We start from the raw sequence: 144,179 nt of genomic DNA, 5'->3' as shown, positions 1-144,179 counted from the left end.
AAAGATGAAAAATTAAGGTCTAGAGAGGTATAGCAGTTTGCTCAAGGTGATCCCACTGAAACATGCTAGGGTGGATATTTCAGCCCAGGCCTTCCTGACTTAGTCCCACTTAGCCACACCCAAGGGCCTCTGTGACATGAGGTAACAGTAGGGAGATCAACGGCTATACCAAACAATCCCCAAGTCTCTGTGACTTGACACCATAAAAGTGTGCCCACAATTCCCTAAGCAGACTCACCTGGGTGTCTCCTGGTGACTGTCCTCCAAGCGGTGACTGAGGGGCCCACATGTCTCTGCTATCATCTCGGGCTTCAGGGTCCTCAGCTAGATGCTACCCAGCAGATGAGGAAAGAACAGAGGATGGGGTAGGAGGTTTAACTGTCTGGGCCTGGGAGTAGAGTTCATCGTCTCCACCACCTTCCACTGGCCAGATTCAGACACTAGCTACAAAGGAAGCCGGGAAATGTAGTCTGGTTTTGTGTCCAGGAGGGAAAGAGGAACAGTTTAGTGAACAACCCAGCCTCTCCCATACAAAGTCCAGTCTGTTTCCCGTTTCAACAGCTATGACGTCCTGGCCACTGTCTCTTAAGCAGATCGTATTGATTTTTCACAGTTTTCCTTCCCTCCCCATCCTTGTCAAGGTGCATTCTGGACAGAGTGTACTTCTTCGTCCCAAAGATTTGCCCCATGACCTGCTGTAACCAGTGGAATGAGGGCAGACATGAGATGTCTCACCTCCACCCGAGGGCTTCCAACGTTGTGTGGTTGTGTTGGCCTTTCGTCCCCCTGCCTTGCACCTTGAGAGGGGTAGGCCCGGGTGGCGACTGCTCCTTCAGCCTGAGCCCTGGAATGAGTATGTGAGCAGAGCCCAGTGGAGAGCAGAGATGCCTCAGCCGACTTGCAGACCTGTGAGCAGGAGATGCGCGCTTGCTCCCGTTGGAGTTTTTGTTTCACAGCGCGTGGCAGCGCTCCCTGGCCTGCATAGACTGGCTCTCCCGTGCCCTGTGGTGCCATCGGATGATGCCACACGTGATGCTCTTGGCATTCGTGGAAAGTCACGATCTCCTAGAGCCCAGGCCAACTCCCCTTGGTGTTCCTGCTCCTTGGGTGCTCAGGAGATACAGAGGCTGCTATTCCCTCAGTTTGACTCTTGTTCACAGATTCACCCAGTATTCCTCCGCTCACTGGAGAGTGGGGCTTGTGGAGCGGGAGGCGCATGACCTCCCCTTTCCTCTTGCGGCCACGCTCCTGCCCCACACGTGGTAGATGGTCAGACAGTGTTGGCTGCACTGCACGACGTGAGCGTTCCTCCCTGTAAGGGAGGCCCGCAGGGCACAGCGAGTGCTGGCAGGAACCCCTGGCAGGGCCCAGACTGTGCTCAGCGCTTCGAGGATGGATCTGTCACCATCTGAGAGGATGAGGGGCTGGGCGGCCTCCCAGGGCTCTTGGCCAGGGGCCTGGGCTCGGCGAAAATGTGATCCCTCTCAGTGTCCTCAGGATCTCGGCATCCAGAGCCTGTGTCGGGGGGAACGGGGCAGCGTCACACATGTCGGGCCACACCCGTCTTGGGGAAGCCCCCGGGCTGCCGTATCAGCAGCTCCTGGCGGCCCCAGCAGTCCTGCTGTGGTTCTCAGAGTGGAGACTGCCCTGCTCTGCAGGGCATCAGGATGTTTGGGGATGCTTCAGTGTGGGCATTTGTGGACCTGGTACAGAGACAGCTCTGGGCTCAGTGGTGCTCCTCCCACAGTGGACGGTAACCCTGAATCTTGCACAGGCCTGTACTGTGGAAGTCACCCAGACCCTGCAGGCCTTGCTAAGCTGAAGGGTGAAGGGTATCTGGGTCATGTGGATCAAAGCTGGGCCAAAACACAAGGTCACAGAGCAGCAATACATGTTAACCTGTGCTCCGAATCCTGCTAAAGTGAGCTCTGTGACAATGGAAGGGCTCTCCTCTTCTCTCTGTGCAAAGAAAGGGATGGGCGACGCACACTTACCTGCAGTGGGAGATTCAGGGCTTATTAGTTGTCTGTCATTTATCTGCCACTGCACACAAAGCGCTCCAAAGTCCATGGCTTAAAGCAACTGTAAGCATTTATTATCCTCAGAGTTTCTGTGGGTCGGGAATTCAGCTTGGTCAGGCAACCCTGGCTCAGGCTCTGTCATGAAGTTGCTGTCACCTGGAGACGTCCGAGGAACGCTTGCTGTTGGGAGTTGGTAGGGGCCTCAGTATCCCCCCATGGTTCCAGTTCCACTTCTGCTTGACTGTTCTCCTGAGCTGGTAGCTGCAGAGCAAGAGATCTGAGAGATCTAGGCAGAAGTCATCCTTTTTATGACTAGGCTTTGGAAATCATATGGAAGTACTTGTACAAACACTATTTGTGAGAAGTGAGTCATTAAGTACAGACCACATTTGGAGTTAGACTTCATTCTTTGAAGGGAGGAAGTCAAAGCATTAGTAGATATATTTTAGAACCACCATAATGATGGAAAAGGGAAAATAGCCTTTAGTGCCCTAAGCATATCCATTCTCAACCTATTAAACCTTCTCCTTTTCTGCCTCCAATCCACAATGCAGAGGCCCTGAGACCCAGCGGGAGCCCCAGGTGGCAAAGGACAGCCCATCTATATGGCCCAACTAAGGCAGGAGAGTGACAGAAACCCCCACGTGGGCTGGATGATGCAGAAAGGCCATGCGTGTGGAAAGGCTACGCCTGGGCTGGGTGAGGGTGTGTGTGCTGGCGAGCTGGAAGGGGGTTGGCAGGAAAAGCCCCTTTCTGGTTGAGCCCACCTGTGAGGAGCCTTGAGCAGTGGGGCCGCTACATGGTCAGCCAGGCCTTCAGGAAACTGAAGGTGCTGTGGGCCAGGGCCTTCAATCTGCAGACTAGGGAAAGGGCCGGGGACGGAAGGGACACACCCCAGGACACAGGATGTGTTACAGGGGTGCGGTTCCCCGTGCTTTCAGCCACCTCGCTGCCTTTCCACTGAGGTGCCTGCCAGGAGCCACTCCTGGTGAAGACGAAGGAAGAGGAACAGCTGTTCTCAATGCAGCAAGGCGGGCTCCAGACTGAGCCAGGGAAGGGAAGTCACAGAAGGCCTGGACCAGTCAGGGTGGCTTCCTTCTTCCAGTGAGAGGATGCACAATGAACATTCATGAAGGAGGAGAGGCAGAGAGGGTGCAGTGGAAATCAATAGTCAATATCAATTGAATAAGACAAACTCATAAACAGATTTTTTTAACAAGAAAGAACCAGCCCCCCCAAGCAGTAAATACAAAAGAAATACTAGCTCTAAGAAGAAACCATGCCTATCTATTGGCCTAAAACACACAGGAACGTCCTGTTCAAGTGGTGGTGAGATGTGCTGGCGTCCGAGTCCAGCGTTGGTCGAGGAGCCAGCGCTCCTGTGAACGCTCCTCTTCTCTGTGGCCGGGGGCTGGGTCTTATGCCCAGCCCTCGCATGTCTCCCAGCCCAAGTGCTGCCAGACTTGGGCGCTCTGGGAAGGCAGCACATGACCCAGGCAGAAAGGACTGCAGAATTACCTAAATGTTGGTTCCTGCCTCATCCACACGTTTTCAGAAAATCTGCTAAGGGCGGCAGGAGTGGCTGGGATTCATCTTCCGTATCACTGAGGGCAGCTGACAGAGGCTGCCCAAGCTAGTTTAAAAGGACGAGATTGCTGACGGGAACCCCGCAGGGTAGCCCGGGGCCCTGCCGACCCTCACGAGGGGGTCTCAGGGGAGCAGCCACTGCTTCCATTGTTCCTCTCTTGCCTCTGCTTCTCTTTGACATTTCCCTTCCAGCTGTCTGGCCTTCTCTGCTGCACCTCTCTAAGGCGGCACGTGGCTGTGTTGACCCAGGTCATGCACAAGAAAGAGGCGGGCCGGGGAGTCCAGTCCCCACTCCAAACGCCCATGGGGGGATCCGGCCAGCACGGATGACGAGCTGGCCTCACGGGGCCTCGTGAGCTCGAGTGGACCAGTCCCTGTGGCTGGTGGGTGTACCTGCGCTACCTGGCTTTCCCAGGTCCCCCCCCCCGCACTGTCCCCAGACAATGGGGTGATGGGGGTGAACCGAGGCAGTTTCCTGCTCTGGGTTCTTCACGCCTTGAGCACTGAGTGGGCCCACTGAGGTTGCTGGAGGAGCTTCCACCTGCTAGAGGGGATGGGAGACCCTCCCGAGACCCAGGGGCAGTGACGGCTGTGAACTCTGCGGGATGCCCGCTGAGAACAGGGCTTTATGCCTCTGTCTTTCCCTGGGTTTGCTCCTCCCTCAATTTAAGTCTATTTACAGGACCTATCTGCTGTGAAATGGGCTCAGGGAAGAGATGGGGTTGGCCTGTGAGATGACACAGAGCTGTCCAGGCCAGCAGACCCTGGGAGAGAGGACCCAGGCTGAGTTGAGTCCACAGTCCCGCCCCTCCCCATCTGCTGGTTAGGCAGGTCCCTCTCCCCCTCACAGGGCTTTTGTAAAATCACATAATACACTGTGCATGAAAGCTCTAATTTAGAGGAAAGGATCACACAGCTGTAATTATTTTCCAGCCAAAACCTTAAAAGAAAATTCCCAAAGATAGGCCTAGTAGTCACATAAATGCCTCTGCTGATCTTAGAGGAGGTTGGATCTGGGGGCTACCTCCGCTCCCCATCACTGAAGCGTGTGTGAGTTGATGTGGGGGGGAGGGGCTGCTGCGGGAGGGGCATCAAGACACCTTCTGCTCACAGGGCAGGGCCAGAGGCAGCAGACCACCTCGAACGCCAGACTCCGAAAGCTGGATTTTATGTCCAGTTGGCAGGGGTTATATTGAAAACAGTATTTTAGGAGAGTGAATAACCCACAGAGAGAGAGTTTCAGCACATTTTCTCAAGACTCTGATTTTCAAGACACTGTGTGGAGGTTCTCAGGGTATGCAAATTGGGGCCCTGGGGAGTCCTCCAGGCAATTACTGGTCCCCAGGGCCCTTTTCCTCTCCTGTGGGGTCACGACTCAGGAAGGCATCATGAGAAAGCTTCTCTCGGCACAGTGGCAGTGGTCTGTGACCCCTTAAAGTAGCCATACCCCATCTGTGCATGCTCCCCCCTCCAAGTAACCCCAGCACACCCCATCCCCATCACCACTCTGCCTCACTTCCTTGGTTCAGGACTCTGGGCTTTGAGGTATGTTTTAGGTAGCTCAGTCAGTAAAGAATCTGCCTGCAGAACAGGAGATCCGGGTTCAATCCCTGGGTTGGGAAGATCCCCTGGAGAAGGAAATGGCAACCCACTCCAGTATCCTTGCCTGGGAAATCTCATGGACACAGGAGCCTGGTGGGCTGCAGTCCATGGGGTCACAAAGAGGTGGTCATGACTGAGCGACTCACACTTACTTACTTACTTAGGCCCTTCCAGTTTCTGTGTTCATCTAGACCCCTTCCCCAGTGCTGGGACCCCTGGAATAGATGACTAAGAAGCATCAGTCCCCTTTTGTTTTATAACAACTTCTTCCCAGATGCCAGCTGCGTGGCTCTTTGCCTGTACTAGATTGGTCTACTCCAGAACCCTCCCTCCATGGAGAGGGGATTCAAACCCCCATAACTCCAGTCCAGCAGTAAGAGTGCCATTTATTCAGCTCTTATTATGTGTTGGCACTGAATTTACTGCCTCATATGCATCATTTCATTGAATCCTCAGAATAACCTTATTCAGTAACATTATTATCTCCGTGGGACACAGAAACGTGATTTTGCTTTCCAGATTCTCAAAGCTCCTAAACGGCAGAGCCTAGATTCAAATGCAGATCTGTCGGCCGCAGTATGCCGAGCTCTTAACCACTCTGCTAGATTAAGAGATTTGGGGTGGAACCTTGGGGATGTACTTGAAGGGAAGCTTTAATTTTATTGCAGAAGCTTTGCTCTATACTTAATCCCCCAGCTTCTCACAGGGGATGACACTGTGCACAGTGTCTGTTTACTACGAAGTATTTGCTACTAGGCTGGGAGGCCCTTGAGAGAAGGGGACGTCTTATTCACATTTTGGTCCTCAGAACTTAGTGTTAAGAACACCAAGAATGGGCACAAATCCAAGTCAAACCAACTTTTTCTGGAGCCAGCAGTAGAAAGGATAGGGTGTCTTGACAGCCATAGGTGCTTGTCTGGAGGCAGAGGACCTGGGCTGGATGGCCATCCATGGAGCACGGCCTTCCTGAGGATGGAGTCAGCTCAGAGCGGGAAAGCACAGGTTCCCAAAGACATCGCCGGGCACTTGGGCCTGGCCGCCTGAAGCTGAGATGAGCCTTTTTTATTTTCATAAGCCAATATGTTCCCATTTTGAGCCAGGTGACTTGAGTTTCTGACATTTGCCACCAAAATATCTTAATTCAGAGAACTTTAGTAAGGATTTTTTTCCCATTTATTTTTATTAGTTGGAGGCTAATTACTTTACAATATTGTAGTGGTTTTTGCCATACATTGACATGAATCAGCCATGGATTTACATGTGTTCCCCATTCCGATCCCCCCTCCCGTCTCCCTCTCCATCCCATCCCTCTGGGTCTTCCCAGTGCACCAGCCCTGAGCATTTGTCTCATGCATCCAACCTGGGCTGGTGATCTGTTTCACCCTTGATAGTATACTTGTTTCAATGCTGTTCTCTCTAAACATCCCACCCTTGCCTTCTCCCACAGAGTCTAAAAGTCTGTTCTGTACATCTGTGTCTCTTTTTCAGTTTTGCATATAGGGTTATCATTACCATCTTTTAAAATTCCATATATATACATTAGTATACTGTATTGGTCTTTATCTTTCTGGCTTACTTCACTCTGTATAATGGGCTCCAGTTTCATCCATCTCATTAGAACTGATTCAAATGTATTCTTTTTAATGGCTGAATAATATTCCATGGTGTATATGTACCACAGCTTCCTTATCCACTCGTCTGCTGATGGGCATCTAGGTTGCTTCCATGTCCTGGCTATTATAAACAGTGCTGCGATGAACATTGGGGTACAAGTGTCTCTTTAAGATCTGGTTTTCTTGGTGTGTATGCCCAGGAGTGGGATTGCTGGGTCATATGGCAGTTCTAATTCCAGTTTTTTAAGAAATCTCCACACTGTTCTCCATAGTGGCTGTACTAGTTTGCATTCCCACCAACAGTGTAAGAGGGTTCCCTTTTCTCCACACCCTCTCCAGCATTTATTGCTTGTAGACTTTTGGATAGCAGCCATCCTGACTGTCAAGTGCAGGGACTGGCAGGGAGACAGCATTCCTGGTGGGAGGAACGCAGATACAAAGGCCAGAGGCTGGAATAGTGCTTGGTGCGTTGGGTGGCTTTGGCGGGAGTGGGGGACGTGAGGAAGGAGGATCTGGAACGGACTGTCTGCGGGGCTCAAGGTCACATCTCAGCTCTGTTTGGTGCTTGCCAAGTGGCCTTGGCCACATGGTTCCCTCTCCCTTAGCCTCCATTTTCTCACCTGTAGCCTCGTGACATACGGGGAGGTCCCAGCTCGCCCCCATCACGCCTCGATTGTTTATTGAATATTGATGCTCAGAGAACTTTAGTAAGGACTTTTTAATTAGATGGACACTCAGCCAAACCCTGAATTCTGGAATCCCTTCCATTCAGTTTCTGGGCCTGCTCTGAACTCCCCTTGTTCCCCTCTCTGGCTACAGAGCCAAGGCCGTTTCTCCTGCAGAACTAGCCCAGCCTGGCCACAGAAGACAGCGTGAGGCTGGACTTGGAAGCAATCAGCGAAGTGCTAAAGGGCTCGTTTGTCTCCACTCTGTCATCCACGCAGCAGCCCTGGGACCACTGTTGCCATGAAAGATGGGTCTGGAATTGTCATTAAATTACACGCGTGTCCACTGCGCCTGGTTATTAAGCCTTTGGCAAATCAATTCCTTATGGCCTTTTAATCAAGAGCATATAAACAGGGAAAGGAGCTCATGGAAACTCTTCAAAGAAAACTCCACGCAGTGTTCATCTAGGAGGCGGAGGATGAATAGTTGAAAGACTTCGGAGGCTAGGAGCCCCAGATAGCAGGGACCATGGCTCCCTGCTCATGGGGTCAGAGAAGGAGCTACGTGAGGCCGGTGGGGAGGGGGCAGAAAACAAGTGTGTGGAGCGAGAGGAGTGAGAGAACTGAAGGTCTTCATTTCACAGCTGACCCAGCTCAGGGCAGACGCCACAGCGATGAGCACGCGTGCGGAGCCGGCGCCTACACGCGCGGAGCCTCACTCCTGCGCCTCCTTGCCAGAGAGGAGCGCCTCGGTGCAGATCATTAGAAGTCCACCAGGTTGAGTCTGCTCATGGTTCTCATTGGTCATGCTGGTCAGTGTTTGCCCTGACCTGCAGTGAAATGAAGAAAGCAGACTCAAGAGATTTTTCAGAGTTACTCAGTTCAAAGGATTTCCTTTAATTCTGAGATCGCACATTTTCCAGTCTTTTGACTTTACATTGCCTTTCTGTGGTGAAATGATGGTGCTTATAGAGGGTTGTTGGCAAAGTAAAAAGCTTTCAGCGGTATGTCTCCCCACACTCTGAGGTCCTGACGCTAGCACAGCACTGCTGGTGGGCCCTGGCGATCTCCTGCCCAGCCGTCCTCCAGCCCCCAAAGGCAGGGGTTTGTGGGGAAAGAAGCTTTCCTGGGACCTCTCAACTGACTGGGCCTTTTTGTCCTTGTGCAGGCTCACCGCACTCAAGGGGATTCCAAAGTAGTGAATCAGGCAGACACTGTCTCACAAATGAGGGAAGGAAACCTGAGGACGTAAATTGCAAGCCCAGAGCCCCCTGCTGCCTGAGGCCTGAGGCAGGGTGGGAGCCCAGGGATGGCACTGTGGTCGGGAGCAAGACCCCGGCACTGAGCCACCTGCCTTGAGGCTCTGCCTCCCCCTCAACTCGTGACCCTGGCTGAGGGTCTTCGTCCCTGGGCTGGTTGCGTCCTCTGTCACATAGGGCACTGGTGACAGAGCTGGTGTCGTGTGCAGAACCCTGGGAGTCTTGGGCAGCACAGCTCTGCACGGAGTCAACTCTGGCTGCCTTCCTAGGTACCCCCGTGCTGGCAGTGACCGGGGAAGAGTGAGGGTCACTGGCTGCCCAGCGCTGGGCACTGGGTGGCTGCACCCCCAGGCTGAGTGCATGGTGGGTGTGGGCCATGTAACTGCCCTGGCCAGTGGTGCAGGCCATGTGCATGGGGGGTGTGGGCCGTGTAACTGCCCTGGCCAGCGGGTGCAGGCCATGTGCATGGTGGGTGTGGTTCCTGTAACTGCCCTGGCCAGCAGGTGCAGGCCGTGTGCATGGTGGGTGTGGGCCCTGTAACTGCCCTGGCCAGCTGGTGTGGAGGCAGGGCATGTGTCACCTCTAGGGGAGCGTCACAAGCCCTGCAAGTCTGCACATCCTGCTCTGCCACTGTAACCGTGGGGCGGCGGGGGGCCTCCCTCAGCCTGAGCCCCGAGTGTGACGAGGACCAGAGTCCTCCTGGCTGGCCCAGGTGGGACCCACAATAAAAGAGGAATAACCCTGAAGATGCGGGAGATGTTTCTGCTTCCACTTGTTCCTGGTCACCCTGCCGGGGCAGGTAAAGTCAGGGGTGAAGAGACTCCCTGGGCACCTGGGCTGAGGTGAGGCGCGTACACAGGGAAAATCAGGGCTGCTGAGATGGGCTCCTCACTCTCCTCAGTCCTGAGAAGCTCCCTTGCTTGAGAGGCTGTCGAGTCTCACAGGCGCTGCTGGGCCCGTGTGGAAGAGCTGAGGGTCTGGCGCAAGCGTAGCCTTCTCAGTGGGGTTTGCGTGTAGACGGTGCCTCCCTGGAGTACCCCCGCAGCCCCTCTGTGGTGGTTTGGGTGACACAGACTTGAGTAGGATCCAGAGGGTGACTTCCTGCTGATCCGGGTGTCAGGGGCCTACTGCCTCCCTAGAGTTTCGAGCCAGTGGAAGGCAAGAAAGCATACAAGTGGCTGTTAGTGCAAAGTGCTGCTATTAAGACAATTAAACTAGACAACGGCAGTGAGACAGGGAATGAGGACGGCTGAGGAAGGCCTTTCTGAGGAGGTGGGACTTGCAGGGTGAGAAGCTGCCACTGGGAAATGCATGCCAGGGAGAGAGAGGGTTGAGGTAAACACTGGTCTGCAGATGGTTTTGCATCAACAATCAATACACTGTAACAGATGTGAGGTGAGAACCCACTATGTGCCAGGCCTTGTACTGGGTGCTAGGGAGACAGTGTTCGTTGCTGTGAAAAGAGGACAAAGACTTCACGCCACGTGTCATGATCCTGGCTGACCTGTCAAATGCCGTGTGTGCCTAGTCTGGTCCCTCCGTGGGGCAGCCCTGTACAGTGGCATCACCTCCATCACCCGGGAGATGCTTCAGCAGCAGCACACCCCCAGGGAGTGGTGACTCTGAACAGGCCGCAGGGCTCTGGAGCTTCCAGCCTTCCCGCTTGGCCTTCCTGCCTTGCCCACCGGTGCAGGCCCAGGGCTGTGAGCGCTGGAAAGAGCGATGCGTTCTGAGCAGTGGTTCTAGCACCTGAGCAGAGTGGAGGCGGGGGAAGCGGGCTGGGGGAGCCCCGGAAGGCGTTTCTGCAGCAAGCGGAGCAGCTGTGTCCCCGATCCCCGCGCCTGTGTGCGGAGTGTAGGTGCTCCTGAGAGTCAGGACTTTCCTCCCTGGGGAGCTGCAGCTGGGCGGGGAGGGCAAGTGAAAGCACAAAAGGGGCTGAGTTCTGAAGCCCCAGAGGCTACCTGACTCTGCCTGGCTGATCCTCTCAGTGTCTGGAACCCAGTGTCCACACAGCCTGCTGCAACCCTCCTTCTGATAGCTGTCCCCACAGACACTGGGTGAGTCAGGATGACACATGGGTCACTCAGGTGAGAATCTCCTTAATTCTCTACCATAAACATCACTAGCCATGTTGAGAAATATGCGGAAATGTGCAAATAAACACACGGGGGTTTCTCCTGTCTAGAGAGCATCCCCCAGCCCTGCTGACCTGGGCCGAGGGTCTGGGTGGGTGGTCCGAGGCTGCCTCTTCCGATCTGTGGGTGCTCAGCGTGGGGGGTGGGTGTGGAGATGGAGGCCTGGGAGACGCTGCCCTCCTCAGGCACCGCCTTCAGAGGGGCAGAGCCTGCGGTGGCCAGGAAGCAAGCCGTGCTGAGAAGGAGCGGGCAGCTGAGAGGACAGGGGCGGGCAGAGGACGACGGGCCCCCGGACCACGGACAACAGAGTCCAGCAGACTTGGGAGCTGTGGCAAGTCCAGGCCCAAATCCAGGCCAGAGTGGAAAGGCCAACGGTTAGACCGTCCCACCTGGGAACTGGCCCCTGTGCTGTGGGTGGGCGCAGGAGCCCCACCAGCCTTTAGGTGGAGTCTCCTTTATTTTTTCCCTCCGAACACCATGGCCTTCTGGGACCCTGAATTCCCCCGTGGGGAAATGGCATAATTATTTGGGTCTCTTTCTTGCTTTCCACTGTGGACAAAGCTTAATAAATGAGCCCTCAGAGGCTGAGCTTCTGGGAAGTTGGTGAGGGTCAGGGCGCGGTGAGAAGCTGATGGAAATGGGATGGGGGCCCTGCAAAAACCATGATGACAGCATACATTCTAGCCTGGACACTCTATGGGTAATGTGACCTGTATCGCCACACTGGAACCTCAGATGGCCCTGCTGACACCCCAGTTTGCAGTCGGGGAACAAACAGGGCAGAAGTTGTCTTTGGGAGGATCTAATCCACCTGCCTAGAAAGACACAAGCCCTCTCCTCTCTCCATCTCATTTTCCCTCTCCACAATGGGCCTTTCACAAACTCTCACCAAGGAGTTTGGGTCTGGGTGAACAGCTTTTTGTGTAATTGTCTGGTGCCACTCTAGAGAAAATAATTGGGACTGTTTGTAGGACACCTTGGCCCGATCAACGTCACTATGGCACTTTTAAGGCTGGAATGTGTTGGTATTCATTTCTGCAGTGTTTGGTCTGTGGTTGGAGCTGAGCGAACAATGTGAAATGGGATAGAGCTGCATCCAAACACACCAAGGGAACCAAAAACAGCTCAGCTTGCAAACGTGGTGGAGGAGCCGGCCTCCAAGCTTCCTAGACTCTTTGAGATTGATTGTATTTCCAAGAACGTCTGTTTTGGCGTTTTATCCATTTTGCATTTAATTTTTGTACAATGGCAGTGGTTGGCAAATAAAGGATATCTGTGGTGCTGCAAGTCTGTGGAAATTGCACTCAGGGGGCAAGCTGATGTGCAGTCAGACTTTCTGAAAAGAGACGTCAGCCTGTTCCCCACTGAATCCTGTCAGGGGGGCCTGACGCAGCCTGGCGGGGTGGTGAGCTCAGGCCAGCCAGTGTCCACGCTCACGGAGCAGTCGTCCTCACCTGGCGTTTCCCAGGAGGATTTCAGTGGGATGTGAAGGAACTTAAATATTCTTGACAGTTCAGTATTTTTTTTTTAATTTATTAGGAGAAATATATATAATTCAGGAATTAGGCCTCTAATTTTATGCAAATTACTTAAGATGAAGCTAAAGCATTTGAGTTTTTTATTTGTTTGTTTTTAAAGCCCATTTCAAGGAAAAGTCTAAAGCAAGAGCCTGGATCCTATGACCCTCTGAGCAAACCCAGCCCCTGCCTGTCTTTCCATGAGCTTGCTTGGGACACCTATGTGCTCATTAGTCTACACACTGTCCATATCTGCTTTGGCGCTACAATGGCAGCATTGAGTAGTTGTGACAGTAGCCGTACGGCCTGCAAAGACTAAAACAATTGCTGTCTGACCCTTCCAGGAGAAATAATTTTCAACAATCACTGAGGCTTTTGGGTCCCAGAGTAGGGGAGAGCCAGGCCGTATGATCAGGGATCAGCGAGAGCCAAGCCTGCAGCTCAGCTCTGCCCAGCGGCCTCTGGAGACTCAGCCTCTTGCCTCTGATCCCAGGGCCCTGGCGGGGCCGCCCGCTGCCCCACCCTGTGGAGGCTGTCCACCTGCTTAGGGCTCAGAGGCTCCCTTAGGCCCCCTATTAGAGGAGCCGGGAATAGGGCCAGTTGCTCAACCTGAGGAGGGGTGGATTTATCAGGTGGTCCAAGACATTCAAGGCAGAGTTAGGTCCTTGCAAAGGGAAGAGTAGCGAAGCGAGAGACTGCGGGCTCAGGGCAAGTGGACACCGTGCCCACGGCTGGAGCGCAGGCTCACGTCCAAGGAGAGGCGCCCTCAGGACGCACTCCGAGCTGTTCACGTTCCCGCCTGTGCTGTACGGGGGGCACTGAAAGTCTGTGAACAATTCGGTGATTGCACAGAACAACAGCAAAACAGCTTTGCAGATGTTCAGAGAGACCGCTTCTCGGAGAGTTTCACATCTCCAGGAAAAGAGTCTAGGTGGGCCAAGTGTGAGACTGCGGGGAGAGGAGGCTCTGTAATTAAGTCGAGCTGGAGACCCTGTAGCCCCATACACGAATGGTAATTAGACTCGGGGCAAGGGGCTGTTTGAAAGAATGACATAATAAAGCTCCCAACCTGGTCGGTATAATTTCCCCTGGCACCTAGCTTGCATGAATAACACACTCAGTCAAACAGAAGAGTAATCAGATTTGAAATATTCCTTTAATAATACGTTTGCCAGATCAAATATTAAAAATAGAAGATGGAGAAAAGGAGCAGCAGTCTCCCTAGTGGCATCAGTTCCATAAATACTGCTTCATTAAGCTGTCTGCGTTGGTTCAAAGGGATGGCTTTCAAAATGTGGCCGAGGTTCCAGACTGCTTGTTGCAAGGAGGTGGAAGACTCTGGGCTGCCAGCGTCGCCCTGCCTCCACGCACTGTGCCTGCTGCCCCAGCAAGGGGACATCAGCTAACAGTCGGAACTGGCCCGACAGCTGCCCGCAGGACGTGTGTTTATTTATTTGGAGTCAAGCACCCTCCATGAGGCACCAGTGGCTTCCATCCCAGGCGAGCAGCAGGAAATTAATAATGATGGCATTTGACTTTCCCAAAACCTTTCCTCGGCAAAGTTTACATCCATCCTATTGGCATCTCTCTGAGGTTAAAGGTAGGGTGGGGAAGGTTAAGGCTCTCTTGCCAACTCAGGTCCACAGTCTGTGAGGAGGTGGCTCAGTGTGGGCCCAGCGCCTACAGGCAGAGTGGTGTACAAAGGACTGATGAATTCTTAACTCTGTGGTGAGGGTTGGCAGAGCATTTGGAGGGTTGTATCTGCTCAGTTTGGGACCACAGATATTTACTGTTGGGTCCAAGTTTCTATGCTAAAGAACAGGAAGAATTACTGCTTAAAGCTCATTTATCAGATGTAATGTTTGAATGTTACACTTGCATTGCCTTGACCAAAGCTTTATATGACTATTAGCAACTGCAACTGTGCTAAATTCCCACAAGTATATTTGGACTTAATGTCAGGGAGCCAGGATCAGTGAACTCTTAAAGATGCAGAGGCAGAGTCTAGCTCTAGTTGATGAGTGATGAGCGTCCACTGTCACACGTACTAAGAACCCAGTTCCTAAGTTTAGGAAATCTTTCCTCTCAACTTCATGTCTGTCCTCTGCCAAAACCTTGACTTTGAAAAATGGAGCTCAAAAGAATTAAAAGGTTCAGTTCAGTTCAGCTGCTCAGTCGTGTCCGACTCTCTGCGACCCAATGAATCGCAGCACACCAGGCCTCCCTGTCCATCACCAACTCCTGGAGTCCACCCAAACCCATGTCCATCAAGTCGGTGATGCCATCCAGCCATCTCATCCTCTGTCGTCCCCTTCTCTTCCTGCCCCCAATCCTTCCCAGCATCAGGGTCTTTTCCAAGGAGTCAACTCTTCGCATGAGGTGGCCAAAGTATTGGAGTTTCAGCTTCAGCATCAGTCCTTCCAATGAAGACCCAGGACTGATCTCCTTTAGGATGGACTGGTTGGATCTCCTTGCAGTCCAAGGGACTCTCAAGAGTCTTCTCCAACACCACAGTTCAAAAGCATCAATTCTTCGGCGCTCAGCTTTCTTCACAGTCCAACTCTCACATCCATACATGACCACTGGAAAAACCATAGCCTTGACCAGATGGACCTTTGTTGACAAAGTAATGTCTCTGCTTTTAGTTTTGTCAAATCATTATTTTATTTGCTCTCCAAGGGTCAAAGAGATAGTTTGACTCAGTGTTAAGTATTTTTTAAAAAAATTATTGATTTTTATAAGTATCTATTAAGTGCCTACTATGTGTTAGCTACCATGTTAAGTGTTTTAGTGACTTAGTGAATTCTAAAGGGAATCAGACCTTAACCAAATTCACCCTGGTGGATGGGTGGGGAATCATCGCCATCAATACCTCCCATACTTTGCTTCTTCTTTTTGTCTGCAATGCTTCTCATCTGCTCATGTTTACATGAGACTCTGAAATATTTTTCATATTCATTCTCTGCCTTCCCAGCCAACTTCCCTTCCCGTTCCAGGATCCTAGGATTTTGAGAGGCCAGACAGGAATAGATACAAGCCAATCAATGCTGTTAGATGATAAGACGCACTCCCACATCTATACACACTTCCCTGCCAGGATCACAGGGATTGACACTGCACCATTATGTTGCCATCCGTTTGCCTGTGGAGGCTCTTGAGGGATGCCGCGCTCCTCCCGTGGATGGACACGGTGGGCTTCTCACCAGGGCTGTTCTTCCCGCATTGCCCTTCCTCGTCTAGAAGGGCTTCCCTGAGTGTCCCAGCCTATCCATCCTCCCGCAGCGGGAGCAGACGCTGTCCTCACCCTTACTCTGTCCCCATTGACATGCAGCATCTACATGCATGCATGACACGGTTCGTCTGCAAGCGCCGAGACTCTGCCGGGGGGCCTCTCTCTGGCTGCGGTGTCCTGATGCGGCCTGTGTGCAGGCCGGGCTGGAGGTGTTTGGGCCTCAGCTCCTTCAGGAGCCAACTTCAGCTGGTGTCCAGTTTCTTTGCCCCTGAGGGCTGTTCAGCACAGTCTCCCGGAGGCCCCCCAGGACACTGCCCGCAGCAGCCACCTGCCCATCCCTGCACCCTTCCCTGACCTCCTTCTCTTCCCGTCACTCCAGCTCCACCCAGGTTCCTGGGACTGCCGCCTAAGGAAGGTCTTGCTCAGGAATCTGTTTCAGGCTCCAGCTCCAGGATCCCAGCCTAAGCCTCTTGTCCCACAAACTCACGGCACACAGATTCTGCCAAGGATCCTCATTCAGCTGCGGCACTCTGTGCTGGGAATGCACAGCGTAGTGACTGCCCGTGTGCAGGGGCCAGGGCGTTCGTCGGGGCTCGTTTCTGATGAGTCCAGTCCTGCCGGCCTCTCCCTCTTCCCTCTCCTGGCACGCAGCGTGTGTCCCCGGGCAGGGGCTCTCTGTTCTGCTCTGGGCCGGAGTTAGTTACGTGTGACTCACATCGGCCCCTGTACCTGTCCCCTGGGCCTGTGACCTGTCTGCCGTTTAGGCCCAGAGATCATCCAGTTAAGAAGGCTGATGGGTCCTGTCCGATAACAATCCTAAATCCAGGGGACCAAGCGTTCAGTGCAGGGAGGGGCAGGGCCTAGGATGAGCCTGAGGGTAAGCCCACCTGGGTTTCCATTGCAAAAAAGGAAAAACTGCCTGTTAAGTCTAGAGCATCTCTAGGCTGCTTGCTTAATGGAATGAAGCCACATTTCATACCTCTGGAGGGCAGAGGTTGTCTTTCTCATCACAGCCCAGTGGCCCCAGAGGCAGCCCAGCCCCTGCACAGAGCCAGTCTGCTGTGGGTGCTCGTTTGTGACTTGGACAGAGGGAAGGTGTTGGCAGGGAGGGAGCTGGATTATGGGGAGAAAGCCTGGGACTGACTCAGCACCACTGCTACCGAACCTATTTCTGGGCCAAACTGACTCGGGCAGATCCTGCACCTGAACCTGTGGGAGCCCATGGGCTGTCCCCGGGACACGCGGATGACTATCCAGCCTCCCTCATCACCTTACCAGAAAGGAGGAGTCCTATCTGTCCCAAGGACCGACAAGCTAGTGTGGTATAAAAAATCACCACATGCCAGATGTAATGTCTGTATTGGTAACTTGGATTTTTTTTGAGAATGGATTAAAAAAAGAGGTTCCTCCCAATTTCACCCTCCCCGCGAACAGATCAAACAGCTCACCAGATCCTCTCCCTCCCTTTTCTCTCCCCACTCTCACCAGTGCTCCCAGCCCCTGCCAGACTTTCCAAGGACGAGTTTATGGTCAGAACAAATGATTTTTCCCAAGACTGAGGTTTCCTAAATGTCAATCACTATGTTCCACCTTCAGGATTTGTCTTGTTGCTGTGTACATCATGAGAAACCCTGGGCTGGATGAAGCACAAGCTGGAATCAAGACTGCCGGGAGAAATATCAGTAACCTCAGATATGCAGATGACACCACCCTTATGGCAGAAAGTGAAGAGGATCTAAAAAGCCTCTCGATGAAAGTGAAGGAGGAGAGTGAAACAGTTGGCTTAAAGCTCAACATTCAGGAAACTAAGATCATGGCATCTGTTCCCATCACTTCATGGGAAATAGATGGGGAGACAGTGGAAACAGTGTCAGACTTTATTTTTTTGGCTCCAAAATCACTGCAGGTGGTGATTGCAGCCATGAAATTAAAAGACGCTTGCTCCTTGGAAGGAAAGTTATGACCAACCTGGATAGCATATTAAAAAGCAGAGACATTTCCTTGCCAACAAAGGTCCGTCTACTCAAGGCTATGGTTTTTCCAGTGGTCATGTATGGATGTGAGAGTTGGACTGTGAAGAAAGCTGAGTGCCGAAAAATTGATGCTTTTGAACTGTGGTATTGGAGAAGACTCTTGAGAGGCCCTTGGACTGCAAGGAGATCCAACCAGTCCATCCTAAAGGAGATCAGTCCTGGGTGTTCATTGGAAGGACTGATGTTGAAGCTGAAACTCCAATACTTTGGCCACCTGATGCGAAGAGTTGACTCATTGGAAAAGACCCTGATGCTGGGAAGGATTGGGGGCAGGAGGAGAAGGGGACGACAGAGGATGAGATGGCTGGATGGCATCACCAACTCGATGGACATGGGTTTGGGTGGACTCCGGGAGTTGGTGATGGACAGGGAGGCCTGGTGTGCTGCGAATCATGGGGTCGCAGAGAGTCGGACACGACTGAGCGACTGAACTGAACTGTGTACTACTGGCACAATTACCTATTTCATATTTTTCTTTAAGTAGACAGACTATTCTCACTCTCTTCCACCAAGCTGTCTATCCCCACCTCTCCCCAAGTGCTCGAGAGCTGCTAATACACGTTAGAATCTAACCAAGACTTTCTTCTTGATGTCGATACAGGACTGAGCAACCTTCTCCTTCTCCCTCTGATGGTCCATGAATTTAAAGTTCTTTCATTGCCTAAAATCATCTGCATTCAAACCTTAATTTATCTCAGGCATCCGTAGGGATTTTCACCCCACCCCCCAGCACCCCTGCCCTTTTAGGAAACTTGGCTGTCACCAGAGTGGTCAGGACCAGGAATGGGAGTTCAGATGAACTCAGCTTGATTTGGAAGATGGGCTTGGGGATCACAACTGAAGCTACGATGCTTCTCCTCTTCTGATCTTCTTGCAATCTCATCTGAATTGGGAGGAGGCCCTGACTTTGTAGAAATCTGACCGTTTGAGCTCAGGAGGGTGGAGTGTGGAACAATGCTCAGTTTCCTCCAGGAATCTGAGTGGAGGGTGACGATGGGGGTTGGAGCCCTGCAGCCACCCAGAGCAGAAGGACCAGCAGAGGAGGGTGGGGAGGGGCTGCCACATCCAAGAAGGCCTCCTGACCCTCGCCAGAGTTGCTGGGCAGGTGACAAGCTTTAGGCCAGTATCCCGGGACCCTGGGACCCTGCTCTGGCTGCCGGCAGAGGAGGGGGTTCAGCACTCCAGGGTGCTTTGCAGGTGGTCTGGATAGAGCGCGCTGCATTACTATGGCCAGCTCTCTCATCTCCGGGATCTCTCAGGGTCTCCACTCACTCCAGGGTTGCTCAGTCGGTTTGCCCAACCCAGTGTCGGCTGTAGAGTCTGCAGGCTGGGGGACATGGACTCCCAGAGGCCACTGCTGCCCTTGGGTCTGTTGGAGGGGAAAATCGCTCCCTAGGCTCTCTCTGTATGGAGGGGGTGGGCCCAGGGCAAGGCCCCACGGCTTGTGCCCCAGGGCAGGGGGCATCCACCAAAAGGCACTGATGGCCCCAACAGAGTGCTCCCCCCCTCGCCCAAAGCCCCTGGAGTCAGAGAGGGAACTGCCCACCCGCCAGCTCTCTAAGGAATGGGCTCCTTCCCCTTTTCCGGACCCCCACAAGGCCATCATGTTTGCAATCCACTGGTCATGTCCCCCAGTCATTGCTGGGATGTGATCTACATGGAAGGACTATGTAGTGTCTAATTCTATAGTATGCGTGGAGAATTCGTCACACAAAACTGTCCCCTGGATTACTAAAAGCACCCTGCATAATAAATCATCATTTTGTATTAAATGAAGAGGCAGCCCCTTTCTCAGGATGGCTGTTCCCTCGTAATCATGATAAATGGAAAATCCCAGACAGGTGATTTTTAATAGGCACACAAATGCACTCAGATTAATTAGATTACATTAAAAAAAAACTTTCCTCTTTTGGGCCATAAATCTAAATGGGGGCCTCTAAAAGATAATAGCCCTCTACACACTAAAATGCATTATGAGCTAATAAAAGGTTATCGGCGCACATATGCAGTTCGGCGTTAGGCTGGAGGCAGCAGAACGGCATACGAATGCGGCTGGAGCTGTTTTAAAGTGTGCGTTTGCCAACACGGCTAACGGCAGTCCGATGAAAGCGTGCACGTGGGTGATGGAGGGGAAACAGTGCGCATGTCTACTTCTGAGAAGCCCTCTTAAACGGCCGCATCTCCCTCTCCAGCCCGGGCGGAAGTAGGGAGGCTGCATTAGACGCAGCCCAGGCATGCCGCAGCCGCCCCGGCTCCGAAAGAGAACTGAAGGGCGCCGATTGACAGCCGCCGAGGAGCTGCGGTGTGCAGACCGGCGTCTCCAGACAAACCTTCACAAGCCGGGGGCCCCGTGGCCCCACCGGGAAGGTGCCTCCTTCCTTTTCTACATCTGACCTGAGTGTCCTGCGCTTACTGTGGTGAGAAAAGAAAGGTTTCACCTTGAGGAAAACATCCATTGGCCTTTGTCAAAAGTTCAACATTTAGAAATAGCTAAGAGGCAGACATTAGTGGAGGAAAGAGAAGAGTAATTAAGAGATCAACTTGTCTTGATTACAATCCCGAACAGTCAACAGAATACGAACCCTGCGCCGGTCTGACAGCGCCCAGCTGACCTGCAGTCGTCCGCTGAAACAGGCATTGCTACCCACGTGGAAACTAAGTTGGGAGGGGCGTTTGCCAGAGGGAGGAAGGACACTCAGCTAAATTTGAATTTTAGGCAAATGACAGATATCTAAATAGCAGTGTAAATGTGTGTACTTACATTACATATAGGACAGTGTATACATATGTCTTTGGAGAAGGAAATGGCAAACCACTCCAGTGTTCTTGCCTGGAGAATCCCAGGGACAGGGGAGCCTGGTGGGCTGCCGTCTATGGGGTCGCACAGAGTCGGACACGACTGAAGCGACTTAGCAGCAGCATACATATGTCTTATAAGTAAAACTTATCTGTTTATCTGAAATTTCTGTTTTACCTGGTAATTCCAGCCCATTGTCAAAGCCCATTGTCACAGCTATTAATTAGCAATGTCAGGGCTTAAATCCACTTTGATATGGTTGTTTTGGTGATTTTTGTCCTAAATTTCCTGGCTGATTTGTCACCAAACTACACCCCAGGGTGACTCTTTCCCTCTTCACTGAGGCTGTGATATCAAAAGCGCCAACTTGACAATCTTGTGGGCTGAGCACGTGGTGGGGATATAGACAAGGTCTTAGACCTCAGCATGGTGACCAGCTGCCAAACCAAACGTGGTACTGCCATCTGGGGGTGGGTGTTGGTGGAGGCCAAGTGACCCTCATTTATCCAGCTAACACAGTGTGTCCTGCAGCTGAAAACGAGGCTTTGATGTGGGCTCCAGGTACGCAGGGCATCGGTGGGCCCTGCGGTCCTCAGTGTTGGGGTAACTGGAGCCTGGGGCCCCTGCTTCTGGCCGCCCTACTCTGAGTCACCTACTCACTAGCCTGTGTGTTCTGTCCAAGTGCATAAACCTTTTCTTTCTGTTATCTTCCTTTCAGACGTCTCCAAACACCAGGAAATAAACTATGTGCATCAGTTCAGAACATAAACAATATTTGTTTCTCCTTGTCCAAGCTGTCCAACCTCTTTCAGTTTTTTTTGTTAACTTGGAAGAAATTTATTTTATGTGTTCTATAAATAAACATTTTTTAAAATTTATTTTTTAATTGAAAGATAATTTCTTTACAGAATTTTGCTGTTTTCTGTCAAACCTCAAGATGAGTCAGTCATTGGTATACATATGCCTCCTCCCTCTTGATCCTCCCTCCCTCTTTCAGTTTTGATAGCATCTGTGAAGGATAACTTTCATAGCAGAGGGATCTCTAGAGTTTCTTTCACATTTTCTACAGTCTGTGGCCCCTTGCAGCTTAGGGAATTATACCCCATTGTTCACATTCTCAACCAGTTAAGCAGGAGTCCTTCTCTAAAAGCTGGACTCCTGTAAGTGGTTGTGTATATTTAAGGGCTGTAATTAAAGTGCTGTCAGTCAGAATTCCCATTAAAGTCCTAGCTTTGAAGTTTGTGACTTGGACTATTTAGCTCATAACATCTTTTGAAATCTGACATTTAGAAGCATGGCTCAGAAAGATTTGTATTTTTTTTTTTTTATAAATTCTTCATTTTAAAGCTGGAAATAGAAGGGGATTCCAAAGTTAGTCCCCACACAGGCTGGAAAGGGTGATTTAGGCAGAAAAAAAGCTGCAGCGTATTCCATGATCAGACATTTCTCACACACTTACTGGGTCCCAAGCCCTGAGGACAGAGACTCTAGTGAAGACGGAACAGATCTTGGCAGAAGGAGCTCACTGACAGGCAGAAGAGAATGGCCCACAGTGGGAGGAACAGATACAGCTCATGGAGTGGGCGGAATGGTGGAGGGATGGGGTGCTCAGAGGCCCAAGAGGGGAAGGGTGTGAAGGGTGTGCGTGAGAGGTACGGGAGGCAGTGGGGCCAGGTCTTGAGGGAGCTTGTGTGCTGGGCTGAGGGACTTGCGCTCCATCCTGAAGCCAAAGAGAAGGGCAGTTTCTGCCCTGGGTACGACTGAGGCTACGCACATGCTCAGAGCCTTCTTGTAGAAAAATTGCCTCAGTGTCTCCACCTGGAACTGCCTGGCAGGCCCCATGCATGCTCTGTCAGCAGAGGGCAGCGGGATTGAAGTGGAGGCAAGGACAGCAGCCAGGAAGCTGTTACCACAGTCCCGGGCAGAGGTGACAAACGGCAACTCGGAGCTGAGCCCAGCCTCCGCCTTCCTCCCCCATCCCCTAGGTCCATGTCCAATGTCTCCTGCATACTAGCATTCAATTTGTGAAATTTCAAAGGTGTGAACACGCGTTTGCACGCCCAGTCATGTGCTGGTTCACGTGGCCAGTGTGTGTTGTCGCGTGTGTGCATCCTTTGCACGCGGAGCTTTCGTGTACGTCACTGTGCGTAGAGTACAGTGGTACAGCGTCTTTATTTCAGGCCGAGGATGTCCAGAAGCAAGCTTAAAAGCAGCGGTGCTGTAGAGGGCACTGCTAAAAAGTACCAAGCAATAACGATAGAAACTACAGTGAAAATAATCGAGAGAGTGGAGCGAGACGAAAAGACGGCAGGCGTCGTCGTTGTAAGAACAGCACTGAGCCCCTTGCTGGGCAACACGAGGAGCTGGCTAATGAAGAGCTGATGGGATTGGAGGCCCAGAGAAAGGATGAAGAGAGACACGAGGAAGGGGAAGAAGTAACTACAGAACCGAAGAGACTCACAGCTCAGGGAACGGCAAGGGGATTTTCTTTATTTGGGGAGGCACAGGCCCTGAACGGTACATGAAGGTTGCAGCAGCTGTTCGGAAGGCAATCCAGTGCTACTGTGTCATCTATGACGAGAAAAAAACGAGCTCCTACCCAGACATCACTGGATCATTTTTTTCAAGAGGGTAGATAAAATTGAATCCATCAAGGAGCCAGAACCTGTGCTGTTGGTGTCAGACGTGAGTGAAATTTCAGCTTGCCCTCCATCTGTTGGTGATGACTCTTCAGCTCTGCTCTCTCCAGCCCCTCTGCCTCCTCTGGGTAGCGTGACTCTTCTAGTCTGTTCACTGGCCGTTAAAGGTCCTGCACTTTAAGATTAAAAGTGCTTATTATTTGTTTGTTTTTATGTATTGTGTGAAAAGTATTATAATCCTATTATGCTACAATACTATATAATCTATTTTGTTAGTTGGCTACCTAGGCTAACTTTGTTGGACTTACGAACAAATTGGACTTAAGAATGTAAGCTCGGAACAGAACTTGTTAGTATTTTGGGGACTTAGTATATTTATTCAGTATCTAATTAGTGTTCATTATGTGCCAAGCACTGTGAAAGCGGCTAGGGAAATAATAGTGAACAAAATAGGTAAAAATCTCTACTTTTGTCAGACAAATTCTAGAGGGGGAAACCACAGTATATAAGATACATAAGCACAATATTTATATGTCAGATGAGGATGAGACTTTTTATTATATTTTTGAGAGACAATTCACATACCATAAAACTTACCATTTAAAAATGTTCCACTCATTGTTTTTCAGCTTTACTGAGGATTAATTGACAAAATTGCATAGTATATACATTTATATCTATATTTTACAGTGTTGTCAAATATATATGGTATACAATTCAATATTGTGCAAGAATACTGGAGTGGGTTGCCATTTCCTACTCCAGGGGATCTTTCCAATCCAGGGATCAAAACTGCTTCCCCTACATCTCCTGCATTGGCAGGGGGTTCTTTACCTCTGCGCCACCTGGGAAGCCCATACAATGTGATGGTTTCATATAAATGCATGTTGTGAAATGATCACCACAATCAAGCTAATTAGTGTTCATTACCTTGTACGGTATGCCCTCTGTTCACCTCCTCACACCCTCCCCTGGCAACTACCAGTTTCGTCTCTGCACTTCTGTCGTTGTTCTTGTTGTTCAGTTGCTCAGTCGTGTCTGACTCCTTGTGACCCCACGGACTGCAGCACACCAGGCTTTCCTGTCCTTCACCATCTCCCGGAGCTTGCTCAAACTCATGTCCACTGAGTCAGTGAGACCATCCAACCATCTTGTCCTCTGTTATCCCCTTCTCCTGCCTTCAGTCTTTTTTCAGCATCAGGGCCTTTTCTGATGAGTTGGCTTTTTGCGTCATGTGGCCAAAGTATTCAACCTTCAATTTTAGCATAAATTCTTCCAATGAATATTCTAGACTGATTTTCTTTAGGATTGACTGGTTTGATCTCATAGCCCAAGGGACTCTCAAGAGTCTTCTCCAGCACCACAGTTCAAAAGCATCAATTCTTTGGTGCTCAGCCTTCTTTATGATCCAACTCTCACATCCATACATGACTACTGGAAAAACCATAGCTTTGACTATATGGACCTTTGTGGGCAAAGTAATGTCTTTGCTTTTTAATACGCTGTCTAGGTTTCTCATAGCTTTTCTTCCAAGGAGCAAGAGTCTTTTAATTTTATGGTTACAGTCACCATCTGCAGTGATTTTGGAGCCTAAGAAAATAGTATCTTACTGTTTCCATTGCTTCCCCAACTACTGACCATGAAGTGATGGGACCAGATGCCATGATTTTCGTGTTTTGGATGTTGAGTTTTAAGTCAGCTTTTTCACTCTCCTCTTTCACCTTCATCAAGAGGCTCTTCAGTTCCTCTTCACTTTCTGCCATAAGAGTGGTGTCATCTTCGTATCTGGGGTTATTGATATTTCTCCCAGCAGTCTTGATTCCAGCTTGTGCTTCATCTAGCTTGGCATTTCTCATGATGTACTCTGCATAGAAGTTAAATAAGCAGTGTGACAATATACAGCCTTGACATACTCCTTTCTCAATTTTGAACCAGTCCATTGTTCTATGTCCAGTTCTAACTGTTGCTTCTTCACCTGCATACAGGTTTCTCAGGAGGCAGGTAAGGTGGTCTGGTATTCCCATTTCTTTAAGAATTTTCCACATTTTGTTGTGATCCACACAGTCAAAGGCTTTAGTGCAGTCAATGAAGCAGAAGTAGATGTTTTTCTGGAATTCTCTTGCTATTTCTATGATCCAATGGATGTTGGCAATTTGATCTCTGGTTCCTCTGCCTTTTCTGAATCCAGTTTGAACATCTGTGAGTTCTCATTTCACATACTGTTGAAGCCTTGCTTGGAGAATTTTGAGCATTATTTTACTAGCATGTGAAATGAGTGCAATTATGTGGTAGTTTGAACATTCTTTGGCATTACCTTTCTTTGGGATTGGAATGAAAACTGACCTTTTCCAGTCCCGTGGCCACCGCTGAGTTTTCCAAATTTGCTGGCATATTGAGTGCAGCACTTTAACAGCATCATCTTTTAAGATTTGAAAAAGTTCAGCTGGAATTTCATCACCTCCATTAGCTTTGTTCATAGTGATGCTTCCTAGGCTCACTTGACTTTGCATTCCAGGATGTCTGGTTCTAGCTGAGTGATCATACTATTGTGGTTATCTGGGTGTGGTTAAGATCTTTTTTGTATAGTTCTGTGTATTCTTACCACCTTTTCTTAATATCTTCTGCTTCTGTTAGGTCCATACTATTTCTGTCCTTTATTGTGAGTATTTTTGCATAAAATGTTCCCTTGATATTTCTCATTTTCTTGAAGTTAAATATACCTTTTTTTGGGTGATTAATCCTGCAGATATGTCTATTCTTAGATGGCTGCAATTGCCAATTTGCTGCTTATCATAACAGTTATTAGGAGCAGAAAATATTATCAAATGACTTACAGAGAAAATATTCTGAGAATTTAAGCTTTTCTCCATGGTGTTAGGACCCAGTGTTAGCAGAGTCCAAGTGCCAGATGGGACCTAGGGCTGATCAGGGGTCTGCTTGTGGGGCACAGCCACATGATTGGCAATAAATGCTTAGAAGAATTGATAGTTTAAAATTTCATTTATTTTTTTAAATACACAGCTTCATCAAGAGTAGAATAAAAAGATCAGATAAGATTAGTGGTTTCCAAATACTAACCCATGGCCTGGTTCCTTGACTGTTGCAAAGTGAGAAAAACAAAGACAGGGAGTACTTGTGTATATAAGCTAAATTTATCTGCTATGAAGGACTTTCCTATGTTCAAAGATTATATTTTGATGGTGAGTGATAATAGATGGCAATGTAAGAAAATGCGTTTGATCAGCAAAATAGAAGAAGTGAGCCACTAGCCCCTAGACTACTCCAGTCCTCTCTCCTGACTCTTGTCTTCAGTGTGGCTCCTGGGCCTTAGAGCCACTTTCCCAAGCTTGTGCAGGGGGCTTGTATTCATGCTTCGGGACTCAAAGTGAGACTTCCTTGAAGAATCCTTCCCCGGTAGATTTCACCCACACTAGCCCTGACAAAGGGGCTGGTCTTACGTTATCATAACTCTGAGTACATATTTCTATTGTGGCACATGGAAGCTTGTACTTTTCTGTGGCATTCCTGCTTCCCTTATGAGACAGGGCAGCTTTGAAGGGGATGAGGTGGCAATCTGTTTCCTTCCTACTTTTGTAGCCTGAATTCCCATGACTGGGATTGAGACAGAAAAGTTCCATCAATCCAAGCTCAGTGGAGCCCGGATGGAAAACTCAAAGCAGGGCTATCAGGAGATGTTAGGACAGAACCATTCACAAAGGTAGAGTCATAGTCTAGAGAAGCCACAAGAAATAGTGCAGGAGACATTATCTGGAGGAGCATGACTCCATGGTGTCCGCATCTGGAGCTGGGACAGGGAGAAGGGCATGGAGAAGACATCTGGAAGAGCTGAGAGTTAAACAGGGGCACAGCCAGCTATGGTGATGAGCAGTGAGAGAGCCAAAGAGTAATGCTTGGCCTTCCTCCTTTCAGTTTCCTGAAGGAACGGTCCACTGGCTAGAACAGGTTGGCCTCGCTAGGCACAGAGGAAGACGGAAAGCGTGCACAGTGAGTTTGAAGGGCTAACAGAAGCCTTCCAGCATAGCAGTGCTCAGCAAACGTGTTTGGAATAAATGACTATTTCTGGGCAGGTCATTGGATCATGCGAGTCTTTATGCTTAGAGGTGACAGTGTTGAAGATGATGACAATGGCAACAAGGATGGCGGTGGTGATGATGATGAGAGTGGCGTTCCTGAAGCTGCTGCTGCAGCTGGTGGTGATGATGATGACAAATAGCTAGCATACACTGAACACTTAGCATATGCCAGAGGCTGAGCTAGACACTATTTATTTACTTATTTTTGGCTGCAGAGTCTTGGTTGCTGCATGCAGGCTTCCTCCAGTTGCAGAGAGCAGGGGCTACCCTCTAGTTCTGTGTGTGGGCTTACTGTGGTGGCTTCTCTTATTGCAGAGCGTAGGCTCTAGAGCACAAGCTCAGTAGTTGTGGCACATGGGCTTTATTGCCCCACGGCATGTGGAATCTTCCCAGACCAGGGATTGAACCTGTGTCCCCTGCACTGGCAGGTAGATTCTTAACCACTGGACCACCAGGGAAACCCCTGAGCTAACCACTTTATATATGTCCTATTAATTAATCCCCACGATGCTATGAGACAGCAATTATCATGATTATTTCTTCCATGTTAGAGATAGGGAGATGGAGGCTCAGAAAGACCAAAGGACTTGCTAATGGTCACACACCTTGAATGGGCAGGTCCTGGTGTTCCAGTCCAAGTATCTGATTCCAGAATCCAAGTGTTCACCACTTCACCATACTGCCTCACTTTCAGATGTATGTGTACACCAGATTGACTATCTCCTCTGAAATACTCAGTAAATTCTCATTAACCAAGGTCTCAAATCCTGAGTCTCAGTTTCCAGGCCCCGCATTATTTGGCCCCTTTCCAGTCTTACCTACTAATATTTTTCAATGCATTCTTCACCTCAGAAAGGCTAGAGTGAAAGTGAAAGTGTTATTCACTCAGTCATGTCAGACTCTTTGCGACCCCATGGACTGTAGCCTGCCAGGCTCCTTCGTCCATGGGATTTTCTAGGCAACAATATTGGAGTGGGTTGTAAATCTATTCCAAATATTCCTGCCTGCATGTGTTTGTTCATGCTGTTCTCTCTGTGTGGGATTCTCACCCCTTCCTAGAATCCTGTGACCTTCTCCTAGATCAAAATCCTACCTACACTTTAACATTCAAATCAAAATTTCTGCCTCCTTCCAGGACCTTCCCTGACCCTCTCCTCTGTACCCCCCTCCCTTCCTTCTCTGCCACAAAGTGGAAGGTCTAGTTTATCTGAGCCTCCATATGGAAGAGTTTGGAAATTGTTTCATCTTAGATTATGATTACTCCAATTCTTGCTCTTCCCACCTGCTAAACCAGACTCTCTGAGACCTATTACACTTTGTTCATCTCTCTACTCCCTGCTTATAGGTCAGTGCTCAGTAGATATTTTATGTTTCCCTCTGACAAAGAATGTAACATGAAATTTTCTTCCTCAAATCACAATGAAAGCCAAGTCAATTCATCTGCTCATGAATCTGTCCATCCATCCATACAACTCACCATTCAGCCACATCTTCATCTCCCCATTCATCCGTCAAACGTGGTAAGATAAAAGTTGGGTAGATCAACAAGAAAGAAGTGAGCCCCATTCTGTGTTGGTTGGCTGTGAGGGTTGGCTGAGGGATTTCACCTACAGACTGAGAGATAGTGTAGGAAGTAGAAGTGTATGTGCTTGGAATCAGATAAAGCTGAGATACAGTCATATTTCTTTTACAAAGAAGCTTGGGACCTTGAGCAAGTTTCTTAACCACTTATTTCTCTAATTCCTCATCTGTAAAAGGAACTCAAAAATTCTGGTGTAATGTAAGAACCCACATTCCCCAGAACCGAAGAAAGGTTCATTTTGAAGAATCACAGTTCAAACAGAAACTGAAATTTTTTTCCCTGTCTTTCCAAAAGGTTTCAAGGGCTCCAATTACATTTCCACTCAGCTCTTAATCAAAGTTCCCTCTCCTCCTTTCCCCTGGGACTGTGGGTACGCTCACCCCTTCCGACACTAAGAGCCCTCCCCCTCCTCTCTCGTGGTCCTTCCTGCTTGCTTCACCACCATCCCGTCTGGTCTGGTGAACGAGTCCTTGATGTGCCTGACATGCTCAGGTCCTTTCTGCAGGCTCTACTCTCCCTGGGGAGTGAAGGCTTTTCCCTCTGACCCGTTTCCTCTCAACAGTCCACCAGCTGTTCATTGCTTTCTCTGCTGAAGTACTCTTTGCAACAGCTCACCACCCTGATGGACTAAGTATGAGGATTAGAGGTTATATGAGAAGAGCATGCAGCACAGGGCCCAGAACCCAGAAGGCCTTGCACCCTGAAACCCGTGAAAGTGAACATCGCTCAGTCGTGTCTTTGTGACCCCATGGACTACACAGTCCATGGAATTCTCCAGGCCAGAATACTGGAGTGGGTAGCCTTTCCCTTCTCCAGGGGTTCTGCCCAACCCAGGGATCAAGCCCAGGTCTCCTGCACTGCAGGCGGATTCTTTACCAACTGAGCTATCAGGGAAGCTCATAACGATTTGGATAAAATGAGACAGGCTTCATGGAAGAGGCATAGCTTGAAACTGTCTAACAGATGGGAAGATGTTTCAGGAAATTTCCTGAATAGCTGCCTGCTGCCCCTGTGAGCAGCCCTTGGCCCTCAAACTTTTCTACAAGAGTGGATTTCTTAAAAAAAACTTTTTAGTTGAAAAAAATTAAAGAAATGCTATATTCTTATGGTTCAAAAATGAAAACTCTGTGAAAGGTAAACAAGAAGTTTTGATTCTATTCCTATCTCTACCCACCCCCTCTAAAGCCTCTGCCCCTGCTTTATTCATTTCTTGGAAATGTGCCCAGTGTCCTATATATTTAAAGAAGACATAATACCTATGTGTAGCAAAAGTTTCAGGCACAAGAGAATGGTGTGCTCTGGGCAGAAGGTTCCTCTCCTCTCCGTGGCTTCACTGCCATTTGCTAGAGGGACCCCCATCCCCTGACCCTTTCTTCTGTGTCTGTGTCCAGAGATTATCCTATGTGCAAAAAGTACAAAGATACGGATATCCTTATGAACACATTTGCATTTTCTTTACACAATTTGTAGCCTACTACACACACTGTTCCACGTTTTGCTCTTTTTTTTTTTTTGCTTCACAATACATCTTGGGAAGTGTTTCCCATCAGTTTATAAAAATCTGACATTCATTTTTTGGGATATATACTCTTCCTCAATCTGTATTTCCATGATTTATTAAACATTCCATAAAGCATAGTAATAATCAACATATTCTTAGGTTGCTTCCAATATTTGCTATATAAACATTACAGCTATGAATATCCTTGCACATTTATCACTTTGTATATGTGTGAAGTTGTATGAAAAAAAATAATAGAAATTATTAAACTGAAATTGAAGAGTCAAAGGCATTAATATTTTAAATTCTGGTAGATATTGCCAAATAGGTCTTCTTATCACTCAGGACAAGCTAGATCATGCTGTGGTAATAAACAACCTCATGTCTTCCCCATTTGAAATAGCAAAAGTTCATTCCTTGTTAATGCTTCATGTCCATTATGGATTCTGAGGACTCTGTTCTGTATTACTCTCTTGCTGAGACCCAGGTTGACAGCACAGTCACAGCCGAACAATTGTGGTCTTCACAGCAGAGGGATCAGTGAAGGGAGAATGCTGAATCACACACTAGCCTTAAAGTTTCTGTTCAGAAGTGACTCCTTCGTATTTTATTGGTCAAAACATGGGGCAGATCAGTGCAATCTCACCAGCTGCCTGGAGGAAGAGTGAGCAGCCCCAGAGACGCCTACCCCCTTCAGGGTGTGTGTGTGTGTGTGTGTGTGTGTGTGTGTGCATGTGTGTGTGCACGCATGCACGCACACTCAGTTGTGGCTGACTCTTTGCTAACCCACTGACCTGCCATGCTCCTCTGTCCATGGGGTTTCGCAGGCAAGAATACTAGAGTAGGTTGCCATTTCCTCCTCCAAGGGAACTTCCTGACCCAGGAATTGAACCCATGTCTCCTGCCTCTATCTCCTGCATTGGCGGGCAAATTCTTTGATCACTTGAGCCACCTGGGAAGCTCTACCCTCTTCAGAGACCACCTGAAGTTACTCAGTCCTGACAGTGAGTGCAGACACACCCTCAGCAACCCAGTGTCTCAGCAAAATGTCCTAGTTTTGTCCTGTCTGACAGGTGGAAAATCTTATCTTGTGAAATTTAATTTCATAGAAGTTATTTAATATATTCTTTTGTTCAAACACAACCATGAAATCATTAATCTCTAAAAAGGTAGATAAGCTGGACTTGGTGCTCTCAGAAATCCTATTATTCTGTGAGTCAGTCATTTCTCCAATGTTGGTTGAGTCCTTGCCATGAGAGACGCTGGGCTCTGCTGGGTACCAAGGAACGGGCAGTGTAGATGCCGCCAACCCCTGCCACCTACTGTGCCCAGAGCCCTCAGCGTCATCAGCTCTGCACCCAGGGCTCTGTATTTCTGTGAAGGTCTATTTCCTCTTTTCCTCAAGGTGATTTTTGTTCTTGCTGACACTTAGAGAAGGAGCAAAACTCCGGAAATCTAACATATAATCCTCCTATTACCACCTGGCAGGCGAACAGACTCCTGAATGTTAAGGCAGGCACATTATAAGCGGCGTTCCTCCTGTCCAGAGATGCTGAAGAAGCAGTGCTTGTGGACACAGGTCAATCATGGGTCCTGGAAAATGAGGGAAAAGACCAACACCTTTGAAACTAAAGAAGTTCATCCACATGAAGGAATATTTTTTAAAAAGTCACTTTGAGGTAGGATCAACATACAAAAAACTGTGCATATTTAATACATACAACTTGATGGCTTTGAGCTCCACCAATCTTAAAAAGCCTTCCCCTCAAGAGTCACCAGAAAGGAACAGACCTGACAGTACCTCGGATCTAGTCCAGGGAAATGCCCAAGCTACAGAAAGAAATTCTTCTAAGTTTGTCCAATGGGGAGCAGCAGATGGCTGCAGGTGAGAATGCAATGCCATGCCATGTAGGGCCACCCAAGACGGACGGGTCATGGTGGAGAGTTTGGACAAAATGTGGTCCACTGGAGAAGGGAAAGGCAAACCACTTCGGTATTCTTGCCTTGAAAACCCCACGAACTGTATGAAAAGGCAAAAAGATAAGACATTGAAAGATGAGCTCTCGGGTCAGTAGGTACCCAATATGCTACTGGAGAGCAGTGGAGAAATAACTCCAGAAGGAATGAAGGGATGGAGCCAAAGCGAAAACAACACCCACTTGTGGATGTGACTGGTGATGGAAGCAAGGTCTGATGCTGTAAAGAGCAATATCGCATAGGAACCTGGAATGTTAGGTCCATGAATCAAGGTAAATTGGAAGGGGTCAAACAGGAGATGGCAAGAGTGAACATCGACATTTTAGGAATCAGTGAACTAAAATGGACAGGAATGGGTGAACTTAATTCAGATCACCATTATATCTACTACTGTGGGCAAGAATCCTTTAAAAGAAATGGAGTAGCCCTTATAGTCAACAAAAGAGTCTGAAATGCAGTTCTTGGGTGCAGTCTCAAAAATGACAGAATGATCTTGGTTCATTTCCAAGGCAAACTACTGGGTATCACAGTAATCCAAGTCTATGCCCCAACCACTAATGCTGAAGAAGCTGAAGTTGAATGGTTCTATGAAAATCTACAAGACCTTCTAGAACTAACACCAAAAAAAAGATGTCCTTTTCATCATAGGGCACTGGAATGCAAAAGTAGGAAGTCAAGAGATACCTGGAGGAACAGGCAAATTTGGCCTTGGAGTACAAAATGAAGCAGGGCAAAGGCTAACAGAGTTTTGCCAAGAGAACGCACTGGTCATTGCAAACACCCTCTTCCAATAATACAAGAGAAGACTCTACACATGGACATCACCAGATGATCAACACTGAAATCAGATTGATTATATTCTTTGCAGCCAAAGAGGGAGAATCTCTATACAGTCAGCAAAAACAAGACTGGGAGCTGACTGTGGCTCAGATCATGAACTGCTTATTGCCAAATTCAGACTTAAATTGAAGAAAGTAGGGAAAACCACCAGCCCATCCAGGCATGACCTAAATCAAATCCCTTTCAATTATACAGTGGGAGAGACAAATAGATTCAAGGGATTAGATCTGATAGACAGAGAGCCTGAAGAACTATGGATGGAGGTTTGTGACATTGTACAGGAGGCAGTGATCAAGACCATCCCCAAGAAAAAGAAATGCAAAAAGGCAAAACGGTTCTCTAAGGAGGCCTTACAAATATCTGAGAAAAAAAAGAGAAGTGAAAGGCAAAGGAGAAAAGATATACCCATTTGAATGTAGAGTTCCAAAGAATAGCAAGGAGAGATAAGAAAGCCTTAATCAGCGATCAATGCTAAAAAATAGAGGAAAACAATAGAATGGGGAAGACTAGAGATCTCTTCAAGAAAATTAGAGATACCAAGGGAACATTTCATGCAAAGATGGGCTCAATAAAGGACAGAAATGGTAGGAACCTAACAGAAGCAGAAATATTAAGAAGAGATGGAAAGAATACACAGAAGAACTGTACAAAAAAGATCTTTATGACCCAGATAACCATAAAGGTGTGATCACTCACCTAGAGCCAAACAACCTGGAGTGTGAAGTCAAGTGGGCCTTAGGAAGCATCACTAGGAACAAAACTAGTGGAGTTGATGGAACCCAGTTGAGCTATTTCAAATCCTAAAAGATGATGCTATTAAAGTGCTCCATTCAATATGCCAGCAAATTTGGGAAACTCAGCAGGGGACACAGGACTGGAAAAGGTCAATTTTTAGCTCAATCCCAAAGAGAGGCAATGCCAAAGAATGCTTGAACTACTGCACAACTGCACTCATCTCACACACTAGCAAAGTAATGCTCAAAATGCTCCAAGCCAGGCTTCAACAATACGTGAACTGTGAACTTCCAGATGTTCAAGCTGGTTTTAGAAAAGGCAGAGGAACCAGAGATCAAATTGCCATCTGTTGGATCATCAAAGAAGCAAGAGAGTTCCAGAAAAACATCTATTTCTGCTTTATTGACTATGCCAAAACCTTTGACTGTGTGGATCACAATAAACTGTGGAAAATTCTGAAAGAAATGGGAATACCAGACCACCTTACCTGCCTCCTGAGAAACCTGTATGCAGGTCAAGAAGCAAGAGTTAGAACTGGACATGAAACAACAGACTGGTTCCAAATTGGGACAGGAGGATGTCAAGGTTGTATATTATCATCCTGCTTATTTAACTTATATGCAGAGTACATCATGTGAAATGCCAGGCTGAATGAAGCACAAGATGGAATCAAGATTTCTGGAAAAAATATCAATTACCTGAGATATGAAGATGACACCACCCTTAAGGCAGAAAGGAAGAAGACCTAAAGAGCCTCTTGGTGAAAGTGAAAGAGGAGAGTGAAAAAGTTGGCTTAAAGCTCAACGTTCAGAAAACTAAGATCACGGCATCTGGTCCCATCACTTCATGGCAAATGGATGGGGAAACAATGGAAACAGTGAGAGACTTTTATTTTTTTGGGCTCCAAAATCACTGCAGATGGTGACTGCAGCCATGAAATTAAAAGACGCTTGCTCCTTGGAAGGAAAGCTATGAGAAACCTAGGCAGCATATTAAAAAGCAGAGACATTACTTTGCCAACAAAGGTCCATATAGTTAAAGCTATGGTCTTTCCAGTGGTCATGTGTGGATGTGAGAGTTGGACCATAAAGAAATCTGATCGCCAAACAATTGATGCTTTCAAAAGTGGCGTTAGAGAAGACTCCTGAGAATCCCTTGAACTGCAGGGAGATCCAACCAGTAAATCCTAAAGGAAATCAGTCCTGAATATTCATCGGAAGGACTGATGCTGAAGCTTAAGCTCCAATACTTTGGCCATCTGATGGGAAGGACTGACTCATTGGAAAAGACCCTGATGCTGGGAAAAATTGAAGACAGGAGGAGAAGGGGACAACAGAGGATGAGATGATTGGATGGCATCATCGACTCAATGGACATGAGTTTGAGTAAACTTTGGGAATTGTTGATGGACAGGGAAGCCTGGTATGCTGCAGTCCATGGGGTCTCAGAGTTGGACATGACTGAGTGACTGAACTGAACTAATACATCTGTGAAACAATTACTGTAACCTATGATATAAACATACCTATCACCTCTAGAAGTTTCCCTCACTTTCTTATTTATTATTATTTTGTGATAAGATCTATCCTCTGAGCAAGGTTTTAAGTGTACAATGCATACATGAAGGGAGTTTTTGATGATGCTGATACAGGTGATGGCAGGAGGCTTTGGTTATGTGTGTGGAGGTGGGGGCTTGGAGATGAGTAATGCACGTGACCTCAGTGAGTATTTTTTTCCTAGTGGCATACTGAGGGCATCAGTTCTGGCTTCCTTGTGCAGAACAAGGCAGGGGACAATGGCATAAGCATTTAATTTGCGGAGCTTGTAAGATTGAGGAAACAAGAATCGACAGAAATGTCCAATTTTACCTCAGGACAACATGTAAATTATATTCCAGTGTTCCTCTTCATCTCCGAAGACCTTTGCTGAGAGGGGTGATTGGGCTGCGGCTGAGGATGAAGAGGCGATGGGGCCACCCCGCCGGCCGTGGTTACTGGGTTACTGGGTGGTTACTGGGTTACTGGGTTACTGGGTGGTTACTGGGTTACTGGGTTACTGGGTGGTTACTGGGTTACTGGGTTACTGGGTGGTTACTGGGTTACTGGGTGGTTACTGGGTTACTGGGTTACTGGGTGGTTACTGGGTTACTGGGTGGTTACTGGGCTGGGAATCAGTGAGCTGCTGCCTTTCCATGGCGGTCCGTGGTGCCGCACATACCGGGTGACTGGAGAAGCATCCTGTCCTGTTCAAATTAGGGGCACTTGTTGGGTTATTTGTTTTTATTTGTGGCTTAAAATGAGTATGACCTATAAACTTTAAAAAATAAAAATGCGGAGAATTAAATATTACTTGTCAAGAGTTTGGTGGGCTGTGGGGCAGCTGCAGTTTGGAAATACACTATTTTGAATATCACAAAAATACACTGTTTTGGATTTCACAAATTTTAAAATTAGTTGTCAACTTGAGAAAGCTACAGGAGATCACAAAAACCAACATTGTTTGGGAGAAAATACATGCAAATGATATGTCAAGAGGTTAATATCCAAGATATATAAACGGTTCAGACAGCCCACAATAAAAACCACAAATCCAGTCAAAAATGCAGAAGACGTGAGCAGACGTTTTCCCAAAAAACACTCAGACGGAAAGGATGCTCCACATTGCTCATCATCAGGGAAATGCAAATCAAAGCCACAATGAGATATCGCCTCACACTGGCCACGATGGCTATTGTCAACAAGTCTGTAAATAAATGTTGGAGAGGATGTGAAGGAAAGGAAACCCTTGAATACTGCTGGCGGGAATGTAAATCGATGCAACCACTATAGAAAATGATATGATGGATCCTCAAAAAAACTAAAAGCAGAGTTACCATATGATCCAAAATTCCACTCCTTGGTATATATTTAGAAAAAATAAAAACTCTAATTCAAAAAAATACTTGTGCCCCAATGTTCAAAGCACTATTAGTGACAATTGTCAAGATACGGAAGTAATGCAAGTGCCCATCAATAGGTGAATGGATAGAGAAGATGGGTATGTACATACAATGGAATCCCACTGAGCTGTAATAATAAATTGAATCTTGCCATTTGAGGCAACATGGATGGACCTGGAGAGTATTATCCTAAGTGAAATAAGTCAGAGAAACACAAATACTGTATTATATCACTTATATGTACAATCTAAAAAGTAATACAAATGAATGTATAATGCAAAACAGAAACAGATGCACAGATGTAGAAAGCAAACTAGGGGTTACCAAAGGGAAGAGGGAAAGGAGAGCACATTCAGGGAATAGGATGCAACTATCCTATTAGAGACACAGACTACTGTGTATAAAACAGATAAGGAACAAGAATATCTTATATGGTGCAGTGATTACAGCCATCATCTTGTGATAACTTTTAATGGAACAAAATCTGTAAAAATACTGAATCATTATGTTGTAATATTATAAATATTCACAATAATAATAATTTGAAATGTAATATAAATCAACTATACTTCAATTTAAAAAAATCAACGTTCCTGCCTTCTACTGAAAAAATTGTATTTCCATCATTTCGAGTGTTAGTCCCACATGGCATCCTGTTATGAGGACTCTGTGGTTGCCTCTCCCTCTGATGGGACACAGACACACACTCTGCAATCTGCCAGTCTTCACCACTCCTGTTGTTTACACTCTGCCATCTTTATTCACTTGCTCCTTGGAAGAAAAGTTATGACTAGCCTAGACAGCATATTAAAAAGCAAAGACATTACTTTGCCAACAAAGGTCTGTCTAGTCAAAGCTTTGGTTTTTCCAGTGGTCATGTATGGATGTGAGAGTTGGACTATAAAGAAAGCTGAGTGCCAAAGAACTGATGCTTTTGAACTGTGGTGTTGGAGAAGACTCTTGAGAATCCCTTGGACTGCAAGGAGATCCAACTAGTCCATCCTAAAGGAGATCAGTCCTGGGTATTCATTGGAAGGACTGATGCTAAACCTGAAATTCCAATACTTTTGTGAAGAACTGACTCATTTGAAAAGACCTTGATGTTGGGAATAATTGAAGGCAGGAGGAGAAGGGGATGACAGAGGATGAGATGGTTGGATGGCATCACAGACTCAATGGACGTGAGCTTGAGTAAGCTCTGAGAGTTGGTGATGGACAGGGAAGCCTGGTGTGCTGCAGTCCATGGGTTCGCAAAGAGTCAGACATAACTGAGCGGCTGAACTGAACTGAACTAGTCCTGTGGGCATTTGATCCTTTGTCTTCTGTCATAAGCAGTGGTTCAGATTAAAGGTGTTTTAGAAGCAACAGGAGCTGCATGAAGTTCACTGATTTTAGCCCTTTGGGACAGACCTTAAAGTAGGCCACCAAGCCTTGTTAATAAAAGTCCCACTGCAGTGAGAGGCTTGATTTTCTAGTAATGGCCCAGGGTCAAGGCTCAGAAATCATCTCATAGCATCTGTAGCTGCTCAGCGCTTAGGTTAGTTCAGAGGTAAGTGGGGCAGATGCATTATCCTTGTTTTACAGATGAAGCAATTGAGGATTAGAGATATTAAATTACTTACCCCAGGCCACTCAGCAAGGTAATAGCAATTCTTTGTGGATCTCAGTGTCCAGATTTCTCTTTTCATCATGACCACTCTATGACCTGTTCGTTCGTACATACGTTCGTGTCCGACTTTGTGACCCCATGGACTGTAGCCTGCCTGGCTCCTCTGTCCAAGGGATTCTTCAGGCAAGAATATTGGAGTGTGTTGCCGTTTCCTCCTCCAGGGGATCTTCATGACCCAGGGATAGAACCCATGTCTGTTACGACTCCTGCACTGGCAGACAAATTCTTTACGTCTAGTGTCACACAGAAAGCCCTTATGACCTGTGCTGTATTTAACTAATATCTTTCTTTAAATTGAATTTATGCAAAAAGGAATGCATTTATATTATAATGGAATATAATTACATTCTATTGTAGTGGAAACTGGTATAATTTGCCAAGGATTGGAAACCTTGAATGTAATGTGGATGGATCTTCACGTGTACACATTGTCTAATTTTGTCTTATTTTCCCTTTTCTCCTCTACCCCTCCCCCCAGTATCTCTCTACTTGTAAACAGAAAGAATGGCAAGGCCAGTAGGTGGCAAAACCCCAGGAGAATCGTGGTTCATTACAGGTGGAGATAGGTTTTTTTAGCACATATTTTTAGCAAACGTGTTTTGAAGCATTCCTCTATGGGTCTTCAGAGATGCCCTTTCATAGTGTTGGCAAAATAGTTCCTCCTATCAAACATGTCTGACCAGCAGCATTTCTTCTGAAGACACATGTGGTGTGAAGATAAGAACAAATGGGTCTGGAGGGAGTCTCATGTCCTGAAAGCAGTCCATATTTTCTGACCTTTCTGATTCACATGCTGGTAGTTTAACTGAGAGAGAAAGAGAGGGAGAAGCGATTTCGAGAAGCTGGGAGCACACACCGAAACCAGTTTTGTGCACCTGCTGTGGCTGCCTTTGGGTTGGGTGCTGTGGTCAGTGTAGAGAAAGCAGATTCTGGGTCTCCGGCTGGGGAGCAGATTCACAGACAGAGACTCAGACTTGTGGTGCTCAGATCTACAGCAGATCAGGGAAGAGAGAGGTTAGGAAAGGTGCTCTGGAAGAAGCATGGCCTATGCAGCCCAGAAAGCTGAATTTAGAGTGGACAGCAGGACCAAAAGCCTAAAGAGTGAATTGGTCAAAAATACTTTGCCTGCACTTGCCAGGACCTGGGCTTGACAGCCTGAGCTGGAGAGCAAGGAGATCGTATTGGTTCACATTAACCGGACGTCCAGAGTGTGTGGCTTTGGGGCAGCTGGCTCCAGGACCCAGTGTCACCAGGACGCCTTCCTCTTCTGCTTTCCTTCAAATCTTCTTTGCCCCGAGGATGCTCCACCTCCATGGTACCCCTCAGTACCACTCAGCGGAAATGTGCTTTCCTTCCTCATGGTTCCAGAGTTCGAGGGCTGATGTTCATTAGCTCTGATGGCCCATTTCGGGCCATCTGTCCAGCTTGAACCAGTGATCTTGGCAGGGAAACATGGTGACTGAATTGACCATTCTGACAGCGCCTATTGTGGAGTCCGCAGTGGGTCAGACTCCTCCAGCCTTGTGGGAGGAGTGTGATTCCTCACCGGAGAATCCAATGCCAGAGAAGGGCTGGATTTGCTGGGCCGCTGCAGACTATGAGGAGCTCCTTGAAACCTGAAGGAGGGGGTATGAAGGGAAGGTGGTCTCATGGCAGAGAGGGGTGGACTGTGAGCTCGGCAGGTAGCTGCAGCGGTCAATAAGCTATTCTGGTAAGGCATTAAATTCGTTAGGTGTCATTCTTCACTTTTATTCTCTCCATGAACATGAAAATGGCCAGGGCTTTTATTGCACCATGCCGGAGTATTGTCCTTTAAGGAGTCTTCACGATGGCCCCCTAAAACCACAGCCACACAGCAGTAACACAAGGTCTAGGGCTCTGGGACCCAGCCTCCAGGAAAGGCATCTTGAGGTAATATCCTCTATCCCTGTGCTTGGGGCTGAGGCGTATTTTCTCCCAGCCTCACAGGTGTCCGGGCCCCTTAGACAGGAGGAGCCCTAAGCTCACCTGGACTTTCCCTGCACCCACAGCCAGCCTGGCTTTCTCCTGCTTTGTAGCTTTTGCCTCTGAAATGCACTTGCAATGTCTTCTCACTGCAGCGGCTGCTGTGCCCTCAGTGTGACAGGATCTCTGCTCGCCCGGCTCCCTCGCTCCCTGCATGGAGTTAACTCTGGGCCCATCTCCTTCCTGCAGGAAGCCTTGCTCTCTTGGGGATCAAACCCAGAAGGCTCCAGCTTAGGCGGTGTCCCCAGAGGATTTCCCTGAGGACAGCTCCTCCTCTGAGAGCTGTCTTTATGGGTCTCCTCCTTTCTGGAGCTCAGCTCTGGGATGGGCACCATGGAGGCAGCTGAGAAGAGAAGGCAAATCCTGTCTCCAAGGACTGTGAGTCTCACCAGGCACCAGCAATGAACCAGGAGATCTGTCAGTGCATTTGCATTGAATTTGAATATATATTTGCATCTGTTTTACCGAGAATGTGAAATTGAATCCCCAGGCAGTTCAAGCTCAACATTTCAGGTCTGTCACACTTAAGACTGTGATTTTCTTTTTCTCTTCTCTGCCTTCTCACACACGGCTGCTGACTGAGATTCCCATCATGAAACAAAATGGGGAAGGGAGAGGAGAGACACGAAAGTGCTGAGCGGGCATGAGAGTGAGAAGAAAGAGGGTCATAGTCACCGCTTCTCATCCTGGCGTCCAGCCTGGGGAGCCTGCTGCTTGGGGTGGGGGCTTGGCGCTCTTCAGGTGCTAGGATCTGTACCATTAATTCAGAGATTAATGGAGTGGTTATTCACCGAGGAGATACCATGCAGCAGACCCTGCCCTCAGGTTTCTCATGGTCTGGTGGGAGAGGTAGACTTCTACACGGAGATGTCGGCTGGTTTGTGTTGGAAATCTCTGCTGGACCCGGTGGTGGTACAAAGGTAGGAGTGAGTGGTTGGGGAGCAGGGACTGTGAAAAGCTCCCTGGAGGAGCTGACACTTGAAGTGAGGCTTGAGAGAGCAGAGGGTGTCCTCTTAGGTGGGCAGTGAGGGGAAGAGCATTACTGGGGGTGGTGGGGGAGTGTTGAGCGAAAGCCTGGGAATGTGGAGAGGCTACTATGTGTGGGCAGGGTGGTGTGGAGTGGGTGAGGCTGAGAGAAAGTGACTCACAGGGCCATATTGCGGGACAGAACCTAAGGGCCTGGAAAGGACCCTCTGAGTGTTGAGGACATGGACAGCAGACCTACTGAAGGGGGTTAAGTAGAGCTGCGATGTGGGCAGATTTGCATGTCAGTTCTTCTTGTCTGAGTCTGCGGGAACCAGCCCATCTCTCCTAGCCTGAAGAGGAGCTTCTCAAGGATGCGAGCTGTGAGCCTCATGTGAAAATTGTCCACCCAACCCTGGCATGTGGGTGCCCCTCAGTAAAAGCAGAACTACATGCATTCAGTAGCTGACAGGGCGAGTCCAGGAATGAAGGCCGTGTGAGCTCTGGATACGGGCAGCTGGCTAGTGGAGAGCTAGCGGTCAGCCCCCTCAGGGCAGGGCCTGCTGGAGGCGGGAGCTGCCTTCAGCCAGGACACCCTAACAAAGGAGTGGGGGAGGAAGGTGTGCACAGGTGTGTTGAGCAGGTGAACTCTGAGGCCTGAAGACCAGAGGCGTGGGAGCCCCAAAACGGCAGTGAGTCAGAGCAGCAGAGGCGGCGGGGCTGGGCCCCCGTGAGAACAGCCCCAGAGGGAGTGAGTTAACGGGCGGTCACCACCTTCACTTCTCTGCCCACTGTGACTCATGAGGCTGAGGGTGGGCTTCCCTCCTCCCACCCCACACCATCCTCAGCCACAAATAACCCCAGAGAGGAGCTCAGAGAAGCCAGGCCTAGGTAGTGTCCTGGTGCCACCCAGGGAAGCAGGATAAACAAGTGGGCTGACAGCACTTGAATAATGCTTGCATTCTAAGTACAAAATTATGCACAATCTCTGGCCATGGTATACTATTTTTGTTATATTCATCTATCACTGTAAATTGCCTGCTATTATTGCCAGAAATTTGCTTTGGTAATTCAGGGGTGTTGGGCCTCATGTGAAAGGATGGAGCAATAAGTAATAATAAGCAGAAATAGCTGGTGGGCTCTGCTTTACCAAACAAACAAACAAAAAGTCCCCCAGTACAGAAACAGAGGTGGGGATGAGCAGTGCGCGAGGGCCTCCCTTTTCTGCGTGTGGCTGTCCCATGGGTTTCTATTTACAGTGTTCATGTATCAGAGTCCAGAGGTAAGAGGAAAATGAGAATTCATTGGCTTCAAGGAGGAGTTTCCTGAGTGTCTTTTGTGGACCTGCAGTTCCAGGGTGGGATACTTTTGAACACATTGTCTGCCCCCCTTTCTTCACTTGGAGGCCCACAGCGAGGCAGGGCGGTGTGCGGGTGACTTCACTTCCCAGCCAGGGGACTGCTGCAGCCTCACTGGGCTCGTGCGCGGGAAGGTCCTGCGCTTGGCACAATGCTTTGCCGTTTTCTTCTTGCAATTTTTCATAATCTTTGAACCAGGGGCCTGGTGTTTTCATTCTGCACCAAGCCCCACAAATTGCATAGCTATTCATGAGCGCATTGAAGGCTCTAATGTTCTAGAGTAAAGAAACCTGTTTAATTTTGCTCAACACATCATTTCCCAAAGTTGTTTGAATTTGAAACATTATTTTAGAAGACTATTAACAACCTATTAATTTGTATCTCTTAGAAGACACTTCATAAAGGTTCACCCTAAAGCAAGAAATAGGCTCTTGCAGAGAAAGTGGCTCTGTGTGAATGGGCATTTGTGCATATGGGGAGACGTTATTTTCTAAAGTTGAAAACCTCCAGTTCTTCCAGGAACACTGATCGCATGGGAACTAGGGCTCCCATGAGCATGGGGCTCGGGGAGCTGGGCAGTCAGCAAAGCTGACCTAGTAACCAGATCCCCAGCTACATTTCCATCATTGCTCTTCATCACTGCCACACAGTTAGGTTCCCGTGAACTGTGGCCACTGCAAATGTAGAGAAGAGAGTCAAAATGGTCATTTGGCGTCTTGTGGTCAAATAAAATGTGAATGCTTGATTTACTTCCACAGTTCTATTTTTTTTGTTTTTCACTCTTGAACCACTTTTTTTCCATTGGTTATTCTGGCAGCCTCTAGCCACCCCTCAGACAAGAGGGCAGCTCTGCTCCATCGTTAGCATGTGGGATCCACTCAGGAGCATCAGGGTGCCCGTCTGGCTGACGGTTGGTGGGATGTGCCATTTGGGGCCTGTTCACACTACTGCTTCAGGTTCTATTCACCTGGAAACCCTAAGTCAGCTCCCCTCGCCAGCCTGTGGACCAGAGCTATTTGTCTGCCACCAGTTATGACTCTTCAGCCATGGACTCTGACAGAGCTGGGCCTGCCTGCCATCCGTGGGGCACTCCCTGAGTGCCTAGCCAGAGACCACCACACGTAGGACCAAGGCCTCCACAAGGGCCATCTGACCCCAGGGCAAGCATGCTCGTTTCACCAGGGCAGCCTGGAAGACAACCTGTGTCCTCATTCCCATCCAGCTCCTTCTTGCCTCCACATTGCCTTACACAAATCACACCATTTCACCATCACATCACATCACGTCAACATTTACAAAATGAAACCTATACTCCACAAGGGGACATTCAGACTTACTGGCGATCCAGGCACACTCTGTTTTTCCAATCCCATTTTCCGTGGTTCATCACCTAGCCTGTAAATTAATGGCATACTGTTCAGTCTCACTTCTGTGTTCCTTCTCTTTACAACTGACACTGTGCCCACCACTTGGAATGAATCTCTCCTCCGCTTCCCTCTCTATTTGTGCCCCAAGGACTAGCCTAGTTCAAAAGCTCCCTTTCTTGACTTCCTAGCTCACAATTCAATCTGTTATACCCCTCTGGCAATGTCTGAGTTTGAATTCTCTGAAAAGTAGATCCTGGAGTAAGGACTTGAGTGCAGATAGTTAGTTCAGAGCTGATCCCAGAAAGTGGGGAAATAAGATGGGGAAGGGAGAAAAGTCAATGGAGTGTGTGTTGAGGACACTTTGTCTCTGTGGGCACCTGGGCTTAGCCTTTCGTGCCCACTGAGAAACCCATGCAGAATATGCCTCAAAACCATCTCACTGGAATAACAGAAGTTCCTCAGTGACTGGGGGCTGCCCTAGTGATGGGGAGACCCCACACTTGACCTGGGACCCTGTCAAGCACAGAGCGTCAGCCACTGCAACTGTGCTGAAACCCAATAGGCAAGGGGATGCACAGTGCCTCCTGGCGGTGTGACAGGCTCTCCGTGTGAAGGACGTTTCTTCTCCTGAACTCCTGGAGATGGAAGCCTGCTCTGACTCCTCCCTGTATCTCCCAGTCCCACCACCTGCAGGCCCCCAGTGGGCATCACCATGTGGACACATTGGAAGAATAACATCAAATGCACTTCTGTCCGCTCTGCCTAATGGGCTTTGCTCCCCTGAGCTGCCTGGCCCAGCATTTTCCAGCTGCCTACATTGTTCCTTGTGTCTTCTTTTAATTGCCCCCTCGCTCTCATGCAGGGACCACCACCAGTATCTCTTCTCTGGCGTGCTCCTGCACTGCATTGCTGCTACAGGTCTTGTTTTGCTTCTTTCAAAAAGGACTGGGTGAAGCGTGGATATATTTTTTAACAGACATGGAAAACCCACCCGGCAGAAATATGGGTCAAAAATCAACCAGGGTAGAGGGGAGAGGGATACACACGACAAATCCTTGAGCTGAATTTTTACTTGCTGTCTTGTCGTTCTACATGAGGTCCCAGCCTAATAGTCACGGTGAAGGACACATGGATTGAGTGGTGTACATCTCCTGCAGAGAAGGGAGCAAACTAGCTCATCTAGCGTTACTGACTTTGGGCCGCCAGTGAGCCAGAGCCTGGGGCCTAAAGGAAGGGCCATTGGTTTGCAAAACAGAGAAGTCTATTCTAATTATTACGATGATATTAATCAAATTGAAACACTGAATTACTGTTGGCTAGAAACGTTTCTGCAGACCCTAAGCTGATACAGGCCAGCCACTGTGTATTTCTGGTCATTTTAGCCTAGGAGCAGAAATATTAAATTCCCACCGGAGCTGTGTTGGCAAAACAGAGACGGAAACAGGGTGGAATGAGAGACTGGAAGGGAGTGGTGGGAACGGCGGTGAACTGGAGCTCAGAGTGGCAGCTCCGGCAGCCACAGCTGTCCTGTGGGGGTGCGGGTGCAGTGCGGTTAGACTACATTAAAAAAATGCAGCATTGGAACTCCGAGTGTGTGTGACACCTTCCCGTTTGCAGACATTAGTAACTAATTGAAAATGTTACTGAGTGATTCAGCTCATTGGCTTGTGCTCCACCAGAGTGCAGGGACTGAGCTCAGAATGAAGAGCTCCCTCAAGGAGGGGACAGGGTCTCAGGCCTTCACTCCCAGAGTTCGAATCCTCCAGTGACTTTTGGGTGACTGCCAGACTCCTACAGGAAAGGGGACTGATTTACTTAGGGCCTACTCTGCAAACCAGGACTCAGCTGCTCCCTGGATTTTGCTCCCCTTGGGGCATCAGGTGAGACCTGGTTATGCCAGTATCTCTCAGGCAGGCGTGCCAGTCTCTGGGGTCCTCTCCTCCCCCCTCACTCAGCATGTGAGCCCATGATGGCAAAGACATTTCCTTGTTTACCACCTGGCACTGAATAGGTGCTCAATAAACAGTTGCTGAATTTAAGGATGAAATACTCTCTCTGTCCCCACATCACTCCACGCTGGACAGGGAGTTTTCTGAAGTCAGTGCTCTAAGATGAGTTGAATTAGTGGAGAAATTTTTGTTTGAATAAAAAAAAGGAGGTGTCTTAGGGATGCCTGGGAGGGAGCCCCAGGAGGAGGGAATTGAGCCCCAGAGCCTTCCACGTGCACCATCAAATCTACAAATCTTTGCAAAAATCGCCACCCGTTCCCCAAGATCTGTTTGTGCAGTTTTCTGGGGGTGATAATTGTCACCTTGCTGTGGAGGTGATGTCTATGGCTAATGGACCCCAGTGTTATTACGGTCATTCCTACTATGTAGCCTAATTTCCCCAGCTCCTCCCGCACTGCCTGCTCCCAGCACATACACCTAAAGTGGCCACAGAGTGCTGTCTCCTCCAGGCCTCTTGATTAATTCTTTGCAGGTATAAATTGACAATTATTATGCCTCCCATTAGTCATCTCTCCTCTGGGCTGTACAAATTTAGTTCTCCTGATAGCAATGAATCATGGGACAAAGTGTTCATTTGCATTATGTGCCAGCTCTTTCAATCAAACTCTGTTTTTATAACACTTCATTGCAAGTCTCCTTAACATCTCTCTGTTCGGAACGTTAAATTCAAGGCTCTTACAACAAGGAGCCTGTCGCCCCTCTCTCTCCCTCCCTCCAGGCCCAGGTCTCTGGTACTTTGTGTGGGCGCGGGGCTGGCTCCCCTTCTCCTGCACAGGAGCCAAAGCGGGGCAGCAGATCAAGACTCACGAGAGAGCTGACAAAAATTGATAATAACGACCCAATCTACATGGAAGAGACTCATTACCAAGCTAGTTACCAATACGTTAGGTTGCTGGATTTCTGCCAATAGACTGGATCTCTTGTAGCGAGCAATTTTTCACCAGCTTATAGTGAATCTCTTCAGCTTAAAAATACTTCAGGGAAATCACCTTTACAGTAAAAAGAGAGGAACGAGTCTGCAGTTGTGCATGTGTGAGGGGCATATTGGTGGTGCCGAAAACATCACAGACATTTTCACCATTTCTTACCTTTTAGTGTCTCACAGCTGTGAGACATGGTTGTGGTTGCTTTCCAATCCCTGCACCAAATAACTGCTTAATTTTCAAATGCAACCATCTCAGGCAAAATAATAACTCACGTGGAGGTGAAACGCTCATGATTTGGGGTCTGTGATGCAATGTCCAGCTCTTGGAATCCAAAAAGACATGTAAATTGGGCGAGGAGGGAAGAGAGAATAATTGAATTTTGATTCAAACGGGAAAAAATGATCACTGTAAGCCTTTGGTTTTCATTATTTGGAGATTTCCGTCAGAAGGTGTTTTAGTCCACTCAGGTTGCTATAGCCAGGTACCATATTCTGAGTGGCTTATAAACAACAAAATTTTATTCCTCACAGTTCTAGAGGCTGGAAGTTGGAGATGAGGGTGCCAGCGTGAGGTTCTGGTGAGGACCTGCTTCCTGGCTCGTAGACGGTTCATGCGTCCTCACATGTTGGAAGGGGTGCGGGATCTCTCTGGGGTCACTTTTATGGGATCACTAATCCCATTCACGAAAGCAGAGCCTGTCAAAAGCCCCAACTCTTAGTATATCACCTTTGGGAATGGCATGGCAACATATAAAGTCTGAATATGAAGACATTCAGTCTACAGTAGAAGGTTTGGATGTTGGCTGTGCACGGCACGGGTTAGGCATTGCATCCAGCTTTCCACTTCGTCTCATTGTGCATGCGCACAATTTCAAGGAGCCAGGATCAAAGTACTGTGGTGCCAGCCTGCCGAGCAAGTTCAGATGAGAGCTGCCTGTTCTCCTGTGGGTGGCATGCCCAACCCCCCCACCCCATCCCCAAAGAAGCAGTGTTTTGTAGACAGAACTTTGAAACGCATCAGAGAGAGACAGATATGCATTGACTGAAATCGGGATCTTGTTCATGTGCTGAAGCAAGTGCAGACCACGTGTGGAGTGTCGTGGACCCTGCAGCTTTGCTTTGTGAAGAAGACCAGTGTCAGGTGGGCACCTAGCTCTTCCTCCTATTGGGGCTACAGCTCCTGCTATAGATGTCGGTCTGAACTGAAGGCTTGGGCACCATGGCAGCTGCAGCTGGGACCTCTTTGGATTGTCTGTGGCTCCCATCAGCTGCTCTCCACTGAAGATGCTTGAAACAGCCTGCCTTTCACTGTGGGTTTCTGCACATATTGTCTCCTACCCTAGGCCATCTGCTCCTTAGAGATGGGCACCTTTCAGTTGTCCATCCCCTGTCTGCACCTGACTGGAATGGAACCAGTGTTCTAGTCACCCGGTGACTCAAAGTTCGCTGTGTGTGGTTGGAGCCTCTTGATTCTGGTTTCTCCCAGGTTTGCCCCTTCTTTTGCGGCACCTGTAACAAATGACTGAACGTCTCTATTCTTCAGTTTCTTTATTCATAAGCTGAAAGCAATCACACCTTCCTTCCAGGGTTGGCACAGATAGCAGGAGGTGACAAGCTGCAAAGCTGGGCACAGTGCCAGCCCCTTGGCAGGCACCCAATGCATATTAGCTACTGTGTTATTGAATTGCCCCAACTCTGCCCCAAGGTCAGGGACGGAAGCCGGATTCTGGCTGGGGAAGCTGGCAGGGGCCTGCTGGGCTGCCTCTGCTGTGTGTTCTCATGACAAATTATCTGCTAGAGGAGCCATGAGTGATGGTCAAAGTGGCATCTGTCAGAAGTAGGAGAAGCTCCACCCAAGACCAAAGGGTTGGTCTTTGTCAGAAAGACCCGAGGCAGCGCTACTTCGGGCCACAGCACCTAAGGGAAGAGCAGGCGAGAAGCCTCACGTGCCTGGGCACCTGGAACAGGGTTGACAGCCCTGACACTTGGGTTTCAGTGGGGCACATCGGGCGAAAGGCGCTGATGGAGCAGCAGCTTGGCCTGACCGGTGGGAGCCAGTGACCTGGTGGTTGCTCCGTCCCTGACGGGCAGCGTTGATGCTTGGCGGCAATCAGGACACGTGTCATGTCTCAGCCGGTGGGCAAACCCTCTTCTGCCTTCGGCTCTGGCTCTGGGCCATGTGCCACCTCAGGCAAGTAACCTGCCCTTTCCAGGCTCAGCTTCCCTATCTGAGAAATGGGAATGAAAACTGCCGCCTCATAGAACTCTTCCAAATCCTGAACCACAGGGCCCAAAGGGGCTGCCAGAGTCCCACTCATGCTGGCTGCCTGCCCTCAGGTGGGCGCTCCACACTCTGTACTTGGCTTTCTCGTCATCTGCAGACACCCAGAGGTTCTGAAGCTAACAGTGTGAGAAGCACTTAGAGCAGTCTCTGGTTCACAGTCAGCCATCAGTAAAGGAGCTTCCATTATTTTCTTTAAGACCCTGTCCACCCAAGCCTGGAGGTTAGGCAATCCAGTGAGCTGCTGAGGCACTGGGGAAATCAAACCTGAGCTCCGTCATGCTGAGATCTATGCAGATGCACTGTCCTTTGGAGCTGGAAGCCAGATGCTCCTCATGGTCAGAACACTCACATGATGGAATCCTTGGGTTTCGGTCTGGATGCAGGTTGGGCTTAAGACCCAGTAAGGGAAAGATCCACGGCCTCTCCCTGAAGAGCGTTGGGTCCTGGAGTACCGCTCCCACTGGTGCATAGACAGGTTCTAAGTGGGGCTGCTGCTTGGTTGGGCTCAGCTGAGTAGTGGAGCTGGGATTATGACCCGGCTCTGTAAACCCACAGTTGGCCTTTGTGATGTGTCTGCCCAGATCCTTGCTGCAGAAGTGGTTTTCCCTTCACTGAGCAGAGCGCCTCTTGCCATCTCACCCAGTCTTCCGGTGAAGGACCAGGTGTCTCTAAGCCATCCTTGAAAGCTCACTGTGCCTCCTGCTTTTACCTCCCAGGGGCTCATTCTCAAGTCAGCACAAAGCTTAGTGATCTGGCCCTCCATGCAGGCGTCTGAGTCAGGCCCCTCACCCCCCTGCAGATACATGAAATACAAATCCGCTCAACCAGCAGATAGACTCTAGAGGCCTTCCTCACAAGCATGAAGAGTTCTTGAATTCAGGCTCCCTCTGCACAACAGTGGATGAGCTTTCATCCTCATCGTGAGAGGCTGGAAACAACTCATCACATCTGCAGTAACATTAGGGTTTAGGGCAACCCCACAAGGGATGGTTTGTATGAGGACTTTTTATATGGCAACTTAGAGCGTCTAGTTTATGGTTTTAGATTTAACAACCCAGCTACAAGTGGGGGAGTTTGGGCTAAATCCTGACAGATCATCTAAACATCTAGACATTTAGCAGGCTGGAGAACATGTAGCAGATAAATACATTTAATTTTTCATCTTAAAAAGTTCTCCCCTTTGCTCCCTCTGAAACTTTCCATTTCTTCAGAATTGGGCACAGGCCTCAGTGGTATGTAATTTCTAACCCTAGGAAGGCATCTGAGCTCTTGCGGTCAGCATTTTTCAGCATCTGCGGCTCACAAGGGACTGGGCTTGGGTTCCCCTTGTCTCAGGTATGAATAAAATCACAGTTTGAAAGGGAGAGAAACTGAAAGAGAAAAGTTTCATTGTAGCATTATTCATAAGAGCTAAGATATGGAAGAAAACCTATGTGTCAGTGGATGAATGGATCAAGACGTGATGTACGTACACAATGGAATATTATTCAAGCATTAGAAAAAAGAAAATCCTGCCATTTGTGACAACATGGATAGAACTTGAGAGTATGATTTTAAGTGAAACAAGTCAGGCAGAGAAAGACAAAAGCACTCACCTGTATAATTGGTAAAAAGTTAGACTCACAAAAAGAGTAGAATGGGGCTTGCCACGGTTTGGCTGGGAAGAGGTGGTGGTGTGTGTATGATTGTGTAGACCTTGGTTAAAGGATGCAAACTTCCAGTTTTAAGATGGATAAGTTCTGAGGACCTAATATGCAGCTCGGTAATTATAGCTAATAATGCTATGTTACATACTTGAAAGTTGCTGAGAGAGTAGATCTTAAATGTTCTTACCACAAAAAAGAAATGGTAATTATGTGACATGAGGGAGGTGTCAGCTAAGGCTTTGATAATCACTTTGCAACACATAAGTGTATCAAATCAATACTACACAATGTAGGTCAATTATATTTCAATAAAGTTAGGAAACAGAAATCCTTGATGAAGTGATAAAAGTATTAATGTTAATTTTTTTAAAAGAAAGAGAAAAAAATTGAAGCTGCTGATGGCCTTCTAGGAGGTGTTGCCTCTTTAGAGAGGAAATGCTGAAGGAGGGGAGACAGAGATTGATGAAGATGGTCTTTCTTCTATAGTGCAGTGATCTTGGTCCTAATGCAGAATTTTCCTCTTGTCAACTGAAGAAAAATGCACAACCTAAAAGTTGTGGGTTTAGTTTTATTCAGTGAGGACTTACTGAGTGAGGACTGTAGCCTAAGAGACAGCCTCTCAAACGGCTCTAAGAAACTGCTCAGTTCAGTTCAGTTCAGTTGTTCAGTCTCCCAGTCACGTCTGACTTTTTGTGACCCCATGGGCTGCAGCATGCCAGGCTTCCCTGTCCATCACCAGCTTCTGGAGTTTGTTGATGCCATCCAACCATCTCATCCTCTATCAGCCCCTTCTCCTCCTGCCTTCAATCTTACCCAGCATCAGGGTCTTTTCCAATGAGTCAGTTCTTCGCATCAGGTGGCCAAAGTATTGGAGCTTCAGCTTCAGCAAACTGCTCCCAAGAGGTAAAGGAGAAGCCAGGATGTAGAGGAATTTTTTGCTGGAAAACAAAACCCCAAACCATGTAGTCAAACATAAAAATATTACTGTTAATAGCAACAAACAAACAAACAAAAAGCAACAAGAAAATAAAAACAGACATTTCAAGTGAACGATTTTAGTGCTTTTCTATGTATGGGATCAGTGAGTAAAGAATCCGCCTGCAATGCTGGAGATGCAAGAGATGCGGGTTTGATCCCTGGGTCAAGAAGATGCCCTGGAGGGGGTCATGGCAATCCACTCCAGTATTCTTGCCTGGAAAATTCCACGGACAGAAGAGCCTGGTGGGCTATGGTCCATGGGGTCACAAAGAGACAACTGAAGCGACGGAGCATGCATGCATGCATGTATGGGAAGATGTGTCAGTAAGAGTCTGGGCTCTTTGAAATTATTTCTTAGGTATATACCTTAACTATCTAGGGCCAGTATCCGAAGCACAAAATATGTCCCGTTTCCCTCCTTCCTGAGTTCTCCCTCCGGGTGCACCGCGGTGGGGTTAATGGCTGCAGTGGCCGAGGGCTTGATCCTTGCAGGGCTGGAAAGGCAGGCAGCGTTCCCTCCACGCCCCCAGCCCCCTTGCTTCCCAGAACCTGGGTCTCCCCACTTGCACCACCATCTCCAGTGCCCCCTATGCTCCTGTGACACGTGCCAACTCTGTCTAGAGAGGCAGCTTTGGGGACCACAGTCTGTCTATGGCCACTCCTGGGGCCTCCTATGGGGGAATCAGGGGTGGTCAGCAAGGGGACTCTGGTAAAGGAGTCCCAGGAGGTCCATCTCAAGGAGCAAAGCAGAGAGGGGATGCTGGATTCAGGAGGAAGGAGCAAATAAGATGACCATCACAGTTCTCACAGTAGAACCATTAGCCCCCTCAGTTTCTCCCTACACAACAGAGCTCCTCAACATCCCAACAGGAAACAGGCTCTGGGGAGTGTGCAACAGACAAATACACTTAATCTCTCCTACACAGAAAGAGCTGGGTGCCCCTCCTTCCATCTCCCCCGAGTTCCCTGGGACCTGGCAAGGTGCCGAGCAGTGTGCTCTAGGATCCAAGAATTCTGACATTTATCTAAATTAGTGGTTCCGTGTCCCTGTCATCCTGAACCTTTTGGCAGAACCACACATTTACTTGATTCAGAAGGTGAGAGAGTAAGAGCTGCTAAGGAAAGTAGTTTGGACACATGTAGGAAAATTGGCACTTTTCCTCCTGAAATCTATTTGCTCTAAGGCCACAGACAGGTTGTATATGTAGCTAATTAAGCAAGAAGTGTGCAAGGATCAGAAACAAAGGCCATTGCACGACTTTGTGGCCACACCTCACCCCTGGCCTTGTGCAGGAAGGACTCTCTCTGACGCATTGGGATATTGGAGCAAACTGCGCTTTCTCTGTCATTGAAACTCCCTTGAGGGTTGGGGGGCGGTGCTCCCCAGGATCTGGAGCTGACAGCCTGTCCCCACGAAGAAGGGCCCACTGGCCTTTGCTCTGACCTCCAGGGCCAGCCCCGGTGGCTCTTTGGGTGTATTTCCCGATGTTTACTGTAGACATCTGTCACTCCAAGGGAGACTATTTAAATACAACATGTCACCTTAAACTGTTTGCTAATTGAGCAGTGCTGTGGGATTTCTTGATGATCAGTGCCACATGCAAGTACTTATTTAGAGAGATCCAAATAAGGACATTTTCCAGAAAGGCTGATTAGTCCATTCTAGTCACCGTTTTCAGAATTAAGATAGTCACCTGCAAAATTGTAGGAAGAAAATAATTTTCAACAAATTAGCTTAAAAAAACAAGAAGAATGAGTTGTTCATGGAAAACTGTTTTCCTTTATCTCATTCTGACAACAGAGAGGTCTGGAGCCCGGACACTCTCTTATCACAGCGGCCTTCCCAGGCCTGCACAATGCTGAGCTTTCAAGATGGTGATCAGCTGAGGTCATCTTGATGAGACAGATCATCAGCTTACTTCTTGGTGAGTGAAACTCCTTGTTTTTAAAAGATCCCAGGCTTCATCCTCTATCTCGCCATCCTGTCTCTGAGAACTGATGCTCTGCCTGCAGTGACTGAGAGTGAAGTAGGGAAGCGCATTGCATCTGCCTGGTCCTTGGGAAAATCAGTCTCTTAAGGGAGAGATGCCTGTTCATACCTGCAGTGGGGCCCAAAGACAGAGGACTTGCCAGCCTTTAGGAGTTCTGTTGAGCCCCTCATTCATGGGGACCAGGGTACAGGCTACCCTAGCACCGGCCAGCCTGGTTGAACCTTCCCCACCCCACCCGGCCAGACAGAGTCCCAAGAGAGCAGGGGCTGGAGCTCAGAGGAGCTGGGATGAAGCACCCGGGAGACATTCTTCACATGGGTTGCTCCAAAAGTTGCCTTGACGATGGGGAGCTTGGTCACTGACAGGAGACGGGAGAGAGCGTGTTGGGAGAGCTTACGTTTAGAGGCCAGACAGGGTTTGCTGGCGAATGACTAGCCAGCTGATTCCTGTGAATCTGTGTAGGGAAGTTACCAGAGGTTGGCAAAGCAGCTTGGGGGTGTTCAAGGACATCATCCTTTTAACCCTGGGAGACCACTAGGGGCTGTGAGCAGGGCATGGCCTGAGGAAGTATAGGCTGCCTCTTGATGGTGGATCGTCTAATTCCTTTTGGAGGTTGACCCCAAACAGATACTGCAGTTCCATCAGCAACTGTGAGGGGGGAGCCAGGCTAGCCTCCCAAAAGTGTGCCTGCAACCAACTGCAATTCCTGTGCAACCAGCCCAATCCTGAAATGGGACTCAGCTTCTCCAAGTCCAATTGCCCTTGGACTCTGCTTGTTTCATACTGGGAAAGAGTGTTTTTGGTTGCACCCCCAACCTTGAGCTGGCTATTTAATTTCACTGAGCTGCAGGTTTCCTCCTGGAAGTGGGACTAATGATCCCTCCTTGCAGGGTTAAGAGGGTAGTGGAGGGGTACAGTGCAAGGCACGTAGTAAGTTTTCAGTTGGATACCAGACCTTTGCCTTACTTGACCCGTTCAAATCAAGACTATTCATTGTTTGACCTTAACTGACTCAGCAAACCATTCAAAACACCTCACTTCAATCAAAAAAAACAAAACAAAACAGGTAATTGCCCGCCTAAGTAGTTGCATTAGCCTGTTATTCTGTCATTTTCCCCCAATAAACAGATTGCCTTCCTCTCTCTTTCCTTTCTGTGTATGGATCTGGAGGATTTGAAATGTGCAAAGCAACTGGATCGGTCAGTTATTGATCAAGAATGATTTATGACCCCTTCAGGTAAAAAGCTCCTCATAAACACAATTTAGTAGCTGCCACCATCAGCCTCTTTGCAGCTCAGAGACGCAGGTCTCAGGACTCCTGCAGGGAGATAACCAATATTAGCGAGTATTAGCGAACAGATTGCTTTATTTAGCAGCACTTCAGTAGTGTTGGGCGGGGGGTGGGGGGGGTTCCCCACTCTAACCTGTGTGAGAACAGCAGTGATCTCCCGGGCTCAGGCAGCCATGCAGACTGTGTGATGGCAGGAGGGTGGTGGCCTGGATGTGTTCCAGGTCTGTCCCTTGCTGATATATGTTACTCGTGTCCTCTTGGAATCAATTTTGTGTCTGTTAAACAGGATTTATGCTACTCTCTCCTTCCTTCCTAGGGCTTTTGCATCCCTGGAGATAAGAATGGATACAGAAGCCTTTTTGCAATGCTGAGCCCATAGGACAGCATGCTTTCCCCTGCCCCCCAAGTGCTCTGAAAGAGACCTTTTTGCTCTTGGACATTGGGGCAGCTTCCAGACAGCCCTTTGTGCTCCTAATTCTTTCTCCTAGTGCTCTCCACATTCCACAAAACATACACACAAACACGCACGCCAACCACACAACTCCATTCTGTAAGTCAGTGTCAGATTCATGTTTCTAAAGCAGAGTTCTGATCAAGCCTTCCTCTCACTCCATAACCTTCAAGGCTTCCTATGCTTCCAGGACAAAGTCCAGGCTCTCCAGCTGGGCATTTAGACCTTTCAAAACTGTCTTAGCTTTCCTGTTAGAGTGCATCTTGCCTGTGTCCTACCTCTGCGTGTCTTGGTCTCACTGCAATGCCTCACGCCTCCTCGCTGTGCCCGTCCATTTGCTCCTGGCTCCCTTCTCCCCCGACTCTGGGCTCTCTAAGGTAAGCACTCAGCACAGGCCCTTGTGTCTCCACTTCCTGAAAACCACTGCTATTATCTTCTGTGCAGTGCCCAGACAGAATTGCTGAATTAAGAGAAATCCAACTGAATTGAAAGTAAAGTTTCTGTCCTCCATGCAACTCAGATGAGGATATTTAACCACAGTTTTACCATCAAGGAAGCATGTGGCTTGGCCACGGGTGTGGTAGGTGATTTCAGAAAGATCACTGTGACCTGGGGACGCAGCTGGCTCTTCCCTGCCTGCGGGAGGGTGGTGGAGCTGGCCTGGGATTCTCCCAGACTTCACTTCTGCGTCACATGTGTCCTCTGTGGTCTGCCCCAAGTGGGCACCTCATGCTCCCACCTGCTCAGCGCCCATTTCTCCTCCTTTCAGCGACTTTTCCTAGAGTCACATGCCTGTCATTCTCAGGCCAGGTGGCTGGGAGGGGCTGACCCTTGACAGAGATTCTCTCCTTGACTCCAGTCAGGCTCCACTGAACACTCTTCTCAACTAGGCCCTGACTTTTAGGCTTCTGTGTTCACCTTTGTCCTGTTCAATTTTAGCAGAAGTCCTGCTTAGCTTTCCCACAATCCTCTGCCCTTGATATCTGATCAGGCTCCTCATCGCCTGCCCTGCCCAGTGCGTCTGGCCACCTGGCCTGCCTTCAGCAAGACTCCTGTTAGGTTGCTTCAGCCCCCGTTTCCCTCACCTCTGATGTTTCCTCTTAGCAGTTTTCCATCCATAGACCCTACCTGCTCCTTGACTATAAATTCCCATTTTACCCAGTTGCTTTTGAAGTTGAGGCCAATATCTCTCCCCTACTGCAAAACCCCATTTCAACAGTGTAGGTGTTACAGAGAAACCCAGGAAGAGGGCGAGGTTACCCAAGGCCACCACACAAACCTCTCATCAGGTCGTCTAACTCCCAGGCCTTGTTATTGAGGTGAAGCCTCTCCACAGTTTCTCTTGGAAAAAGACAATTCGCTAACATTGGAATTTCAGGCCCCTGACTCTCAAGGAGAATAGCTTTATTCCCAGCGGGTCCTGGGGACAGCGTAGCCATGGCATTCACCTTGGGTAGAGCTGTGGCCAGGGCTCCTTGCTCTGGGAGATGAGCCCCTCACAGTCCTCTGCTAAGGACTCTTCCTTTTTCCTGAAAAGAGCTTACCGCCCCCTTACAATATCCCGTCCTGGGGACAAGGCTCTTTCAGTGTCCCCCACTGGAGATTGCAGGAGGTTGTTCTCATGCAAACGATGGTCACCTTAGGGGCCCTGTCTCGGCTGTCTCACTCCCAGCAGCTGTGTCATTGTCATTATGGGACCTGCAGGTGCCACCTGGGGAATCTCATTGTCTTTGCCAGTAAATGAGATTCACTAGGGAAGCTGCTGGGCAATGGGGAGGAGCAGGTTTGAGGTTTCCCCTCTCTCTTTTCTGAGCACAGACTTGATCAAAATTGCAGCAGGGTCTCTGACATTCACTTTCAAAGCCTCAGTTGGCTGATGCCTTAGTGTTCAGCCATCCCGTTCCCCGCCTGCTCCAAACTCTCACTTACATCTGGGCTGGTAATAAGAGAAAAGTCTCCTCTGGGGAGGTGAGGGAGTCCTTCATCTGGGATAATGTGGAGAGAATCATTATAGACTGTGGTTCTCAGAAACATAACGTATCTACCAATTGTGAAGAATGTATGGGAAGTAAGTGATATCCTCAACCTTTATTTGTCCTTCCTAGTTTCATTCCCAACTTCTGTGCAGGTTCCTGAAGGGGCTAGAGGGGATGTCACGGACATGGTTGGTGGCTTTTGTGTCCACGCATCCAGTGATTGCAGATGTGTTGAGCTGGAGCCCACACTGGACACGAGGGGAGGAGTGAGCAGAATAAAGTGGCCATCACCACTGGTGTGGACATGATTGTGGAACGGCCTTGCTTTACCATGAAACTGTGTGGTTGATTACATGGTGCATGGTTGGGTTCTGTAGAAGCAGAGCCAAGATGGGAATTCTTGTGGGGGGATTTTTCGAGGGACTGCTCTCAGAAGAAACCTGACAGGGTGAGGGAAGCAGGACAGGGCGAAAGCCAGGCTATGATGCGGGCTCAGCTGTAGTCACGACATGTCTGGTCTTATGGGGTGCTCAGGAGGGTGAATGGCTCCATGGAGTTTTCTGCACCTGTCAGGGAACTGGGTTTAGTAGCCCCCTATCTTTGGCTCCTGTGAACTACCCTGGGGGTGGCCCACATCTCATAGACATCTCAGGGCAGGTGGGTTCTCTGGGAAAGGGGTAGCTGGGAGTCCTCAGCAGCTCTGACCACAGCAGCCGGCAGCTGGGGACCACACCAGGCCTGAACAGAGGAGCGGAGTGGGACCCACAGCATCTACTGCAGTGGGATTCGGAGCCAGACTGCCTGCGCTGGAATGCTCCCCTTCTAAGTCACGGGATCTTAACATCTCTGTGCTCAGTTTCCTCATCTGGAAAATGGGTCATGATTGTAATGCCTCCCTCAGAGGGTTCAAGGCAGCGGCACATGGTGAAGGCTCAGTGGAGGGGGCTGTGATGAATGCATTTAATGGACAGGAGCTTCCTCAGGGGCAAGGTGTTCCCTGCCCCACTGCAGCAGGAGCCTCAGCCCTGAGACAGGAACCCTCCCTCGCCAGCTCAGCAGCTGCAGGACAGGGGAGGGCTCAGAGGAGGACAGGCTCAGCTCTTGCGGGGAGACAGATGCAGAGGAGCTTACATTCCAAGCAGTCCCTTCACACTCTCCTGAGGCTCTGGGAGAGAGAGGCTGCTTGACAACTGGATTTTTTATGCTCTTCCAAACGAGCCTATAAAAATTCAGCCCATTTGGTTTGCATACAGAAACTTTGCTTTAAAAAATCTTTGAGTTATTTGCTCCTTTCTCCCTTATCAAGGAGAAGTTATTTCAAAGGAAAAGGGTGCAGGGAGCAGGGCCATGCATATGTCAGCCTTATTTCCCTGTGGGTTTGTAACCCTGGGGGACTTTGCTTAAGCCCACATGACATTTGTTACGTTGCTAGTACTTTCTTACCCAGAGGGGCTCAGTCCTCACTGGCACATTTTACTTTTTATCTTTCTGAGAGGGAGGGATGAGCTCTATGAAAGCAGGGGGAGGCGGGGAGAGGGCAAGTGTTTGCATTTGTGTCTCTGCTTCTCTTCCCAGGCTCCTTCCCCTCTACCCTGCCAGCCCCCTGGAGGCTGCGCTTGCTTGGGGGCTCTAAGGAGAGTTCTGCAGGTTGCAGAGAAGGAGGGCTATGCCCTCCTGCAGCCTTAGCCCGGGGAGGGCATGTTTGCACCTGGCACATGCACACCTGCTCTCTGGGCCTGGTCTGTGCACTGCACAATCACCACATCTGTTCTTTCATTCAGTTGTGCAACCATTGCTGAAGAGTGCTGTCAACACGCAGCATCTTGGGGCTCCTGCTGCAGGTTCTGCCTTGGCTAAGTCAGACAGGGTGCCTGCCTCCCCTCACAGAGCTCACCCTCTCCTGGGTGGTGTGTGTGTTACCGGAAGGGGCACCCCTTCCAGGGACCGAGAATAGGCTCTTGTCTAACACTTGAAAACGAAGTGTCCGAGGAAACACACATGCTGATAAAGCAAAAGGCTACTGGAAAGTGGGGCTTGAGTGGAGAGCAGAAGGGTAAGGGAACCCAGGAGAACTGCTCTGCCGTGTGACTTGCTTCCCAGGTGGCGCTTTGGTAAAGAACCCACCTACAAAATGCAGGAGACGTAAGAACCACGGGCTCGATCCCTGAGTCGGGAAGATCCCCTGGAGGAGGACATGGCAATCCACTCCAATATTCTTGCCTAGAGAATTCCTTGGACAGAGAAGCCTGGCAGGCTACAGTCCATAAGGTCTCAAAGAGCTGGACACGACTGAGGCGGATTAGCACACACACATGTGACTTGCCGTCTCAGGTTTTACCGTAACGGAGTTACTTTCCAGGTTGCTTCTGGCCAATCATTTCGCTTGTGCCCATATTTAGTCTGACTCGGGTTCCTTCCTGGCAGCAGGTGCAATTCAGCCAAAAGGGGTTCTAGAACAAGGGTTTCTGCGAGGATGGCCAGATGTATTACGGGTTGGTGTCCCCTCCCTCCTGTTGGCCCCTCTCAAATTCTTCCAGTTGGGGGCAGCTTATTAATTCCGTGTTCCTTATCAGGACCTTCTGTGTGAGACACCTCATGCAAGGGGTTATTACTGTGCATGGCCAGGAAAGGCAGTTTCCTGCAATGGTTCCCTAACATGTACAGTCACTGAAGTCAGTGCTGGGGGCAGAGGGCTGGGGCGAGGCTGGGGCAGGGCTCCTAAAGATGAAGACACCTGAGCTGGCTGCTGACTAGAAGCTGGAGCGTGAAAACGGGGGCGCGGCTTCCAGCTGAGTGCGGGTGGGGCACGTGAGGAGTGGCTGGGGCAGCGCGGCTGGGGGTCAGGCGCCACAGGGATGCAGCTGGGGGTGATGAGGGATGGAATGGAAGAGGGAGCAGAAGACAGTCCTATGAGCCCTGCTAGGGATGATGCCCTTTGTCCTGGCGAAGGGCATGTGGGTGAAAGAGAGAGCTGTGTGGCACACAGTGGAGATGAAATGGACAGGCAAAGCCTGGGGAAAGGGCCTGCCGAGGTGACGGCAGTTATCTAAGGGAAAGGCAGAGAAGATGTCAAACAGAAGAAACCGACCTGACAGATTAGGCGAAGGGAGAGTTAAGGGTAGGCGATAACTGAGCTTTCTGGCTTAAATGATGCGGAAGGTGGGCACACTATCTGAACCAGACATGCCAGGTAGAAAAATGCTGTGTGTCCCTAAGCAAGTATTTGTTAAATGCACAAACATATACTGTAAAGATAGATGCCCCTCCCATTAATCTGGAAAGTCAATGTAACTCTGATAAAAAATCAATACAAAATTTTACGTGGTTTGTTAAAATCACTTCCAAAATCGACTTGGAAGAATTAAAGCCCAAGAATAATCATGATAAAGCTAAAAATGAAGAGCAAAGGAGTGGTACTTTTTCTATGAGATATCAAGAAGCTATAGTAAGTGTTGAACATGTAGTATTACCTCCAAATAAATATATAAGTAGACTAGATGAGTAGCTCTTCTCATTCACTTCTGCACTGTTCATGGCTGCATGCACCCTGCAATGGAAGACTTGAGTCCTTGTGACTGAGGCCATAGGCCCAGCAAAGCATAAAATATTTACTACTTGACTCTTCATAGAAAATGTTTGCCAATCCTTGGCCTAGAAACAGATCCAAGAATTTATGAGAACTTAGTGTAATGTCCAGTTGAAGACGGCCGCATAGAAGGATGTGTACTCATCTCCTCCTGTGAGAGCACAAAAATTTCAACTAACAGTTGAACAATCATTGGCAGGAGGATGCTGGGATACCCCCCCCCCCCCCGGCCCTGAAAGATACCCCACATCCAAAGACAAAGAAGAAGCCACAACAAAATGAAAGGAGGAGTACAAATACAATAAAATCAAATCCCATACCTGCTGGGTGGGTGACCCACAAACTGGAAAACAATAACGCCAAAGAAGTCCTCCCACTGCTGTGAAGGTGCTCAGCCCCACACCAGGCTTCCCAGCCTGGGGATACTGCAAAGGGGCTAGGGATCCCCAGGGAATCTGACCTTAAAGGCCAGTGGGATTTGATTACAGGACTTGCACAAGACTAGGGGAAGCAGAGATCTCACTCTTGGAGAGCACAAAGAAGCAGGGGAAAGGGGCAGTGCTCCACAGGCAACTGAACCAGACCTAGCTCCTGGTGTAGGAGGGCCTCCTGTGGAGGTGTGGGTTGGCGGGGGCTCAGCGCAGGGGTGGGGGCACGGGCAGCAGGAGTCCTGGGAGGTGCCCCCTGGTATAAGTCTTCTTGGAGGTCACCATTAGCTCTACCGTGGAGCCGGGTGGGCTCCAGGGCTGGGTTGCCTCAGGCCAAACAACTAACAGGGAGGGAGCACCACCCCACCCATCAGCAGATTGAAGCTTTATTGAGCATGGCCCCGCCCACCAGGGCAAGTCCCAGTTTTCCCCACAACCAGTCGCTCCCATCAGGAAGCTTACACAAGCCTCTTAGCCTCATCCACCAGAGGGCAGACAGAAGAAGAAGAGCCACAATCCCACAACAGTTACAGCAAAAACCACATTACAGAAAGTTAATCAGGATGAAAAAGCTGAGTTACGTCCCAGATGAAGGGACAAGATAAAATCCCAGAAAAACAACTAAATGTAGTGGAAATAGGGAAGCTTCCAGAAAAAGAATTCAGAATAATGATAGTGAAGATGACCCAGGATCTTGGAAACAGAATGGAGAAGATGCAAGAAATGTTTACCAAGGCCCTGGAAGGACTAAAGAACAAAGAGGGATGAACAATACACTGGAAGAGAAATCAATAGTAGAATAACTGTGGCAGAAGAACAGATAACCGACCTGAAGGACAGAATGGTGGAAGTCACTGCTGCAGAACAGAACATAGAAAAAGAATGAAAAGAAATGAGGACAGATTAAGAGATCTCTGGGACAACATTACATGCACCAACATTTGAATTACAGGGGTCCCAGAAGGAGAAGAGAGAAAAGACCTGAGAAAACATTTGAAGAGATGATAGTTGATAACTTCCCTGACATGGGAAAGTGAAGAGTCAGCCAAGTCCAGGAGGCAGAGACTCCCAGGCAGGATAGACCCCAGGAGGGACACCATGAGACACAGTAATCAAACCAACAAAATCAAAGACAAAGGAAAATGTTAAAGACAACAGGGGAAACATGACAAACAACATACAATGGGACTCCTATCAGGCTATCAGCTGAACTCTACAAAGACAGACGGGAACTCAACAGAAACTCTACAAGACGACGGGAATGACAAGATATATTTAAAGTGACGAAAGGGAAGAACCTACAACCAGGAACACCAAGAAACATCCAGATTTAATGAAGCAAAACTCTCACTCAGATTTGATGGGAGAAATCAAAAGCTTTCCAGACAAGCAAAAATTAAGAGAATTCAGCACCACCAAACCAGCTTTACAACAAATGCTAAAGGGACTTCTCTAGGGATGAAACACAAGAGAAGGAAAAGACTTGCACAAAATAAACCCAAAGCAATTAAGAAAATGGTAATAGGATCATACACATCAATAACTACCTTAAATGTAAATGGATTAAATGCATCAAACAAAAGACATAGACTGGCTGGGCAAATGAAACCATGTGCATGTAATGTACTTCCACTTACCACATCACTCTACTTAGCTCCCCAAATTGTATGTAATTATTTTATATTGTTAAGTTAATCATATTTCCATTATGGCTTGCAACTGTAATTATTGTTTGGTCTTTATCTGGCTATTGATTGCCAAAACTGGTAAACATTTTTTACTATTGTGGAAAAAAAAGAACTTAGTGTATGATGAAGATGGTATGGCAGATCAGGGGGAGGAAAAAGACAGCTTTCCTAGAAGAAGAAAATTAAAATTAGATTCTTTCTTCAGATGGATTAAAGATCCAAATATGAAAAGCAGAACTTTATAACCTTGAGAAGGTAATAGAGGATCAGGTCTTCATCATCTCAGTAGAGAAAAAGACTTCTTAGGTAGTGCACAAAAAGCCCATATGTAGAGGTGTCATCTGTGCTGTTGGAAGAGGGTGTTTGCTACGACCAGCCCGTTCTCTGGGCAAAACTCTGTTAACCTTTGCCCTGCTTCCTTTTGTACTCCAAGGCCAAATTTGTCTGTTCTTCCCGGTATCTCTTGACTTCCTACTTTTGCATTCCAGTGCCCTCTGATGAAAAGGACATCTTTTTTTGGTGTTAGTTCTAGAAGGTCTTGTAGATCTTCATAGAGCCATTCAGTTTCAGCTTCTTAAGCATTAGTGGTTGGGGCAAAGACTTGGATTATTATGATATCCAGTGGTTTGCCTTTGAAATGAACCAAGATCATCCTGTCATTTTTGAGACCGCACTCAACAGCTGCATTTCAGACTCGTTTGTTGACTATAAGAGCTACTCCATTTCTTCTAAGGGATTCTTGCCCACAGTAGTAGATATAATGGTCATCTGAATTAAATTCATCCATTCCTGTCCATTTTGGTTCACTGATTCCTAGAATGTCAATGTTCACTCTTACCATCTCCTATTTGACCACTTCCAATTTACCTTGATTCATGGACCTAACATTCCGGGTTCCTATGCAGTGTTGTTCTTTACAGCATTGGGCTTTACTTTCACCACCAGACACGTCCACAACTGGGCACTGTTTCCAATTTGGCTCAGCCTCTTCATTCCTTCTGGAGCTATTTCTCTGTTCTTCTCCAGGAGTATTTTGGAGACCTACTGACCGGGGGGGTTCATCTTTCAGTGTCACATATTTTTGCCTTTTCACACTGTTCATGGGTTCTCAAGGCAAATATACTGAAGTGGCTTGCCATTCCCTTCTCCAGTGGACCACGTTTTGTCAGGACTCGCCACCATGACCCATCTGTCTTTGGTGACCCTGCATGGCATGGCTAACAGTTTCATTAAGTTACACAAAGCTCTGATCCATGTGATCATTTTGGTTAGTTTTCTGTGATTGTGGTTTTCATTCTGTCTTCCTTCTGATGGATGAGGATAAGAAGCTGGTGGAAGCTTCCTGATGGGAGAGACTGGCTGTGGGGAAAATGGGGTCTCACTCAAGTGGGCAAGGCCATACTCAGTAAATCTTTAATCCAGTTTTCTGCTGATGGGTGGGATTGTGTTTCCTCCCTGAGGTTTTTTCTGAGGCCAAACTATGGTAGGGGTGATGGTGGTAAATGCGACCTCCTTCAAAAGGACTTACGCCAGCATGCTGCAGCTCCCAGGACTATTGTAGTCAGTTCTCCTGACCCCCAGCAGGCCACTGTCAACCCACATCTCTTCCAGAGACCCTCAAGCACATACAGGGAAGCTTGACTCAGTCTCTTGTGGGGTCACTGCTCCTTTCTCCTGGGTCTTGGTATGCACAAGGTTTTGCTTGTACCCTCCAAGCGTCTCTGTTTCCCCAGTCCTGTGGAAGTTCTGTAATCAAATCCTGCTGATCTTCAAAGTCAGATTTCCTGCAGATACGCAGTCCCTTTGCTGGATCCCCAGGTTGGGAAGTCTGCTGAGGGATCTAGAACTTCTGCAGCAGTGTGAGAACTTCTTTGGTATAATTGTTCTCCAGTTTGTGAGTCGCCTGCCTGGTGGCTCTATAGTGGGGCTAATAGTGACCTCCATCAGGAGGATTTATGTCACACGCTACGCCTCCGGGACTGCTGTTGAAAGAACCTCTGTCGCCGCAGCAGGCCACTGCTGACCAATGCCCCCACAGGAGACCCTCAAACAGTCAAAGGCAGATCTGACTCTGTCTCTTGTGGGGTCAGTGTTCCTTTCCCTCCGTCCTGGTGCGCACAATGCTTTTTTTTTTTTTTTTTTCATTTATTTTTATTAGTTGGAGGCTAATTACTTTACAATATTGTAGTGGTTTTTGTCATACATTGACATGAATCAGCCATGGATTTACATGTATTCCCCATCCCGATCCCCCCTCCCACCTCCCTCTCTACCCGATCCCTCTGGGTCTTCCCAGTGCACCAGACCCGAGCACTTGTCTCATGCATCCAACCCAGGCTGGTGATCTGTTTCACCCTAGATAATATATATGTTTCCATGCTGTTCTCTCGACACATCCCACCCTTGCCTTCTCCCACAGAGTCCAAAAGTCTGTTCTGTACATCTGTGTCTCTTTTTCTGTTTTGCATATAGGGTCATCGTTACCATCTTTCTAAATTCCATATATATGTGTTAGTATACTGTATTGGTCTTTATCTTTCTGGCTTACTTCACTCTGTATAATGGGCTCCAGTTTAATCCGTCTCATTAGAACTGATTCAAATGAATTCTTTTTAATGGCTGAGTAATATTCCATGGTGTATATGTACCACAGCTTCCTTGTCCATTCGTCTGCTGATGGGCATCTAGGTTGCTTCCATGTCCTGGCTATTATAAACAGGCGCACTATGTTTTGTCTGTGCCCTCCAAGTGTCTCTGGTGGGCATGAGGTTTGACTTTAAACATGATTGCACCCCACCATCTTGTGGCAGCTTCTCATTTGCCCTTGGCAGTGGGGCATCTCTTTTTGGTGGGTTCCACCACTCTCCTGTCGATGATTGTTGCAACAGCTAGTTGCAATTTTGGTGCTCTTGGAGGAGGAGATGAGCACACAGCAAATCAAGACCAGGAGCTGACTGTGGCTCAGATCATGAACTCCTTATTGAAAAATTCAGACTTATATTGAAAAACATAGGAAAAGCCACAAGGCCATTCAGGTATGACCTAAATCAAATCCCTTACGAATCTACAGTGGAAGTGACAAATAGATTCAAGGGATTAGATATGACAGACAGAGTGTCTGAAGAACTACAGATGGAGGTTCATAACATTGTACAGGAGGCAGTGATCAAAACCATCCCCGAGAAAAAGAAACGCAAAAAGGCAAAATCGTTGTCTGAAGAGGTCTTACAAATAGCTGAGAAAAGAAGAGAAGCAAAAGGCAAAGGAGAAAAGGAAAGATATACCCATCTGAATGCAGAGTTCCAGAGAATAACAAGGAGAGATAAAAAAGCCTTTTTAAGTGAACAAAGCAAAGAAATAGAGGAAAACAATAGAGTGGGAAGGACTAGAGATCTCTCCAAAAACAAATTAGAGATAGCAAGGGAATATTTTGTTCAAAGATGAGCACAATAAAAGATAGAAATTTTATGGACCTAACAGAACCAGAAGATATTAAGAAGAGGTGGCAATAATACACAGAAGAACTATACAAAAAAAAATCTTAATGACCCAGATAGTCATGATGGTGTGATCACTCACCTAGAGCCAGACATCCTGGGGTGTGAAGTCAAGTCAAATCCTCAAAGATGATGCTGTTAAAGTGCTGCACTCAATACACCAGCAAATTTGGAAAATGCAGCAATGGCCACAGGACTGGGAAAGGTCAGTTTTCATTACAATTCCAAAGAAATGCAATACCAAAGAATGCTCAAACTATTGCACAATTGGACTCATTTCACTTGCTAGCAAAGTAATGCTCAAAATCCTTCAAGCTAGGTTTCAACAGTATGTACACCAAGAACTTCCAGATATGTTTAGAAAAGGCAGAGGAATCAGAGGTCAAATTGCCAACATCCCTTAGATGATAGAAAAATCTGGAGAATTCCAGAAAAGCATCTACTTCTGCTTCATTGACCACACTAAATCTTTTGTGTAGATCACAACAAACTGTGGAAAATTCTTAAAGAGATAAAAGTTCCAGACCATCTTACCTGTCTCCTGTGAAACCTGATACAGGTCAAGAATCAACAGTTAGAACTGGATATGGAACAATAGACTGGTTCAAAATTGGGAAAGGAGAATGTCAAGGCTATATACTGTCACCCTGCTTATTTAACTTATATGCAGAGTACATCATGTGAAATGCCAGGCTGGATGAAGCACAAGCTGAGATCAAGATTGCTGGGAGAAATATCAATAACCTCAGATATGCAGATAACACTACATGGCAGAAAGTGAAGAGGAACTAAAGAGCCTCTTGATGAAAGTGAATGAGGAGAGTGAAAAAGCTGGCTTAAAACTGAACGTTCAAAAAATGAAGATCATGGGATCTGATTCTATAACCTCATGACAAATAAATGGAGAAACAGTGCAAACAGTGGCAGACTTTATTTTCTTGAGCTCCAGAATCACTGTGGACAGTACGGTAACCATGAAATTAAAAGACACTTGCTCCTTAGAAAAAAAGCTATGACAAACCTAGACAGCATATTAAAAAGCAGAGACATTACTTTGCTGACAAAGGTCTGTCTAGCCAAAGCTATGGTTTTTCCAGTAGTCATGTACAGATGTGAGAGATGGACAATAAAAAAGGCTGAATGCCAAAGAATTGATGTTTTTGAACTGTGGTGCTGAAGAAGACTCTTGAGAGTCCCTTGGAGTGCAAGGAGATCAAACCAGTCAATCCTAAAGGAAATCAACCCTGAATATTCACTGGAAGGACTGATGTTAATGCTCCAATACTTTGGCCACCTGATGCGAAGAGCTGACTCATTGGAAAAGATTCTGATGCTGGAAACATTGAAGGCAGGAGAAGAAGGGGATGACAGAGGATGAGATGGTTGGATGACATCACTGAATCAATGGACATGAGTTTAAGCAGACTCTGGGAGATGGTGAAAGACAGAAGCCTGGCGTGCTGCAGTCTGTGGGGTTGCAAAGGGTAGGACATGAGCAATTGAACAGCAGCATCAACAACAAAAAACTCAGCTCAAAAAATGAAAATTTTACTATGTGACAACTTATTATTATACTACTGCTATTATGTACATGGATACACGTGTATGCTCACATACATGCACACAATCTCTTTGGCAAGAGACAGCATAAGCCAAGTTTACAGTCAGAATAGAAGAATGCAATTGCTGCTGCTCATAGAGTTGGGCCCAGTATAGGTCAAGAAGTCCTGAACGTGAATTGTTTGGCAAAGGACAAATAACCCCATAGAAAAGTTAGGAAAGGTTAAGACCTAGAGTTTCAGCAAAGAGAATCTATTAATGGCAAAGATAAATGAAAACTACTTAGCCACATTACTCATCACAGGAAGACAAAATAAAAGGAACATGCATTCAGAAAGTTGGATGATTCATCCCAAGTATGGAGAAGTAGAGAAACAGGAAAATTTGCACAGCTGGTGAGAGGGAGAACTTTCAGCAGCATTTCAGCAACATCTGATAAATTGAAAGTGTGTCCTCTATAACCCAGACATTTGCTTTTCATACTCTGTCCCAGAGTGTCTCTCACACACATGCAGAAGGGCATTGCTTGCAGCATTGTTTGTGATAGTACAGGAAACAAACCACCTAATGGCTCTTAAAGTGAGAATGGACTTGGGAATTATGGTGTATTCAAGTACTGGACATGTAGTACTTGTGGTAGCAGAAACCTATCTTGAAAAGTTAATGCTGACAGAAAAAGGAAGTTGAGATATAAGTTGTGATAGCATTTATATAAATGAAAAGATTCAGTATATGTGCTGCTGAAGCAAGCACAAATTAAAAGATTCATAAGGCAATATATTTGTTGTCTATCTGTCTATCTATGCCTTTAAAGTTAGGTTAGGCATCTCTTATAATCTTCACCAAAGTAAAATAAAAATAGCAATAAAAACATAAAAATGGTTGCAGGGGGAGCCATTTAATTAAAATTGTAAAGCTCTAATTTTTTTCACAGAACATTATTTTTAGCAAAATCAAGAGCACATTTTCTTTTGTTAATCACCATGGCAGGCATGGGGTTGTTTATTTCATTATCTCGACACATCTCAGATTGAAAGAGAGGAAGAGAGGCAGAGTTGGGAAGCAGGCAAGGAGAGGCTTTCCCCTCTTGGGGACTGAACTCCTGTCTGTGAACCACTGAAGAGCCCCGCAGCCTGGGCATCTTCTGTGCACGCAACTACCTTTCTACCCCTCAAATACGCTGCAGGCACCTGGGCTCAGGAGGCTCGGAGGGACTCTCTGGGGAGGTGAGGCAGACGAAGAAACTCAGAGGGAATCCCGTAGGAGGCCTGCTGGAGTGAGGCCTCACTGGGACGGTGTTCACCTGTGTGCCTCCGCCCTGTGCGTATCCCCCTCCTGGCACAACTCCCACACACCCCCAGATACAGGTCTGTCACTGTGAGGCGAGCAGAAGTAACACCATGGCAGGCAGCTTAGATTAGGAGTAGGCCTTCCTACTTCTGGGTGGTAAGATTATCAGGCCATCTGGATACAACCAATCAGCATTTGCTTAACACTGACCGCTGTTTGCCAATTAGGAAATTAGGAATGGGGCGGAAACCCCCGGGAAAGTCCCGTGTGCGCGAAAGTTTTGACCAATGAAATTGCTTTGCAAACTTGTAACCAATCCACTTAAACCAACTACCAACGGCGTGTGCTCACCCTATAAATTTGTGTAACAGCTTGGGCCCGGGGCTCTCTGACTCTGCACCACTGCATTGGTTGCGGCAGAGGCCCTGACTCGAGTCAGTAATAAACTTCCCTTTTTGCGAATTGCATTGTCTTGGAAGCCTTCTCTCTTCCTGCTCGGGGATTCGGACATCAGGCATAACAGTCACTTCCTTCAGGAAGCCTTCCCTGACCTCCAGTCTGGATCCCAAGGGCCGCCTCCCCTGTGGTATCCTGCTGCCAGCTCTGGCTCTGCTTCCAGTGCCCTGCTTCCACTTGCATTTTAGTCAGGGTTTTGGGCTCCTTCAGAGTCGAGGCAATGAGGTCTGCACCCCCAGACCTCACACAATGCCAGGCTCACAGTACATGCCCCATACTTTGTTTTGATGATGTGAGCAGAGAGGTGGCAAGGTGTTTGGATAGGATGGGGGCTCAAGACAGCTGACGCTATAAGAGCCAGTGTAATCAGCAAACAGTCCCTGCATCAGGCCAGCCAGGACTCTTTACTCAAGGGCAGAAAACTCAACAGATGCCTCCAGGAAAACTTACCAGGTCACTTAACTGGAAAGCCAATGTAGCCCAGGCTAATCTGAATTACTGTTATTTGGAGCAGGTTTTTCTCCTCTTTCTGTCTCTCCCATTCTCTCGCTCCCTCCATCCTTGCTTTCTCCATCTCTGGATTCCACTTCTGTATGGGAGCCATTCTGTCACTGCTCTGGGCGGGAGAAGAGAAGGCTGCCATAGACGCAGCCCCTCCAGCAGGGCAGAGCAAGTTACTCTCCAACAATTTCCCAGGATTAGCACTGCCTAGCTCTGATTGGGTCCTGTATCCATCTCTGACCAGTTGGCATGGCAGGGTGTGTATGTGAGTGGCTTGTGCTTGCCGGGAACTAGGGGTGAACCAGCTCCAAGGCCTGCAACAACGCTCTGAGTGTAGAGAAGGGCTACCAGCCACCAGTGACTCTTCCCTGTTGGGTTCTGCAGGGTGGTGCTTCTGGCTCCTTTCCCAGGAGCTGTGGCTGAACACGAGCCATAACTATACACTGGCTGTTCAGAGCTCGGAAGTTGTTCCTGTTGGTGTTACACTGTGTGGTTGGCCATCAATTAAGCTGTGGGTTCTGCATTCAGAGAAGATGGAGCTTTACTCTACACTTGGTTGTAAATCTGAGGCATTTGCTCATCTCTGTGGGCCTCAGCTAGACACTAAGAAAGAAACTGGACACACGTGGCCAGGACCCAGCCTCAGGGGCTGGTGGGAATAAGGAGTGATGTGAGGTTCCACATGTAGGCTTCTAAAACTCTTGGGATTATTTTTCAGCATAATGCTATTCATAGAGTTGCTCAAAGTGGACATTTAAGTGTGTGGACCACCAGCTGGGGAAAATGCCCAAATGAGAGCCTCCATTATTTTCCGTTTGCTCAGTCATTCAGCACACATTCATACGGAGACTTTGCGGAATGCACAGCTGCTAAGATGGGACTTAAAGAAAAGGTGTCCAGAGCATTAGTACTGGTATCAACAAGAAAAAGCACAGCCACACTTTCACGGTCTGTGGTGATTCTCACAACAGTCTCTGAGATAGCTGCACCATTACTAGGTCGGGGTTATAGAAACCAAAGCTTAGTGAGAGCCATGGGTGACAAAGTGACAGAACTAGTAACCGACAGAGCTGGGGTTCAAACCCAGCCTGATCTTAATTCTAGAACTCGTGATGCTTCTCCTTTTTTTAATTTTAGATTAAAGGATAACTACTTTACACTATTGTGATGGTTTCTGCCATACATCAGCGTGAATCAGCCACAGGTACACATATGTCCCCTCCCTCATGAACCCCCTCCCACAGCCCTCCCCATCTCACCTCCTGAGGTAGACAGAGCATTGGCTTTGGGTTCCCTGCAACACACAGCAAATTCCCACAGTCTGTCTATCTTACATATGGTAATCTGTGTGTTTAAATGCTACTCTCTCAAATCGTCCCACTCTCTCCTTCCCCACTGTGTCCAAAAGTCTTAGAACTTGCACTTTTAAGCATCATACATTTTTTTCTGCTGAGACAGAATTGCAGGATGACTGATTTTAAAGCATGCAATATTTGTAGATACAAATATCAGCCTCCTACCATATGTGCACTCCTGCAAACAGATCACTTTTTTTTGAAATCCAAATCCCTATGTGAAACTGACCGTGGGAAGTCACAAGGGAACACCAAAGGGAACTTCTTTTGTTAAGAAAGTACTGTCTTCTAAACTACATTGCTTTGATAAATCAAAGAAGTTCTTCTTCTTAATCATAACTAGAGCAGTCATTGACTGAGCTCCTGTGCTACCAATCAGGCACGATTCTAATCTACTGGTGTTAATAGCTTTTCCTAATGGTCCCATGAGGAGGGATGGCAGGGGTCAGCTGCCTATTCGCTAAACCTCTTTGTGCTTCCTCCCAAGCACACAGCTAGCTCATATTTCCTAGCCCCCCCCTGCAATTAGGTGTGACCTTGTGGCTGAATTCTGCTCAATGCACAATGGGTGAAAGTGACAGGTAATGCCCTGGGACTTTCTCCACCTCTCACCCTTTCTTGGAGACCATGGAAGTCAAGTGGGGCCACAACACAGATTGAGCCTGACTTCCTGCATCAGTATGGGAGATGTCTTGCCTTGGGCTTTACCGGAGCGAGAGATAAACTCCTGCTGTGTTAATTCACTGAGACTTGGGGATACTTTGTTACAATGGCTAGCATTGTCTTATAGCTAGCTATTACCCCCTTTTAATGACTGTACAACACATATTCTTTCCACCCTTGGACATTTCTGAAATTATTAGGCTGGATCTTAATTCTTCCCAGCACCTTACACTTGCTATTGGCCTAGACTGAGGTCTAAGTCCAAGAGAAAAGATTTGCATTTGTTTCTTCCACTACCTTGGGCCACTAAAAACTTGAGTTCTCTTTATTTTTCTTTAAAAATTTTTTAAAAAAGTTTGCATTGGGGCATATAACTGATTTATAATGCTGCATTATTTTCAGGCACACAGCAAAGTGAATCTGTTACACAAATACATGTATCCACTCTTTTCAGGGTTCTTTTCCCATATAGGCTATAGCAGAGTGTTGAGTAGATGGAGTTCCCTTTAAATGAAGCTCTCTGTTTCAGGTCTTCTGGACTATACCAGGTAGTGTCAATGCAAACTTCAGACCCTCTTGAAGACCAGCTCATGGTTCAAACTCTCATGAGAGAGTTTTTTCCCTCCTTTATCTGGTGCTGCAGTTGAGACAAGCAAGTCTGTTTGCCACTCTTTGTGTGGGACGGTTTATTTCGCATGTATTCACATGTGGAGGGTGTGATGGTCAGCTTAACTGGGCTCAGCAGTGTCCAGACAGCTGGTAGAACATTCTTTCTGGGCACGTCTGTGAGGATATCTCTGGAAGAGATTAGCATCTGAATAGGTAGATTGAGTAAAGAACATCACTTTCACCAGTATGGGTATGCACCATCCGATCTATTGAGGGTCTAAATAGAATAAAAAGGCAGAGGAAGGGCAAATTAGCTCTCTCTGCTGGAGCTGGGACAGCCATCTCCTGCCCTTGGACAAGGCTACCCTTCATTCTTAGGTGCTCAGGCTCAGACCAGGACTTCCTTTCCGCCTGCTCCCCCAGCACGCTCAGGTGTTAGGACTTGCACTAAACTGCCTCACTGACCTTCCCGGGTCTCTGCTTACAAACAGCACATCATGGGACTTCTCAGTTTCCATAAACACGTGTGACAGTTCCACAAGCAAAACAAATCTCTCTACGTATCCTGTTTCTCTGTAGAAAAGTTGACCCTTGATGCTCTGGCTTTATTTGGGGAGCTCCCACTGAACACCTCATGTTAGGCATTTTTCTTTTTAGTGGCATGTAAATAATGTTGCATCTCACATTCAGTTTGTATCTTATATTCAATGAAATACAGTATCATCTCCAGTTTATAGACGGAAAATGAAAATATCTGAGGCACAGACAGGGCAAGGAATTCTCTAGTCAATGTCAGGGCTGCAGTGCGGACCTAAGGGTCTTAACCGCCATGCCACTGCAGCGGTTGCCCGATGACCGCACTTGGCCACCAAACAGAGGACAGGTAGGGTGCCGGCTCAGGGCTGGAACCAGCTCTGCCATCATCAGGGGTTTGAATTTTGACATGCTTCTCAGCTTCAGGTCCCTCATCTGCATCCTAGAGATAGAAAGACATTGATTAATTTATAAGATTGCAATGAAGATTAAGTGGGGCTACAGTGTAAAGCATTTCATATACTGCTAGACACATAGAACCTATTTAGTGATGGTTAGGTACGGTTATTATTGTTTTATTCACTATCCTATACTGTTTCCCAGCAGTAAAATATGGAGCATTTATTCGGTCCCTTCCACGTTCATGCCATGCGTTCTCACTTCAGTGTATGATAGAGTCACTATTGTCCTCGCGTCACAGACGAGACACTGGGCTCAGAGATGCCCAGGGACCCGCCTGGCTTACACAGATAGCCTGCGGCAGAGCCAGGGTTCAGACTCAGGCCTGCCTGAGTCCAGGGGGTGCACCCTTTCCTCTCTGCCCCGCCTCGCTCAGTGCAACTTGCTTCCAGGATGTAATATTTTACAGAATGAAAGAGCCTGGTGATGACTCTAGGCCTGGAGGAAGACTTGTCCCTGAATGATGAGAACTGCTCCTCCTTTAAACACAAAACCTCTCTGGACCTGGTTGGTTAGCCAATGGCACTTGCTGTGGGGAAAGGGCAGCTGGCCTAAACCAGCTCAGGACAGACTTTAGTCCAGTGTGGACTGTGTACTTTCAGGATATCATTCCAGTGACCCAGTGACTTAGATCATAAGGACTCTCTGGGCTGTGTCAGTCAGAGGAGGCTTCCCGGAGGAGGGGGCACTCCAGCAGCCTTGAAGGACAGGTGGAAATGGGGACGGAGGCATTTGGGGCAGGACTCCAGTGTGAGCAGAGGGATAAAGGAAAGGACGTGCATTTGGGGCTGGGGGGCTTTGGGAGATGGTCTTGGGGATCTAGAGGCAGTTCCACCTGAGTCACCCCCAGTGGTACTCAGGAGCGCGAGGGCTTGCTGCTCCAGTCAGTTCCTGTAGCTCAGAGGCCGGAGGATGGGAGGGCATCGGAGCAGCCTCAGCGCCCTGCAGGTCAGGCCATCCCAGCCCCAGCCAGTCCCGCTCACAAACCTGTGACCCCAGGTAGGGATTCCGGCTGTTGCTCCTGCCTCGAGATCCTGCCTCACTCTCTGTAGTTCCTCCTGCTCCGGACCCAAGGCCTCACACCTAGAATCCCCTTCTGTCCTGCTCAGGGCTACTGGCTGCCTTGGCATAAGACCGGCTTTGCCCTGCATGTGGGAAGTGCTCTTTGGGTAGAAGGAGTCAGGACATCCAACGGAAGGGAGCAGTGTTGGCACATGTCACCAAAGCACTTGCAGGCTCGGCCGGCTCCGGGGATGTGAGTGATGGTGTTGGGACTCGGTGCCTCCGTCTGTGGGCTCTCCTCTCCTCTCCGCTGGCTTCCCGTCCATGTGGTGTATACCGGGAGTTCCAGCCTTGAGAACTCCTAGAGACTGTTAGAGATTTCAGTTAAGAGAAATTTTCTGTCCTGAGGGTAAGTGCCTAACCTCTGAGTGCTGGTGGCCAGGGGATGACCACCAGGCCTTGACGACTTGTCCTGGGCACGTGCCAACCCCAGGGCGTGAGGGAGAGGAGGCTCCCAGAGGAAACCGGGGCTTTTTCCAGAGGACAGAAAGGCAGGAGCCGGGAAGAGGGCAGGGGCTAGCAGCCCTCAGATGCTCTGCCCACAGTGCTTGCACTCCAGGCTCAGGCTCACCTGGGGCTGCATGGTAGGTGCTGGTGGTGGTTTAGTCGCTGAGTCGTGTCCAGGTCTTGTGACCCCAAGGACTGTAGCCCACCAGGCTTCTCTGTCCATGGAATTTTCCAGACAAACATACTGGAGTGGGTAGCCATTTCCTTCTCCAGGGGATCCTCCTGACCCAAGGACTGAAGCTGCGTCTCCTGCATTGCAGATGGTGCCCTGCATTGCAGGCAGATTCTTTATTTACCACTGGGCCACCAGGGAAGCCCAGGCAGGAGGGAAGAATGAATGGGGGTGAGTACTCATCTCTGAGGGTGCTTGCTCTGCTGATGGTCCCCCCTGTGGGTGGTGGAGGTGCACTGTCCCTGAGGACCTGAGTCCTGGGACTGCCAGCTAGCTTGCCTGAGGCCTCCTGGGTTGGATCTGTAGCCTTGCTGGTCCATCTCAGAAAGCAAGTCTGAGCTTCTAGGGAAGCCTCCCGACACATGGGGCTGGCATCTAATCTGCGGAAAAAGCTGGCATCAGGTGGATGATGTTCCTGTGACCACATGGCAGCTGCCTTGCATCTGCAGGTGTGGGTGAGGAGCCCAGGACACCCTGGGGAATTGCTTTTGGGCAGCTTTCTGAGTGAGCACTTGATTTATGTACTCAAAGATGTCCTACATGCCAAAGGTTGCCGCACTGTTACAAACAAAATGTTTATCCCAACGCAGTGTTTCTCCTCTGCTCGCCATCGAAATGCTGAGTGAAAGGTGAAATTTATTTTTTATCTCAATTTTCAAATCCTGGCCTTTCCAGTCAGTGGGCAACCAGGTCTTGCAGTCCTGAGATGAAAACGATTCTTGACACTAGGAGCAAGCATTCAGGTTCAAGCACAGGGCAGGCAAGTCCTGGAGGAATCAGGGCACGGGCACGCTATGCGACATGGCAGGTAGGAGGCGGGAGGACAGTCACAGGCCCTCTTTTCAAGTCAGAAAGGCCCCTGGGGGTCCGGCTCACCACGCTGCTCTGGGGGTGGAGGTGGGTGCTGAGAGGCCACCTGACGAGATGCCGTGTCTCTGGGTGGATGGGAGCGCTGAGATGCTGCCCTCCTCCTTAACGCCTCCGAGGGTCACCAGGGGCAACTCCTCAGTGGGGATCTGAAGGCCAGAGGGGCAAGCCACGTGCAAGGACAGAGCGCTGCGTGCAGCAAGACCCCACCGGGAAACGGGGTGGTGTGTCCGAAGAAGGCTTAGGCCCCTGGGAGTGTGGGAGGGTAGCGTGGCAGGGTCAGGTCACATGGGCCACGTGGGCTCAGGGATTCATGTGAGACGGGAAGCAGGGAAACGCGGGTGAGGGAGTGAAGCACAGAGTGACATGCTCTGGCTTCATTTTAAAAAGAAGACTGTCTGCTGCTGTGAGAGTGAGTGGGGAGGAGCCAGTGCGGGAGGAGGCGGCCTTGTGGGCAGCAGGCCTGGGAGGAGGCGGGAAGCGCAGGGGCCGGACAGGGTCTGGGGACTCAAGGTCTACCCTGATCTATTTTGGGGGTTGAATTCACAGGACATATGGATGGTTTATATTTGGGGCTGAGCAAAGGGGAGCTACTAAGAAGGAACCACTCCTAAATTTCTGATTTGGATCCTTTGACTCAGATGTGGGAGACAGGAGTCTCTTGAGCAATGTCATTACGTGATGTCGAATAAGGAGCTGAGTACAGCCATGTAGCAGGATCTCTCAGGACAGCTGTGCTGGGGTCCCTGTCTGAGCTGTGGGTACAGATGCATCTAAACCTGTGAGAAAGCAACAAGGCCAGGACCTGTCCTGAGGAAACATCAGCGTTTAGAGGTGGGCTGGGTGAGGAGAAACTCACAAAGTGGCATGAGAGAGGAGGGGGAATAAGAGAAGGAGGCATCATGGAAGTTGAGAGCAGGCTGGACTATGGGGAGTAGTGCTGCTCAGAGATGGAGGAGTATGAAAGTTAGCACTGGCCTTGGAAATAAAGAGGCTTCGGTGGTGTGAGTGGTGGGCAGCAGCCCAGGTTGGAGCAACCGAAGATGGAATGTGAGTTGGGGAAACCAAGCAACCTGTGCAGACCACTCTACTCTGGGCACATTACTTGCCAGTTTCCTCTCAGCTGGGCAGAGCTATGTGACTAGTTTTGGTCAGAATTGGGAGCAGAGGAGCATGTGCCATTCATGGGCTGGGGCAGTGGAAACCCTTGGACTGCAGTCCTAAGCTCCTCTTCCATTCTGGAGGCCCCTGAAGGTTACCCTTCCAGATGAAGCAGCTGCAAGATGACAGAGGCTCCACAAGCCTGGGTCCTGAGTGACTGTGAGGAGCGGAGCTGCCTTTCCTGAAACCGAGAGGGGCACAGAGTTGCCTCTGTCTCCCCTGCACTTATGTCTCCGTGGCTTTAGCGACTAGGAAGCTGCCCACAGATGGTGTGACTCCGTGATTCTTCTCGCTCTACCAGGTACGGCAGGAGGAAGGGGAAGTACAAAACAACCGCACTCTTCTCTCTTTATGGTCCTGGTGTTCACAATGCTGTGTTTCTTCCAGACCGTCCTCATCCATCAGCAGCCAGACATCTCTAGAATCAAATATCTTCCAAGCCCTCCCAGCAACAGACCCTCCGCGGAGGGAGCGGGTGCTGTGCCTTCGTCATGGAGATGGCCATCCATCAGGTGGCTGAGAGGCTGTTATTAATAATGGGTGGGAAAATATCTACTTGGCTGCTCTGTCATTGTTATTGCCTTTAACTATTACTTAAAGAAGAAACATAGTCAATACGCTTAATCTATGGTTTTCTCTGAACGTTTTGGTAACAATTCATTTTAAGTAGTAGGCAATATCCAAGGCCTGGTTACAATAAATCTGCAGCAATACAGCTCGCTCTCTGATGTGATGCACTAAATAGAAATGCACATATTCCTTTTTTTAACTTCTTTGCAAACATGCAGAAGGGTTACAGCAGGGGGGCCCTTCTGCCTGTTTCACTTCAACACCAGGCCAAGGCTGTCCCATATCTTGGGATTAAGTAAAATCCGAAGTAGGTCTTATCAGTAAAATGGAGGGCTGTGTACCCTTCTGATCACAGTCACTTAGGCTCTGTTAGCGGCCAGAGCCTAAATACCTCTGGTTCTTGCTGCTGAACCAGCACCTCTTCCTCATTACTCACAGTTTTGACTGCTTGACTTGTTCAGACTGGCTTTAAGCGCTAGCCGTTCTCAGAGGCAGCCTTGAATCCTGCAGTCACTCTGCAGCACTCCCCGAGGTTGCTGATCCCCTCTCCGGTCCTGAGTAGGAGATGCCTGCTGACTGAGATCAGCCCCAGGACTGGGATCTGAGCCTCTCGTTTAAGTGGGTTAACTGTCATTCTGCTGTCTTTGTTAAGCTATCAACTTTCTTAGGAAATCCTTTTAAAATGCAAAACACAGAAGCAAACTGCAGCCTAGTTTTGGTAGAATTCTCACACAGTTTGGTCTTGTAGACTTCATCTGTATTTAGGTATTCAAGAAGTCACTTTATCTTTTAGGGGAGCCCTGCCAAGTCATTCTCTTTTTTTGATTCAGCAAATTTTGAGTGATTGGGATGTGCATTTTTGAGTGAATTCCTGAGCAAAGATTATGTTGTAACAAAACTCTGCTCCTGAGTGATGATGGTGGTGGGGGAGCGGAGCAAGATGACTTTCTAGGACAAGCTCCAGTCTCTCTTGCAATGGATTCCCTTGCAGTCAAAGAAGCCAGGAAATCCTAGCATCAGCATCACCTTGCCCTGCGGCAGCCTGGCAAGTCACACAGACCTCCCCGGGGTTCTTGCTGTGTCCAGGACCTCACCCAGGTTTGGCTTCTCCCCTTTTCCTGCCCTCTTCTCCCTCACCCTCACTGTTGTCTCCTTCCTTGACAAATCAGCTGCCACAAATCCCTATCTCAGAGCCTTCTTCTAGGATAGACTAACCTGGGACAAACCTTGAGCTGATTCCGGGTGTAAGACAGCCCCAGATTGCTCATAAACTTGATTCCTCAGGTACAGACTGCTAGCTGGTAGGCTGCTGTGCTGGCTTCCAATAGAATGTCCAGGTGATTTTAAAATATTGCTATTACTCAAATAAATAAGTTCTGTGCTGTGCTAAGTCACTTTAGTCATGTCTGACTCTGCGACCCTATGGACTGTAGCCCACCAGGCTCCTCTGGCCATGGGATTCTCCAGGCAAGAGTACTAGAGTGGGTTGCCATGCCCGCCTCCAGGGCATCCTCCCAACCCAGGGATTGTACCTGGGTCTCCTCAATTGCAGGTGGATTCTTTACTGCTGAGCCACCAGGGAAGCCCAAATAAGTTAATGATATATGAAAAAATTAAAAAAGTAAAACATTGCAATTGACTTCTAAAATGCCAGGTCACCTGGGATCTGTGCATGTCACAGATTTGTTATCCCCTCATAGACCCAGGTTTCTGTGTAAAAGCACAGTCTGCGGGTTCATTTTTGAGCTCTCCTGAGTGATCAAGGTTCAGGCAAAGCCATAGCTGCATGAGGCCAATACAATCTCTCCAGAATCTAGGAGCCTGCTGAGCACCTCTCTGAAACCCCGGGGTGTTAGGCCAGTTCACCTTGGACAAGTTGAGAAGACAGCGACCAACCTTGATAGTGAGCCCTCCGGCTCCACACTTCACCACAGTCTCGGCCTGTAGGACAGGTTTTCAGGGCCTCTGGCTTCCAGCTGGGTTTGGGGGCACTGGAGGGGAGGGGGGCCCAGAGCTTGCTTCCTCCCCAGCGGGCTGAGGTCCTCTGTGGAAAACCCACAGCCCCTTCCTGAGGCCTCTTCCCCAGCAGCGCACACAGTGGTTACCGAGGGTGTTCCCACGGCCTGCACGGCTCCGCTTGACTCTCCCCTCATGAACAGTCCGTCCGTCAAGCTCTCCGCAGGGACTCTCCGGGTGTGCCTCTGCCCCAGGCCCCTGACCGGTGTGGAAGGAGACAGCCGTGTCACTGGCGGCTGCAGGAAGAGCCGATTAAGGGACTTTCTCCTCCAGACAGCATTCTGGTCTCCTGTCCCGCTCTCCACCCGCCAGGATGTCTCAGCCTCTGTCTCAGTCCGTGTCCAGGTGCCCCCTTCCCTGGGGCTCCCCGGGAGCCCTCTGCTCAGGGTTTGTTGGGCCTTCCGCCTGCCGCTCAGGGCGCCGCCCAGCCAGGCTGGCTGCTGACCAGGGGGACACCCCAGACCTCGGAGCCGCGTGAGGGCAGGAGCCACACGCACCCTGTCCCTCCTGCGCTCCCGCTGCCGGGCCGGAGGCCTTGGCGCAGCTGGGGCTCGGCTGTGGTGGCTGACGCCGCACTCATCCACGTCGTGCACTCTGGGCTTGGGATTCGTGGTTTTCTTCGCCGTCAGAGCGTCCCCGTCCTGGGAGGGCTCCGCTGCCCTCCCAGCGCCCCCAGCAGCCCTGCGGGACGATGCCCGCACACGCCGCTGCTGGGCTCCGCTCTCCATTCCACCGCCGCCCCAGGGCTCTTGTTCTCTCTGCGCCGTCCATCTCGCCGCGTTCTCTTCTGCAAAGCGCTCCTGACCAGAGGCGGAGGCGTTTCGCGCTGAAGGTTGAGGGATGTCAGAAAGGAGCGCCGGCGTCTCACAGAACGGGCGCCGCGGGGCTCCGTTCGTTCGCTGCGACCGCCCCTCCGCACGCTGCGTCTCTGCGGCTGCCTTCCTTGCCAGTCCAGGCCCGCTCTGCCGTTTGACTAAAGCCCCCTTCATCTCCTCAGCCTGGTCTCTTCTTGTCTCCCCATCTCAAGGCCTTTTCAAACAAAGGAGACAAAAATCCCACTCCCAACAGAGCTCCGTTCTCTTTCTCCACCCCACTGTGCCCAGGGGCCTACATTTTCACACAGGCAGGAAGATCCTCTGAAGTATTGCTCTCAACTAAAAGGCCATCTGCTCCTAAGAAGAACTTGACCTATTTCTTAGACTATTGTAGCCGCTACAGTCACTTTCTGTTTTCAGTAAGGGCATCTTCTCTTCCTGTTATTCCATTAGAGCTCGGGCTGCTGAGCTGGGGTCCTGCAGGTCACCCACCTGTTCTAAGTTTTCCTAGCAGTTGGTGCCGCTGTGCAGTGGCTTTGCCTTTGTGCCTAGGCACCCCTGCCCTGGTGCGGTGCTTAGCGTGGCGGAGGGTACCCCTACTTCCACAGGCGACCCCTGTGCCCTCTGCCACATTCTTGGGCCCAGCGGACATCGGCACAGCTATAGTGGGCAGTGCCAGGCACAAGGCCAGGGTTCCAGCCCCAGGCTCCCTCCTCAGGCAGGCCTTCTGCAGTTTCTGCCTTTCTGACATAGAGCTCTCACGGAAGCTACAGGGGCGATCAGCCCAAGCATAGGCAAAGGCTGCAAGGGTGGGAGGGTTGACATACTCAGGGACAACCCTCTTCCAACAGCGGACAGGTTAGAGGATAAATGCCCCAGCCTCCCACCCTCCAAAGGAGTACTCCTGAAGTCCGTTCCAGCAAATTCTTCAGACGGTCCCAGCAGGACTGTGCCCCCAGTGCCCGCAGTGAACAGCTCCTTTATTGGTTCTCCTTCTGCTCCCTCACGTCTGTTCCCTGGGATCACCTCCCAAATCAACTATCAGCATCTGAGTTTTTGTCTTTGATCTGCTTTGAGGGGGACCCACATGAGGACACGTACTTGAAGGCTGTCTGTTCTATGTCTTCAGTACCTGCGGTGCCGAGTTGGGATCCAGGGCTCCCCACTGGTTCAGGGCCCTTCGGCACAGCTGTGCTAACAATCCCCTGACTTTCTGCAGGGACAAGTGGCTCATGTGATGAATCTGCCCATATAACTCCTCTCTCATCCAGAGTGTGATATTAGACATCTCAACTCTGGAAGCTTGATTCATCTGGGGAGAGTCTTTGGCCATCTGAAAAGCCATAAAGCTCTCCTGGTCTGACAAGGAGCAAATGACTTCAGTGTCATATTACTGCCCTCAAATCCAATAGAACTGGGGTCTGATGTGTCTCATCTTTTCAAGCAAAGGTGTTAACAGGTGCATTACTCATCGGCATTGCCCAATTCTTGCCTTGTTAGGAGTTGCAGAGGAAAGTCGATGTTTTGACGAGGAAACTATGACCAAGAGCCAGAATGACTATAAAACTCTGCCAATGGGCGCCAGAAGATTCCACACCACTGCCTTTGACGCTTAATTTCCCTTTGGATGCGTTGCCTGTCTCGGCCAGGGGCCTGCTGCACTTTTATATTCTACTGGACAAGAAGCTCTGTGTCTGCACATCCTGACTGCTTTAAAACAGTGACGCTTCTCTTTGCTCAGTCTCCGGAAATCCCCACAGCAATCAGATTCCGGGCCGGGGCCCTCACATCTGGGTGGTTTCTTCTGCTTTTCCTTTGTTTCATCCCCAGCATCCTAGAGCAACCACGGCTGGGTGTTCTCAATCTGGGCACCACATTGAACCAGAACATTGCAGTTGCTTAGGAAATGCTCTCTGTGGAACCAGACACTGCATAATTTTTACACTCTGTCCTGTGAAGTGGATCTTGCTGGACCCAATATATCACCGAGGAGAATGAGGCCCGGGAAGCATGAGTGGTTTGCTTCCCTGTGGAAGGAGTCATGTAGGCAAGGAAAGAAAGGTGTGGGCTTCATCTCCTGTGGGTTTTGTGCTCAGATCAGCCTTTCTTCTTCCATGAGGATGAGATTGGGGCTCGGAGGAGAGACACACGCTGGGACCACAGAGGACCTCTCTTGTTCACTCCATGACAGCCTTTCAAAAGCAAACCCTGGACTGGGATACATGTACAACCCCATGTTTTCTTATCCAGAAGGGTCAACCATATATGTCTGATCACAAGAGCATTTTATAGATTGTCCAAAATTAAAGCAATCCCAGCTCTCTGTCAGCACCTGCAAGCTTGCATAGGGTGGGCTCCTGCCCTCTAACGTATCCTCTTGCTCAGCACCCTCTGGCCAAGTTGGTCTCAGTCCGACTGTCCTACCTACCAAGTTAGCGTGTGTGTGTGTGTGGCGGGGGGACGGGGAGCAGGGCTTGGCATGAGCCCCTCCCTTCCCTGCCTCGCGTGACTAGCTCTTTCTCAGCTTTCTGTTCTCCCCTCTCTGGCACCCCCTCCAAGTGGCTCCCCCGTCCACTGTTCCCATCCAAAAGCCCTTTGCACTCCGGCTTCTCTACGACATGAGCACGCTGTCTCCTCCCAGCACTGCCACGGCCTGAAATTGTCTTGCTCGTTGTCACTGTTTGCCTGTCTTCACCGCAGTGCAAACTGTTGGCCCTACAACAATGCCCTATCCCTAGTAGTTGTCCTTACCATGGAGTAGAGTGTGTGTTACATGAATGAATTCCTAATAAGAAATAGGATTGTTGCTTCTAGAAACTCTGTCTGGAGTTCATTGTATGTTGACAATGACTTCAAATCCTCACTTATCTATTAAACTCTAACCTGTCTCCTCCCTCTTCTCGACTCCCTGCACCCCTGAGGTCTTTCTTTCCTTCTTCCCAGCCCCATTCTCTCTTCCTTCGCTTTTCTTACACCCTTTCCCTTTCCCTTCTACCCTATCCTTCCCTTTCTGCTTGCCTGCCTGGGAAGCAGGTCACTCGGCAGGCAGACAGGGGAGAGAATCCAACGTGGTTTACCCACAGTGGCCATCTTCATGAGGAAGAAAGGTCTTTTCACTCCATCCTGGATGGGCTCAGAGGTGACAGAGTCCACTCAAGTTGTCCCAGGACAGGCCTGGAATGCATCTTACATCTGATTGTCACTTCTGGGATCCAGCATTCCTATAGCTTAGAGTGCATTTGTCAGGGCAGCTTTCGGCCTGAGTGTTGGAGAAAAACAGCTAAACTCATCAGAGGCATGAAACAGAGACCACTGGTTGAGGACCTCTGCTCACATAAGGAGAGTTTGATTTATTTATAAATACTTAATTCTCTGATTCTTCAGGAGCCTTCAGCAGAAAGTGAAATTGTGCCTCCTGCTGAATGACAATGTTCCAAGGAGGCCAGCACTTGAAAACAAAAGCGACCACTCTTGTCCTAATCTAAAATTCCATCACCGTGGCAGGAACTGCTGAGTGCTGGTAATGAGTGTTGAGAGGCAATCTGAGGACTGTAATTAGGTATTAAACCTGGACAGATACTAACCAAGAGGTGTGTGGCCCCTTGGCTCAGCACCACAAAAAACTGATCTCCCAGTCAACTCTGGCCATCCAGAGGGGAACAGAGCTGCACTGTAGCAAAGTGAAATGTGATTTTAATGATTCTGAGCGCATGGTTTCTGCTTCCAGCATTCTCGATTTGTAGACTGAGATTTTTTTTCCCCCTTGGGTGGATTCCAGATGTTGTATAACTTGTGTATTTCTAAGTTACAGAGTGGTGAATAAGGACTTGTCTTTTTGTTATGAGCGTGTACAATGTGGATGAGCGGCACTGTCAACCTCCTAAAAGACACACCGTACCCAAGTCGGTATGGAATAAGTGATTGGGAAAAGGAGCCTGAGATTTCAATAATTCTAAAGTAGCTAGGAGACTTGGAGTCAAAACTTTGGAATTCTGGGCAAACCCTCACTTTAGACACCCCCCCCCCAGACACACACCTGTGAACACGCACATGTGCGGCCATGTACACACACACAGACACACTCCTTTTCATTACTCTTAGACTGATCAGGCCCACCCACCTGGGCCTTTCTTGCAAATATATTTTCTGAGCCTCCAGTCCAGACCTGTCATAACACTGCCATCTGTATCATCTCTAAGTGAGGTTGCCAAATAAAATTCAAGATACCCAGTGAAATTTGAATTTCAGGTAAACAACAGATATTATTTTAGTATAAGTATGTCTCATGTAAAGTTTAGGGCATACATGACCAAAAAAATTTTTTTTTCATTTTAGAGAGCTCTTTTATTTTTTTACACCTTTATTTTTTAATTTTAATTTTTTTTGACACCAAAATCATTTTGTATTGGGGTATAGCTGATTAACAGATTTAGAAAATGAACTCATGGTTGCTGGGGAGAAGGGATAGTTAAGGACTTTGGGAACGTCATGTACATACTGATATATTTAAAATGGATAGCCAACAAAAACCTATTGTATAGCACATGGAACTCTGCTCAATGTTATGTGCCAGCCTGGGTGGGAAAGAAGTTTGGAGGAGAATGGATACATGCATATGTAAGACTGAGTCCCTTCACAGTCCCTTCACTGTGATAACAATGTTATCACAACATTGTTAATTGGAAATTCAGTATTTTATTTGTATCTTTATTTGCTTAATCTGACAGTCTTAGCCCTGTGATCCAGTAAACTGAGGGGATACTGCAGACCATAAGCCCACTCAGGAATTCACAATGCCCATTGTTGTTTAATGCTTCTAAGAAGTCCTGCAGAAAATAAATGTATTTACATTAAAAAGTTAATTTTGTTTATCTGAAATCAAGTTTCACAGGGCAGCCTACATTTTATCTAACAACACAGAACCCCTTTTTACACAGAACCCCTTTTTTAACACAGAACCCCTTTTCTGAGGAATACTTCAAAGGGTGCACTTTGGAGAACACTGGATGTTAAAATGAGTGTAAGGTAGATAAGTGCATTAGGGCTTCCTGGAGGAGGTGCAATTTGGGTAAGCAAATGGAGGACAAGAGGTGTGCAAATGCCGCGAGCAGGAAGCTGACCAGGAGCAGAGAAGGGCTGGAGGCTGGCCGCACTGCCCGGGGGCCATGCAGTGACTCCTCCAGGAGCAGGGGTGCTCCCTGAGACAGGTCCTGCTCGGAGGTCTCTGTGGCTGCACGTTGGGTCTTCTCTGCAGAAAGCAAAGCAAAACAGTGCCAGCTCAGCCAGAGGGGGGCACAATGCAAGGGGCTGTGCCGGACCCCAGCCGGGTCTCCGGGCAGCCCAGAGGCATAGTCAGATGTGTAGTGTTGCTGGTTTTTGACTTTCCTCTCTGGTACACTCACCAGGGGTGTGAGCTAGGAATTGCACTTCTAAATAATCATGTGACCTTGGATAAGTGCCTTCCCTCTTCACACACCAGGCTGGGATCAGGTAAACTCCCCTCTGAGGTCTCTTTTGGCTCAGATAGTCTTCAGTTTCTATAGCAAGTTCTGCGCACGGACCTTTCTGCATCTGAAAGGTATTTTCTCAGCACTTGGGGAGGTAGATCGTGGTTGCTTGAACAGATTCTAACGGTGTCCTGCAGGCAAACTCTGCCATTCCTGGTGTCCCCCTGCTCAGTGAGGTCCCTAGCTGCTGCTATCACAGGATGTGGCACCAGCCTTGGAGGAAGGGACAGAGGGACCACACCAAGCCCTGATGACAGTTGGCTGGCTGGGGCCACACTGCACTTTCTTGGGGCTCTTCGGCTGTAAGAAAAGGGGGCTGACTCAGGCTTACTTAGGTATAAGGGGAACACATTTGGAGGACACATATTTAGAGGGAAGGGCAGTACCGGGGATTGATCTGGACAGTGGGCCAGAAAGCTCTATGTGATAAATAGATTCAAAAAGAAGTATTCTTTTTATCCTGCTGCTCACAATTCAGAATGCAGAGAGGAAGCGTGGCAGCCAGCCATCAGTTCTATCACCCACATATTCCTTTTCTATCCCTTGGGTGATTATGTGAGAGTCTTGTCCCTCTTGACCCTTTGTGGTTGGTTGGGGTCAAGATCTGATTTCTGGCCAGAAATGACGTGTTTTGACCTGGAGCATTTGCACTGAGACAAGATCTTGCAAAGTTTTCTTTTGTTGCCTTTGCCATCATAGGAGCAGTTATTGAAATGCAGGCTGCATTAACCTGGAGAGAGGGACTACAGTTAGCAAAGCTCCCTTTTGACTTGGGACAGATATGTGACCTGGACAGATACCTGGCCTAAGAAAGAAAAATCTTTGTTACATTCAGCCACTGAGAATTTAGAATTGCTTCTTACTGTAGCATCCTCAGACCTAACCAGACTGATACAGGAAGACTCCGACTGCCTAGTTTGGGTCACGTGCTCACCCCGAGAGGAGAGCAGGACATTGGTAGTATCACCAAGCTCCAGCCAATGGGAGAGATTTAATTGCATGGATGTACTGTTACCCAGAGAAGGGAAAGGCTACCTGGAGAAGGGGAAGGCTACTCATTCCAGTATTCTGGCATGGAGAATTCCATGGACTGTGTAGTCCGTGGGGTTGCAAAGAGTCAGATGCAACTGAGCGACTTTCACTTTCACTTTTCACTGTTACCGGAGGGCTTCCCAGTGGCGCTTGCAGTAAAGAACCTGCTAGCAGTAAAGAATGCAGAAGATGTCAGAGAATGGGGTTTGATCCCTGGGTCGGAAGATCCCCTAGAGAAGGAAATGGCAACCCACTCCAGTATTCTTGCCTGGAGAATCCCATGGACAGAGGAACTTGGTGGGCTACAGTCCAGGGGGGTTGCAAAGAGTCAGACACGACTAAAGCGACTTAGCACGCACTGTTACCCAAAGAACAAGAATGCGTGGCTGGCCGCCAAAAGATAATCGTTTACGATGGTGGTCACAGGACCCAGTCAGGAGCTGAGCCCAGGACTCTGACTTCATAAATGCCCGGGCTGTGAGTAGATGGGCTGCCAGAGCCAGTACTTCTCAAAATAATAGCTGTTTAATAGCTACCTCTTCTCCACAACCATCTCAACACCAAAAGTCATCTTCTGAACGTGGCTGCTCCAGTAGGCCCAAACTGCCTGCAGACGCTCAGAGGGACTCATTTGTTATCTACGGTATTTAGTTTAGTTTAAAACATGATCTTTCTTGAAAAAAGTTCAAAATTCATGTATCACATTAAATATTAAAATACACTTTATTGCCTAGCATTAACAGGCTGTATTAAAATGCTCAACAAATCATGCTTTGTTTGTGCCATGGTTATAATATGAATAATGCATTGAGAAACTTTTATGCATTTAATGGGATAAAAAATCTTATGGCATTTCTAGACTTTTCTCCTGTCCCCTGTGCAGGTTAGTTCATTTTGTCATCACCCGACGCATTTAGCCATCATCTGAATCACCTTGTCACCTCCAACTAGAGTGCTAGCTAATTAAAAAGAATAAGAATAAGTATATATAATAAATTCAGAAGGCTTGCTAATTATGAGCATATTGTACTATATTAATACTATGCTAACAATTCAAAGGACAACTAACGTAAAAAATCATCTAATTTTCCATGTTCTCCAGAACCCACATTTTACAACACTGCCATAGGGAGGGACATGGGTTAAATCATTTTTTTAATCTGGAAGAGTCATTGGAGTGCAAAGCAGGCAATAGATCTCTGCGTTGTTTAGACCTCAAGTATCTAGATATTCTGTGAGGTGTTTCTGTGAATGGTGAGAAGCAGATGATCAATAGAGGACCTTGTACAAGGTCAAGGAGTTTGTGCTGGTTTGGAATCTGCAGGAGAGCTGCTAGTTGACGAGATGTCTAGATTAGTCAGTTGTTCAAGGTTATTTGTTGCAGCAATGTCTGTAATAACAGGTATCTAGAAACAACTTGAAAGCTCATCAGTTGGAGTTGGGTTGAATAATTATGACCATCCATGCAATGGAATCTTCAGTAACCTTGAGAAAGAGTGAGGAGTCCTCTCTTTAGCCACGTCAAAAATTCTCCGATATGTACATTTTAAATCAATGTGAAACCAAGGGAGGTATGCTACCATTAGAGTTCAAGGTGGAGAGAGACCATATATTACTTTTCTATGTATACAGATTAGAAGATTCTCTACCAGGATGCATCAGAAACTAAAACTGTCCATTAATTTGGTGGTGAGAGGGTGTGTAGAGACTGGGTAGGTGGTAGAATAGATGGGAGAAAGAAATTTCTCTAAATACCATTGTATAATTAAAAAATTTTTTTCAACCCAGATGAATATATTATCTATTCAAATAGTTAAATGATTCTAATACCAACCTAGCCCCCAAGGATTGAACAAAGAGAGTTAGTAGTTTTCAGAAAAGTGAAAAGTCTCTCTCAGCCCTGGCGGAAAATGTGGGCCCTGCAGACACCACAGAACACAAAGTAACTGTGTGTGGGTGGGAGGTGTGTGTGTGACAATCATCTGTTCCATCCCGGGATGGGGGGCATCCAAAAAGACCGTGCAGGTGGTGAATTTCTTCCCAAAGAAGAGAGACTAGCAGATCTTATTCATTGTTTTATGGTAACTAGTTCCAGAAACGAAACTTAAAAATACTCAAATAAAAATGGTTATGAATACAACAGATCCCATGGCATTGGCTCAGTCAGATGCTCTCTGGACCTGTCTGCCAAGAAAAGGACTGAAAAAAAGAGGAGCATGCAAGTCCTTCTCCAGGGTTGACTGCAGTCAACCTTACCCCGTGGTTGCTGAATCTCAGGGAATCAGGGCTGCTAAGCCGCAAAGTTTTCCAAGGGAAGAGGGCAGTGTGGATTTACATGTTGGCAAATACTTTTTTAAAAGATTAAACTAAATGAGCTAAATAAGATTTCTCTATAGCTGCCAGGCTGTCACTTCTTTCTTTTTTTTAGTTGATGTGCAATTTTGTGTTAATTTCTGCTGTACAGTAGAGTTTTTCAGTTATACATGTACATATAAATTTACACACATTTCAAAATATTCTTTTCCATTGTGGTTTATCATAGGATATTGAATATAGCTCACTGTGAAATGCATTAGAATCTTGTCTGACATTTTTGACCATTGCCATAGAATCTGTACATTCAGGAGGGATCCAAATTTAGGAGTGCCCCTAAGACATGAGCTTCCCCTGTAGCTCAGCTGGTAAGAATCCACCTGCAATGTGGGAGACCTGGGTTCTATCCCTGGGTTGGAAGGATCCCCTGGAGAAGGGAAAGGCTACCAACTCCAGTATTCCTGAGCTTCCCTGGTGGTTCAGACGGTAAGAATCCACCTGCAATGTGGGAAACCTGGGTTCAATCCCAGGGTTGGGACTGTCCCCTGGAGAAGGGAACAGCTACTCACTCCAGTATTCTTACCTGGAGAATTCCATGGACAGAAGAGCCTGGCAGGCCACAGTCCATGGGGTCACAAAGAGTCAGACACGACTGAGTGACTTTCACTTTCACTTTTAAGACATGTAATTTCCCCCATGGAAGGTATATTTTACAGAGAGCAGAAAGCACTACATTCCTGAGGATGTTTAGTTTCTGGTGATGAGATATACTCACATACTGTGTGGTCCTCTACATGCAAATCTCCCTGTGAATGTGATTGCAATCTGTGTCTCCAAAATGTGTAAGACACATGTACAAGGATGTTCTTTAAAGCATGGCTTATATAATGAAAATTGGAAGGTGCTCACCTGTTCTTCAGTAGAGGGCTGCTGTGTGAGCCCACAACGTCCATGTTAGGAGACAGGAGAGCCAGGCAGATGCCCCTGTGTCACGGGATAAAGCAAGTTGAAAAACAGCGAGTCTTCATGATCCCATGTATGGTAAAAACAACAAAGTGTGTGTGTATTCCTAAATTTTTAATCCTACATATATTTCTATAAAATAAACCTATAGGTTAAAGCTGTTATATGCATTTTCATCCTCTTATTAAACAGACCCTAATGTGGAAGCAGCAGTTAGAACTGGACATGGAACAACAGACTGGTTCCAAACAGGAAAAGGAGTACATCAAGGCTGTATATTGTCACCCTGCTTATTTAACTTATATGCAGAGTACATCATGAGAAACGCTGGGCTGGAGGAAGCACAAGCTGGAATCAAGATTGCTGGGAGAAGTGTCAATAACCTCAGATATGCAGATGACACCACCCTTATGGCAGAAAGTGAAGAGGAACTAAAGAGCCTCTTGATGAAAGTGAAAGAGGAGAGTGAAAAAGTCGGCTTAAAGCTCAACATTCAGAAAACTAAGATCATGGCATCTGGTCCCATCACCTCATGGGAAATAGATGGGGAAACAGCGGAAACAGTGTCAGACTTTATTTTTTGGGGCTCCAAAATCACTGCAGATGGTGATTGCAGCCATAAAATTAAAAGACACTTACTCCTTGGAAGGAAAGTTATGACCAACCTAGGCAGCATATTAAAAAGCAGAGACATTACTTTGGCAACAAAGGTCCATCTAGTCAAGGCTATGTTTTTCTCAGTAGTCATGTATGGATGTGATAGTTGGATGGTGAAGAAAGCTGAGCGCCGAAGAATTGATGCTTTTGAACTGTGGTGTTGGAGAAGACTCTTGAGAGTCCCTTGAACTGCAAGGAGATCCAACCAGTCCACCCTAAAGGAGATCAGTCCTGGGAGTTCATTGGAAGGACTGATGCTGAAGCTGAAGCTCCAGTACTTTGGCCTCCTCATGTGAAGAGCTGACTCATTGGAAAAGACCCTAATGCTGGGAAGGATTGGGGGCAGGAGGATAAGGGGATGATAGAGGATGAGATGGCTGGATGGCATCAGTGACTCAATGGACATGGGTTTGGGTAGACTCTGGGAGTTGGTGATGGACAGGGAGGCCTGGTGTGCTGTAGTTCATGGGGTCGCAAAGAGTCGGACACGACTGAGCGACTGAACTGACTGACTGACTGGATGTGCTTTAACTCTTCATGGAACGTCCCATCCCCTTGTCCATGTTTTAGTTTTATCTTTTCCTAGTTCAGGGGAAATAGATTTTTTAAACAGTCACGGATAAGTTAAACATATCACACTCTTCAGCGTCTTCTGGAGAAACAGAACCAATAGGGTACATATCTGTGCATGTGTGCGTGTTCAGTCGGTTCAGTTGTGTCCGACTCTGAGACCCTATAGACTGTAGCCCACCAGGCCCCTCTGTCCACAGGATTCTCCAGGCAAGAATATTGGAGTGGGCTGCTGTGGCCTCCTCCAGGGGATCTTCCTGACCCAGGGATGGAACCTGGGTCTCTGTCTGCTGCATTGGCAGGCGGGTTCTTTACCACTAGCGCCACCTGAGAAGCACATTTGTATCTAGCGCCCCTGGGAAGCCACATTTTTATCTATTTCTACATCTTCATGTAGGTGTATGTTATAAGAAACTGGCTCACACAGTTATGAAGGCAGAGAAGTCCCATGATCTGCCGATGTGCCGTCTGCAAGCTGGAGGCCCAGGAAAGCTAGGTCTGAGAACTCAGAGAACCAGGACACAGGACTCTCTGCTCTAGCAGTCAGTCAGAGAGCTCACACGCTCTCTTCCTCTGCCATTTGTTCTATTCAGGCCATCAGTGGATTGGCTGAGGCCCACACACATTGGGAGGGCCATCTGCTTGACTCACTTTATTTGTTCACATGCTAATCTCATCTGGAAACACCCTCACAGACATACCCAGCCACCATGTTTAACCACATATCTGGACGTCCCAGGATCCAGTCAAGTTGGCACTTGTAATTAACCATTGCACATATTCTATCAATTTTTATGTCCACTATTGTTTTTCCCTTCCTGTTCCTCTCCCAAGGTTCATTTTCCTTGGGTTGAAGCACATCCTTTAGCAGGTTTTTTAAGCAAAGATCTGGAAAGTTTAGACAGGCTTAGAATTCGAAGCTGATGTTTACTTGTCCTTTGTATCTATGCAGACACCATCACGCTGTTTACAGGAAACATTTCCAGACTAGTCAGCAATCTGCTCTCACTCCTTTGTGGTTAACACTTCCCCTTCAGGTAGTCTTAAAATATTTCTCCCTGCCCGCGATGCCCTGTGGTTTCACTGTGAGGTGTCCAAGTGTGACTTTGTTTTTGTTTATGCTGCTTGTTCCTTCAAGACCCCTCTCTTCAGTTCTGGAACACTCTCTTCGGTGGCCTATTCTTTTACTCATATTCTCTCCATTTTCATCTTTTGGTACTCTTAGGTGTATTTTGGAGACTCTCTGCACACATACATTTGTATCATTACTATAACATCATTTATGCAAACTTAAATTTGGGTATTTTTATGGAAAAAGAAAGCAATTTTGTAGCAGAAGGGTATAGCCCAGGTATGGGCTTCATCTGTACCTGGGGAAGATTATTTGCATTTAAAAAGCTCTGGAGCAAAGAAAAAAAGAAAGAAGAAAAGAAAGGGCATTAATCAAGTCTTTTACATTTTATACACTTTCCATATTTCTGATACTTTGACATTTGCAGGCCTAGCTGATCCTAAAGAGACTGCTGATTCCTAGAGATAGTAAACAAGCCTTCATATGTAAACCAACAAATTCAGAGCCCAACCTCCTCCTCAGTCAGGCTTCCTTGCTCTGGGCCACTGTTTGCCTGCCCTCATCACCCAGGCACAGGTCCCAGGAAAGCAAGGACAGCCTGTACATCCAAGTTGTTGCAGATGTTTAGTTGTTAAATCCTGTCTGACTCTGCGACCTCACCGACTGTTGCCCGCCAGGCTCTTCTGTCCACGGGATTTCCCCGCAAGAATATTGGAGTAGGTTGCCATTTCCTACACCTCAGAGCCCACTGACGTTATTCACACTAGCCGATGCTGAACTTGCTTACCCTCCCTCTTCTGTTCTTTCCCAGGGAAACCACAGTAAAGCTTCTTGCTCACATTATGCCCCCTCTCCTCCTGTGGCCTGCGGAGTGTGACATGCCCCCTCCTCTGGGGAGATGTCACCAACTTATTTTAACGGCAATGATCTGATTTGTTGGCCTCAATGGACTTGAATAATAAAATAGATATTTTAAAACGGAAGGAAAGAAAGAATAAAGGATCGAAGGGAGAAAGGGAGAAAGGAAGGAAGGGAGGGGGAAAACAAGGAGGAGAGAGGGAGAAGAAGAGAAAGGGAGGCCAGACGGAGAGAGGAGGGTGAGGCTGGCGGGCCGGTGAGCAAGCTGCGGACGGCGCTCCAGGGAGACGCGCTGCCCCGGGACCAGCCTGGTGGGCGGCGTGGCCGCGGAAGGGTGGGGCTGAGGCATTTTAAAGGCAGCGCCTGCAGACCTCGCTGCTGGAGTATCCTGGGGGGCGACGGGAGACAGATCAAGGACGCGTTTCTGGCTTGAGGTGCTGGTGCCCGGGGGTGCCATTTACGGAGGTGGGAAAGGAACAGCTCTGGGGCTCCTGGCTAGGTGACCCCTGCCAAGTGATTTAACTTTCTTGTGCCTTGATGTCCTCATCAGCACAGTGAAGATAGTCACGGAAGCTACTTCTAAGTGGTGGAGACTCAATGAGGTGATGCGCTATGCCGAAGAGCCCCTGGCATGTGGTGAGAACTAGATAAAGGCGGGCAGAGATAAGGCTGAGGATGACAGCTGGGGTGTGGGGCAGAGGAGGACGGGGCGGAGGGGCTGAATGAAGCAGGAGGGCCTCGGGAGGGCTGACGGTGGAGGCTCTCTGAGCCAGGAGAGCAGGGCGGTCCACCATCGTCTTAGTGGGGAGAGACGTGATCAGTTATGCATCCTTAAGTACCACTGTGGCTGTCACGTGGAGAACAAGCTGGAGGAGAGAGAGAAAAGTGGGGAGAAGGGCGAGGTGTTCTCAGCCCCTTCCATGCTGGACTGAGGGAGGCTGCGGAGGGAGAGGGCAGTGGCTGGGTGTGCAACACTAGGGACCAAAGTTTATAATTGCAAGCTCACGAGAAGTATAACAATGCTTTTTTTCCCCTACTTTTTATTTATTTTTTATTTTTAAAATTAGTTTATTTTAATTGGAGGCTAATTGCTTTACAATATTGTGGTGGTTTTTGCCGTACATTCACATGAATCCGCCATGGGTGTACCTGTGTCCCCCATCCTGAACCCCCCTCCCACCTCCCTCCCCACTTCATCCCTCAGGGTCATCCCAGTGCACTGGCCCTGAGCGCCCTGCCTCACTTTCTTTAAATCTACTTAAGCCTGACCCTGGCAGGTCCCTGCCTCCACCATCTTGCTGAGGGGAAAGTCAACCTCAGGCATCGTCTTTGCCTCCCAGGCACTCTGCAGAGTTACACCGAAGGCCTCGGGTCTCACACAGCATCAAGGCTCCGGAGCCCACAGTGGTTACTTCTAGGATGACGGTCTTGTCCCAGACTGTGACATCTCTTCACGCCTGGACATTCTGTGGCTCTGTGTCACCATTTAGGAAAAGGAAACAGGCGGGGCAGGGAGGCCCAGGATCCAGTCCTTCTTCCAGAGGGCCTCTGGGGATCAGGGCTTCTGACCCCTTCCCAGCTTGGAAGTTCTCCCCTTCTAACCTTAAGGAAAATAGACAGAGATCAGTGAGCTGTCCTGCCTGAAGGGAAGCCTTAACCACTTTATCACCAGCTGGCTCAGGTGAGGGAGAGAGGGCAGGAGTCACAGTTTCTGGTTTCTGTACTTTCCCACCCCAGCCCCTCTGCCTTGTTACAGAGAATAGTTGGCGGGAGACTCGCACACACAGGTGGGAACGCGGCCTGAGCTTGGGTACCAGCTGTTCCGGCATGCCGTACCCAGCATTGGGTACATCAGCTGCCCAAGGGGGTTGAATCCCAGCAAGAGTGGAGGCCTCTGGGGCCACCAGCTTTCATCTCACATAGAACATGCAACATTGGCAAAAGCTGGCAGTTATCATGCATCTAAATACCAGTCAGACACGTGCACCCCAATGTTCATCGCAGCACTGTTTATAATAGCCAGGACATGGAAGCAACCTAGATGCCCATCAGCAGATGAATGGATAAGGAAGCTGTGGTACATATACACCATGGAATATTACTCAGCCATTAAAAAGAATTCATTTGAATCAGTCCTAATGAGATGGATGAAACTGGAGCCCCTTATACAGAGTGAAGTAAGCCAGAAAGATAAAGAACATTACAGCGTACTAACGCATATATATGGAATTTAGAAAGATGGTAACGATAACCCTATATGCAAAACAGAAAAAGAGGCACAGAAGTACAGAACAGACTTTTGGACTCTGTGGGAGAAGGTGAGGGTGGGATGTTTCGAAAGAACAGCATGTATATTATCTATGGTGAAACAGGTCACCAGCCCAGGTGGGATGCATGAGACAAGTGCTCGGGCCTGGTGCACTGGGAAGACCCAGAGGAATCGCGTGGAGAGGGAGGTGGGAGGGGGGATCGGGATGGGGAATACGTGTAACTCTATGGCTGATTCATATCAATGTATGACAAAACCCACTGAAATGTTGTGAAGTAATTAGCCTCCAACTAATAAAAAAAAAAATTAAAAAAAAAAAAAATCTCAGACTTCTCTGAGTTAAAAAAAAATAAATAAATAAATACCAGTCAGTTCCCGTGCTAAGTGTGTGACATACACCACTTCACTCGGTCTTCATAACATGCTAGGAGGTACGTGTTATTATTATCACCCTTGAAATAAAAACAAAGAAATGGAAACAGGGAGGTTCAGTGACTTGGCCAGATCTGACCCCACAGACTGCTCCTGACAGTGGCCCTGGGGGCCGCATCAGCAGGCCAGTGGTCAGTGGGGTTGGCAAGTCTGGATCTCAGGCGGGGCAGGCGTGCATGTCTTTTGGTGTCATCTGAGTCACTTTTTCCTCCTTTCCCTTTTTTATTCTTGCCTCCTTCTCTGACTTTGTTCTTTCTTTTCTCCCTCTCCTTTTTCCCTGTCTTCCCAAAGCTGTGTAAAAATGTCACCTCTCTGCTTTTCATTAGACCCTCAGTCCTGGGTCAGAGCCCCTCCACCCGAATCATTTTGTCTCCTCCATCCCTCTCCAATTATAAGAAACACCCAGCGGCAAGACTGGTGGATGACATTTTCACTCACGTTCCTGGACAATAAGAGTTTTGTTCTGCTGGCTAGTTTTGTTAAACAAAACCCCTGTCAATGAAGGGAATCCACCTCACGAGGCTTTACGCTTTAGTTGTTTAGGAAGCAGTAGGCCTTTGCCATGCCTCTGTAGTACCAAGGTCTCTGTTTAGTGCTCAGTTTGTATGTATGGAGCTCACCGGACAAAGCTGATGACTGTGGCCATGCACTTTGGTTGCAGGGGACTCTGAGGACGAAGCTAATCCAGTGAGGAGCCCACCATCCTTGCAAGGAGACCACTGCATCCCATGTTACACACTCATTAGGCCATTTCACACACTGTGGTGAGCATGACATCAGACCCATTGCATGAACTGCTAGATTCTTCAAATGATACTTCTCTTTTCAGACCACATTTCTCTTTGGAGCAAGGTAAAAATTTTCTCTGCCTTTGGAAAGTTGAAAAGAAGTTGCTTGGGTTTGCTACTTCCTTGCATGGGACTAGCTTGGCTATTCCTCATTTCCAGTGCAAGGACCAGGCTGGGGTCATCACTTATGACTGAAACTAGACAATATCCCTGATGAACTCAGATACAAAAATCCCAAACGAAATATTAGCAAACCAAATTCAAGAGTATGTTAAAGAGATCATATACCAGAAGAATCAAGTGGGATTTATTATGGGGCTGCAGGGATGATTTTAACAACCAAATTAACAAAATGAAGATTAAAAATCATTGAATCATTTCGATAGATGCAGAAAAAGCTTTGGATACAATTCAACATCCATTCATGTTGAAAACTCTCAACAAAGTGGGTACAGAGGTACTTCAACATAAAAAAGGCCAAATGTGACGAGCACACAGCTAACATCACACTCAAGGTTAAAAAGCTGTAAACTTTTCCTCTAATACCAAGACAAAGAAAAGGATGCCCACTCTTATCACTGTTAATCAACACAGTGTTATAAGTCCTTGCCAGAGCAATTCACGAAAGGGGAAAAAAAAAAAAAGAAATCAGAGTTTTATGGGGTCTTCCTCAGTGCCTTCTTATCGGTGTGCTGTTTCCTTGAGCTGTGATTCAAGGCGGAGGCCAAACATTCCTCTCTCTACTCCCGGCCTGACTGCAGAGGTCATCACCTTCAGCTGCTACAGTCGTCTCTACCTTCTCCTTTCTTTAAATTGGGCAGCTGTTTGTTGAAGTGTGAAGAAGTAGGAGGAAATAAGCATGAACATCCTAGAAGCTTTACCTCAGGCTATCATAGTAAAACTATTGATAAAGAAACTGTCTCAGTCTCACATTCTTTGCACTGCAGATCAGAAACACAGCTGAGAAACAGATCTTGGGGTCTCTACTTCAACAACTCTGGAGCATACTACACCCCTGACAAGGCAGTGACAACCACAGAGCAAAGGAGAGGCCTCACTCAATGTCCACCTCACCCACCAGGGGCAGACTCCAGAGAGGAGAGGAGTTATGAGCCTGAAGCCTGCAGAAAGGAGACCACAAGCCTAATTTGTTTAATTAGACAAAATGAGATGACAGAAAATGTTGCAAAGGAGCAAGATAAAAACCTATAAGTACTACTAAATGAAAAGGAGATGTGGTAATCTACCTGAAATCTACCTGAAAAAGCAGAATAATGATAGTAAAGATGACCCAAAATCTCAGGAAAAGAATGAAGGCATAGACTGAGAAGATGCAAGAAATGTTTAACAAAGACCTAGAAGAACTGAAGGCCTCCCTGGTGGTTCAGTGGTAAAGAATCTGCCTGCCAATGCAAGAGATTTGGGTTCAATCCCTGGGTCAGGAAAATCTCCTAGAGAAGGAAATGGCAACCTACTCCAGTACCCTTGCCTGGGAAAGCCCATGGACAGAGGACCCTGGCGGGCTACAGTCCATGGGATTGCAAGAGTCAAACATGACTTAGCTACTAAACGTCAACAACAGAAGAACTAAAAAATGAACGAACAGAGTTGAACAATACAATAACTGAAATTTTAAAAAATACTCTACAATGAATCGATAGCAGAATAACGGGATGGATAATGGATATGTGAGCTGGAAGACAGAATGGTGAAAATCACTGCTGTAGAACGAATAAAGAAAAAAGAATGAAAAAAGTGAGAACCGTCTCAGAGGCTCCTGGAACAACATTAAACACACCAACATTTGAGTTATAGGGGTCACAGAAGAAGAAGAGAAAAAGAAAGGCTCTGAAAATGTATTTGAAGAGATTATAGTCAAAAACTTCGTTAACACAGGAAAGGAAATAGCCACCCAAGTCCAGAAATCTCAGAGCCCCATACAGGATAAATCCAAGGAGAAGCATCCCAAGACACATTTATCAAACTAACATAAATTAAACACAAGGAACAATATTAAAAGCAACAGGGGAAAAGCAACAAATATCATATAAAGTTATCAGTTGAGTTTTCAGAAGAAACTCTGCAGACAAGAAGGCAGTGGCATAATGAATTTAAAGTAATGAAATGGAAAAACCTACAACCAAAAATACTCTACCAAGCAAGGCTCTCATTCAGATTCAGCAGATAAGCCAAAAGCTTTACAGACAAGCGCAAGTTCAGAGAATTCAGCACCACCATAGTGGCCCTATAACAAATGCTAAAAGAACTTCTTTAGGCAGGGGAAAAGTGGACCACAACTAGAAACAAGAAAAACACAAATGGGAAAGATCCCTGGTAAAGGCAAACATACAGTGAAAGCAGGAAATCACGCATACACAGATGTGATATCAAAACCAGCAACCGTGAGAAGAGAACAGTACAAATTCAGGAAACGGGAATTGCACTTGAACAACTTAGAACCATCTTGTGTGTATTAATATACAGACGGCTTTATCAAAACCTCATGGAAAATACAAACTAAGAAAAAGTTATGATACAAACACACAATGAAAGAGCAACTCAGACACAATGCTAAAATGGTCATCAGACTATAAGGGAAGAGAACAAAAGAGGTTGGGAAGAAAAAAGACCAGAACAACAAACCCCAAACAATTAAGAAAATGGCAATAGGAACATACATATCAATAATTACCTTAAATGTAAATGGATTAAATGCTCCAACCCAAAGATATAGATTAGCTGAATGGATACAAACACAAGGCCCGTATATGTGCTGGCTCTAAGAGACCCACTTCAGATCGAGGGACACATACGACTGAAAGTGACAAGATGGAAAAAGATATTCCATGCAAATTGAAATTGAAAGAAAGCTGGAGTAGCAATACTCATATCAGACAAAATAGACTTTAAAATAAAGACTGTTACAAGAGACAAGGAAAGTCACTACACAATTAGATCAAGGGATCAATCCAAGAAAAAGATATAACAATTGTAAATATATATGTCCCCAACATAGGAACACCTCAATGTATAAGGCAAATGCTAACAGCCATAAAAGGAGAAATCAACAGTGGAACAATAATATTGGGGGACTTGAACACTCCACTTACACTGACGGACAGAAAATAAGGAAACACAAACCTTAAATGCCACATTAGAACAAATACACACAATTGATATTTATAGACTATCCATCCAAAAGCAGCAGAATATAATTCTATTCAAGTGCACACAGAACATTCTCCAGGATAGATCACATCTTGGGTTACAAATCAGGTGCCAGTAAATTTAAGAAAAGTGAAATTGTATCAAACACTTTTTCTGAGCACAATGCTGTGAGGGTAGAAATCAATTACACAGACAAAAAGAAAACACAAAACTGTAACACACACACACACACAGATTAAACAACATGTTACTATTAATAAATACCCAACGGATCATGACATAAATCAAAGAAGAAATAAAAAAAATCTAGAGAAAATAACAACAAAAACAGGTCAATCCCAAGCTTATGGGATGCAGCAAAAGCAGTTCTAAGGGGGAACTTTACAGCAATACAATCTTATCTCAAGAAACAAGAAAAATCTCAAGTAAACAACCTAACCTTACACTTAAAGCAACTAGATAAAGAACAACAAACAAAACCCATACTTAGCAGAAGTAAAGAAATTATAAAGACCAGAGCAGAAATAAATGAAATGGAGACAAAAGAAAATAATAGCAACATTAAATGAAACTAAGAGCTGGTTCTAGGAGAAAATAAACAAAATTGATAAAACTTTAGCCAGACTCATCGAGAACAAAAGGGGGAGGACTCAAATCAATAAAATTAGGAATGAAAAAGGAGAAGTTGCAATAGACGCCACAGAATTATAGAGGATCGTAACAGCCTACTACAAGTAACTATGGGCCAATACAATGCACAAATTCCTATAAATATACAACTTTCCAAGACTGAGTTAGAAAGAAATAAAAAATATGAACAGGCCAATCACAAGTACTGGAAATTGAAAATGTGATAAAAAAAACTCTTAACAAACAAAAGTTCAGGACTAGATGGCTTCACAGGCAGACTCTATCAAACATTTGGAAAAGAGTAAACGCTCACCCTTCTGAAACTTTCCCAAAAACTGCGGAGGAAGGAACATTCCCAAACTCATTCTACAAGGCCACTGTACCAAAATCAGACATGATACTAAGACCAGACATAGATATCACACAAAAAAATTACAGCAGGCCAACATAAAAAATCCTCAACAAAATAATAATACTAGCAAACCAAATCCAACAACACATTAAGAGGATCAGATATGCAGATGACACCACTCTTATGGCAGAAAGTGAAGAAGAACTAAAGAGCCTCTTGATGAAAGTGGAAGAGGAGAGTGAAAAAGTTGGCTTAAAGCTCAACATTCAGAAAACTAAGATCATAGCATCTGGTCCCATCACTTCTTGGCAAATAGATGGGGAAACAGTGGAAACAGTGGCTGACTTTATTTTTCTGGGCTTCAAAATCACTGCAGATAGTGATTGCAGCCATGAAATTAAAAGACGCTTACTCCTTGGAAAGAAAGCTATGACCAACCTAGACAGCATATTAAAAAGCAGAGACATTACTTTGCCAACAAAGGTCCGTCTAGTCAAGGCTATGGTTTTTCCAGTGGTCATGTATGGATGTGAGAGTTGGACTGTGAAGAAAGCTGAGTGCCGAAAAATTGATGCTTTTGAACTGTGGTGTTGGAGAAGACTCTTGAGAATCCCTTGTACTGCAAGGAGATCCAACCAGTCCATCCTAAAGGAGATCAGTCCTGGGTGTTCATTGGAAGGACTGATGTTGAAGCTGAAACTCCAATACTTTGGCCACCTGATGCAATGAGCTGACTCATTTGAAAAAACCCTGATGCTGGGAAAGGTTGGGGGCAGGAGGAGAAGGGGATGATAGAGGATGAGATGGTTGGATGGCATCACCGACTCAATGGACATGGGTTTAGGTGGACTCCAGGAGTTGGTGATGGACAGGGAGGCCTGGCGTGCTGCAGTTCATGGGGTCGCAAAGAGTCAGACACGACTGAGCGACTGAAGTGAACTGAATTGACGCTCTGGTCAAGTGAGATTTATCCCATGGATGCAAGCATTCTTCTATATACTCAAATCATTTAATGTGACACACCGCAATAACAAATTGAAGGATAAAAACCATATAATCTCAATAGCTGCAGAAACAGCTTTTGACACAATTCAACATTCATTTATGATAACAACAACAAAAACTCTCCAGAAAGTGGGCTTAGAGGGAACATGTACTGTGCTATGCTTAGTCACTTAGTCGTGTCCAACTCTTTGCAACTTCATGGACTGTAGCCCACCAGGCACCTCTGTCCATGGGGATTCTCCAGGCAAGAATACTGGAGTGGGTTGCCATGCCCTCCTCCAAGGGATCTTCCCAACCCAGGGATCAAACTCAGGTCCCCTGTATTGCAAGAAGATTTTTTACCATCTGAGCCACCAGGGAAGCCCATGAATACTGGAGTGGGTAGCCTATCCCTTATCCAGGGGATCTTCCTGACCCAGGAATTGAACTGGGATCTCCTGCATTGCAGGTGGATTCTTTACCAGCTGAGCTATCAGGGAAGCCCTAGAGGGAACATATCTCATCATAATAAAGGCCATACAACAAACCTACATCTAACATCATTTTCAATGGTGAAGTAGAATAAGGCAAGGATGTCCACTCTCACCACTTTTATCCAACATAGTTTTGGAAGTCCTAGTCATGGCTATCAGAGAAGAAAAAGAAATAAAAGGAATCCAAATTTGGAAAAGAAGAAGTAAAACTCTCACTGTTTGCAGATGACATGATACTGTACATAGAAAATCCTAAAGATGCTACCAGAAAACTATGAGAGCTCATTAATAAATTTTGTAAAGTTGCAGGATATGAAATTAATACAGAAACCTCTTGCATTCCTGTGTGTGCATGTGTGTGTGTGAGTGCACGCTCAGTTGCTCAGTCATGTCTGATTCTTTGCAACCGCAGTCTACAGGCTACAGTCCATGGGCTTTTCTCAGCAAGAATACCAGAGTGGGTTGCCATTTCCTCTTCCAGGGGATCCTCCCAACCCAGGGATCAAAACTGCGCCTGCAGCAACTTTTGCACTGGCAGGCAGATTCTTTACAGCTGAGCTACCTAGGAAGCCCCTGCACCTTTATTTCAGAAAGAAAAATTAAGGAAACAATCTCATTTGTCATCACATCAAAAAGAATAAAATATCTAGGAATAAACCTACCTAAGGAGGAAAAAGACTTGTATCCTGGAAACTATTAGACACTGATGAAAGAAATTGAAGAAGATATAACGAAATGGAATGATATTTTGTGGTAATGGATTGGAAGTATTAATATTTTCAAAATGTCCATAATACCCCAAGTGATCTAAAGAGCCAATGCAATCTAAATAAAAATTCCCATGGCACTTTTCACAGAAATAGAACAAGCAATCCTAAAATTTATATAGGACCACAAAAGACCCTGAATAGCCAAAACAATCTTGAGAAAGAAGAACAAAGGTGGAAATATCACGCTACCTTATTCCAAACTATATTACAAAGCTTTAGTAATCAAAATACTGTGGTACTGACACAAAAACAGACACATAGGACAATGGAACAGAATATCTAACACAAAAATAAACTCATACATTAATTAATGTTTGACAAAGGACTAAAGAATATATAGTGGGAAAAGAACAGTTTCAAAAGAAACACTGGTCACATGCAAAAGAGTGGAACTGGACCACTTTCTTGGACCATACATAACAATTAACTGAAACTTAATTAAAGACTTGGATGTAAGACCTGAAGCCATAAAACTCCTAGAAAAACAGTAAGATTCCTGACATTGGTCTTGGTGATTTTTTTTTTTTATATGACAGCGAAAGCATAGAAAATGGAAAGCAAATGTAAACAAGCAAATGGGACTTCATCAAACTAAAAAACTTCTGCACAGCAAAGGAAACCATCAACAGAATAAAAAGGCAACCTGTCAAAAGGGAGAAAAATATTTGCAAATCATTTATCTGTTAAGGAGTTAATATCCAAAAAATACAGAAAAACTCATACAACTCAATAGCAAAAGAAAAAACAGTGAGCAGAAGATATTTCACAAGACATTTCCCCAAAGACCTAAAGATGACCAATGGAAACACGAAAAAGTGCTCAACATCATTAATCATCAGGAAAATGTGAATCAAAAACTACAATAAGATATCACTTCATACCTGTCAGAATGGCCATTACCAAAAAGACAAGAAATAACAAGTGTTGGTGAGGAAAAGAAAACCCTTGTATATTGTTTGTGGGAATATAGATCTGTACAACCACTATGGAAAACAGTATGGAGGCTTCTCAAAATATTAAAAACAGAATTAACATATGATCCAATTATTCAACTTCTGGGTATTTATCCTCCCCCCAAATGAGCTCAGTCGTGCCCAACTCTTTGCAACCCCATAGACTGTAGACTGCCAGGCTCCTTAATCTGTGAAATTCCCCAGGCAAGAATACTGGAGTGGGTTGCCTTTCCTTCTCCAGGAGATCTTCCCAATCCAGGAATTGAACCTGGATCTCCTGCATTGTAGGTGGATTCTTTACCATCTGAACCACCAGGGAAGCCCTAAAATAAAAACATTAACTTGGAAAAAATATATGCACCTCATATTCATTGCAGAATTATTAACAGTAGCTAAGACAAAGAAGCAACCTATGTGTCTATCAATGGATGAAGAATTAAAGAATGATTAAAAATAATAGAATATTATTCACCCATAAAAAGAAGGAAATCTTGCCATTTGTGAAACCATGGATGAGCCTAAAGGATATTATGTTAATTGAAGTAAGTCAGACAGAGAAAGATGATCTGTGAGATCTACATGATCTCACTTACATGTGAAATCTGAAAAGCAAACAAACCAAAAGAAACCAAAGTCATAGATACAGAGAAGAGATTGGTGATTGTCAGGAGTGAGGATGTGGGTGTGTGAGTGAAACAATTAAGGAAGTCAAAAGACACAAATTTCCAGTTATAAAATAAAAACAGTCCTGGGACATAATGTACAGCATAGTGATCACAGGTAACAACACTGCATTGCATCTTTGAAAATTGCCAGGAGTGTAAATCTTCAAAGTTCTCATCACAAGAAAAAAATTTGTATGGTGACGGATATTAACTGGACTAACTGTGGTGATCATTTTGCAGTATATACAAATATCGAATTATTATGTTGTACATCTGAAAAAAAATAATGTTGTATGTCAATTATACCTCAATTAAAAAAAATTGTCTAAAGGGGGAGAGATGCTATTGGAGGGGGCTAAGCAGTGAGCCCTAGAGTCGGAGACAGGTCATGAAGCTGCCCCAGCCCCGCCCTGGCTGTGAGATGCGCCTATGCTGTTAGGATGCTAGTACTTGACTCACTCCGTCATGGCTTCAGTTAAACTAGGAGCTACAAACTCAGAGCCTGCAGTGCCCAGAAGAGAAGCATAAACACTCACAGAGGGACATGAGTTAGACAGTAGGGGCGGAACTGCTTGTCTCGTGAGTCACACAAGCTCCACCTGGTAATGGTCTTGTAAGAACCGCAGGAGCCAAACAATGCGGAGCAAATAAACACACCCTAGGGCTGAATGAAGCCAACGGTCATAAGACTGGGACCCTAGAAACAGCCCTTTACTGTTATTTGGAACAGCTCTGTATCCTCAGGGGGCCCAAAGCTGCTGCTGTCGCAGCTGGAGATAGCTGACAGATGCTAACAGGAGGACACCTTTGCAGGGAGAATAGAAAAACTTAAGAGGTGTGTGGGTGACCCTCGCACGCAAGCCAGAGCACATTATCAAAGATGGGGACCAGCTAGGCAGACACATCTAACTGATGCTGATGGACAAGAGGATCTCACCAGGACGGCAGCTGGGCCTCTGATGAGGTTTCAGCCTGTGGCAGTTCTGCCCCAAAGGTGACTTTCACTGATGAAGCTCTTCATTTATATGGGTTCACCAGTCTTCAGCAGACATTTGTTTGCTTGTCAAGCTGGGTATTGCTCTCTGCCAGGCAGCAGGGAGTTGACATTAATATTTTTATCAGCCTGACTTTGGGAGGTCAGCTGGGATTATTACAGATGACATATCCTTGATTTTAGCAAATAAAACTGATTAAAATGTGCTGAGTCAGAAACTCTGGTTAAACAGTTAAAAGCTACAATGCATTACAGTCTGGGATCACATCCACTTGCCTCAATGAGGACTATTTCAGATCAAAAGACTCAAGAACTATATGATTCAAGACAATAGAAGCAAGGTCTCCAAAGAGTGATAGAAAGACGGTAATGGTGGCTTTTCATGTTAAAGATTATACTCTTGTCAGGTGCAGGCTCCATGGGTGTGACTGAGGGCGTTTTCCTACTTTTTTAATCTTTAAAAGTTGGGCTTTCCATGAATTCAAAAGCACAGAAAGTGTGTGTGGTGGTTAATTTTGTGTGTTACTTTGACGGGGCCATGGATTGCCCAGAATTTTGGTCAAACAAGATTCTGGATGTGTCTGTGAGGGTGTTTCTGAATGAGGTTAACATGTGAATAGGTAAAATGAGTAAAGCAAATTGCCAGTGTGGGTGGCCCTCATCTAATCCACTGAAGACCTGAACGGAACAAGACTGAGTAAGAAAGAATTCTTACCCTTAACCTGACTTATCTGACTGCTGGCTCTTCTGGGTCTAGATTTTTCCGTTTCTGTAATTGTGAGCCAGTGCCTTATTCTATCTCTAATCATATATATATATGTGTGTGTGTGTGTGTGTGTGTGTGTGTGTAGATGTATATATATATATTTATGTGTAGATGTATATATTATATGTGCTTCCCAAATGGCACTAGTGGTAAAGAACCGGCCTGCCAATGCAGGAGACTTAAAAGATGTGGGTTCGATCCCTGGGTTGGGAAGATCCCCTGGAGGAGGACATGGCAACCCACTCCAGTATTCCTGTCTAGAGAATCCCTTGGACAGAGGAGCCTAGTGGGCTACAGTCCATAGCATTGCAAAGAGTTGGACATGCCTGAAGCGACTTAGCATGCACACACACATGCATGTGTATATTATATATATGCACATATAATATACACATCTACACATAAGTATAAATATATAAATATGTGAAAGAAAATGTTTTTTGCTATACCTCCACCAGTTAACAAGCCTTTTCCAAATACAAATTTCTGGGCCCAGGTAAAACAAAGTCAGCTATTTGGAAGCCATTAACTACTTCCTCCCTGATAAGTGCTGAGGAGCTGGGAGGATGTGAAAGGTGGCCATCTGCCATCTGCACCATCTCTCATGATAAACAAGAAATTAGCATGTAAAGAATAAAAAAATAGGATTGGCCCTAGATAACTGAGATGCATATGAAAGAAATGACTTCAGCAAGCCCAAGAACTTGTATCTTCCCATACTTAGAATATCTCTAAATCTCTTCATGTGAGAGATTTAGGTTTCTTTTAATCTTTTAAAATTCAGATTACCTGCCCCTTGCTACAAACTTGTGTATAGCCTGGCTCCTCCACCACCTCCTCAGAGTCAGCTCTCTTGGGGTCACCTGAGATGCTGTCTCCCGAGTTCAAGTCCTAAAATTCCCACCATATAAAACCTGACTCTTAACTTTTAGGTTGCGCTATTTTTTTAGTCATATATGTGTGTAAATATATATATATATATATATGTTGGTTGGGCCTCCCTGGGTAGCTCAAACTGTTAAGAATCTGTCTGTAATGTAGGAGACACCAGAGACACAGGTTCAATCCCTGGGTCGGGAAGATTCCCTGGAGAAGGAAATGGCTACCTACTCCAGTATTCTTGCCTGGAGAACTCCACGGACTGAGGAGCCTGGCAAGCTACAGTCCATGCAGTCGAAAAGACTCAGAGATGACTGAACGACTAACATACACACACACACACACACACGCACATACATATATATTTAATATACATATCCTATTAGTTCTATTACTCTGGAGAACCTTGACTAATACAGTATATATGTACAAAGTAAGTGAACAAACGATTAAATCCAGTGAGAGTCAAAGTTATGAATGCTCTCTACGTGGAATGAGCAGGTTTAGAAATGCATCTGCTCTGAGAGACAATTTACATTTCACAAATAGAGGAACTGAGATCCAGACAGTGGAAGGGCCTTGACCTAGCCACGTACCCAGGTGTCTTATATGTGTGTATGAGTGTGTGTGGTACCCTGTTAGCAAATTTCAAGTATATAATACAGTATTGTTAACTATTGTCACATTCAGTTCAGTCGCTCAGTCGTCTCTGACTCTTTGCAACCCCATGGACTGCAGCACACCAGGCTTCCCTGTCCATCACCAACTCCTGGAGCTTGCTCAAAGTCATGGCCATCGAGTCAGTGATGCCATCCAACCATCATCCTCTGTTGTCCCCTTCTTCTCCCACCTTCAGTCTTTCCCAGCATCAGGGTCTTTTCTAGTGAGTCAGTTCTTTGCATCAGGTGGCCAAATGTTGGAGTTTCAGCTTCAGTGTCAGTCCTTCCAATGAACACTCAGGACTGATCTCCTTTAGGATGGACTGGTTTGATATCCTTGCAGTCCAAGGGACTCTCAAGAGTCTTCTCCAACACCACAGTTCAAAAGCATCAATTCTTCAATGCTCAGCTTTCTTTATAGTCCAACTCTCACATCCATACATGACCACTGTATGCTATAAAATAGATAATCAATAAGGAAATAAGTCCTTGTTATGCAAGGGCTTATTTCCTTGCATAACTGAAACTATGTATCATTTGATCGATATCTTCTCAATTCCCCTTTTGGCAAATACTACTGCTGCTGCTGCTAAGTCACTTCAGTTATGTCTGACTGTGTGACCCCATAGATGGCAGCCCACCAGGCTCCCCCATCTCTGGGATTCTTCAGGCAAGAACACTGGAGTGGGTTGCCATTTCCTTCTCCAAAGCATGAACGTGAAAAGTGAAAGTGAAGTCGCTCAGTCGTGTCCGACTCTTAGCGACCCCATGGACCGCAGCCTACCAGGCTCCTCCATCCATGGGATTTTCCAGGCGAGAGTACTGGAGTGGAGTGCCTTTGCCTTCTCCATTGGCAAATACTACATGATACTATATGTGGAAACCTAAAATAGTCAAACGTACTGCAGCACAGAGTAAAACGGTGGTTGCTACCGTGGAGTGGGAAGATATTTACTAGATACTTTCTTGAGGAGTGAGCTGAGTCTGGGACCAAACCTCCTTAATCTGGGCCTTGTGTTCTTCCATCTACATATACACGTGCTCACACACACATATTTCCCTAGAGACTTGATGTATCAGCAGTTTGCTCTATGCCAGGCATTGTACTGTTTGAAATGGGTTAGTACAGTCAATCTTCAAAATGATCCTATGAAGTAAGGCTAATCTTGTCCCTATTTTATGTGTGTGTGTGTTAGTTGCTCAGTGGTGTCTGACTCTTTGTGACCCTATCGACTGTGGTCCCCATGTGACCCACCAGGCTCCTCTGCCCATGGAATTTTCCAGGAAAGAACACTGGAGGGGGTTGCCATTTCCTTCTCCAGGGGATCTTCCCTGGACCAGGGATTGAACCCGGGTCTCCCGCATGGTTGGCAGATTCTTTACTGACCGAACCACCGGAGAAGCCCTATTTTATAATAAAAACAAACAGAAAAACTAAGACTCAGACAAGTCAACAATGTGCCCAAGATTGCACAGCTGTTAGGTGACCCAGCTGACTTTGGAACCTATACTTTTAACCCAGTGATGAAAAGGGCTCAGTGATCAGCCTTGGGAGAATTTAAGCTTTCAGTTCCTTGAAGAAAAGGCAGTTAATTGTAGGGAAAGTACCTTTTATTGTGATTTCCGTCACTGCTGAAATGACTAGAGTAAGTTTCCTGTAGCCCAGGGTCTCTGGGATTCTGTCACTGGCCGCCTTGCTGACTTGAAGCTGCTGAGGAGCCTACTATGTCTTGTATTGTGAGCTTGAAGGGGATGCTTGTAGTAGCAGAATCCCATGATGGCTCCCCAAATTCTTGCCCCCAGTATACATCCCTTTTTCCCCCTGAGTGTGGGGGACCTGGTGATATGATGGGGTATCATTCCTGTGATTGTTATGTGACATGACTAAAGCAGTTTTGTAGATACGAATAAAGTTACTAATCAGTTGCCTTGTGTTAACAAAAGGGATATTATTCAAGTGGGCTTGACCTGATAACAAATCTGGTCCAGAGGTCAGAGACAGGGAATTCAAGGAGATCTGAAGTATGAGACCCATTTCTGCTGGGTTGGAAGAAGGCAGACATCAAAACTGGGAACTATGAGGGTCCCGTGGCCAGGAATTGAGGGTGATCCCGGGAGCTGAGAGTGGTCCTGGCTGATCTGACGACTAACAAGAAAATGGGTCATCAGTCCTACAGCCTCAGGAAACTGAATTCTGATAACGAATTGAATGAGCTTGAGGAGGACAAGTTCTAGAGGAGATCAAAGCCTGACTGAGCTTTGATTTTAGCCTGTGAGACCCTGAGCAGAGGACAGAGCTAAGCTGTGCCCAGATTCCTGACACATCCCATGAGATAATAAATAGGTGTTGCTTTGAGCTGCCAAGTTTGTGGCAATTTGTTAAACAGCAATTGAAAACTAATGCAACACCCTTGAGAGACACCCTTGGGCTCTGGAGAAATTGTCTCCATTACCATCTTTCTGGCTCAGGAGCTGAGGTGTAGCTGGCTAGGTTTAATGCCTGGAATCTACCCTGATCCTCAGTCAGGAGGAAAGCCCCTCTGGGTGAGATGAGCAATCTGTCCATCTGTAGATAGGGATGGGCCACCAGAGCCAGAGGATTCCTGACCAAGGTCTTGATGATGGACTTGTGGCTGAGGAATTCTAATACCTCTCATTCCTGGAGAGAGGGCAAGAGATTTCTGTTGACTCAAATCCAACCCATGTCTTAACATTTTTCATGTCCCTGTGCGTTCACTGTGGCCTCCATTCCGAGGCATGCTGACCATGAACATGATCTTGTAGGGAATGATTTGATTCCTGTTGTTACAAACATTTTCTATGTCAGCTGCTGATCGAACAGTTTTCCTCCTGGCAAAATTGTTAATCCGCATCCATTCTCTGCCGTTTTAGGGCATTTAAAAATATTCTGCTTTGTGATAGTTTTTTGGGGACACTTTCTGCCAATGTGCTTGCATGCAGGGTCTTCATGAAATCCTGGAACAGTTTTTAGTCTTTCAACCTGAAAATTCTGCTTATGTTACAAGTGTGAGGGAACTACAGCGGGGCCCTTACAGCAGGAATGCTGAGGCTTCACCCTGTTCTGACACTCACTTCAGTGCCACTGGGGAGGGCTTATCTTTTTCTCTTTGATGGCTATTTAAAGAATTGTCACAGTATCTAAAATAAGAATCCAGCATATGGGCAGTGTGAGAATTGGCAGTGACAGCAAAGAGGAGATGAGGGACAAAGCCACTCTCCCACCAGGCAGACCCAGAGATGCTAGGGCTGATGACACTGACCACAGAAGACCTCCCAGTGTCTCCCACCAGGCAGACCCAGAGATGCTAGGGCTGATGACACTGACCACGGAGGGCTGATGGCACTGACCATGGAGGGCTGATGACACTGACCACAGAAGACCCCCCAGCGTCTCCCACCAGGCAGACCCAGAGATGCTAGGGCTGATGACACTGACCACAGAAGACCTCCCAGTGTCTCCCACCAGGCAGACCCAGAGATGCTAGGGCTGATGACACTGACCACAGAAGACCTCCCAGTGTCTCCCACCAGGCAGACCCAGAGATGCTAGGGCTGATGACACTGACCACGGAGGGCTGATGGCACTGACCATGGAGGGCTGATGACACTGACCACAGAAGACCCCCCAGCGTCTCCCACCAGGCAGACCCAGAGATGCTAGGGCTGATGACACTGACCACAGAAGACCCCCCGGCGTCTCCCACCAGGCAGACCCAGAGATGCTAGGGCTGATGGCACTGACCATGGAGGGCTGATGGCACTGACCACGGAGGGCTGATGACACTGACCTCGGAGGGCTGATGACACTGACCACGGAGGGCTGATGGCACTGACCACGGAGGGCTGATGACACTGACCTCGGAGGGCTGATGACACTGACCACGGAGGGCTGATGACACTGACCTCGGAGGGCTGATGGCACTGACCACGGAGGGCTGATGGCACTGACCACGGAGGGCTGATGACACTGACCACGGAGGGCTGATGGCACTGACCACGGAGGGCTGATGGCACTGACCACGGAGGGCTGATGACACTGACCACGGAGGGCTGATGACACTGACCACGGAGGGCTGATGACACTGACCACGGAGGGCTGATGGCACTGACCACGGAGGGCTGATGGCACTGACCACGGAGGGCTGATGACACTGACCACGGAAGCCCCCCGGCGTGTTCTGCTGGCCTTCTGGCTGCCACTTGCAGCTTCACACCCACTCTCTCCACCCAGCCTGCCAGACTGAGATCCCAGCTGGAGAGACTCCTTCCAGGCCACATGTCCCCAGATAAGGCCACACCTCTTCCTTAGATTTAGAGAGAAAGGAGCTCATCCTCTCCCACAGGGCAAGGTGACGGGGTTAGGCTTTCCATGGCCTCCAAAAGCATTGCCCCAGCCACGCCTCAGTTCTGGGAAATGACCTCAGGAAGACCTGACCAACTCCCTCTCCCCAAATGCTGAACCTAGATGTCATCTCAGCATCTTGTCCTTGTTAACTGTAAGAATTTGGGAATCATGGCCAAATGTGCCTTCTCAGGCCTCTGCAACAGTTGTCCCTCCAGGAGCATTTGCTCCAGGACTTCCCAGGGCCGCTCCTCTCCACCAGCGGGCCTTAGGTCCCCACTCTGGAACGCCCACTCCTTGCCCCAGAGTCTATCACAACAGCCTCTGTTGGTTTTTCAGGACATTTATCTTGTCGATTTACTTTTTCTCTATTTTCTCTCTCTCCCATAACTGAAAGGAGAGATTCCTGCTACCCTGCATCCCCGGCTCTTAGCCCAGGCTGGCCCGAGGGGATGCCTAATGCACAGCTGTCCAAGGAAGGCAGCAGCTCTAAGCGCACTGCAGAAGCATCCCTGGAATATCCAGCTTTCACTGAGAGGGAGCCCACTGTCTTGCAAAGCAGTTCTTCCCTAATTCTCTTATATGCGGAGTCCAGAGAGTCTGTGAATCTGCTCCCAGGATGGCCCAACACCTCCCCAGAAGGTCAGGTTCCAGGCTCCCTGGGGCCTTTGCTTTCCTCTCTTGTGGTCTAGGGAAGCGTCTTTGCAGTATCAGCATGGCACTGAATATCTTTCCTCCCCGATTCCCAAGAATACAAGACCCAACAGGCTCCTTGTCCTGGGAGTCCAGCAGGCCCCGGGGGTCTGGGCAGGGCTCAGCAGAGGGAGGGCTGTCTCCACTGGTCTCCAGGCCCTCACGTGTTCCACAGCTCGCTCAGAGCTGTCTCCTCACCACTTTCCTTTTCTCCTTATAACGTAACAGTAAGTTCTGTGAACACTGCCACTGCTGACAAGACCATCAATTCTATCCATAAAGACTATTCAGCATTCCAGCAAGGCACTGAGAACCGGAGTGTGTCACAGTCCCGGGCATTTGGGCCCTCACAGGAATGCTCCCTCCAGACAAAAAAAGAAAGGAGAGAGGGCAATTCTATTTTCTCAGAGCAGAGAAGAGCTGGCTGCTAGAGAAGGGGAGTGAGCACCATTTCCCTCTGCTGCTCACCCCACCTGCGACATTCCACCCTGGAGAGGCCTTTCCCCGAGGTTACGGGCTGGAGGACTGGATGACCTGACAATGTGGTGAGGAGCGTGGTCTTGCAGGGTGATCGCAGGTGAGACCGCTGCTTGCCTATTTGCTCACACTGGACACCTCCAGGTCCCCTCGATTCTTCCCTGCCGCCCTCTCTTCATTCCCAGTCCACTTCTCCCACAAGCTGTTCTCTCGGGATTGGTCCACCTCTCCCCGTCTCCACAGTCACCCCGGCCATCCAAGCCTTACCACTTGTTTGCAACAGTTTCTTGAATGATCTCTCTGCTTCCACACCTGTCACCCTCAAGACCATTGACCGCAGTGGAGAGATCTTTGTATAGCCTTCAAGTCCTGTTCCTCACTGCCCGCTGGATAGCTAAGGGATTTTTACTTCCTATATCAGGCTATATCCCTCTGCTAGGCACACTCAGCTAACCCTGAAATTCTTTCCATGGTTTAGAGGCCCTATAAGTTCTGGCTTCTTCTGTTTTCCACTTGCCCTTGGAGATTTGGCCAGTCAGTTCTGTCTCCAGACCGCGCTGACCTCATTCCTGCCTCAGGGCTGTTTCCCTTGCTGTTCCTTCTGTCTGGAAAACAATAGCTCAAACTTTTCCTTGGCTGACTTGTTCTCCTGGTTTTGGTGAAGTCTGGATGCATGCCTCCTTGTCAGGATGTACCTGAATACTCCAGTCACTGTAGATGTCCTTCATAGTCTTTACCACCATCCAACATATTCTAGTTTATTATTTGACTGCCAGGGTTTTGATGCCTTGTCTGTCTGCTGACTCCTGCATGCCGTAACTAAGATAAGTGTTTACCTAGTGACATGGGCCCACAGCCCATGTGACCTCCTAATAACTCTGAGGAACGAAACACAGTTCCAGGTACCAGAGAGGACACAGGTGTTGCCCAAGGTCACACAGGACACAGATGAGAGCCAGTCCTGGGGTCCAGACCTGCTGGCTTTGCTCTGTGGACCTTGCATTGCCGGGTGAGGCACTCAGGTGTAAACAGGATGCTGCCCTAATCACAGGGCTGGGGGCATCTTTACACTCAAACATGAGTGGAGTTTTCCCTGGGTACTTACCCAGGGTGACCAGACTTCCCAGAAGAAGCCCTGGGAGGAGCCCAGGTCCTAAGGGATGACAGTGGAGGAGGAAGTCTTGCTGAGTGGTGCAGGCTTTGCTGAGCTAGGGCTTATGGCGGGAGGAGGAGCAGCCAGGATGACAGTGACAAATTCTCCACTTGAGGTTGTGCTCCCAGCCTGGAGCTGCACAGCTAGTGGGATGTTGATTAATTGTGGCCATGCTAAGGAGCACGGCAGTGGAATTGGACCTTGTGGAGATGGAGTGTTTGACTTTGGGGTAAAGTAAAAGTAAAGTCAAGTTGCTCAGTCATGTCCGACTCTTTGCGACCCCATGGACTGTAGTCTACCAGGCTCCTCTGTCCAGGCAAGAGTACTGGAGTGGGTTACCATTTCCTTCTCTAGGGGATCTTCCCGACCCAGGGATCGAACCTGGGTCTCTCACATTGCAGACAGACGCTTTACCGTCTGACCCACCAGGAAGTCCTGGTGACTTTGGGGAGCCTCTATTTAAAGATGATGGGTGATTGGAGGCAGATCCCTGAGAACTGAACTGAAGAGAGTCAGACTCTTTATGTGCATGATGATTTAATCCTTTATTTGAGCACCTACTGTGAGCTGGCCGTGCACTAGACCTGGTAGGAGGGTGGAGGGGAGAAATGGAGAGCCTTGCCCCAGGGAGTGCACACTTGGGAGCGGGTTGCTAAGTCAGGTCGCTGGATGCAAGCTACCCTGCAGCATCAGCCACTGGGGACAGAGCCTTACAAGAACTCAGAGAGCCCAAAGCACGCCAAGGTGGTGGAACAGCAAGGGGAGAGGGACACTGTGTTTTGCACATAGGTCACAAAAATGTGGGAGCTAAAATATAGAACTTGCTCAAAGTGGGAGCAACCCCTGACCAACAAAGCCCCTTTGGACACATGGACCCCAGGAGAGAGAAGGGCCATGTTCCCACCTACGTGAAAGGAGAGGTAAAGAAGGAGGGGCAGACAGACCTGGGATCTTCCATCCTCCAAAGGCCCTCCCAACAGGTATCTTTTAAATGTGTGGGCACGTTCAGGAGCACAGCCTGCAAGATGTGATGGGCCCCCCAGAGGCCGGAGACCTCCCTCCCATGGGGTTCTGTGCCTCGTCCAGCAAAGTCCAGAAGGTGGCAGAATCACTGCACTTGACTGCTGCATGGGCAAATCACATCCATCCCAGGCTCGTGTGATTGATTTTTTAAAAACTTTATTTTAATTTTGCCTATGCTGGGTCTTCGTTGCTGCCTTTTGGCTTTCTCTAATTGTGGTTAGCCGAGACACCTCCTAGCTGTGGTGTGCAGGCTTCTCTTTGCGGTGGCTTCTCTTGTTGCAGAACATGGACTCTAGACTTGTGGGCTCAGTAGTTGTGGCTCCCCTGCTCTAGAGCTTAAGCTCAGTAGTTGTGGGGCATGGGCTCAGTTGCTCTGCAGTACATGGGATCTTCCCAGATCAGGGATCGAACCTCTGTATCTTGCATTGGCAAGGGAATTCTTTACCACTGACTCACACCAGGGAAGCCCTTGTGTGGCAGTAGCATTTAACCATGGCATCTCATGCTTGACCTTAATCTTAGGCGATGATATCTATCCCCATTTTAAAGAAGAGAACACTGAGACTCGGGACATAGGAAGCTGACCACAATTACATGGCCTAAAAGGTGATGCTGTGAAAGTGCTGCACTCAATATGTTAGCAAATTTGGAAAATTCAGCAGTGGCCACAGGACTGGAAAAGGTCGGTTTTCATTCCAATCTCAAATAAGGGCAATGCCAAAGAATGTTCAAACTACCACACAATTGCACTCATTACATATGCTAGTAAAATAATGCTTAAAATTCTCCAAAACTAGGCTTCAAAAGTACATGAGCCAAGAACTTCCAGAAATTCAAGCAGAATTTAGAAAAGGCAGAGGAACCAGAGATCAAATTGCCAACATCCGTTGGATCATCAAAAAAGCAATGGAATTCCAGAAAAACATCCACTTCTGCTTCATTGACTATGTCAAAGTCTTTGACTGTGTGGATAACTACAAACTCTGGGAAATGACCACCTTACCTCCCTCCTGTGAAACCTGTCTGCAAATCAAGAAGCAACAAGACATAGAACAATGAACTGGTTCCAAATTGGGAAAAGAGGAGGTCAAGACTATACTGTCACTCTGCTTATTTAACTTCTATGTGGAGTACATCATGCAAAATGCTATGTTGGATGAAGCACAAGCTGGAATCAAGATTTCCAGGAGAAATATCACTAACCTCAGATATGCAGATGGCACCACCCTTATGGCAGAAAGTGAAGGAGAACTAAAGAGGCTCTTGATGAAAGTGAAAGAAGAGAGTGAAAAAACTGGTTTAAAACTCAACATTCAAAAAGCAAAGATCATGGCATCTGGTCCCATCACTTCATGACAAACAGATGAGGAAACAATGGAAACAGTGACAGACTTTATTTTCTTGGGCTCCAAAATCACTAGATGGTGACCACAGCCATGAAATTAAAAGACACTTGCTCCTTCATAAAAAAAGCTATGACAAACCTAGACCATGTATTATAAAGCAGAGACATTGCTGACAAAGTTTCGTCTAGTTAAAGCTATGGTTTTTCCAGTAGTCGTATATGGATGTGAGAGTTGGACTATAAAGAAGGCTGAGCAGCAAAGAATTGATGCTTTTAAACTGAATTGTTGGAGAAGACTCTTGAGAGTCCCTTGGACAGCAAGGACATCAAACCAATCAATCCTAAAGGAAATCAATCCTGAATATTCATTGGAAGAACCGATGCTGAAGCTGAAGCTCCAATACTTTAGCCATCTGATGTGAAGAGCTGAATCACTAGAAAAGACCCTGATGGTAGGAAGGATTGAAGGCAGGAGGAGAAGTGGAAGACGGAGGATGAGATGGCTGGATGGCATCACCGACTTGATGGACATGAGTTTGAGCAAGCTCTGGGAGTTGGTGATGGAGAGGGAAGCCTGGTGTGCTGCAGTCCAAGGGGTCACACAGGGTCGGACACGACTGAGTGACTGAACGACCACAACAGCAGCACTGGCTGTAAGGAGCACAGCCTGGGTGTGAGCATCGATGATCTGGCCGCCAGGTCTGTGCACAGGGCCAACCGGCAGCCTCAAGGCGGATGAAGCTGGGCCTCCCACCAGGCCTCTGAAGGCTGCTGTGCTGGCAGCCGAGAGTGATTCATAGCATCAATAGCTCCATCATTTACTTAGTCTTTGAAAACAATCCATCCTTTTAGCTAGTTGTATCTGTCACAATCTTTAGACAGGAGATAATTATTTAAAAATTCCTTTCTTTATAGGTAGTGAAAAGCCAGATACTGGTCTAAATTGTCCATATCACCACACACTCTGGATCTAGGAGGATTACAGTTAAAAACTGCCCACTCACTGCAAGGAAGAAACCCACCATCTCACGTCCCTGGTGATGCTGACCAGAGTCTTCTCTTCACTCCCTAGAGCCCCACTCCTGGTTTATTTTTTTTTAACGGTTTTTCAGATGTGGACTATTTTTAAAGTCTTTATTGAATCTGTTACAACACTGCTTCTGTTTTATAATGGTTTTCTGGCCATGAGTCATGTGGGATCTCAGCTCTCTGACCAGGGATCAAACGTGAACCCCCTGCATTGGAAGGTGAAGTTTTAACCACTGGACCACCAGGGAAGTCCTCCCCCTGTTGTTTTAATAAACTCAGCACCTGATGGTAACTCAAGGTGTGAGTTCTGCCTCTCCTGCCAAGGTTTGCTAACTGAAAAACCTCTCTCTCATGACTGCTAAAATGGGTGCATGTTTATTTTTCTTGCTATCTAGCAGGCTTCAGCAATACATGAACCATGAACTTCCAGATGTTCAAGCTGGTTTTGGAAAAGGCAGAGGAACCAGAGATCAAATTGCCAACATTTGCTGGATCATCAAAAAAGCAAGAGAGTTCCAGAAAAGCATCTATTTCTGCCTTATTGACTATGCCAAAGCCTTTGACTGTGTGGATCACAATAAACTGTGGAAAATTCTGAAAGAGATTGGAATACTAGACCACCTGACCTGCCTCTTGAGAAACCTGTATGCAGGTCAGGAAGCAACAGTTAGAACTGGACATGGAACAACAGACTGGTTTCAAATAGGAAAAGGAGTACATCAAGGCTGTATATTGTCACCCTGCTTATTTAACTTATATGCAGAGTACATCATGAGAAACGCTGGGCTGGAGGAAGCACAAGCTGGAATCAAGATTGCCGGGAGAAATATCAGTAACCTCAGATATGCAGATGACACCACCCTTATGGCAGAGAGTGAAGAGGAACTAAAAAAGCCTCTTGATGAAAGTGAAAGAGGAGAGTGAAAAAGTTGGCTTAAAGCTCAACATTCAGAAAACTAAGATCACGGCATCTGGTCCCATCACTTCATGGCAAATAGATGGGGAAACAGTGGAAACAGTGTCAGACTTTATTTTTTGGGGCTCCAAAATCACTGCATGTGGTGATTGCAGCCATGAAATTAAAAGACGCTTACTCCTTGGAAGGAAAGTTATGACCAACCTAGGCAGCATATTAAAAAGCAGAGACATTACTTTGCCAACAAAGGTCCGTCTAGTCAAGGCTATGGTTTTTCCAGTGGTCATATATGGATGTGAGAGTTGGACTGTGAAGAAAACTGAGCGCTGAAAAATTGATGCTTTTGAACTGTGGTGTTGGAGAAGACTCTTGAGAGTCCCTTGGACTGCAAGGAGATCCAACCAGTCCATCCTAAAGGAGATCAGTCCTGGGTGTTCATTGGAGGGGCTGATGCTGAAGCTGAAACTCCAATACTTTGGCCACCTCATGCGAAGAACTGACTCATTGGAAAAGACCCTGATGCTGAGAGGGATTGGGGGCAGGAGGAGAAGGGGACGACAGAGGATGAGATGGCTGGATGGCATCACTGACTCGATGGACATGGGTTTGAGTAAACTCTGGGAGTTGGTGATGGACAGGGAGGCCTGGCGTGCTGCGATTCATGGGGTCGCAAAGAGTCAGACACGACTGAGCGACTGAACTAACTGAACTGAGGAGGTAAGATGGGAGTGAGGAGCAGGCATCCCTTCACTTGTGTGGTGTGCTGTTTGGTGTTGTCCTATGATTTCTGAGGTGGGTTTGTTTATGTCTTCTTTCTCACATAAAATTAGGGGACCTTGCTGTCTCTCATCCAGGATCCACTCCCCAGCTCAACCGCTGTCACATCTATTGAAGGAATGAATGACTAATACTGTATTTTCAAGAATTTGGCCTCATTGAGGGTTTGACCAGAACTCTGTTATGGGGTTCCCTGGTAACTCATCTGGTAAAGAATCTGCCTGCAGTGCAGGAGACCCGGTTCAATTCCCGGGACAGGAAGATCCCCTGAAGAAGGGAACAGCTACCCACTCCAGTGTTCTCGCCTGGAAAACTCCATGGACAGAGGGGCCTGGAAGGCTACAGTCCGTGGGGTCACAAAGAGTCAGACATAACTGAGTGACTTTCACATTCACTTTCTTTCTGTTATTAAGATTGATTCTATTTTAAAACAAAGATTTAGCTAATTTAGTTTTAAAAATCCATCATATCCTTTGTTTAAATTAGCTTACTTTTAAGACTAGATTGAGTGTTACAGTAATGTGTGTAGACACAGCTAGCGTTAAAGGAATGATTAATTAATACACCCATAGACACAAAGGCAGAAACCTCCCTGCTCAGAAGTCTAGAAGTGCAGCCGTAATAGCCTCTGGGGAATTCCTTTGTGAGAGGCTGGCCTGGCTGACCGTATGCGACACACCAATGAGATAGCTCAGATCGCATTGCCAGCTCGCAGAAGGAGGGTGCTGTCTTGGGTATGCAGCACAGCTCCATCAAAAGATTCTCTCCCCAGGGTGTAATTTTCAGGATAATACAAATATTGTTTTTATCGAAATAAAAGGCATGGTAGGGGAGAGTTGGGAGGTGGTGTTGTGAAACATCTAGATAGCAGAAAGAATGGGTCCTTTGGAGCAGGGCGGCCTGGGCTAAGGGGACTGAGTAGCCGTTGGTCTTGGGTAAATTCTTTTCCTCTGTTTCCTCATTGGGGAAATGGAGATGGTGAGGACTGCTTAGTCCTCACAGGAGGTGCAGCCGGACAAGGGAGCGGAATTCTGCTTTCAGCTGGCAAGACTTTCCTCAAAGGACATTTTCTTTGCTTCTCTAGCTCACAAGGAGCTGCGGTTGACATTCAAAGTGATGGCTGCCTCTTCCTTCCCCCTGGAGGCTTAGGACGATGCTTTGGTTGCTAGTGTTGTCACTGGCAGCAGAAGTGAGCAGTGAAGTGTGGAATGGCTGGACCTCAGGCCCTGTCAAAAGGAAGGGAAAGTATGGATGGTTTGCTGACCGCTGCAGCCTTGACTGTAGAAGCAGAAGAGGTCCCGAGGGCCAGTCGCATCCCTACCTGGCTGGACTACATCCCAGTTGGCTTGAGAATATCCAGCCTCCAGGGAGGTACCTGGAGATGGAGTCACAGCTGGAATGGAGAATGGGAGTCCAGGGCAGAAAAGCAACCTCCAACCTTCGTCATCTTTCCCCAGGAAGCCTCCCCTTTCTCTCTGGTTCTGGCATGAAAGCTTTTTTCCTGGGTGACTTCGGGACCTAGACATCCTCCAGGGGGCAGGGCAGTGGACTGGAGCTTTGTGACTGTCCAGATGTCAGCCTCCCTGGGCAGGACCTCTGACAGTTGCAAGGCACTCTCTTCCTGACAAAGCACTTCCACAAGCATAGCTTCTTCAGACTTCTTGATGGCTCTGAGCCACGCTTACCACTTTACTGGTGAGTAGCCCAACAAGTCCAGGGAATGATCACTCTGAGCGGGGAGGGCGTTGGAATCATGCCCACTGGTCAGTGGTGGGGTTCAGGTCCATACCTTCCCTGCTCTGTAACCCTGGGAAAACTATTTTAGGCCTCTGTGTCCCTGTGTCCTGATCTGTAAGCTAAGAGAAGGAAACAGGACTCAGTGAGTGAACAGGTTATAGGGCCCACTACAGCATCTGGCACTAGGGGGTAGCATTTTCCATTATTTTTATTTTTACATTGGAACACACTCACACTCACACACACACACACACACACACACACCCCCACACACACACCCCCCAGATGTGAGACCTGGTTTTGCAACTGAAAAACAAGGGCAGGTCAGTTGACACCTCTGAGCCCCAGTTCGCTCATCTGGAAACAGGGACCAAAATAGAAACAAGAGCGAAACAATAGAGGTGGGGTCTCCCATGGAGTGGAGCCCCTTCCCGGTACCAGTGAGTGAAGTGCTCTACATGCGTTGTCTTGGTGAGGTTATTAAACGAAGTAATGTTCATGGAAGTAATTTAGTACAGTGTCTGCCACACAAGTTACACTGCATAAATGTGAGCTAATGTGATTAGCAGCTGTGGGGCACAGTGATTGCTCTGGTCTCATCCTCTATCACTGTCTGTGCACACATATGTGCACGCACACACACAGAGAGTTAAAAATGTTTGTATTTCTCTTGTATAATTTAATTCTCCGATCACTTAGATGAGGGTAAGGATTCTCACAAGTTGTTTTTTCTCCTTTTAGGATCCATAGTGATAGACGGCCAAATCATAGCCTCTAAACATTCTTTGCTCCTCCAAGCTTCTTTTGAGCACACATAACTCGATGTATTCTAGAGCTCGCCCTGCGAGGTGTTTCTGAAAGCACGGTGGAGAGTGACATTGCTTGTCGGTGGCAAGTACTGTCACTGCCTGGTGCTCATTGACTGGCTGCCTCTTTTGCTCTGTGCTAAGCAGGAAGAAGACAGTCTCTCCCCAGGTGTCCTACAAACTGCTTGCACTGGCTGCCTCCCAGTCTGCTCATAAAGTGGAAGAATGCAGCCTGTGAGTTGAGCTTCTGCCATACGGGTTGTGCTGGGCTACTGCATTTGTGAGACTCTGAATGACACAGGAGACCCAACTCCTGGGTACGAGAGGAGGAGATCACATACAAATAAGAACAATCCTTATAGTGTGTGTAATCAGTGACTGTTAGGGCTACTAAAATGCATAGTGTGGAATATCATGCCATTTGATCAGGCTTTAAAAATGTCCAGAGAAATGCATCTGAATAAAGAGTGCATGTGCTTTTGTGTGTGCTAAGTCGCTTCAGTCATGTCTCTTTGTGACCCCACAGACTGTAGCCCACCAGGCTCCTCCGTCCATGGGATTCTCCAGGCAAGAATACTGGAGTGGGTTGCCATGCCCTCCTCCAGGGGAGCATCTTGACCCAATGATCAAACCTGCGTCTCTTAGGTCTCCTGCATTGGCTGGCAGGTTCTTTACCACTAGCACCACCTGGGAAGCCCAAAGAGTGCATGAACAGAGTAAAAATAGTAACAGCCTCCAAAATTAATGAAATAAAAGAACAGTAGCAGTTAATATTATTGAGCATTTACTAGTCACAGGCACCTTGCAGACATTTCGGTCACCACTGCTCTGTGAGTGTTATTATTATTCCAGATTTACAGATGAGAAGATGGAGTCTTGCAGAGGGAAGGTGCCAATGTAAGGGCACACACTGCTAAGCTCACACTACACACCTGCAGGTGACGGAGCCAAGGTCTGACCCCAGACTCTGGAGATCTAGAGCTTCCCAGTTTGCAATGGGAAGTAAGTCTGCCAGTGCTCATGTCTAGTAGGCATAAAAAAACACGGGTTTGCTGAATGAATGAATGAATGAGTGTCCCTGGGGGTGGGGGGGGGTAGGTATTTTGCTTATTTCAGTCTGTTTCCCAGTGCTCAGGCCACAGTAAGCTCTCAAAAAGGTCTCCACACTCAGCCCCACCTCCTTCTTATGATCAGCCTGAAGGAGTGCTTGCTGGCTTGCTGATTGCCTTCTGCAGACCTCAGAGGAGGCCCGTCTGGACTGTGCATGAGGGCGGGTTCAGCTGCTGTGGGCACTCGGATTATGTGACAGCTGGCTTGATGCTGAGCAGGGCAAAGGGCACACAGTTGCAAAAGCCAGATGGCTGTTTCTGAATCCAATTCCCTCCTGCTGCCAACCTGCTCTGAAATACAATCCATCACTCACCATGATAGATGTCTTTGAACTTGGGAGCTTGGCTCTTGAGAAGTACAGGAGGGAAATTGAATACCGACCATCCCTCCTTCCCCAGAGAGGTTCCCTTGTGACTTGAGATGGCAATAGCTTGGAAAATGATGTCACAGCTCATATTAGAGCTGAGCGAACATGAGGCACTGATGTCCCCCCCACCGCCCCATGCATGGCTAGGATGACCCAGGACACAGTCACCCATGTCTCCATCAGCACCCCAGTCTTAACGACGGCTTTGGTTAGGAAATCAGAAATTCCTGAGGGCCTGGGGATCAGGAAGTCCAGTGAATAAGTAGAGGTGGGGTGGGTTCATATGAAGATGCAATGGGGAGAGAACAAGGGAGAGATCCTGAAAGCCCAGCATGGCTGAATAGATACTACAAGTAGACCTCTCTTTACATTCTGGTTGTAAATATGTACTCATTTTGAAAGTGTTTGTATGTAAATTAAATTATTATTTAAATTACTATTAAATTAATTTAAAGTAGTATTTTCTTATTATTACAGTAATACATGCTTGATTAGTTGCGGTCCTTCTTGTAACAAATAATTATGAAAGTTGCTCAGTCATGTCCAACTTTTTGCAACCCCATGAACTATACAGCCCATGGAATTTTCCAGGCCAGAATACTAGAGTGGGTAGCTGTTCCCTTCTCCAGGGGATCTTTGCAACCCAGGGATCAAACCCAGGTCTCCTGCATTGCAGGCGGATTCTTTACCAACTGAGCTATGAGGGAAGCCTGTACCAAATAATAGAAACCTTCAAACTTGTCCAAGCAAAAAAGAAAGCAAAGCTAAATAGAATGGGTGATTCTGGTTCCAATCAGCTGTGCCCCAAGGAGGCAGAGCCACGAGAGTATAAAAGGGTTACTTAGGGCTCCTCCCTGTGGATTTGTATGATGGAAAGGGGAAATCTGTGTGACAGAAAGGGGGTCTGTAGAGAAAGGGGAAAGTGAAAGTGAAAGTCACTCAGTCTTGTCAGACTCTCTGTGACCCCATGGACTATACAGTCCATGGGATTCTCCAGCCAGAATACTGGAGTGGGTAGCCGTTCCCTTCTCCAGGGGATGTTCCCAACCCAGGAATCGAACTGCGGTCTCCTGCATTGCAGGCGGATTCGTTACCAGCTGAGCCACCAGGGAAGCTCCCAGAGGAAGAGGGGTGGAAGCTTATTGGCTGGACAAATGCACCCAAAGGAGAGCATGACAATTTTTGCTCTTTGCAAAGATTTATGAAAATACCAGAAAAAAAAAAAAAGAGAAGAAAATGAAGCATTTGGTTTCTTCCACTGCCTATCATATCATTTTAGAACATATCAAACATTTTTCTTCAGTGGTTATGTTTCACTAGCTCATAGCAGCTCCGGCAAGCTGTTTATTAGTCCAATTCTGTTGAACATTTACTATGGACCTGGTGCCATTCTGAGTGACAGCATACTACAGTGAGCAAGATAGACAAAGTTCTGTCTCTCAAGGAGCTTAGACCCCAAGGAGGGGAGTAATGGACTTGTAAAGCCGCAGCTGAGATCATTCACAAAGTATACATACTGCGAAGGAGAACAGGGAAGGGGACCTCAGAGAAATTCAGGGGAGGCCTTGCTCCTCTCAGAGAGGCAGCAGTGAGTGGTCCCGTGAAGCAAGATCTTAAATCCCAGCCAGGAACTGAAGTGGGTAGCTTGGATCAAAACCTGGAATCCTAGCCACCAGACCAGCAAGGGCTACATTACCTGTCTCAGGAAATGTGAACAGAAGGCTACTTGTAAATGGCCTGGGGCCCCTTTATCTCTTCCTCAGTGCTGAGGAGGCATACGTGTCCTGCTGGAGGTCAGTGGCCCCGGGAGAGGAAGGAAGGGCATCGCGGCCCGGAGCAGCGTGAGTCTGAGCCGGCGGGCGGCCGGGGGTGTGGGGCACAGCGATGCTGCGTGGGCACAGTGATGCTGCGTGGGCACAGTGACGCTGCGTGGCCACAGCTCAGGGAGAGGCAGAGATTCTGGGATGGAGTCAGGGAGGTGGGGACGAGCTTGGAGAGACAGCAGTGAGCGGTGGCCTGAAGGGAGATCTTGGTTCTCTGCCCAGACCTGGGCAGCCTGGGTGAGAACCTGGAATTCTAGCTGCTAGTGTCCCAGGGGCTTGAGGCTAGAAGCAGAGGTCCTCCATCGAAAAATGCATTTTTCAAGGAGGCAAAAACTGTAAAACAGGTGCAAAGTTTACTGTTAGAGACAGCACAACACGTGGGGGAGCACACAGAGAAAGAGCTTGTTCATTTAGGAAAGACTCAGGCAGAGATACACACCCGGAGAGAAAGAGCGTGGGCAAGCCCCCTAATGAGGAGGACTGCAGTAAAGAGGCAGTTAAGTCATTTATATGCGGCAGTTCTTCCAGGTCTTTGCTTGCCTTTGGCCAATTATTTGGTTTCTTTTTCCACACCTGACCTGCTCTAGCACCCTCCCTAACAAACGCACACAACTTTTTTCCAAGATGGATTCCAGCCCAGAGGCCTAAGGGGGGAGGGGGCTTGGCATCACCTATTATAGGGTGGCATCCCCCTCCCTTCTGATCCCCAAGGGGCCTTTCTGCGCATGTGCAGTGCCTCCCTTGCCCCACGGATGGGAAATAAGTGACTTTTTGATTGTTTACTCAAACGGGGTTTGGTCCCTCTCTGTCCCTGCCGTAACTGTTCTCTTAAAAGTGGCCAGCTGAGGCAAAATCCAGCTATTTACTTTGTTTTGTTGTCATTTCCATCTTGAAGTGTGAACAGGTGGCCTGTTGTAAATATCTAGCCTAGAGCCCACTCGCCTTCTTCTTCGGGACATGAAAGCAGGAGGCTGGTTGTAAATGCTTAGCCTGGATCCCGTCTAGCTCCTGACTCAGAAAAGGATGGACCTCCCTGCTGGTCTGCTGGTTCAGAATCCACCTGCCAATGCAGGGGAAACAGGTTAGATTCCTGGTCTGGGAGGATTCCACATGCCACAGGGCAACTAAGCCCACGCATCACGACTACTGAAACCCGCACATTCTAGCGCCCATGTGCCAGTTACTGAGCCCGCGTACACTAGAGCCCGCGCTCCACAGTAGGAGAAGCCTCGCAGCCGGAGGCCAGTGCGCCAAGCCGGAGGGCGGCTCCCTGCTCGCCGCAGCTAGAGCCCGTGTGCAGCAAGGAAGGCCCAGTGAAGTGAAGACAAATAAACAAGCAAGTAAATAACTTACTTACAAGGATGGGTTTACGCAGATTTGAGGGCGCAGCTATGGGACCTGATTGATGTTTCAAAAATTAAGTCCATCCCTTTCTCAAGTCTTACCTGGGAGACACTAAGGGAGTATTATTAAGAATACCAATGCCTGGGTCCCACCCAAGTGTTATATTAAAGTATTTGAAAGAAGAGTCTAAAACTCAGCATTTTAATTTACTTTTTTTCACATTTAAAATAAACCTTATTACACATTTTGGCAAGTTTTGACAAATACATGCAAATACTAATGCAAATGCATAAATTTCCCCAATCAAGATATAGTATATTTCATAACCCAGAAAGATTCCCTCACATCTCTTTGTAGTCTCACCATCCTCTCCTGGCCCCAAGCAACCACCAATATATTTTGCGTCTCTATAGATTAGTGTGTCCAAGTTAGAGTTTCAGGTATATAAAATTAATTAGTCCATACTCTCTGTGTCTGGCTTTTGTCATTCAACATAATGGTTTTGAGATTCTTCTATATTGTTGCCAGAATGTACCTTTATATTGCTGAAAAGCATTCCGCTGTATGGATGTGCCACAATGTATTCACCTGTTGATGGCTGCTTGCATTGTTTCCAATTTGGGGCTCTTAGGGATAAAGTTGCTACAAGCATTTATGTGCAAGTATGGATATATAGTTTTTACTTCCGTTGAATAAATATTCAAGAATGGAAATATTAGGTTACAAGGTTAAGTGTATTTTTAACCTTTTTTTAGACTGTCAAATTGTTATCCAAAGTGATGGTACCATTTTACACACCCACCAGAAGTGTATAAGAGTTCCAGTTGCTTACACTCTTGCCAACAGTTGCTATTATTAATTTTAGCTATTCTGGTATGTATACATCAATTATTTTATGAGCAGTGGCAACTCTGGTGGCTCAGTGGTAAAGAATCTGCCTGCAATGCAGGAGATGCGGGTTCAATCCCTGGGTAGGGAAGGTCCTCTAGAAAAGGAAATGGCAATTCAGTATTCTTGCCTGGGAAATCCCATGGATAGAGGTGCCTGGTGGGCTACAGTCTACGGGTTGCAAAAGTCGGACACAACAGTGACTAAACAATAGCAACAACAATGATTTTGTTTTTTCTCTGAAATATCTTTGCCTGGCTTTGGTATTAGGTATTCCTGCTTTCACAAAACTTAGCTGGGATGTGTTCCCTCATCTTCTGTTTTCTAGAAGAGTGCGTGTAGAGGTGGAGCATGGCGTTATTTCCTCCTTAAATGTTGGATAGACGCACAAATGGAGCCATCTGGTTGGTGGCTGGTTTTCGTCGATGTGCCACCTTCTCTCTTCACCCTGATGACCGAGCACTGTGGGTCTTTTCCAGAGAGGTGAATCGATTGGGAAGCCCATGGAATGTGGGCCTCCTCAACTACTGGGGATCTCTAGGGCTTGAGGAGTGCTCTGGGTGGGGAGGGAGCCGCGGTGCTATTGGAAAATGTGTCTCATGTTAGCATTTCCGACAAATTGCCTGAAAGAATCTGAAAAGGGACCTGAGTTTCTAAGCCTCTACTATTTGTTGTGATTCCTTTCTTTTTAAAAATTCTGATCAGATGTTTATTTTCACACCAAATTTTGTATTTGTAATTTTACAGTCTTTTTCTTAAAGTGAACCCCGATTTTTTTTAACTTATTAAGGGTAATTGTTTTACAGAATTTTGTTGTTTTCTGTCAGACTCCAACATGAATGAGCCACGGGTATACATGCATCCCCTCCCTTCTGAACCTCCGCCCCGCCTCCCGCCCCATCCCAGGCCTCTGCTCTGCCCAGACTCTGCACGGTTTACTCTTAGCAAATAGAGTGCGCACTTGCTGAGAGCCCCTTTGCTTTCTCCCTTCCAGCCCCACAGGTCCCACTCCTTGCTGCAGCTCCTGACTACACACCGAGCCCAGCGTGTTTGATTCTGCGGGTGGCAGGTGCCCCGTGTGGCTGGTTACAGACTCTGCTCCCGAATGTCTTGCTGTCTGCTACCCACTGCACTGAAGAAGGGAGGAAAAGTATGCCCTCGGGAGCTGACCTGGTGATGGATGTTGGCAAGGCTCTCAGTCTGGACTTTGGAAGAGAAGTTCTCTTTGTCAGAAACCTTCAACAAAGTGGTCTTGAAGTGATCAGGGAAGGCTGCCTGAAGGATGCGGAGCTGGAGGCTGAAGGGGAGCAGGATGTGTGCTGGAAGAGAGAGAAAAGAAGAGCAAGCACTGAGTGATGGGGAGAGGGTCCGGGGAGGTCCTGGCCTGGAAACGAGGCAAGGGGCTCGGAGGGCAGCTGCCGGCTGGAGGAAAGGAAGGTGTGTGGGCGCCAGGGCGTGGTCTGGGTGAGGGCACACACTAGGGGGTCTCCAGAGTGCAGACAGATCGCTTTTTCCCTTCTGGCTAAGGAAAGTTTCACATCTCAGCTATTTTCACAGGAGTTTTATATATATATATATGTGTGTGTGTGTATATATATGTATATATGTATATGTACATAGGTATATTTTAAATTCATGTGCGCATGATGATAAATTCAAATAGCACAAAGGGTCAGTGAAATATAGGTCTCCTTCTCCTCCCTGTCTCCATCCCTAGTTCTCGCCTCAGGGACAGCCACCCTCACCACTGTGCAGCTTTCCGGGGTGCTGTATGCAAAGAGCGCCCTTACACACTTGGAACCACTGCTTTGCACCATGCCTGTCCCCTTGACCTTTATTTTGAAGAGAGTTCCATCCGGCGTGTCTACATCTACCCCCAGAGCTGCCTGCGCTGGTCAAGGAGCGGAAAGCTCTGCTCTGGAGTCGGGCAGAGCTGGGCTTGTTGCCTGGCCTCAGTGTCCCCATCTGTGAAACCAGGTGGATGATGGCCCCTCCTCACGGCTGTTGTGAGGATGAACTGAACGTGTCTAAAGCTTAGGTACAGAACCAGGCCCCAAGAACTCCTCATGGCTGGGGGCTGCTGGCACTCACAGAGAGAACGCGGGCCAGGGGCCTGCTGCCTTCTCCCCCACCTTCTCGAGACAGAAACAGACTCCCTGTCCGTGTGTCCGTCCTGCAACTGGCCCTGCCCCCTGGCCCCTTCTGTCTGAGATGCATTCTACCATCACCACCCCTCAGCTCCCTCATGATCTTTGTGGCTCCTGGGGACGGAATGCCAGTTAAATGTCATCCAGGCCTTTCTCTGCTTATTTAGACTCTGAAATTGGACCCTTTCCAAGCAAGAGCGACAGCGAGCTGGGAAGGCATTTTGGGCTCTGTGCAAGCGGGTTTCTCTCCCTCCATTCAGCTGGCCGTGTGGTCAACGGCTTTGTGCAGAAACAGCACCATGCTGGGGTCCCTTGTGGAGATGAAAATCAAGGGATAAATATACAGGTTTAATAATATTCTGTCATTTTGACAGTCTCCGCTGCTTGTCTGTGATATTTTAAATCCACTTTGCCTGCTTCCAACATTAAGAACTTCTGATGAAGTTTTACCAGGAAGATAATATCTTTATATAATGGCCTTGTACTATGTCTGTGGTTCTAAACACAAATTTATTTGCTTTTATCACTTTGACTAAAGAGAGAGAAAATGAACCATTAGAAAAAAGGCTTCCATAACACCCCCTCCACACACACACCCTTTAATTTTCTCCTGGAAGCAGCAGTTCCTTTCTCTTTTATCTTTCCATTCTGAGCGCACAGGCACAGCTCTATTATCTGTTCCAGTGCTGCCTTTGAGGTTAATATTTCAGCTCAGTCCTTCCTTTAGCTGTGGAGATGAATTAAATTAGTGCCAGCAGAAGGAGTGAATTAAATAAACTGTAAAATAATGCCCAGTTTCCCTGTGTTCCTTTGCTATTCTGGTACCCCAGTAATTTTTTAAAATGAATTCTATTGGGATCTGCAAAGAATTGACTTTATCTACTGAAAAATAGAAATTCAGACTGCTCAGATTGTTGTTCAAACTGTGTTCATTCGTTCATTCAGTAACCGTCTTGCAACCCCTAGAGGGCATCTTATCTCAAAATTGAGGTTGCATGAGAGAGGAGTCCAGAAAAAAAGGTCAAGTTCTGATGACACTGGTCCAGCCCTTGGATCCAGCTATGCCTGAAGTCTTAACCTGGGACATTTTGGAGGTAAAAATCCCTTTTTTGCTTGTCAGTTTGCTGAAACTATCTGCATCTTGGAATCAAAAGTTATCTAGTGGATATAAAAGTACATATATCAATTCAAGAACAGGATGGAGCTGGGTGCAAGGAGGACCATAGCTCTCGTTCAGCCACAGGTGTTAAGCACAGCGGTCCAGGCAGTGAGGGCCATTCCACCAGTGGTAGAGAACGTAGCCAGCACTGAAGACCAATGCTTGGAGGCAAGTCAGAATACCAGAAGGAAAACGAGGAGGGTGGAGCCAGCATGTGAATGCCCTTCACACCCGGCTTTGCTGACATCTTGTGTGTGACCAGAAAAATCACCCTCTCCAGCCACTGGACCTTGGTCTCCCAGCCTGTTGTAGTAACATTTGCTAAGTGCTTACCATGTGCCAAGCACTCGGGCAAATGTTTCTTCACAGCATCTCTTCGGATCCCCCTGACTACCAGCAGGTATCGCTCTTGTGCTTCACTCTCAACAAAGGGGCAGAATTGGATTGACCACAGGAAACTGCAGCTCTGGGACCTGACGTGTTTGAGGCAGGAGGTGACAGCATCCCTTAGAGGCAGGTGAAAGCAGGAGGACACACCGATTTAATGAAGGAGCTCCAGTATCCACTCTGGAGCTTCCAGAGCCTGCTGCTAGAGCTGTTTCTTAAAACTGCTCTGAAGCATCAAGATCGTGGGAATTTGTTTGTTCTTTTGGGGGGAATTTTTGGAGCTGTCAGTGGGTTAAGGTGAGAGGTAAAAAGAATGTGGGGAAAATCAGCCCATTAAGAATTAATATTTCTCTTTATTTTAATTAGACTCTTTCCTCTATAGGCAGGTAGAAGGACAGAGCCTTCAGAGAACTGTTTGTTGTCTTAAAAAAAAAAAAAAAAAAACCCTCTCATGCAATCAGTAAAATAATTAAGGAGCATTATTTTTTCGCAGCAAAGGAAGCTAATTATTTCAGGCTCGTGCTGATTGGTCCATTTTTTTATGAGCAGTTTTAAAGTGTTTGATGCATTTTATGAACCACTTGTGAACAGTCCCAACAATGACGGGGTTGGGGGTGGGGTGTCACTGTGCAGGGATGCTTCCCGAATCCAGACTGACACGGTCAGAGCCCGCTTCTCCCATTGTGCTTCTGTCATTAACCAAAAGGAGTTCTTGGTGGAATATAAGGAGGAGGTTACAGAGAACTTACTATACTTCAGACTCAAGCCCAGCCCTCTTTCTGGGAATGTGTCTGCAGCATGTCCCCGGTAGGCAGGACAGCCTTTCCTGGTTCCACCCTCTATGCTTAGGCCACCCAAGATGACTGTTCCCTTGCTCTCTGTACATTCCCTGCTCAACTAGAGCCTGCTCATGACTGACCCTCCTACATACTCGCCCAGGACCCAGCTAATGGCTGCTTGAGCTTTATTTTACTTTATTTTTTGGCCACATGACATGCAGGACCTTAGTTTCCCAACCGGGGACTGAACTTATGTCTCCTGCAGTGGAAGCAGATGTTTTACTGGGACTTTTATAGATATTTTTGTACTCTGATGCTGTTACAAGAAGTGCTTCATCACCAAGAAAATTTATCGACAGCCTATGGAAGCTGTTAGAACAGTTCCACATCAAGATGATAGCTATGCAAGGGTTCCAGCCTGTACCAACTCAAAACAAAGACGCTATCCTGGCCTTGGGGCCCCTAGATTAGGCACCCAGAGATTTCTACTCCTTGACAGGCAGGACTGACACTCCTACTCAGACATGAAGTGGTCACAGAAGACAGACCATCTCCCCTCTGCTTCCCATAAAATATGGGACTAAAATCTCTGAGGAGGGAACGAAACAGGAGGGACAGGTGCAAGGTACAACCTTCTGAAAAATGATGCAGCCATAGGACATTACAAAAACTGCTTAGGACCAGCTGGGTCCAAGAAGGTGAAAGATTCTGACTTCTAGTAGACATTGAGCCTCATTATATGCTTATTGTAACACATTAGTATTCTAAATGACAGACCAGAGCCACGACAACTCTGAGATCAATCATAAGAGGTCAAAAAGTGGGCAGTGGTCTAATTCCTGGAAATCCCCACCCCTTCTCTGAAATAGTTGGAATAATCCTCCCATTCCTTAGCCTATGAAATTACTGAGTCCCTAAAACTAACCACCCCATATTTCAGGGCCTCTTGTCTTCTGAGATGCCCGACACTCTATCTGTGGAGTGTGTTTCTGTCTAAATAAATCCACTTCTTACTTATCACTTTGCCTCTCACTGAGTTCTTTCTGCAACAAGACATCAAAGACCTGAATGTCATTAAGTCCTGAGACCAGGTGTGTGATCTCAATTGAAGCACAGCAGTTTCAAGTCTGGGTGCAGGGTCTCACAAGCACTATTCTTGTCACGTAGCGAAGCCAAACAGTGAGTGTGTAGCAGAGAGAGTATGGGCCTGGGGAGGAGGGGGCTTACCTTCCAAAACCCCTTGAACTCCCCAAAGGATTTCACAAAACATTTTTAAAGTCCAGGTGAGGGAGGAGGGGTGTCCCAGGAGACATAATCAGCTCGTGCACAAGTCTCTGCTTGATTGATGGTGATTAATCCTTAGGTGCCAGGAGTTAATTTCTTCCATTTGGTGGTGATTTTTAGCATCTAAAAAACTCAGGAATCATGCATCAGATACTATTATCTAGGAACTTCAGAGAGTGCTAAAGCAGGGGATATGGGGAGGAGTCTGTCCCAAGAAGGCCCAACACAGTCCTGCTTGCTTCTTTTTTTTTTTGCTAATATTTATTTATTTATTTGGCTGCACAGGTTTTAGCTGTGGCTTTGAGCTCTTCATTGCATTATGTGGGATCTTTTGTTGAGGCACACAGACTTGCTAGTTGTGGAAGACAAGCGCACTCATCAGGAGATGGTGGCACACAGGCTTAGCTGCTCTGTGGTAGGTGGGATCTTAATTCCGAATCAGGGGTTAAACCCGCACCCCCTGCATTGCAAGGCAGATTCTTTTTTTTTTTCCAGAATTAACATTTTATTATGGAAAATACAAAATATATAGAAGAGTCAGAGAAGAGTATAATGAATCACCCACTTCAACGATGATCAATAAATAGTTTGCCATTCTTGTTTCATCCATCCCTAGTCCACTTGTTTTGTTTGAGTTTTTTAAATCTTTAAAATATTTATTTATTTATACAACTGAAATATGATGTAAAATATTATGTTAGATTTAGTCAAACTACATAGTGATTCAATATTTACATAATATTAGGAAATGATTGATCACCACAATAAGTCTAGTGACCATTTCTTTCCAAAGTTGTTACAATATTACTGGCAATATTCCTTATGCTACACATTACATCCCAGTGACTTATTTATTTTATAATCGGAAGTTTATACCTCTTAATCCTGTCACGTATTTGCCCAACCCCCAAACGCCCTCCCCTCCGGCAACCACCTATTTTTCTCTTTAAGTCTGCTTCTGCTTTGTTCTGATTTTTAGATTCCACATGTACGTGAAATCATATGGTATTTGTCTTTGTCTGATTTACTTCACTTAGATGATACCCTCTAGGTCTGTCCATGTTGTCATAAATGGCAAGATTTCATTTTATAAAATGGCTGAGTAATATTCCATTGACTGTATATACCACATCTTTTTTATCCACTCATCACATGCTTAGGTTGTTTCCATATCTTGGCTCTTGTAAATAATGCTGCAAGGAATATTGTTGTATATCTTTTCACATTAGTGATTTTGTTTTCTTTCAATAAGCACCCAGAAGTGAAGTTGCTGCATCATATGGTAGTTCTATTTTTAATTTTCTTCACATCCTCTCAATGTTTGTTATTTGTTGTCTTTTTGATAATAGCCATTCTGAGAGATGTGGGGTGATATCTCATTGTGTTTTTTATTTTTATTTTTTTAATTAATTAATTTATTTTCATTGGAGGTAATTACTTTACAGTATTGTAGTGGTTTTTGCCATACATTGACATGAATCAGCCATGGGTGTACATGTGTCCCCCATCCTGAACCCGCCTCCCACCTTCCTCCCCATCCCATCCCTCTGGGTCATCCCAGTGCACCAGCCCGAGCACCCTGTCTCATGCATCGAACCTGGATTGGCGATCTGTTCACATATGATAATATACATGTTTCAGCGCTATTCTCTCAAATCACCCCACCCTCGCCTTCTCCCACAGAGTCCAAAAGACTGTTCTATACATCTGTGTCTCTATTCTTGAGCCAGGCTTTTGTGATTCAAGGGAGGCCTGGGAGAGTGCAACTGTTTTACAAACTGGAGGCAGGTGGTGACATGGGGGGAGGGGTCTGTCCCAGGAAGGGCCCCATTGAGTCCTGCTGGTTACCAAATGTCAGATAATTGTTCTCGCATTCCTCTTCTTTTCAAACCCGAGGAAACATGTTAGAGAAGAAAGGGCATGGAAATATATATATATGGAAATCTTTAAAATATTCCTGCTAGGGTTGCCAGGTATAATGCAGGACTCACAGTAAAGTCTGAATTTCAAATAATGACAAATAATTTGAGAATAAGATTTAACTGAATATCCTACATTTCTAGATGCTATATTTGGCAACTCTAGTTCCTACCTTTTGACTCTAAAATCTCACTTCTGGGAATCTACAATACACCCAATGGTAAGAAAATGATTAAGTAAATTAGGATATATCTACTTGATTGATTTTTATGGTGTCATAAAAATGTTTTTGAAGAATAAACAGATAGGAGAATGCTTATGAAATAATGCTAAAAGAAAAAAAGATGGAATAAAATTATATGAAAAGTGTTTATAACTAAAAATTATCCTTAAATATAGAAAAATGGACAGGAAAATTGGTAAATGTTTATAGTGGTTGTACTGGATACTTAAATTATGGCTTTTTTTTTCTTTCTACTTATATACATACCCCATATTTTCTATTACGAGCAAGAAATACTTAGTTCCAAAAAGTACTTTTCTATATTCATGACTTGGGGCAGGAAGACAGTGGCTCAGTGCCAGGACCCTTGGATTCTCATGCTGGTGTGCACTTCTTTCAATTAGCAATAATCGCGCCTCGGATAAACCTCATTGGCTACGACGCTGCCACTGTGCAAAGCTTGGTGTGCACTCTGACTCACCCTGGGAAAAGTGACTTCAAATTTTGGGGCCCAAGTTTTTTCATCTGTTAGATGAGTGAAATGGGGACACTGGCCTATATACCCCCAAATTGCTCTATGATTCTCATTCTTCTGCCTCTTCTTTTTCGTGCGTGCTTTTCTGTTTGCCCCTTTCTTCCTTCTCTTAATTTCCTCCTCCTTTCCTTTTTCTTTTCCTCTTATCTTTCCCGCTCTCTGACCTGCCTCATTGTCAAAACTCTTCTCATGCAAACATCAGATAGCAGCAAAATTCCAACCAGCCTATAAAATCAAGACGATTTATTCCTCTCGGAATAAATTTCATGAAGTCAAGGGAAGCATAACTTCAGGGATGGCATGGTCAGGGCACTCTGTTTCCCTGAAGCTCTCCCTGGGCCCTTTTCCGCTGGCTTTGCCCCTGAGTTAGTGCTACCTCGATGGTTCCCAGGTTCTGGATTTCTTGCTGTATGGTAGCACCACTAGCCAGTCCCGAAGGTGAGAATGTTTCTGTCTCTACGTCCCAGAAGAGCCCTTTGACTTGTTTTGTTTGGATAGGCCTAAGATTTGTTTTGATTGGATAGACCTAGTTCACATGCCATCTCTGAACTAATGACCAGGTCTGGGGTGTGAAATGTCATATTTCTTTAAACCACTCAAAGTGTTGCAGAGAAGAAGACAATTCTGACTTCATGTTGGAAACTGTTTCTTTGACTTGCTTTTCATTGCTTTTGTTATTATAATCACACATAATAGCCCGCCTCAGGGGACAAATTGTCTACATCTGTTGGATCATAGAAAAAGCAAGGGATTCCAGGCTTCATCGACTATGCTCAAGCCTTTGACTGTGTTGATCACAACAAACTGAAAAATTCTTAAAGAGATGGGAAAACCAGACCACCTTACCTGCTTGTTGAGAAATCTGTATGCAGGTCAAGAAGCAACAGTTAGAATTGGACGTGGAACAACAGACTGGTTCAAAATTGAGAAAGGAATACGTCAAGGCTGTGTATTGTCACTCTGCTTATTTAACGTCTATGCAGAATACATCATGAGAAATGCCAGGCTGGATAAATCACAAGCTGGAATCAAGATTGTGTGGAGTAATATTAGTAACCTCAAATATGCAGATGATACCACCCTAATGGCAGAAAGCAAAGAGGAACTAAAGAGGCTCTTGATGAAGGTGAATGAGGAGAGTGAAAAAGCTGCCTTAAAACTCAACATTCAGAAAACTAAGATTATGGCATCCAGTTCCATCAATTCAGTTCAGTTCAGTTGTTCAGTCATGTGTCCAACTCTTTGCCATCCTATGGATGAGATGGTTGGATGGCATCATTGACTCAATAGACATGAGATTAAGCAAACTCCAGGAGATAGTGAAGGACAGGGAAGCCTGGCATGCTACAGTCCATGGGATTATGAAGACATAACTGAGCCACTGAACAATAATGAGGACCCTGCCCCTCTGCCTGACTGTAAACTAAAATATCTTTGTTCAACTTATAGAGGGAGAAGAGATTGACACACCTCCTCTAAAGGCTGACTCTTCCCACAGATGTTTTGCAAGACTGGAGACCCTTTTTACTTTACTTCCTCACTGCCTCTCCCTCTCTATTCTGCCTTTTGCCTTTAATTACTCATTGCTTTTCTTTCTCTCTCTGACTCTATAAAAGAACCTGACATCCAGGTCCCAACAAGATGGCTACTTCAAGACATTAGTCTGGCTTTCTGAATAGAATTGTATTTCTTGATTCAGTGTCTCTTCTCTTGGATTCATTGGCTTGTCGTGTGGTGAGCAGAACGAGCTTGGACTCGATAACAAAGGTTTCAATCTGGAATTGTGGGTGGGGCCACTAGCTGAAGTGTGAGTAAGTGGAAAGTGAAAGTGAAAGTGAAGTCACTCAGTCCTGTCCGACTCTTTGAGACCCCATGGACTGTAGCCTACCAGGCTCCTCCATCCATGAAACTTTCTAGGCAAGAGTACTGGAGTGGGTTGCCATTTCCTTCTCCAGGGGATCTTCCCAACCCGGGGACTGAACCCAGGTGTCCCACATTGCGGGCAGACGCTTTACTGTCTGAGCCACCAGGGCATCCCATGAGTAAGTGGAGAGAAAAATAGTTCTGGGATGGCACCTGTCAAATGCTCAGTGCATCAACTGGCAGGTGTGTTGAGGGTTCAGCTCATCTCTCAGCACAGCGCTAAGTCTGGGATCATCTGGGTAAAGACCAGACAGCTACCTTCTTCAATGGCACTGTGTGGGAAAAGGCAGAGTTTAGGCCATTTCTTGGCCTTGAATCACATTGGTCTGTGCATCTGGATTCTCTTGCAAGACAGCGATTAACCTTGTCTGACTGGCCTTGTCTCGTTCTAGCACGCTGGACTCACTCGGCTATAAATGAATAGGGATCCGTGTGGGTGCCAAGAGCCCGTCCCTTTCTCTCCTCACTCTTGGGCTGCATTGCCTTGTTCTTAAGGTTGCCACTCAGATGAGGGTCGCGTTCTGTCTCCCTCCCTCCCTCCTTCCTTTTTTTAAATTTTTAATCTCTCTAAATTGCAAAGTTCTTCTTTAAAAAACAGCCCATGTTCGTCCACTGAGACTTTGCCTAATGAAGTATTTTATAGAATTCTCTCTTTTAAAAGGAATGAGGTTGAATGTTTATTAAATTAATTTTTGCTTTAATGTATTTCCTCGATATTTCATGCTGTGGATACAACTGTTTCTGTAAATGACTTTTTCCAAGATGCCTGATTTATTTTTAATTGCCGTTGTCCCTCATTTTGGTTCCAAGATACACATTATTTCTATTTAAAGTTAAAGTCGCTCAGTCGAGTCTGACTCTTTGCGACCCCAAAGACTATACAGTCCATAGAATTCTCCAGGCCAGAATACTGGAGTGGGTAGCTGTTCCCTTCTCCAGGGGATCTTCCCAATCCAGGGATCAAACCCAGGTCTTCCTCATTGCGGACGGATTCTTTACCAGCTGAGCCACAAGGGAAGCATCTATTTGTTTAGCAGTTAAAGCCTAGAGATATCACAGGTAAAGACCTCTCCCTTTCTGACTCAAGGCTGTGACTTAACAAGGGTGAGGACACGCTCATCTTGAATAGGAAGGACAAAGCACAAGTTACTTTCCTGTGGCTTCCAGAATTGAAATACCAATAACATTCTTTCCCATTTGTGAAACGTTCTACAGTATAAAAAGTTGGGAGAGAATATTCCTCTCAAAGTGTAAGGTTTCTGCTATTGCCTGAATTCAGGCAAAACTTCAAATTTATTTCCTTTGTGATCAGAGTACGTACATACTCTGTAAGATTTCACTTCTTTTGAGATGTCTTATATGATACAGTATGCAGTCTACTTGGTAAGCATCTATTTGTACTTGAAAAGAGTGTTTATTTTGCAGTTGTTTAGTGAAGTGTTCTATAAATGCCAAAGTAATCGATAATGTTCTTCAGATATTTATTTTTTACTGATTTCTTGCTTAAATTGGTCTATTAGTTTTCGGGAAAGTTGTGTTAGAGTCTCTTACTATGGTTGTGGCCTTGTCTGTTTCTGCTTTTAATTCTATCAGATTTTCATGCATGTATCTTGAAAATCTGTTTTTAGACACACACACACTTGCGTCACTTCTTCCTGATTGTATTGATCCTTTTAAAGTAATGGAAAGTCCCTTTTGCCTTGAGTAATACTACTTGTTTTGATTTCTATTTTGATTCATGTTATTGGAAGCACTTCAGGTTTTTCATGCTTACATTTTGCATCTTTTTTTCATCTCTTTTGTATTTGAATCGAAAGTGTGTCTATTGTAGATAGCATACACTTGGTTCTTGCTTTTAATCCTGCCTTAAGATTTCTGCCTTTTGATGGAGTGCAGAGCAGTTTTTTCCCTTATTTTTTGTTCACCATTCTAAGATTCAAATAACATATATGTTGGACCCCAAACTACTATTGTCTCACAAACCTGTGAAGGTCTTTTCATTTTCTATATACCTCAGATTAATTTATATTGATCCAGCTTCAAGTTTACTAATAACTTTCTCTCATTTAAACTTTGCTACTAAGGCTTATTCAGTGGATTTTTAATTTTAGTTATCATAATTTTTAGCTTTAGAATTTCCTTTTTTATGTCTCAATTTCTATGTTAAGATTAACTTTCTGTTAATTTATTTTATATTTCTCTTTAGTTTTTTTTAAACCTTTAAAACTATTTGAACATATGTATAATAGCTACTTCGAAGTCTTTATCTGCTGAGTCAAACATATGAAGTTACTTTCTTTTTCCTTTGTTTTAAAATAAACCTTGCTTATATCTTAGGTGTACAATGTGGTTTTTAATATACATATACATAGTGAAATGATTACTAGAGTCAAGTTGTTGCAGGAAGGGGGACCCCTTCCAGGGCCCAAAAGTGGACTCTTGTCTAATAATGAATTGTCCAAGAAGACACATGTGGTGACAAAGCAAGAGATTTTATTGGGAAAGGGCGCCCGGGTGGAGAACAGCAGGGTAAGGAGTCCAGGAGAACTGCTCTGCCAAGTCACTAGCAGTCTTGGGTATTATGGTGATGGGGTTAGTTTCTGGGTTGCTTTTGGCCAATCATTCTGACTCAGATGACTCAGAGTCCTTCCTGGTGGTTCACACATTGCTCAGCCAAGATAGATGCCAGCTAGAAGGATTCTGGGAAGTGGTTGGACACGTGGTGTCACCTTTTGACCTTTCCCAATCTGGTTGGTGGTGGCTCATTACTTCCTTGTTCCCTACCAGGACCTCCTGTCGTAAAACAACTCATGCAAATGGTTACTATGGTGCCTGGCCAGGGTGGGCCGTTTCAGTCAGTGTGCTTCCTCTAACAAAGTTAATAGGCATATTATCTCACAGAATCACTTTCTGTTTACTGCTCCCCCCACCCCCACCCTGTTTCCCCCCCAATGTCTCTTAAATTTTAGATGAAAACTATGCATTGCAGATAATTTTTAGTGAATCTGTATTTTGTTGTGTTTGAGGATTTTGTTTTCATAATGAATTTGCTTGGACTCAAGCTGAAAACTGACTTTCCTGTAAGCACGCAGCAACTGATATTTCTGCTCTTTATTTTGCTTCTCAATGCTACTTTTGTCAGTACTGTCCACCATGACCTGCACATCTTGGGTGGCCCTGCACACCATGGCTCATAGTTTCATTGAGTTACACAAGGCTGTGATCCACGTGATCATTTTGGTTAGTTTTCTGTGATTGTGGTTTTTGTTCTGAAGGCCATGGGATTGAAGTTCTTGCTTCTTCTGTCTGCCCTCAGATAGATGAGGATAAGACAAGAAGCTTGTGCAAACTTCTGGATGGGAGGCACTGGCTATGGGGAAAAGTGGGTCTTGCTCCTTTGGGCAGGGTCATGCTCAGTAGATCTTTAACCCAATTTTCTGCTGAAGGGTGGGGCTGTGCTCCTTCCCTATAGTTTGGCCTGGGGCAGTCCACTCCTGGAGTCTGCAGTCTCTATGATAGGACTATAGGCTCTATGGCACGGCTAATGGCAACCTCTTCTAAGAGGATTTACGCTGACAGCAAGAGAATTCCAAAAATATCTACTTCTGCTTCACTGATTATGCTAAAGCCTTTGACTATGTGGATCACAGCAAACTGTGGAAAATTCTCAAAAAGATGAGAATACCAGACCACTTTACCTTTCTCTTGAGAAACCTGTATGCAGGTCAAGAAGCAACAGTTAGAACTGGACGTGGAACAACAGACTGGTTCCAAATTGTGAAAGGAGTACATCAAGGCTGTATTTTGTCACCCTGCTTATTTAACTTCTATGCAGAATACATCATGAGAAATGCCGGGCTGGATGAATTGCAAGCTAGAATCAAGATTATGGGGAGAAATATCAATAACCTCAGATATGCAGATGATACCACCCTAATGGCAGAAAGTGAAGAGGAACTAAAGAGACTTTTGATGAAAGTGAAAGAGGAGAGTGAAAAAACTGGCTTCAAACTCAGCATTCAGAAAGCTAAGATCATAGCATACAGTTCCATCTTTCATGGCAAACAGATGGGGAAAAAATGGAAACAGTGGCAGATTTTATTTTCTTGGGCTCCAAAATCACTGTGGTTTGTGACCACAACCATGAAATTAAAAGATGCTTGTTCCTTGGAAGTAAAGCAATGACAAACCTACACAGTGTATTAAAAATCAGAGACATCACTTTGCCATCAAAGGTCTGTCTAGTCAAAGTTATGGTTTTTCTAGTAGTCGTGTATGGATGTGAGAGTTGGAAGGCTGTGTGCTGAAAAACTGATGCTTTCAAACTGTGCTGCTAGAGAAGACTCTTGAGAGTTCCTTGGACTGCAAGGAGATCATACCAGCCAACCCTAAAGGAAATCAACCCTGAATATTCATTGGAAGGACTGATGCTGAAGCTGAAGCTCCAATACTTTGTCCACCTGGTGCAAAGAGCCAACTCATTGGAAAATACCCTGATGCTGGCAAAGACTGAGGAAAGGAGGAGAAGGGGATGACAGAGGATGAGATAGTTGGATGGCATCACTGACTCAATGGACATGAATTTGAGCAAACTCCAGGAGATGGTGAAGGACAGGGAAGCCTGGTGTGCTGCAGTTCATGGGATCACAAAGAGTTGGACATGACTGAGGAATGAAAAACAATGACAAAATGCTACCGTTTAGCTGATACCTTTGGTCTCC

The 144,179-nt window shown here is 47.0% G+C and overlaps 2 long non-coding RNA genes and 1 pseudogene across 2 annotated transcripts in view; 1 reads left to right on the top strand and 2 right to left on the bottom strand.

The window, feature by feature from the left end:
• The window catches only part of LOC122691471, a 7,019-nt gene extending 6,622 nt beyond the window's left edge, over positions 1-397 (bottom strand). Inside the window, exon 1 of the long non-coding RNA XR_006340415.1 lies at positions 239-397. This is a non-coding gene — a long non-coding RNA (uncharacterized LOC122691471). The remainder of the gene's footprint in view (positions 1-238) is intronic.
• Positions 398-53,774: 53,377 nt separating this feature from the next.
• On the top strand, positions 53,775-132,341 carry LOC122691472. Its single transcript, XR_006340416.1, has 3 exons — positions 53,775-53,895; positions 130,096-130,538; positions 132,194-132,341. It is a non-coding gene; the product is annotated as an uncharacterized LOC122691472 (long non-coding RNA).
• A 4,946-nt stretch (positions 132,342-137,287) lies between these two features.
• Positions 137,288-137,461, bottom strand: LOC122693016 (annotated as a pseudogene).
• Positions 137,462-144,179: the final 6,718 nt, after the last annotated feature.

The sequence above is a fragment of the Cervus elaphus genome, chromosome 4 (assembly GCF_910594005.1).
Source record: "Cervus elaphus chromosome 4, mCerEla1.1, whole genome shotgun sequence".
NCBI classification, from domain to species: domain Eukaryota; kingdom Metazoa; phylum Chordata; class Mammalia; order Artiodactyla; family Cervidae; genus Cervus; species Cervus elaphus.
The sequence above is the reverse complement of the archived record's forward strand: the minus strand, read 5'-3'. Positions and strand labels throughout refer to the sequence as shown.